Consider the following 144,179-nt stretch of genomic DNA (forward strand, 5'->3'; position numbering starts at 1 on the left):
CATAACAGTGAATGAAAAAGACAGTAACATGAGGAAGACAGAAATCTAATACTTTGATTTGCTACTTAGGCCAGACATTGTGGTAGGCACTTTCCAAATGTTACCTTATTTAATTTTCAAGACCATGTGATGACATGGAGCAATACAATGAAGCAAAGAGACATTAACTAACAACCATTTTTTTATAGTCAGTGATGACAGAAAGCTATCTAGTAGACTTTTGAAGCAAATCAAATCAGACAAAGTTTTTTTGGAGAGATTTTGCACAGATAATCAATTGCCCAGTGGATTCTTCTTTCCCACTACCCAGAGATAGCTCATTTATGAAGTCAGGGGAATTGCAATTGTGAAAGAGTTTTACACACATAGAGCAAGCTAAATGGGAGACTGGAGTTTTATTACTCAAATCAGCCTTCCCAAGAACTAGGAGGCTAGGGTTTTTGAAAGAAAGTTTAGAAGAGAGGAGGGGTGGCTAGGCAAGGGGTGCTTGCTGCTGATTGGGAGAAGGTACAATCACAGGCGTGTGGGAAAAGGTCCTCTTGCAAGCTGAGTTACTTCTGGGTGGGGCCACAGGAGTGGTTGGTGGGTCCAAGTGTAGCTATTAGACTTTTAATACAAGAAGTAATGTTTAGAGGCTGAGTGTGGTAACTCATGCCTGTAATCCCAGCACTTAGGAAGGTGGATGTGGATCACAAGGACAGGAGTTCGAGACCAGCCTGGCCAATATGATGAAACCTCGTCTGTAGTAAAAATGCAAAAATTAGCCAGGAGCGGTGGCACATGCCTATAGTTCCAGCTACTCAGGAGGCTGAGGCAGGAGAGTCTCTTGAACCTGGGAGGTGGAGGTTGCAGTGAGCAGAGATCATGCCACTGCACTCCAGCCTGGGCGACAGAGTGAGACTCTGTCTCAGGAAAAAAACAAACAAACAAACAAGTAATGTTAGAAATAAAATCAGAAATCAGAATTCAAACTTATTCACACTGTCAATACAGTGTTACAGACAAAATGCTTACAAATAATAATCTGGCATGGTTTCTATTATTTTGTTATCTAAGATAACATATGGAAGTTATGTTTTTTTAAAGTGTTGATTTTAAGGTATAATCTAAAATATTCTAAACATCAAGTCATGAAAGCAGTTTTTACCTATTTTTTTTAAAATTTAGTCTACACTAAAAATTGTAATATATATTCATTTAAATTTATATGATGTCAAGAATACTTTTTCTTATGTATTTATTGATCCATACATTAACAAATTGAAGACACATTTTTGTTATAAGTATGACTGCATATTATATTTAATTAACTTTATAGCATTAAATACTATCCTGATATGAAATACTATCCTGATATGAAATAAAATAAGGGATTGGCTTATAATCCCTTCTTATAGCCCAAACTGAAAGCTTGAAATTAATTAGAAATTTCTATAACTGTTCATTAGATTTTATATTACTATAGAAAAATTTAGCAAGTTAAAAAAAAAATACACAGACAAAACAAAAACAGAGGGCGAGAAATGCTGGATTGGAGGCTCTCCAAGGCCTTCCTATTCTGAAATGCCATCATGTGCAGATTCTCATCTTTCCTACACCCACTAACTGAAAGCCTTGACAGAAAGAAATGAAAAAGGGAGGATATGTAATAGCACTGGTGGATCGATTCACTCATAAGGTATAAATCAAAAGGAAATGCCTGAATTATTTTTAAGAAAATCTGTGTACTCCAAACTGCAGATGAACCTGCTTGAACAAAACAATATAATACAACAAAATGCTAAGCTCCTTAGTTATACATAAATACTAGTTCTTAAAACAATTTTAACTATCAGAACTTTAAAATTCCCAGAGATGAACATGTTCTGCCAATGTTGGCTAGTTAACAAAGTTAATATGTGTAGGATCTGGTAAAACTGAAATGGCATAAAATGACTGATGTATGAATTGAGTATGACCTCTGGTATTCCTCTGGATTGAAATTCCTGTTGCATTTTCGAGAAATTAGTGAAGTGTGCTAGGTAAGTAATTAGTGCACTTTGGTGTGAGAATTTGGAGAATTATTGAAAAATATATTAAAGGGTTGAATTTTGCATTATCTCAAATTAGCTAATCTAGTCTTTTGGCACAAAATAAGCAGCCTGCTTTGTACACATTTGGAAGGTTTTACAAACAAATCAATATAGCCATACACTCAGGACTATGCTAAACAGAGCTGCTGATACGTGCACTGCTCCTCCACAGTGGGTCCATTGTGGAGAGGTGCCACATTCGAAACACCTTCCAGCTGCTGGAGGAAACCACAAGAGGGGTGAGGACAGACACAGACACCCTCCATCAGATAATTACCTTGATTAAGATTCTCAGAATTCAACGGAGTTTAATCAAGGACCCTGTGAAATTGTGAAAACGCCAGTTTTCTGTGCTTGCCCTCCTTTTCTACAGATGGTGAGTTGCCAAACAAAATCAAAGGAGTCTTAATTACAAGGATGAGAGGCAAAGTCAAAAGGGAATGAATCTGTGCTTTGTGATGGAGATGGACCAGCACCAATCAGCAGCAAACTCAGCTCTCCTCTGCATGGAGAATGGGACAATGCATCAAAGCTGAACACACTGTCAACATCCTTGACAATTCAAAGGACTGAATTAATAGCCACGCCAATATATCTAAGGTAGTAGTTAACATTGACTCTTCATATGATATAATGATATATGTGAACTTTTATGGCAACATTTGGACTGATATTAGAAAAAACACCCATGCCACTTCAGCTGTTACTAAGAAAGCATGACTCAGTTTGAACCTAAACTAAACCATTACTGAAAGTAAACTCCCTTTTAAATGAAAAAACTAAAAGAGCAATGATACAGGGAGGTCAATTTTTTTCCAGTTTTTCTGCTTCCTCGTTTGAATTTGGACTATAAATAGAAGTAATTATAAAAATCATCCATTCTATGACATGAGCTGATACCACCTAGCATCTACTCACTGCAACACTAATATCCTTTACATGCATACTATCAAACTGCCTCCACTGTACCATATATCTGGTCTTTTTGACATACAACACCTTATATTTCTTTCTTAAGTTTTTATTTGTTTATTTAATATCGATTTCTATTAGTTTTTTAAATAAAATTTGGTCATTTATTACAAGTAACATCAATGAATTATTACCGAGTAGTGCTAATTAATTGGGTGGCACCACTTCAAAAGGAGAGAAATATTATAAAAATCATTGTATCCCCTCCCCTAATCATACTTACAATCATATATCTTCTAATTTAAAGGTCATGTATTTTGTAATGTTTTCTAAATTAAACATATATCTAGCTTCTCTGTTATTACAAGTCACAAATGCAAATGAATCATGGATAAGCCGTTCCCCTGTAAGTTTTTCTCTTTTCAAAGGAAATCTACAGTTTCTATTTCTAGGAGCTTGCATTTTTAAATTATTTTGTTTAGCTCTTCAAAGATTTTCTTTCAACTATTCTTTATATACCCCCTGTCCTTTGAGATCTAAAAGTTTATTTTGTCTTTTTCTCAGGTTGCGTACCATTGCCCTTCTGTATTCTGAAATCTCATGAGTGATAGATTCTTACAACTTGGGCTTCTTATTCTTGTGACTTATTTTTACATTCATAAATCTTGTTTTTCCCCTGCAAGACCCATCTCTACACAGCAGTTTTGCAACTCTTATTCTTAGTTTGCTTTCCTTCAATCTTTTCTTCTTATACAATTTGCTATCATATATTTTCCCAAAATTCCCTTTGAAGTGATTTCTCATAGTATTTTCTTAAAATTAGCAAGAAAGAGACCTTCCTCTAATCATACAAGCATGTTACGTGTTCGACTCGTTCTTTTCCACATTTTGAAAGAAGCACCAATTGTGTGATTTGTCTCCTCTTCTGCATATTGTGTACCATAAGCACTTTTCATCACATTTTAAACAAGAGCTATGTATCCTTTTATTATACACTCAAATTTTCCCAACTGCATATTAAATCCAGCACAATGTATATAATATATCAACATATGAGAAGTAGCATGACATCAGTTTAGAAGCTAACAAACATGCATTTTAGTGCTAATTCAATCACTAATTTTCTATAAGACTTTGGACTATTTAATAAATTACCATGAATCACAGTTTTTGTTTTGGTTTGGTTTGGCTTGGTTTCACATTCACTAAGGAACACAGTTACTATAATTTGGATGTGGTTTGTTTGTCCTTTCCAAATCACATGTTCACATTTGATCCCTGATGGAGTCTAACGGGAGGTGTTTGGGTTTTGACATGATGTTATGTGAAACCAGTCAAATAAAATGATTGAGTATAACACTTGGATTCTAAGTGAATATGTCATCCAATGTAACCTTCAAAATTACTTTCAAAAACTAAGCCTTCTAACTCTCCGTCTACAATTAGCTCCAAAGAAAAGGGATATTAATAAATTTTAAAACTGTTTAAATATTTGCACGTATCTTTTTAAATGTTACTGTTTAATTCTTTACAACTTGAATTTTATGAAAATATATTAGGGATTAATTTTTAAAACCTTCCTTTTACTTACTTTTAAACTGGATGGGAAACCATACGGAAATACAATTGCACTCTTATTAAAGACTACAACTGACCATATCAAGTGTTACCAAATGTGAGGAACTGAAATTCTCATTCACTGCTAGTGGGAATGTAAAATGGTAACCACTATGGAAAATAGTTTGACAGTTTCTTACAGAATTAAACAGGTGCCTGATATATGATCCAGCCACCTACTCCTACATATTAACTCCAGACAAAGCCTATGTCCACTTAAAGACTTGTCATTAATGTTCATAATAGTTTCATTTGTAATAGCCCAAAACGGAAAACCCAAATGTCCATCAAGAGGTTGACTGATAACAGATGAATGCTGAAAACACTGATATATATATATCATACAATGGAACACAACTCAGCAATACAAAGAAATTAACTACTCATACATGTGGCAACATTTTGAATCTCAAAATAATTATGCTGAGTAAAAAACCCAGACAACAAAATCCATACTGTATAACGTCATTTAAATTGCTATAGAAAATGCAAACTATTCTATCATAAGAGAGAGTAGAACACTGGTTGCCTGGGAAGGGACACGTGGCGGTGTTCCAGGTAGTTACATAGGCATGGGCAGGGCAGGAGAGGGCTCTCCCAACCCACTAGGAATGTCAGGTGATGGCTCGGCAATTATCACAATGCCTTACTAAAAGTGAGAAGTAGGCAGCCAGCACTAGGGAGAGGCCATTTCCTGATGGTTCACACCTGTTGCACTAAAGTGTTAATTGAATGCAGGCAACAGGGAGAAACAACTTCCTGGGCATGCCCATTAAGAGACAACATGGCAGAGTATGATTTTCTGGGGGAACTCCACAGGAAAAAGGAAGAAAGCTTCAGATGGGAATGTATACAACTTCCTAAACACACTGTGTGTGCTCACTTCCCAGGGGTACAGGGGCGCTGCACATGTGGACAGCCCACCCTACGGGAAGAATCATGAGAAAGGGGTCAGCCTATAAAAGTCTTAGGATCGCTGTTAAAACAGCGCACTTGGCCTTCAGGCGCCCACTTGGGTCTCTTCCAAGTGAACTTTCCTTTCTTTCCGTTCTAAAGCCTTTCTAAACAAACTTTTACTCCTACTCTGAAACTTGCCTTAGTCTCTTTTTCTGCCTTATGCCCATCAGTTGAATTATTTCTTCTGAGTAGGCAAGAACTGATATTGCTACAGACCCTTACAGATTTACCACTGTAAACGCTGATATTTGCCACTGGTAACAAGGAAGTAGGAACACTGGGAGCAGGAAGTTGTATGCATTCCCATCTGAGGCTTTCTTCCTTTTTTCCTGTGGAGTTCCCCCAGAAAGTCATTTGCCCCTGGTAACAGAGGTACAAAAGGGCACAAGGAAACCTTTGTGGGTGGTGAGCTATGTTCATTATCTTGATTGTGGTAATGGTAATCATATGTCAAAATACATCACATTGTACATTTTAAATATATGTACTTTACTGTATTTCAATTACATATTAATAAAACTGTTAAAGAATTGGAAGTGAAGAAGCATTATTCCACTTAAGAGTTGGAAAATAAAATTTAACTTATGTATGGATGTCATAGTCTGAGATAGAAAAGGCAATTTTGTCTTGATGGCTTTCATTGGATTTTGCAAAACATTCTCAGGTGAATAAAATTAGAATCATGACATCTGCTTCAATCATCACATTATTATTATTTTTTTTCCAGAGACAGACAGGGTTTCACTCTGTTGCCCTGGCTGGCTGGAGTGCACTGTTCCCTGCAGTCTCAACCTCCAGGACTTAAGTCACCCTCCCACCTCAGCCTCCTGAGAAGCTGAGACTACAGGTATGCACCACCATGTCTCGGCTAATTTGTGTGTATTTGTGTGTGTGTACATGGGGTCTCAAACTCCTGGTCTCAGGCTATCCTCCTGCCTCACTTCCCAGTGTTGGGATTACAGGTGTGAGCCACCCCCCTCAACCCTAATCACCTTTTTTTTTTTTGAAGGTAAATAAACACTCCTTTCTGACCAAAGTGGTCATGGGCACAACACAAGCTGAGAACACTCAAAGCAGTCAGTATAGAACAGGTCCCCAGAGAGGTCAGCACTGGGAGTTCATTATCAGGAAATAAGAAGGAAGCAAGAGTCAGTATAGCAAACTGGCTGAGAGCGTTATGTCTCCAGCAGCATGGTGTGTTCAGCGAGATATCCTAGGTTTCAATTCTAGCACTGTCAATCACTTGCACTATAACTTGGCAGATTATGAAACTACTTCAATATTCAGTTAGCTTATCTGTAAAGCGGGGATGACAAGAGTACCTAGCACATAGAGCTGTAAAGAGGAATAAACAAACTAACATGTATAAAACACTTAGAAAGGTATTTAGCACTATAACGTGCTAGCTACTATTGGTAGTTCAGGGAACCCTATTAGTAGGCTATAAAACTGCCAGTTAACTCTACCCTAGATTTGAAATCTAAAATTTTAGGAATTGCTACATGTAAATATTGAACTCTCCTTAAGATTTGTATGCTATTTAAACTTTATTTTCGGCTGGGCGTGGTGGCTCACGCCTATAATTCCAACACTTTGGGAGGCTGAGGCGGGTGGATCACTTGAGCTCTGGAGTTCAAGACCACCCTGAGCAACATGGTGAGACCTCATCTCTTCAAAAAATAAAATAAAATAAAAATAAAATAAAATAAAGCTTTGCATGAAGGCGTATGTCTATAGCCCCAGCTACTAGGGAGACTGAGGTGGGAGTATCTCCTGAGCCCAGGGAGGTCAAAGCTAGTGAGCTGTGATCACACCACTGTACTCCATCTGTGACAGAGCAGGACCCAGTCTAAAAAAAAACAAAAAACAAAAAAAACTTTTATCTAAAAAATAGTACAGTTTTGAATGATGTTGTACTTAATATTTATTTGAGGTACTTCTTCTTTTGCATTTATACATCTGTGTTGTATCCATGTCCTCTATTGCCATCTTCTCTCAACCTCTGAGTGTTAGACTTTCTGGGGCCAATTTAATATTACTGAGGGTTTAGGTAGTTTTGCAGAGCATATGAACCATATCCCAAAGGCAAGATTTCAAAAGTACCATAGGACAAAATCATGAACAACATACTAAGCCAACCAGAATTCTGATTAATTGGTACTTTGGATATGGAAAGAAACATATCTTGAGTTTAAATTATAAAAATAATTAGTTAAACTGACATTTAGCTGGCATAAGTATGTGTGCTGATAAACTTTAATAAATCAGACTCCTTCAATTCTTTCTCTACTTCCTGATTTTCAATTAAATAATTCTAAGAGCTCTGTTTCTTGATTTTATACCCTCATGGAACCATGACATAAAGTAATTCAATGCAGATATGAAACTAGGTTTAAAGTAACTTATATATAAAACTGTTCACAAACCAACTATATGAAATAAGGTTTGTATTTTTTCCCCAATCTCTTAAATTTACTCAGTTAACACCTAGTGATAAATGTACTTATAAATGTACTATTACAAAAAGTTACCATAAGATTATCATTTCCCTAGTATATATATTAGGATCTTTTGACTTTTAGTGAAAAAAAAAACTCAACGAAAGGAAAGTTAGCATATGTGTGTACTTGGAATGAAATTGGAAATGAAACAGGAAAGGTATCACTTTTATTTCCACGTTCCCTAAAACAGTTTCTGGAACATTAAATAGAGTCCCTGAAAATATTTGTATAACGAATAAATAACCAAGAAGCAAAGAAACTCTGGGGAGCATCAACTCCCTATTTGCTCTCATGATCTTTATACTCTCAATTTCTCTTTCCCCAAATCGGTCTATCCCCACAACACTTTCTAATTCAAGATTCCAGAAAGTAATCATCTGGCTGCTTTAGCATCACTCTTCACTTCTACTAAACTCCACGGCTACTAGTCAACGTACTAACGGGGACTACTTTTAAATTAAGTATCGGCCGGGCGCAGCGGCTCACGCCTGTAATCCCAGCACTTTGGGAGGCCGAGGCGGGCGGATCACCAGGTCAGGAGATCGAGACCATCCTAGCTAACATGAGGAAACCCCGTCCCTACTAAAAATACAAAAAATTAGCCGGGCGTGGTGGCGAGCGCCTGCTGTAGTCCCAGCTACTCGGGAGGCTGAGGCAGGAGAATGACACGAACCTGGGAGGCGGAGCTTGCAGGGAGCTGAGATGGCGCCACTCACTGCACTTCGGCCTGGGCAACAGAGCAAGACTCTTGTCTCAAAAAAAAAAAAAAGTATCTACTCCTTGTTCAAATTTCAAGCAGTTATAGTGAAAGAACAGCCTAGTGGTACTGTCTGGAGTGCAGGAGTGCAGCATTATAAGTGGAGCAATACATTCTTAAAATTACTAGCCACACTTGAGCTTAATGCACCAGTATCTGAAAAGAGAAGACAGACCTATCTGGCAAGTTGTAGGGAGTTTATGACATTGAGTCCCTGACATAATCAATGTATCTTTGAACACCAAGAGAAAACATGGTATGATACTTGCTAAAGAAAACTGCAAGAATGAGAGTGGGAAGGAAGAGTACAACAATAAATATCTAAATGACATCAACCAAAAAATCATAATATATGCAAGTCAGATTGTCAAATGATTTTAACCACTCACTTTAACTTTGTCAAATTTTGGCTACTGACAGTGTAGCTAATATTTTTCCCATATTTTTTTGACTTTTTCGTATAAACTCTTTGAACAAATGATCTGTTCTTTAAAATATTTTTACATGGAATTATTCAAGGTATTGACTGTTACTATGTTCAAAAATGTGATGTTTATCGTATCCTGGATCTGGAGATGACATCTCTAGAAGTACAAGGGGCAGAATGGGTTTGTATTGTCAGTTTACAAAGTTTTTAGTTTTCCCTGGGACAAATTATACCATGGCAAAGTTAGGTAATCTTCTAAAAATACTTAACATACTAGGAAAAGTACATAATCACAAAGAAAAAAATGACCCTTAAACATACACAAATGTAAATTATGTAATTCTAAAACTTCAACTCAAAAATGACCAGTGACCTTATGTGTTATGTAGCCCAATCCTTTAATTACATAATAGGAAGCAGTTTCAAAAATATTAATGCATGCTCTTTCAGCAATTGATAAAAGAGAAAAATGTTATAGAAAAACACCATCAACAGCCTTGACCTAATTTATATCTACAGAAAGCTACACATCACATGTGTAGAATATACACTACTTTTCAAGAATATGTGCTAATATTCACCATAATAAACAATGTGCTAAGCAATTAAAACAATGACATATAAATTTAAAAGACAGAAATAACACAGTGCATGTTTACTGATCACAATGAAACTAAATTAGAACTCTAAAACAATAATATAGCTATGGAAATACAAAATATTTGAAAATTAATACATTTTTAAGTAATTAACAAGGCTAAGAAATCTTAAGACAAATTGAATAATGTTTCCAAATATAATGATGATGAATCCATAATATATGAAAATTTGGTGGTTGCAGCTAAAGCAGTACTTACAGAAAAATTAAAAAGCTTTAAAGTCAAAAGAAATGTAGTCTAAAGTCAAATGCCCATGAATGTACTTAAAGATATAAAAATATGAGTGAAGAAAATAATAGAAAAAAGTTGTAAAAGATGCACAAAAGAAAATAATAACATAAAATTTTGTTATTTACAAAGTAAACAAAATTCATACAGTTCATTCTAAATTGATTAATATGACAACTGGCTCACCCAAACTACTGCCACTACTACTAAGGCCCGAGCCTACAATTTAGGGTCCCAGAGATTGATCTGCCCCGCCTGCCGATCACAGCTGGGTGCCCACATGCACCATCAGGGAATATCAGGACACACTTGCCCAACTGTAGCCTCTGCTGTCAGCTCCCAGTTTATTATCTCAGGGCCTGGGGATTGAACCACCCTAATCACTGGTACCAGCACTCACATGCACCATTTAGGGTCCTAAGGACAGACCTACCTCTCCCACCACTGCTACTGCGAGGGCTCATTTATGTCATCTGGGAACATAGGGATCCACCTGCCCCATCTGCCACTGCCAACACCTTCTAAAGGCCTAAGGATGGGCCTGCTTCACTCTCCACTGTTGTCCTTGTGCACTATCTGTAAGCCTGGGGATAAGCCCACTCTGCCCACTGGCAGCACCAGCACATAACTCCTGGGGTCCCAGGAACTGACCCACCTAGCTTGTCACTGCTGCCACCATTGACACTGGGGAGACTGGCCCACAAAGTTTATCACCACCACCATCACACTTGTGTGTGTCACTTGGGGGCCTGAGAATTGGCCCATTGCCACTACTATCACTGCCAATGCTATGCACACTACCCAGGGACTGCAGGATCTACTCACATACCCCACTTACCACCTCTACTGCCGGTAACAGAGCAAGCCACCTGGAGGCACAAAAACCACCCCACTAGGACCCACTACTACCAGCTGCTGTTACTAGAGGCCTGAGGACCTGGCAAGCTTGACCTCTGATGGCCATAACTAGTCTACATGTCATCTTCATCCCCAGCAAAGCCTTATCACGGCCACCACTAACAACTGCAGTCTAAGCCACTGAAGAACTCACAGATACCACTGGCACTAATTATGGCTGAAGAAATAGGAAGACTGCACTACTACTCTCACTCAGAATCAAATCCAAAGTACCTTACTCACACAATACTATAGATAACATCTATAGATAAATGTCTTTCCCTATGAAAGCCAGTCCTTAAAATTGGAAGAAGTGATTGTTACACAAGATGCATACATATCAATGTAAGGACACAAACATGAAAAATCAATTAAACTGACACTTCCAAAGGAACATAATAATTCTCCAGTGAAAAGTCTTGATGAAAAGAAAATCTATGAAATGCATGAAAGAGTTCAAAATAATAATATTAAAGAAACTCAGTGCGATACAAGAAAACAGATAAAAATACAAAGAAATTATAAAAACAATTCATGATTTGAATGAGAAAGTGCAACAAAGAAATATAAATAATAAAATAGAACCACATCCTGGAAATGATTAATTAATGAAATTTAAAAATCAATCAATAGCTTCAACAATAGAATAGATCAAGTAGACGAAACATTTCTGAACTTGAAGACAAGTTGTTTTTAAATAACCCCATTAGACCAAAAGCAAAACAAGAGCAAGTAAAGTCTGCATAACATATAGGACACCAGAAAGTGACAAAATATTCTAATTTGGGGGTCACCAGGATACAAAGAGATGGGCAAAGGCATATAAAACCTATTTAACAAAATAATAGCAAATGTAATACCAAGTGTTACAAGAGAAATAGACATCAGATACAGAAAACTCAAGTATCCCCCAATAGATTCAACCCACAAAGATCTTCTCCAAGGTACAGCATAGTCAAAATGTCAAATTTCGAAGACAAAGAGGTAATTCTAAAAACAACATGAGAAAAGCAACAAGTCACATATAAGGAAACCTCCATCAGACGAATGGAGGATTTTTCAGCAAAAACATTATAGAACAAGAGAGAATGGGATGATATATTCAAAGTGCTGAAAGAAAAAAAAAACTATTAGCCAAGAATACTAAACCCAGCAAAGCTATTTTTCCAAAATGAAGAAGAAATAAAATATTTTCCAGACAAGCAAAAATTGAAAAAATTTATCACTGCTAGACTGGCCCCACAAGAAATTCTTAAGTGAGCCCTACATCTAGAAGCTAGTGGATGATGTCTGCCATCATGAAAACACACAAAAGTAAAATACTCATTGGTAGAACAAAAACAAATGAGAAAGAGAAAGGACTCAAATGTTACTATTACAGAAAACTACCAGCTGCAATGAAAACAATAAGAAGGGAAGAAAGAAACAAAAGGTACACACAACAACCAGAAAACAGTTAACAAAATGAAAGGAATAAATCCTCGCCTATAATAACCTTGAGTGTAAAAACATTGTTTCTCACTTAAAAGATTTAAAATTGTTGAATGGATAAACACAACATGACACAACTATATGCTACCTGCAAGATACTCACTTCACCTGTAAAGACACATATAGCTAAAAGTGAAGAGATGGAAAGATACTCCACACAAGTGGAAACCAAAGGAGAACAAAGGTAGCTATACTTATATCAGATAAAACTCACTTTTAGTCAAAAAATCTTTACAAAGAAATAATGTTATATTATAATAAAGGGATAAATTTAGCAAAGGCCTAACGATTCTGATTATATATGCACCCAACACTGAAGCACTCAGACATAGAAGTCAGATATTATTAAACCTAAAGAGAGAGACAGACTTCCAATAAAATAGCAGATGCGACTTCAATATCACACTATCAGCACTGAATAGATCGTCTAGACAGAAAACTAATAAAGAAACATTGGATTTAAGATAAACTTTTGACTAAATGGACATCATAAATATTTACAGAACATTTCATCCAACAGCTGCACATTCTTCTCATTGACAAATGAAAATTCTCCAGGACAGAACATATGTCAGGACACAAAAGAAGTCTCAAAACTTTTTGAAAAATTTAAATTATATCAAGTATCTTGTTAGATTACAATGGAATAAAATTTAAATCAATAACAAGAGAAACTTTGAAAACCATACAAATAAACAGAAATTAAACAATATGTTCCTGAACAACCAATGGGTCAATAAAGAAATCAAGAAGGAAATAAAAAAATTTCTGAGGCAGCCGGGCGCAGTGGCTCACGCCTGTAATCTCAGCACTTTGGGAGGCTGAGGCAGGCAGATCACGAGGTCAGAAGATCAAGACCATCCTGGATAAGATGGTGAAACCCCATCTCTACTAAAAATACAAAAAATTAGCCAGGTGTGGTGGTGGGCGCCTGTAGTCCCAGCTACTCAGGAGGCTGAGGCAGGAGAATGGCATGAACCCAAGAGGCAGAGCTTGCAGTGAGCCAAGATCGCACCACTGCCCTCCAGCCTGGGCAACACAGCGAGACTCCATCTCAAAAAAAAAAAAAATTCTGAAGCAAATGAAAATGGAAATATAACATACCAAACACATGGGATACAGCAAAAGCAGTACTAAAAGGGAAGTTTATAGCAATAAATGTCTACATTAAAAAATTAGAAAGATTTTAAGTAAACAACTTAATGATGACTTCAAGGAACTACAAAAGCAAGAACAAATCAAACTCACCGTTACTGGAAGGAAAGATATAAAAAAGATGAGTGCAGAACTAAACAAATAGAGACTAAGAAACAATACAGAGGATCAACAAAAGAGAGAAGATCCAAATAAATGAAATTAGAAAGAAGAGACATTACAAATGATACCACAAAAATACAAAGAATAACTAGAGACTGTTATAAATAATTATATACTAACAATTTGGAAAACCCAGAGGAAACAGAAAATTTGGGGTACAAACAACATACAAAGGAATAAATAGAAAACCTGAACAAACTAATAATGAGAAATGAGACTGAATCAGTAATAAAACTCTCCTAACAAAGAAAAGCCCATGACCAGATGACTTTACCATGAAATTCTACCAACCTTACAAAATACTAACACTAATTCTTCTCAAACTATTGCAAAAAATTGAAGATGAGGGAATTCTTCCTTACTTATTCTATAATACCAGCATTACCCTGATACCGAAACCAGAGCAATGACACAACAAAAAGGAAAACTACAATCCAATATCCTTGATGAACATAAATGCGAAAATCCTCAACAAAATACTGGCAAACCAAATTTAACAACACATCAAAAAATAACACAATATGATCAAATGGGATTTATCCCAGGAATGCAAGGGTGGCTTAACATGTGCAAATCACTAAACATGATATATTGTATCAACAGAATGAAGGACAAAACCCAAATGATCACATAAATAGACAGAAAAAGCATTTGATAAAATTCAGTAACTCTTCATGATAAAAACTCTCAAAAACTTAGGCATAGAAAAAACATACCTCAACATAATCAAGGCCTTGTATGACAAATCCACAACTACCATCACAGTGAAAGGGGTAAAGCTGAAAGACTTCCCTCTTAAGAACTGGAACAAGGCAAAAATGCTCACTTCCACCCCTCTAGAATTGAACCTAGTACTGAAAGTCTTAACCAGAGCAATCGAGCAAGAGAAAGAAATAGAAAGCATTTGAAATTGAAAAGAGGAATTCAAATTGTCTCTCTGTATACAACATAACCCTAAATATAGAAAAACCTAGAGCCAACCAAAAATTTCTTAGAACTGATAAATGAATTCAGTAAAGTTGTAGAATGTAATACAATTAAAAAGTGGGCAAAAGATCTGAATTGACATTTCTTAAGAGAAGACACAAATGGCTACCAAGTATATGAAAAAATGTGCAATATAACTAATCATCAGGGAAATTAAAACCACAATGAGATATCATCTCATCCTAGTTAGAATGGCTATTGTCAAAAAAATAAAAAAAATAACAACTGCTGGCAAGATTGAGGAGAAAAAAAAAACTCTTACATACTGTTGCTGGAAATGTAAATTAGGAGACCTATTACGGACAATAATTTGGAGATTTCTCAAAAAACTAAAAATAGGACTGCCATACAATCCAGCAATTCCATTACTGGATATTCATCAAGAGAAAAAGAAATCTGTTTATCAATAAGATGCCTACTCTCCCACGTTTATTGCAGCACTTTTCACAAGAGCCAAAATATTGAATCAACCTGTGTCCGTCAAAGGACAAATGGATCAAGAAAAATGTGGTATATATAATTAAGAGAATATCATTTAGCCACGAAAAAGAATGAAATCTTGTCATGTGTAGCAACATTATGTTAAATGAAATAAGCCAGGCACAGAAAGACAAATATTGCACATTCCTATTTATATGTGGAAGCTATAAAATTTATTTCAAGGAGATCGAGAACATAATCATTGTTACCAGAGGCTTGAGGCAATAGGGCCAGGAGGGAGAGGGGGTGTGAAGAGAGGCTGGTTAATGAGTACAAACATACAGTTGGATAGAAGAAATAAGTTCCAGTGTTTGAGAGCACAGTAGGGTGACTATAGTTAACAATAATTTGTTGTATATTTTAAAATATTTAGAAGAGAAAATCTAGAATGTTCCAAACACAAAGAAATGATAAGTGTTTGAGGTGATGGATATCCTAAAGAGCTTTGCTTAACCATTACATGTTGTAGGCATGTGTCAAAATATCACATGTATCCCATAAATATGTATAATTATTCTGTATTGATAACAAATATAAAAAGTTGATTAATAGGCTGGGTGCAGCGGCTCATGTCTGTAATCCCAGCATTTTGGGAGGCCATGGTGGGTAGACTACTTGATGTCAGGAGTTTGAGACCAGCCTGGTCAATATGGTGGAACACCATCTCTACTGAAAATACAAAAATTAGCCAGGCATGGTGACAGGTGCCTGTAATCTCAGCTACTCAGGGAGCTGAGGCAGAATTGCTTAAACCCCAGAGATGGAGGCTGCAGTGAGCCCAAATTGCACCACTGCACTCCAGCCTGGGTGACAGAGTAAGACTTTGTCTCCAAGAAAATTGATTAATAAAAGAGAAGACAAATTGTTGATATTAATACAAGAGGGACTGTCATTAAAGATCTTATAGATATTAAATGGATACTAACAGAATATTGCTAACAATTTTTATGACAAAAAAATCTAACAACTTAGATGAATTGGACATATTTACTTAAAAATACAGCATACCAGAAGACAAAACACAAAATCTGAACACCAGTATCAATGAAAGAAATTAAATCTGTGATTTAAAAACCTTCCCATAAAGAAAACTCCAGACACAGATGGTTTCTCTAAATAACACCAATCCTACATAAATTTCTTCAGAAAAGAAAGAATTATTTTTTTCCCTCTCAGTTAAAGTGAATTGTTGTGTCATAGGGTAGGCATATGTTTAGTTTCATAACAAAATGCCAGAACATTTCCCAGAGTGGTTGTACTGTTTTACAGCATGTATGTATGAGAAAATGCTGATTTCCCCAAGTCTTTACTTGCAGCATGGAAAGCTGTGAGAAACTCATGCTATGCAATGAGTGTCCAAGATCTCAAGCTTCATTTGAGTAATATCACTCATTCTTGTGCCTATCCATAAACCCATCTATCCCTTCAAGAAACAGAATTCTCTGGTGAGAGCACAATTCTAAGAATAAAGTGACAAGTAGATACAGTGTTGGCCTTCAGAAGCTTACAGTACTAGTAAAGAAAGGACACATCTATAAACAAATGAAACTTAGAATTTCAGGTGCTATTTTAAAAGATTTGACTTCAGCAGATGTCATGCTTTTGGAATGCTAAAGGAATAACTTCACTTACAATTATTAGAATTTAAGAGTCGGAACAACAATAAAAGGTCAGCAGGAATCACAAAAAGGTGAATACCACAGTATTTTACAGAACCTCTGGAAACACCTGCATTTACCACACTATTCACTTGCTGATCTCAGCACCCCAAAACACAATTAGGTGATCTGACCAAATTTTCTTGTACACACAAGGTTTGAATGAGCTTGAAAACCATATAGACTTCAACATTATTTTAGGCAAATGTGTCAACATGAGTAAAAGTTTATATATATGATTGATCATCATTCATTTAAAAACATAACGAATGGCTTAGAATGAGTAGATCAGAATTTGTAAGGTATGGTGAGAAATGGGGATGGGGAAGGGATGAATTCAGGAAGATAGTGTACTTTTCTTGGAGGCATGGAATTTACCATGTGAACAACTAAGAACCACTGAATGTGGTGGTAAATTAAAGAAGAATATTAACATATTTGCGTTTTAGAAAGATTATTATTTGCATTGTGGAGAACAGTTTGACGAGGTATACAACTGGCAGTAAAATGTATTTGATTATTACAAGAATAGAGAATTGATATGTGCATGAACTGAAAGATCTCAGTCTCAGAGGGATACAGGAGACAGATAAGAGAAAAATTAAGAATGTATAATGGAAAAGACCAGTCATAATAATATTATGGTATATTGTAATAATAATAATAGTAGTATTTCTATAGAAAAGACTTATGTAATGCTGTTTGATGCTATGTGCTTATAATATACAACAAAATATTTATTAATCACAACATAATTTAAAGTATTAAGTTATATCGGGAAATATTAATAAAGTTATGTAATTTTATGTTACATTAGTACAATAACTTATATAAAATTTATTATGTACCAGATAATTTACATTATTTTTTCTAGCTGTGGAGACCAGTGTAGCCTGGTACCATTAATGAGTGAGAAAAAGTATTAACTATCCAAGTTCCATATTTTTGTGGAATTCTTACTATGTGCCAAGTAGTGTTTTGTTCTATGCAGTTCACAATCATTATTTATATTTTTCACACCTACCCTTAGATATGAGAGAATTGGGACTCAAAGACATTAGATAATTATACCTTCACTAGATTATGCAACTAGCAAATGAAAAAGAATTCTGACCAATGATTCCAAAGTCCTGTACTTTTACCTATCATATGAAGGAAAGATAGTGATTCCAAGTTGAAATATGTGGGATAGCTACATGTTATCCAGAGTAATGACCTTCTGTTTTGGACCTCAGAAAGCATTACAGTATTTGGGAATATCAGCATCTGTGTAGTCACTAAAGCCATATCAATCTGTGACTTGCTCCTCATGGTATAGACAGAATCAATGTCATTCTATTCTTAGGAAATAAAAATAACAATCATTAATAAACAATAATAAACAAAAATAATAATTATCATGAGAGGCATATGAAAGCTCTCCAGAGTCAGCATACCAATGATTCAAGTTCACCTCTAACCTCTCCAGTAGCAGAATTCAGCTGAGACTCAAGAATCTCATGGTACACAAGTTTGGTTTTGTTGCAGAGGGAAGAAAAAGGGATGATGTCAGAAAAGAAGGAAGAGTCTGAGTATGCCACGGGGTAATATCATTTGAACTATTTTGTGAATTCTGCTCTGAAATTGATAACAAAGCTCAAAACAAATTCTCATTTGTTTTGAAAATTCTCATTTGTTTTGAGCTTTATTATTTCTTCCTATTTTAATGGGAACACTGAGAAATCCAGCTGCTACCTCCCTGGTATAGGTGCTAGCAGGAGATGACAGCTGGAGCAGCAACCCTGGCCAGAACCAGATCCCATGGTGCAGTGACAATGGATCCACACATCCATTCAGTGAGCACCGGAGCATCAAAAGAGGGAACATGGACACTGCTCTGTGACCAAGGGACCGTTGATTGCTGTGGGTACGCAAGAGTCCATGACATCTTCCAACAGGCTCAGATGAAAATGAGGCTTAGCGTTTGTATGAACATGGCATGAAGAACAGGAGATAATTACTTCTTCCCATTATCCCATGCACCTGATTGAATTCCCCTGTCTGCTGTGGCCTGAGCAAACACATTACTAATTGTTCATTTTTTCTGTTACCAAGAAATTTTTCTGAGCTCTGCCTCTCCAATTCTATTCAGTCATTCTAAAACTCGCTCCAGGAATCCTGAGCATCTAGTTTAAAATCAGGATTCCTTTTTATAGAGGAGGTACAGTAAGTTCTAGATTTATAGGGCAATGTTTTACTAGTGTCAGCCACAAGTTAATATTTTCCAAATTACATTTTTGTTATCTTTTAATGCTCAGGATGGTCTATTATCTCACTATCCTCTTTGTATTTAAAAATAATAAAGGTAAACATATAAATGATTAGACATTATATATGCTCAGAGAAGTATATAATAAAAAGTTAAAGCCTCTGCAATCCCTACCTATGAGTCGCTCACCACAAAGGGAACCACTATTAACAGTTGCTTGTCTCTACACCCAGGAACAGTTTCCATGCATACAGCTGCATTCATATATCCTTTTTTTTTTTTTTTTTCCTCAGACAGAGTCTCGCTCTGTCGCCCAGGCTGGAGTGCAGTGGTGCGATCCTGACTCACTGCAAGCTCCACAACCCGGCTTCATGCCATTCTCCTGCCTCGGCCTCCCAAGTAGCTGGGACTACAGGTGCCCACCACCACACCCGGCTAATTTTTTGTATTTTTTAGTAGAGATGGGGCTTCACCGTGTTAGCCAGGATGGTCTCCATCTCCTGACCTTGTGATCCACCTGCCTAGGCCTCCCAAAGTGCTGGGATTACAGGCGTGAGTCACTGCGCCTGGCCTCATATATCCATTTTAAAGCATATAAAAATTCTATAATCATTCTTATATATCATACTTTTCATTTAATCATGATCTTAAAGATTTAATTCAAGCCAACATATACATATCTGTATGGTTTTAGCAGTGTCTGTATCATGTAGATGTGTGTAATGCACTTAATAAGTGTCTAGATTATAGCAATTTATCAAAATTATATTTGATCTCACAAAGAGAGCTATAATCACAACAGTGTGCTTATATCTTGGTGCAGTTTATAATATATTTCATCTTTGGTAAGTGATATGATTTGGTTCTGTATCGCCACCCAAATCTCATGTTGAATTGTAACCCCCAATGTTGGGGGAGGGACTTGGTGGGAGGTGATTGGATTATGGGGGTGGATTCCCCCTTGCATTCTCATAATAGTGAGTTCTCACGAGATCTGGTTGTTTGAAAATGTACAGCACTTCCCTCATTCACTTTCTGTCCTCCTGGCCATGTGAAGATGTGCTTGCTTCCCCTTTGCCTTCTGTCATTATTATAATTTTCCTAAGGCCTTCCTAGCCATGCCTCCTATACAGCCTACAGAATCATGAGCCAATTAAACCATTTTTCTTTATAAATTACCGAGTCTCAGGTAGTTCTTTATAGCAATGTGAGAATTAACTAATATAGTAACTACTGCAAAATTTCATCCTAGAATAGATTTCAAGTTCCACTTTCACCAACAATATGAGAGAGGCTTTTGTTCTTCTACAGAACTGATGTTGTTAACCTATAAAACTTTTGTTTAAAAGTCGTTGGCCAGATTGCCAAATAGGAATACCTCCAGTCTGCAGCTCCCAGCGAGATCAACGCAGAAGGTAGGTGATTTTTGCATTTCCAGCTGAGGTACCCAGCTCATCTCACTGGGACTGATTAGACAGTGGGAGCAGCCCACATAGGGTAAGCCAAGGCAGGGCAGGGTATCACCTCACCTGGGAAGTGCAAGGGGTTGGGGAACTCCCTCCCCTAGCCAAGGGACGCCATGACCGACTGTGCCATGAGGAACGATGCATTCTGGCCCAGATGCTGTGCTTTTCCCAGTCTATGCAACCTGCAGACCAGGAGATTCCCTCAGGTGCCTACACCAACAGGGCCCTGGGTTTCAAGCACAAAACTGGGCGGCCATTTGGACAGACACTGACCTAGCTGCAGGAGTTTTTTTTCATCCTCCAGTGGCGCCTCAAATGCCAGCAAGACAGACCATTCACTCCCCTGGAAAGGCGGCTGAAGCCAGAGAACCAAGTGGTCTAGTTCAGCATATCCCACCCTCTACTCAAATAAAGTAGAAAATCTAGAAAAAAATGAATAAATTCCTGGACACATACACCCTCCCAAGACTAAACCAGTAAGAAGTCGAATCCCTGAATAGACCAATAACAAGTTCTGAAATTGAGGCAGCAATTAATAGCAGACCAACCAAAAACAGTCCAGGACAAGATGGATTCAAAGCTGAATTCTACCGGAGCTACCAAGAGGAGCTAGTACCATTCCTTCTAAAACAATTCCAAACAATAGGAAAAGAGAGACTTCTCCCTAATTAATTTGATGAGGCCAGCATTATCCTGCTACCAGAACCTGGCAGATACACAACAAAAAAAGAAAATTTCAGTCCAATATCTCTGATGAACATTGAAGTGAAAATCCTCAATAAAATACTGGCAAAACAAATCCAGCAGCATATCAAAAAGCTCATCTACCATGATCAAAATGGCTTCATCCCTAGGATGCAAGACTGATTCAACATGCACAAATCAACAAACGTAATCCATCACATAAACAGAACCAGTGACAAAAACCACATGATTATCTCAATAGATGCAGAAAAGGCCTTAAAAAATTCAACACTGCTTCATGCTAAAAATTCTCAATAAACTAGATATTGATGGAAAATATCTCAAAACAATAACAGCTATTTGTGACAGACCCACAGCCAATATCATACTGAATGGACAAAAGCTGGAAGCATTCCCTTTGAAAACTGGCACAAGACAAGGATGCTCACTCTCATCACTCCTATTCAACATATTATTGGAAGTTCTGGCCAGGGCCATCCGGCAAGAGAAAGAAATAGAGGGTGTACAAATAGGAAGAGAGGAAGTCAAATTGTCTCTGTTTGCAGTTGACATGATTGTGTATTTAGAAAACCCCATCCTCTCAGCACAAAATCTCCTTAAGCTGACAAGCAACTTCAGCAAAGTCCCAGGATACAAAATCAATGTGCAAAAATCACAAGCATTTCTGTACACCAATAATAGACAAACAGAGAGTCAAATCATGAGTGAACTCCCATTCGCAATTGCTACAAAGATAATAAAATACTGAGGAATACAACTTACAAGGGATGTGAAGGACCTCTTCAAGGAGCACTACAAACCACTGCCCAAGGAAATAAGAGAGGATACAAACAAATGGGAAAACATTCCATGCTCATGGATGGTAAGAATCAATATCGTGAAAATGGTCATACTGCCCAAAGTAATTTACAGATTCAATGCTATCCCCATTAAGCTACCATTGACTTTCTTCATGGAATTAGAAAAAAAAAAAAAAAAAGAAGCTAATTTAAATTTCATATGGAACCAAAAGAGAGCACATATAGCCAAGATAATCCTAAGCAAAAAGAACAAAGCTGGAGGCATCATGCTGACTTCAAACTACACTACAAGACTATAGTAACCAAAACAGCATGGTACTGCTACTAAAACAGATATATGGACCAATGGAAGAGAACAGAGGCCTCAGAAATAATGCCACACATCTACAACCATCTGATCTTTGACAAACCTGACAAAAACAAGCAAAGGGGAAAGGATACCCTATTTAATAAATGGTGTTGGGAAAACTGGCTAGCCATATGCAGAAAACTGAAACTGCACCCCTTTTGTACACCTTATACAAAAATCAACTCAAGATGGATCAAAGAGTTAAACATAAGACCTAAAACCATAAAAACCCTAGAAGAAAACCTAGGCAATACCATTCCGGACATAGGCATGGGCAAAGACTTCATGACTAAAACACCAAAAGCAATTGCAACAAAAGCCAAAATTGACAAATGGGATCTAATTAAACTAAAGAGCTTCTGCACAGTAAAAAAAACTAACATTGGAGTGAAAAGGCAACCTACAGAATGGGAGAAAATTTGTGCAATCTATCCATCTAACAAAAGGCTAATATCCAGAATCTATGAAAATTTCAACAAATTTAGAAAAAAAAAAAAAAACAACCCCATCAAAAAGTGAGCGAAGGATATGAACAGACACTTCTCAAAAGAAGACATTTATGCAGCCAACAAACATATGAAAAAAAAACCTCATCATTAGTGGTCATTAGAGAAATGTAAATCAAAACCACAATGAGATACCATCTCACACCAGCTAGAATAGCAATCATTAGAAAATCAGGAAACAACAGATTCTGGAGAGGATGTGGAGAAATGGGAATGCTTTTACATTGTTGGTGGGAATGTAAATTAGTTCAACCATTGTGGAAGACAGTGTGGTGATTCCTCAAGCATCTAGAACCAGAAATACCATTTGACCCAGCAATCCCATTACTGGGTACATACCCAAAGGATTACAAATCATTCCACTATAAAGACACATGCACATGTATGTTTATTGCAGCACTGTCTGCAATAGCAAAGACTTGGAACCAACCAAAATGCCCATCAATGATAGACTGGATAAAGAAAATGGGGCACATATACACCATGGAATATTATGCAGTTATAAAAAAGGATGAGTTCGTGTCCTTTGCAGGGACATGGATGAAGCTGGAAACTATCATTCTCAGCAAGCTAACACCAGAACAGAAAACCAAACACCACTTTCGTGTCCTTTGCAGGGATATGGATGAAGCTGGAAACCATCATTCTCAGCAAATTAACACAGGAACAGAAAACCAAACACTGCATGTTCTCACTCATAAGTAGGAGTTGAACAATGAGAACACATGGACACATCACACATGTGTGAGGGAAACATCACACAACGGGGCCTGTCAGTCAGTGGGGGGCTAGGGGAGGGAGAGCATTAGGAGAAACACCAAATGTAGACGATGGATTGATGGGCGCACTAAACAACCATGGCACGTGTATGCCTATGTAACAAACCTGCCCGTTCTGCACATGTATCCCATAAATTAAAGTATAACAAAATAAAATTTAAAAAAGGAACAAGATCATGTCATTTGTAGGAACATGGATGGAACTGGAAGCCGTTATCCTCAGCAAATTAATGCAGGAACAGAAAAACAATACCACATGTTTTCACTTATAAATGGGAGCTGAATGATGAGAACATATGGACACGTGGGGGCAACAACACACACTGGGGCTTGCTGGGTCAGTGGGGCGGGAGAAAATCAGAAAGAAGATATAATGGATGCTGGGCTTAATACCTAGATGATGGGTTGATATGCGTAGCCAACCACCATGGCACACCTATGTAACAAACCTGCACATTCTGCACATGTACCCTGGAACTTAAAATAAAAGTTAAAGAAAATAAATAAATAAACAAATAAATAAAACGTTTGTTTAACTGATTCAAACATTACTATGTGGTAATAAATGGCAGAAATTTGATGTTTTCAACATTATAAAAATAATACTAAAAGACGAGTGCACCACATTTGTTTGTTAATTTCAAATTATGATTTTGTATTTTAGGGATTGTGTTTTCCCCCAATAAGATATTGGGGTATTTTTAAAATGAGAGACAAAAAAATCACTTGCGATCCCTTCACAATGAAATGAAAGAAGACAAGATTTGCTCCTGTCATAAATTGTATATTTTCTACATCTCTCTTAACAAATAGGCACGAAATTATTTAAGACCCACAAATATTGAATTTTCTGGAAAATCATATATTTGTCTTGGAAAAGAAAAGTGACATGGTCACTAGGGAAAGCTGAATGAATTTACAAATATGTAACACATTTTATCACACCAATGAAAAGCTTCACTGACACAAAGATTTATATAGATTTTAGGAAATAATTTTCATTGTATATTTTTACTTTTCCTCCAGCATATTCACTGGAGAAAGAAAAGTCAAGGAGAGAGAAGGGTCATGCGAATGAGAAGAAAGGGAAAGGGAAAGGTGTAAGAATGAGGAGAAGGGAGACAGAGAAAGAGAGAAACTCACTGGTTTGAAAATGGCCTATTTTTATTTCCTTGTGGGATTCCCTCTACCTCCTAAAAGAAGTTTCTTTCTGACATAGATGATTCATGCTGAATAATATCAGTGTATAACATTTCTTCTGAATTTTGGGTCGATTTTGATGAAGCTGATCCCAGAGTAGACTGTGTCCACATTTGGGGGATTATCAGGCATACATCAACGGAAAGGAAAGCATTAAGGTAAGAATAGATGATAACAGAATATACTTTAAACAGCTCAACTTCAAAGAATTCTCTTCCAACATGATCACATAAAACATTAACAAAGATTTAATCACCATTAGCTTTGTTTTAAACTCTGAAGGACATTCTAATGTTATGCAGAGGGAGCATAGACACACATGCTACCTGGTGTCCACATTAAATACTGATTATTGGGTAAAAACTTAAAAGCAGAGAAATATCAGAAGACAGCTGATCCCTTAAATCACTTATTATTCCAAAAAGAGATGTGCTAAGTTGAGCAAAGCTAGGTGGGATGCTTTCCCATTGAGGGCACTCCTGCCCTCTAAGAGATTCACATATTTATAAGAAACAATAGGAAGGGAGAATTTATGCAATTAGAAAACAATGGAAACCCTCTAGTCAATAACAGATATGGCAAGGTTGAGGGGAACTTTTAGGGAAGGGCCTCAAACACTAAGCTTCTAGTGTCAGTTCAGCTCATTTTTTCACTAAACTAGCCCAAAGCAACTAAGCAAGATCTTCACTAAGCTCTCATAAGCAGATGGGGGAATGAGCTTCTGGAGTCATCCAGATTTATCTCTACACTGTTATTTTGCATATTCTTACACTGAATGAAGGCCCTAATGATATAAATTTTACTGCTGTTGCACAATATAAACTTGTGCCTTGGATTTGGACATAGTATAAATACAACTCAACTTTTTGTTTATCCATTTATTTCACCAAACATTTATTTAGTATTTTGAAATCTGAGTTCTGCTACTTTTGTATTTATGACCTTGAGCAAGCTATTGAACTTCACAGAACCTCAGCTTGCTCATTAGTAAACCAGAGATAAAAATTCCCACCTCATGGTATTATTTAATGAAGAAATAAAATAAGTCATATAAAGTACCCGTTGAAGTACCTCTTTCTTTATTTTGTAAGGTAGAAGAGAACAGGAATTTCCTAGTTGGTTATCCTGGATGAGGAAGACTAATACTAAAAGCCTTGCTTAATAATATTCTTAGCTACAAAAGACATCTTAAATAAACACCTCTAATATCTCTGTAAGTTATTACCTGCTAGTTTTTATTTCCCTGTGCACAACCTCGTTAAAATTCATAAATCTTAGTAGGAGGTTGTTTCTGAATCACAGCCCCATCTCAGAGACAATGGGAAACAAATGGTATAAAGCACACTTCCACAACAAACCCAAATATTTTGTGTAGCCAAATAAACACAAAGCAATTAATTCTTGTTGAAGGAAACAGACCCAAGCTATACAGAAAAAGCTATATTTGTTGTGGGTATTTAAGTACTAAGTGACAGAAAGTTCGTGAATCTCATCTTCACAGCTTACTATGTCAGAACTGGATAGTTTAAATCATTATTTTATTGTGGAAGGCAAGATCATTTTAAAAATCTCAAAATATCTCTTTATTTCAGTTTCCTAAAACTAAACTCAAGCCCAAATCACCTGGGGACTTTAATTTATTTGCTTGTAGTTCTTGGTAATTTTTTAAACAATAAGGTTAATGTTCAAGTTCAGAATTAGTTCAGCCCATTTCAACTCATGGACACATGTTCCAGGCAGAATGTAATGTGTCCTTACTATTGGTTTCAGGGAAACATGACATCAAATTCCTCTTTGGATATTCTACAAAAGGCTTTTATTTGAAAGATAGTGTTTTAAGAATGTGTTTGACCTGAGGCATATCTGAAATGGAATAATGGTGACATGTGTCAAAATGGTATATTCTATTACGTAAAACATTTCCCCATATCTCCCACTGGTAAAATAATGATATTTTGGTTCTGAAAAGTAGGTCCACTCTGGTGGGAAAAGGCAGAGTCATAAGATCATCACTTCTATATTTTCTAAAATCTTAAGGTACCAGAAAAAAATGCCACATTTTTCCCATTTGAGAACTCAAGTTAAAATGTCTTCAAAAATAAAAAATAAATGAAAACAATTTTTTTAAGATTTGGGGCAAATATTTAAGAACTTTGTATTATAGATTTCAGGAAAGCACAACAGTCAAACTCTTTTATCTTTGTCTCTATAGGACAAAATGATTATATTTTGATTAGCCTTCCACCACCCACAAGCGTAATGGGAATGTCTGAATTTTGAGTGGCTCTTAGACCATTTGTCATTGTTAGGCAAGCTAGTAAGCCTCAGTTTCTCCATCTTTACACCACAGATTTGAAATGAGGATTTAAGATATGATCATAAATAATATAACCATGACAGAGAAGAACTTCAACAAATGCTTTCACTTTATTTAAAAAAAAAAAAAAATCCAAAGATGGCATTTGTCTTGAGCCAAACAAATGATTTAAAAAAGGGCAAATAACTGTGATTCTCTTCCCCAATTCAAATTGTAGCTTCCTGAAATGCACTGCAAGATCCATTAAGTTTAGACAGTTACATTCATCTGTTCAAATAGCTAGTAATTGCCCCCCTTTCCTCACTAGTTAGCCTAATTGGAGTAATGTAATGTTAACAGATTGACCTTTAAAGTCCAACACTCATGAGTTCATATTATGACTCTACCACTGAACTGTCACTCATTTATAAGTTACCTATGCTCTCTAAGGCCTAGTTTTCTCATCTATAAAATGAGTTAAGTACCTAGCACAATGCCTTGTGTGCCAAAAAAGTTATGTTTTCCCCAAAGAAATAATTCTTTCCAAAGAAAAAGTATCAGCTATGTGTGGAGTTAAAAAATTCCTGCCATACAGAATGATAAAAGGATTTATTACATAAAAATGAATTAACGAATTTGAAAAGAACCCCCAAACCCCGTAGGTTCAAAGAAAATACGTGTTCCTCTATTATTGCCGATGTTACAACAAAATCTTATTTCATCCTTATGACACCTAGAAATATCAAAGTAGGCTACTATATTTGTCACAATGAGGTTCTCAAGTTTGATTTCTAGCTGTCAGTCAAAATGCCACCTTTAATCTTACTAGTTCATGTCACTGAAATTTGAGATGAACCCCATAAGTTTTATCAAAAACAGAATGCAGTTGCCATACAGAGCTAATGAATAATGGAATATATTTTTCATGTTAATTCATAAAATTCATAAATAATGAGATATAACATCTAATAGGTACATTTTAGACATAAATGTTTATCTATAAGAATGATGTGATGAAGTACCTTAAATTGTAATTATTGTTTAAAAGATTATCAATTTAACCCATATGACATCTATATCTTGTACCTTTTAGCTTATTCTCCAGGTAGCTATCTGTCTGCCACCAAAATAACATATGGTAGAATTAAACAGATGTCATTACTTGTAGAAGAGTCTTCACATTTTGCAAAAGTAAAGCAACTATCTAACTCACAGAAAGTTAAAATAATTCTAAGCCTCTCTCCCCCAAAATAAAGTATGTGCCAAGTGGAATATAATTCTCCCAGAAAACAATCACCTCCAGGAAATCTCAAGGGAATAAGTTTAATACATTGTTCCAATCTCTGTGCATTGCTTCAGCATAAGATAGCAAGAAAATTAAAGATCGGTTTTGTTTACAGAAGACACTGCCTTTCTTCCAATACTTTTCAATGAACTCATCTCATTCTTATTCATGGAAGAACACCCACACCTCTATGAATCCAAAGTACCAAAGTCAATAGAAATATCCACATATCCAAAATAAGGATTTTTTTTTTGTCAAAGAGGAAAGAGATGTGCTAAAAGTATTCCTAACATCAAATAACTACATATCTACATATTTTTTGAGTTTAACAACCTTTCTTTTTCTAAAATAAGTGAAAATTCAGTCTCCAAATTAAAAAACTAAAAGTACTACTTTTTTCAGAACCTGCTCAAACTATCCAGAAATTTAGGGAATCTACACTTCTTCAGATATCAAGTGAAAGTCATGTATCCTTAATTATAATTGGATAAATAAAAAATAAAACAATATTAGAAAAACATTTCCAAGAAGAACAAGTTTTTAGCTCATACAATTTTGACAAGTGTTTGGAAAAGTTGGTGCTTTCATAGATCATTGGTTAGTACATAAATTGGTGTAAGTGTCTTGAAGGACATTATGACAGTGTCTACCAAATTTAAAACTTACAAACCTTTCAAGTCTGAATCTTTTCTATAAGTATTTATTCCATAAGTGTACATGTTCATGTGTGCACAAAAATGTCATTTGCCATGTTTCTTTGTAATAGCAAACCACTAGAGGCTCTGGGATGGGCTGCTGCCTAGTGACAAATGCCTGGGTGTGAATTTGGTGGCTTAAGCAGAGATGCAAATCTGGTTAAGCACTCAGTCACCAAAAAGATCTCAGATGATGATGCCCCCTGATTTAGGCTAGAAGGCAATGAGTCACATTTCTAACATCTGGTGGAAGGAAACATGAAAATACAAAATGCTAAAAATAAGTTGGTTAGTGAATTAGCATTTCTTTAGCACTAAAATGGTTAACAACTCTATAAAATGTATGATAGAATGAAAGGATATTTCTATCTTTCCTCCTCAAGCTTTTATTTTTACAAATGGTGATTCTAAGCACTGTACTTCCTATAGATTTATAGGGTTTTTCCCTCAGAAGAAAGATCATAGAAATTATCTTAACAATTAATTGCAATTACATTTAAGAGCAATTTATCTAGTTCACATTAGGCTGATGCCCACTTGAATGTAAGTTCATCAATAAAATGTAAGTTCCATGAAAGCCAGATTAGCTTTCATTTTATGTTGCATCCCCAGTCCCAAGCGCCTAGAAGAAAGAGCAAGTGACATGCAATAGATAGTCAAAATACATATTTGGAGAAAGATCAGCAGAGTATATCTAATGAAGTTATCCAATTGCCAATGTTTATTAAGTGAACTCCACTGCTCTTCAAAATAATTTTGTCTAGCATGAACACTGGCCTGTGTTCACATTCATATATTTGCTTTAAGAACTTTAAATAATGTATATAGTCCACTGATTTAAAGAAGTCCTAGAACTACTAAAAACGGGAAGAACCACCGTGAAACTGGAAGTCAGTTTTACATGACAGTAGTAGTATATGTTGTCCTTCTATAGACTTACTAAGTCTGTTCTTATGCTGCTATAAGGATGTACTCGAGACTAGGTAATTTATAAAGCAAAGAGGTTTAATTGACTCACATTTCTGCATGGCTGGGTAGGCCTCAGGAAACTTACAATCATGACAGAAGACACCTCTTCACAGGGTGTAGGAAAGAGAATGAGAGCCAAGAGAAGGGGGAAGCCCCTAATAAAACCATCAGATCTCATGAGAACTCACTATCACGACAACGGTATGGGGTAAACCACCCTCATGATTCCATTATCTCCACCAGGTTCCACCCTTGGCATGTGGGGATTATTACAATTCAAAGTGAGATTTGCATAGGGACACAGAGCCAAACCGTATCACTAAGATGCTGGTGTTTATGGAAAACACCCAGGAATATTAGTAAAGAGGATTTTGTTATAGAAATGGCTCTATTGTTGATTAATTCTGTACACTTCACTATGCCCTTTAATCCTAGGTTTTCATATTTTTATCAGTAAAATCATGGGATTTGGGTTGGGGAATCTCTAAATTCTAGCTCTGCTTGCTTTAAACTATTTGATTCTATGACTTTGCATATATCAATGTCTCAAATCTTACTAACAATAGTGGGGTTGCTTTACAGAAAATATATGCCCAGATAGAAACTCACCAAAAAGGAAAAAATAAATCAATCTATTGTTATTGTCACTCTTGTTCTCTTGTGTGAGTACTTCCAAAGATAACTGGAAAAAAAAAAAAAAATTGGCATGGATCTTCCTCTAAATGCAGTATCTCTTCCCTCTCCCTTTATCTCTCACTATTTACATTTTCACAGCCTTTCATTTCCAATTCAGAACTTGTTGAATACAGCAAAGAGTAAAAATCTCTTTTTTACATGGATTATTCATAGATCACTTGTTAATTGAGCAATGAAACAGATATTCACATACTGTTATACCATTTATTGGTATCAAAAGACAATATAAAAGGAAGTTTTTAAAATGTATGTGACATTTGACCCAATAATTCCACTGATTCACATAGACATTTATATTATTTTGAGATTATTTCAGTATTATAGAAGAGTTGCATAAATATTTCAAAGAATACCTATATATTCTTCACCTGCTATCCAAATGCTAACATTTTACAGCATTGTCATTCTCTCTTTTTTACTGTGCCTGTTTCCATAGATATGAAAGCTTTTCATTGGAGCATAATTTAAGAAGGAAAAAACTGGAAGAAACCTAAGTAACAAGTATCAAGGAAATGGCTTCTTAAATTATGGCATATACACTACATGGAATATTGAACAGGTATTAAAATGTTTTCAGTGATTACTGTAAAATTAAAGGCAAGATGCTTATTAGGTAATACTAATTCAAAAAATTATTAAATTTTTAAAAATGATTATTACAAAGAGTATAGTATAATATCTATTAAATATTGCCAAGTGAAAACTCAGAATAACATCAATGACACATATAAACAGATTGATGTGAAAAAAAGATGAGAAGGGAACATACAAAAATAAATGTAGTTACATAAGTGTGATTGGGGTTATGGATAAATATTCTGTTTTCTAAATAATATAACTTTTTATGGACTATCCTTTAAGATTTTATGGATGGCTACCTGAAGTATAAACAAGTGGAAACTACTGAATTTGAGAAATTAATCACAAGGCTATAAAGTAGGAGGCATAAATTGAACTATATACTGTAAACACTCATAGTTCATGGAAGAAAGAAGAAAAGTGGTCATTTTTCCCAAGGAGAAAATAAATAGAACTCAAAACAGAGAAGAGATTATTTGGACTGAGATTTCCAAAGGAATAAAGCTGACACAGGTTTATGATGAAAGTGCAACAAACAGAATGCTGAATTCTGCTAGATATCAGTTTAATTTTTCACCATGCTACACGATACAATTCGATTGCTTCTAACCTGATATTTCACAGAGATGTATTATTCTGTGGGTATCACTCACAGATATGTGAAATCTGACTGCCAGACTGAACACAGACCTGTAAACCAATAAAACAGATATTTTCAGAGAGTTATAATATCTGATAACCAAAATCTAAAGAAGGAGGATGAAGATAATAATAGACTTATTCTTAGCGAAGAATGTTCCACACATGTGACTTTTAACAGTTGAATTACATGTTCAACACAAAGGGAAACATTTCTGAAAGCCACGAATACTGTTGTAAGGTGTTTTGGGGTATAAAGAGTTGTAATTTAACAAATAACCTCAGAATATCAGGTGGTATTAAAAAGTGCTTTGTTTTAGTGTATTTTCTCATTAATTTTTATCTGAATATTTGGCTCTGAGGCTTACAAACCTGTGTATACGCAATTTTGCCAGGAGAAATAGGCAAGAAGTATTTTCATCTATCTGCTGAAGATAAAACTTTTTACCATAAAGCAGTCATAATTTTGTCTTGGAATGAAACACAAAGAACAGTATAATGTTAATTGTGATTAAAAAATAACGCTATAGTGTTAGAATATACTATCCAAAAGTAAGTTGGTCAATGTTCAATGTTTTGTTTTTGTTTTCTCATAAATGGGAAAGAAAAGGGAAATGAGGGAAGAGTAGGTTTGGAGAAAATAAAAGCAGAAAAAGTCTGTAATATCTCCCTGTGTCCACACCAAGCTGTTCTCCACTTAGATTAGGCTAATTTATTCTGTATAGGTTAGATAGAAAAGCAGAAAATAAAGTATGTATCTTTAATCTATGATTAAAATAAATTATAATTGCATGTTTTCATCTTCACTCTATCACTAATTCACAACCCTCTATTACTAGCCAGAGGCTCAAGTACTTTGCAATAGTAACACAATTATAAGAGCATTAGTAGAAGGTCCAGTGATAAGAGGTTATATTTTTATATAATTTTATTTTACATACTTATATATCTTATTCATTGTTTGTAGTAAAGAAACGAAGGAATAAAAAATGACTCTCAGAATTTGGGCTTAGGCATCTTGATAAATGGTGACATCATTTACTGTGAAGTACAAAACATAGAGAGACAGGTTTGGGCAAAAAACAAGTGATCTGTCTTGGAGAATTCAGGTATGAGATGTTTATTAGTTGTCCAAGAGAAAATAATTCAATGTCAAGTGGGCAGTATTAGCAATAATACATGATGGATTTCTGATTCAAAAAATCCTTATCAGAAAATCTAGTATACATGTAGCAGAGGAAATCTGCCTCTTAGTAAAATTTCTAGGTAGATACAAACGGGATTCTTTCTTAACATGAGACCACCCAAGCAGGTTTAAGACATAAGATAACAGTACTTGAACCCCAGATTCTACTAAAGATAATATCTTTATTGTATCTAAGTAATACTTTATGGTATATTAAATCTTTGTAAAAGGAACACTGAAAATCTAAAGCCAATCACAACTCCAGAAAGAAATTAGATTATTTTCGTTTACTAAAAGAAAAGGATGCTTTTATTCTGCTCACAGCTGAGTGTGTCATCTATTGTTATTTCACAGATGACATAATTCACAAGTTATTAAAGCTTTCACTGCAGTCTGAATTTTGTATTCTTACACATTCCAAAACACTTTCAATTTTCTCTAACTACTCTCTAAAGTAATTTCAGTCCCAAAGAATAGAGGAGGAAAAAATATACATTGAATATATAAAGCAGAGGCAGAGAATTGATCTAACATGACATACATCTTTATGAAAGAAAAGATAAGATGACTTGCTCATGGCTATATTCTTTATAAGTTATTTCTTCTCACTCATCTTATAAAGACAGTTCTTTTTTAAAAAGGTTAGGATTTCTTTATATTTTATACAAGTTATCTTTCAGCCTTCACGGTTTTTATAGTTGTCAAGTTTCAAACCTAAAGAACAGCTTACTTTTTCAGTTATCGCATTGCCTTCTTAACATATATGCTGCTGTTTAGAATTTATCCCCGAGTCACAGTAAAATCATAGTTTAATATTTGTGTATACAAAATCATATCTGAATAAAAATAAATATCTGTAAAATTCAAAATCATATCCAGATCTGATGATAGTAACCAATACAAATGGGATTGTCAGTCTCATCAATGTCATAACTATTCTTTTAAGTTATAGAGTACTAAAATTTTAGTCATACAAAATGAATGAATTCTAGAGTTCTGCTGTGCAACACTGTGCCTATAGTTAAAATTAATATATTACATACATAAAATTTTGTTGCTGGGCATGGTGACTCATGCCTATAATCCCAGCACTTTGGGAGGCTGAGGTGGGCAGATTGCTTGAGCTCAGGTGTCCGAGACCAGCCTGGGCAACATGGCAAAACCTCATCTCTACAAAAAGTACAAAAATTTGCTGGGTGTGGTGCACATACCTGTGGTTTCAGCTACTTGGGAGGCCGAGGTGGGAGGATGGCTTCAGTCCAGGAGGTCAAGGCTGTAATGAGCTGAGATTGTGCCAATGAACTACAACCTGGGTTAGAGACCTGTCTCAAAAAAAAAAAAATTGTTAAGAAGATACAGTTCATATTAGATGTTCTTACAATAAGAATAAATAATAAATCATATAGTACTATATTCATAAACATATACATACCTATGTAAAAATATAAAATAATATCAAAATTATATGCTTCTATGTGTCTAGAAAGAAATCACATAAACTAAGTATATAAATAAACATATATACTAAGTGGTTAACTACATTTGTTTGTAGAGTAGGAATAAGAGCAATGTTTACTTTTTATTTAATGCATTTCTATATTGTTTGTCTTTTATAGCAAGCATGCATTGTTTGAAAAGTTGGAGAAATGGCAAGTTATAAAACAGAGATAACTATGTGTAGTAAAGTAACAACAAGTAAAATCACTAAACATCAGAGCAAAATCACATTTGTCAATTTGATTCAGAAGCTTTCCAAAATGTCCAACACAATTATAAGAAGATAATATGTCATATGAAGATAAAAATTAATTGTGGTTATTCTAATAAAACTTTTGTAAAAATAAGACAGTAGTATGCCAAACAGATTACCCTCAAATTTTTCTATTTAATGTATAAAATAGTATTAAGCCTGTAATATACAAAAGGAATCACGGAAAAATCAAAATTTAAAAAATAATTGGGCTTTCAAAGTGTATCTTAATTAATAATAAATATCACATCATGTACTATAATAGCCTAAGTGAACAATACTGGGAGTAAGGCCACAAATTTGACCACATCATAACTTTAAGGATATTACAGTATAACTATGTTAAAAGAAAAACATTTTACTAAATTGGACTATTAAATTTCCTGAGAAAAATGTTACCTTGCCTCTTGCGAAATTAAAAAGCAACCTCTGGGTCATTTTCAGTAACTAGGTTCTAAACTGCTTCTTTCATTCATTCAGTAAAAAGCACGTTGATTGACTCTCATGTACCAAAGATAAAGAAGTGAATAAAGCAAACAAAGAAAAACTGTCCTGGTGATGCTCACATTCTAGAGGATGGACAGAGAATAAACAAAATTAATTTTAAAATATTTAGAATGTTAGATAGTGATAAAAGTAAGGGAAAAAATTAAGTAGAGAAGAAATAGGGATTGGGGGTAATTTTGAGTGTAATAGACAAACTGAGGAGATATTGGAGTCAAAATCACAGAGAGGGCTGGACATGGTGGCTCACGCCTGTAATCCCAGAAATTTGGGAGGCCAAAGCGGGCGGATCATTTGAGGTCAGGAGTTCGAGACCAGCCTGGCCAACATGGTGAAACCCAACTTTACTAAAAATACAAAAAAAAAAAAAAAATAGCTGGGTGTGGTGCATGCCTGTAATTCTAGCTACCTGGGAGGCTGAGGTGGGAGGATTGCTTGAACCCAAGTGTTGAAGGTTGCAGTGAGCCTAGATTGAGCCATTGCACTCTAGCCTGGGTGACAGAACAAGACTCTGTCTCCAAAAATAAAAATAGAATAACAGAGAGAGGTGGAAAAAGTCATGGCACTACCTGTGGGAAGGGATCTAGGCAGAAGGGGTCATGATTGATTGCAAAGACCTAAGGTAGTGCCTGCTTTTTTATGTTTAAAAGTTAAACAGGACCATTCATTGGATCAAAATGGTAGGGAACAGAAGTGGTAGAAGAGGAAGTTAGAGAGATTAAGGCAGATCTTCTAAGATCTGCAATCTCTTTACAAGGACTTTGCTTTTATCTTGTGCAATATGGGAAGCCAACAGAGGGTTTTGAGTACGGAAAAGACACAATTTGTCTTATGTTTTACCAGCATCCATTTGACTGTTGTGTTGAGAGCATTCTAAACGGATGTAAAAGTGGAAATTTAGATAACAGATAAGAGACAACTGCAAGAATCTAGAGAGAGATTATGGCAGCCCAGAGCCATGTTGGCATTAAAGGGTACAGAAGATAACAGCAGTGTCTTGCCCATATTCCCTGGATCTTATATTTAAGTTCATACCATTTAACTTCTAACTGTCAGCATCAACATCTCTTGCTTGAAGGCTGTCTGGGACTGGAGCTAACTTTTCCCATGCATGTAGAAACCCAGCAATATCCACTTTCTCCCCTTGGACAAGCACCCACACCAATAACAGACAGAAGTTGGTATATAAATACCACAGTGTTGTCACGGAGTGGAATGAAGCTGACACATGTATTTTACAAGAGCTCCAGATTTCCCCAGGGCAATTTAGCGCCAGTTGCCTATTGTGGAAACTTCCTTGATTACGTACCTCTAACTGCCTTCCCTTTCTTGTCTCATTTCCCCACTTCCTACTATAGTTTCCTGCAATCACATCCAATGAGTGCCATTGAGCTACTGGCACTCAAATCATTCTCAGGATGTGAGTCTGGTAGAAATCCAACCTAAGTTAGAAGTGATCTTAGGAGGCATTCACTTATATAATGAAAACCACAATGGAAGCATTTTGGAAGCCATGAAGGTAGGAAGTTTAATTCTGGACATGTAAAGTTAGAGGTGCCTGGTAGATACCCAAGTGGAGATTTGATTATGCAATTAGATAAGTGAGTCTGTACTTCAGGGAGAAGTCCTGGCTTCCGACATAAATTATGGTGCCACCAATATATACATGTAATTTAAAACCACGACACTGGGTGAGGTCTCCAAGGTAATGTCTGTAGACAAAAAAAGAGAAAGAGTTCAAGAACTGTGCTTTGGCCACTCCAGGGTTAAAAGTCTAGTGCAACTATTCACGAGAGCAATGACTTGGAATCAACCCAAATGTCCATCAGTGACAGATTGGATTAAGAAAATGTGGCACATATACACCATAGAATACTATACAGCCATAAAAAAAGATGAGTTTGTGTCCTTTCTAGGGACATGGATGCAGCTGGAAACCATCATTCTCAGCAAACTATCACAAGAACAGAAAACCAAATACCGCATGTTCTCACTCATAGGTGAGAATTGAACAATGAGAACACTTGGACACAGGAAGGGGATCATCACACACCGGGTCCTATTGTGGGGAGTGGGGAGGGATAGCATTAGGAGATATATCTAATGTAAATGATGAGTTGATGGGTGCACCACACCAACATGGCACATGTATACATATGTAACAAACCTGCACGTTGTGCACATGTACCCCAGAACTTAAAGTATAATAATAATAATAATAATAAAGTCTAGTGCAAGAGTCAGCAAATCATAGCCTGTGGGCCAAATCCAACCCATGGCTTGCGTGTGTATGGTCCTGAAGAGTTTTTGTTTGTTTGTTGTTGTTTTGGTCTTTTTTTTTTTAAAAAAAAAACCTTTTAAAGTGTTATGAAAACAAAAAGAAGAAGAGGAGAAGAGTTGGAGGCAGCAGTGGTAGCATAAGCAGCAAAGGAAGAAAACTAGGAGACAGAAACTCTATGCAATCCACAATGCCTAAAATACTTAGTATTAGCCCTTTACAGGAAGTTTGCTGACCTGTGGTATAGAGGAAGAATGGAAATCAGTGAGGGAGAGTGAGAAGGAGTGAAGAGAATGGTAGGAGGTAAAAAAGGAGAACGTGGTACTCCAGAAACCAAAAAGAAAGATGTCCAAGGAGAATACCAACTGTATCAAAATATGTAGAGAATAGTATTATAATAATTTAATTGAATAAAAAACACAGGCATCATTAAAAACCTTGAAAAACATCGTTTCATTAGTTGTAAGGAAAAAAGTAAGATTACAGTGGGCTTGATGGAGAAAGCAGATTTTTCCAGTTCCAGACATGAATGGATAGCTGTTTTCAGACCAGATCTCCTACTGGAAAGATCTTTAAAAGTAGAATGATAGAAATATCCTCTATTTGAGGACATTGGTGATCTATTAAAGCAGTAGACTAGAGTATACAAGATCCTAGAAAGAAGGGAAGGCCAGAGTTGTGATCCAGATATTCGATATCTACTTTCTCTCAAAATATTTGCTATAATTTGAATGTAAGAAGCAGAGAAACCAAGAAGCTAAGAAACTGAGAAAGTAGACACAGAGGCTAAGAAGTTCAACAGAATTCTAGGAAGTAGAATAAGTTATAATTTACATTTTATTTAATAACTCAAAGGTACATGCCATAATCTTCAGGGCAACTACTAAAATACTAACAAAAATTGCATAGGTCAAAATAGGGAATGGAATTATTAAAACACATACTAGGTGGTACATAAGATAGTAAGATGGTAGACTTAAACCCTAATTAAATAAATTAGATTAAGTATAATTTATTTATTATAGTATTAAGAATAAACACTAATAAAAATTTAGAGACTTTGTGTTTTCTAGCCTCCAGGATGACTCCCAGTGATTCACATTCTTCCCACTTGCAAAATGCACTTATCCCCTTCCAAGAGTTCCAAAGGTCTCATCTCATTACATCATCAGCTCAGAATATAGAATCTTTTCGCCTAAATTGGATCCCAATGCAGATGAAGTAGCTAAAGTACAGGTCCTCTTGATATGTGGACCTGTGAAACTAAAAAGACAACCTACCTGCCCTGACACACTCAACATATAATCCCAGGACAGGAACAGTATAACTAATGTGTAAACTTTCTATTACTTTATAAAAAATTACTACAATTTGGCTTCCTAAAATAACTGTCTTAGTCAATTTGTCCTACTACAATAGAATATTATGGACTGGGTGACTTATAAACAATGGAATTTTATTTCTTATAGTTTGGGAGGCTGAGACATCCAAGATTAAGGTGCTAGGAGGTCTAATGTTTGGCAAGGGCCTATTTTCTTATCTAAACATGGCTGTCTTCTCACTGTATCGTCACATGGTGGAGAGCACAGAGCAAACTCTCTGGGGTCTCTTTTATAAGGGCATTAATTCTGTTTATAGGGGTCTTACTCATTACCTAATTATCTTCCAAAGGCCTCTCCTTTTAATATCATTATACTGGGACTTAAGATTCCAACATATGGATAAGGGGGAAACAGGGGCACAAACAATCAGTCCATAACAATTACACACACATTTATTGTTTCAGTTTCTATAGGTCAGCAATTCAGGTATGACTTAACAGGGTCCTCTACAAACCTGCAATCAAGATGTTGACCAGGGATGAGGCTCAACTGGGGAACTGTCCACTCCAAGCTGACTAAAATATTGGCAGAATTCATTTTCTCACAGCTATATGACATTGGGACTTAATTGTTGCTGGCTAGTAACAGGAGGTCACTGTTGGCTCCTAGAAGCTTCCCACAGTCCCTACTACATGGGCCTCTACTTAGGCAGCATACAATAGCTTACATCTTTAAAGCCAGCTAGAAAACAAGAAAGAACCTTCTAGCAATACAAAATTTTTTAAATGAAATATAATCACAGGGTAATATCACATACATTTGTCATGGTCTACTGGATGGAAGCTACTCACAGGTCCTACTCACACTCTAGGTGGAGATTACATAAGGTATGAACATCCAGGAGGTAGAGATCATGGGACCACCTTAGAGTGTGTTTGCTATATATGCTATAGACATTTCTGTTCAAAAAAGAGAAAAACGGTAGGCCAAGAGAGTCACTGGTTCATAGCAATTCCAAATCCAGCTGGGAAAATATTGGCAGTTCACTTATTAGGGCTCATGGCCTGGGAATAATTCCATTACTTTCAGATCCACCTTATACATACTCAGTTCTGCACCCAATCATAATTTCTTTGTCATGAGACATGCATACAGCTGAGTGGTTTTCTTTTCCTTCTTCCTGCCAGTAGAATTTTGGACTCAAATGGAATCATTTTTATATTGTCTATTTTATACTAAGTCCCTTTCAGTCCAAGCCAGCAGCATTTATGCTGATATAATTTTCTCAGAAACCTCATAGGCATCCTACTCATAAGTGTTCATAGCATTACAAAAAAGCCATGTCCACACATCTCTAAGTTTGAAACAATAATTCAAATATAAAGCCAAGAAATTTCACAGACCTCATTTTCATATTAGACATGGGTCCATGTTCCGAGTTAATGGGATAATAAGATGTTGGATTACATGGATGTATCCATGTGTTCACCCATAGTGCCGAACTACTACCCTAAAGGGTAAGTGGCCAGAAGGATTATAAACCAACAAGCACTTCCAGTTATTATACACAAGTATGTAGAAATATAAATAGAAATATCACACAATGTCTTGCGTAGTGGCACAGTGAAAATTTGTTGAGTTTGATTTGCAGAATCATCTATTCCTAGTCACTTTCAATTGTGTTTATGATTGGAACAAGGCCAATCTTGATCACAGGAGGAAAGAGATAACTGTATATACAGTGCTTTATAAGGTTTATCATCAATGACTTTGGCATCACAATATGGTGATGAGATTTGGATCAAGATTTGAAACTGCCTTAGAAAATCTAGAATGAAAAGGTAATCAAAAATGTATTGAAATTTATCAGGTATGAATAAGATGACAGAATAATTCACTTGGGGAAGCAAAGCCAATTGGGAATGAAAATTAGGTTTTCTTCTGTCAGGAATGATCTAATATGATCCTACCTGAAGGCAGGAATTACATTAATCTTTTCCAGTTCTTTGATTCTAAGTTCTAAAAGGAAAGAGAAACGTTCAGGGAAAAAACAAAACAAAACAAAACAAAAAAAACAAAAAAAACAAACAACTGTGTATGACTTGAGATCTTTCCTGCTTTCTCCTGTGGGCATTTAGTGCTATACATTTCCCTCTAAACACTGCTTTAGGTGTGTCCCAGAGATTCTGATACATTGTGTCTTTGTTCTTATTGGTTTCAAAGAACTTATTTCTGCCTTAATTTCACTATTTACCCAGTAGTCATTCAGGAACAGGTTTTTCAGTTTCCATGTAGTTGTGCGGTTTTGAGTGAGGTTCTTAATTCCGAGTTCTAATTTGATTACACTGTGGTCTGAGATACTGTTTGTTATGATTTCCAATCTTATGCATTTGCTGAGGAGCGTTTTACTTCCTATTCTGTGGTCAGTTTTAGAATAAGTGTGATGTGGTGCAGAGAAGAATGTATATTCTGTTGATTCAGGTTGGAGAGTTCTGTGGATGTCTATTATGTCCGCTTGGTCCAGAACTGAGTTCAAGTCCTGAATATCCTTGTTAATTTTCCATCTCTTTGATCTGTCTAATATTGACAGTGGGGTGTTAAAGTCTCCCAGTTTTATTGTATGGGACTCTAAGTCTCTTTGTATGTCCCTAAGAACTTGCTTTATGAATCTGGGTATTCCTGTATTGGGTAAATATATATTTAGGATAGTTAGCTCTTCTTGTTGCATTGATCCCTTAACCATTAAATAATGCCCTTCTTTGTCTTTTTTGATCTTTGCTGGTTTAAAGTCTGTTTTACCAGAGACTAGGATTGCAACCCCTGCTTTTTTTTTTTTTTTTTTTTTTTTGCTTTCCATTTGCTTGGTGAATATTCCTCCATCCCTTTATTTTGAGCCTACGTGTGTCTTTGAACATAAGATGGGTCTCCTGAATATAGCACACTGATGGGTCTTGACACTTCATCCAATTTGCTTGTCTGTGTTTTTTAACTGGGGCATTCAGCCTGTTTACATTTAAGGTTAATACTGTTATGTGTGAATTTCATCCTGTCATTATGATGCTAGCTGGTTATTTTGTCCGTTAGTTGATGCAGTTTCTTCATAGTGTCAATGGTCTTTACAATTTGGTATGCTTCTGCAGTGGCTGGTACCAGTTTTTCCTTTCCATTTTTAATGCTTCCTTCAGGAGCTCTTGTAAGGCAGGCCTGGTGGTGACAAAATCTCTGAGCATTTGCTTGTCTGTAAAGGATTTTATTTCTCCTTTACTTATGAAGCTTTGTTTGGCTGGATATGAAATTTTGGGTTGAAAATTCTTTTCTTTAAGAATGTTGAATATTGACCCCCACTCTCTTCTGGCTTGTAGGGTTTTTGTAGAGAGATCCACTGTTAGTCTGATGGGCTTCCCTTTGTGGGTAACCAGATCTTTCTCTCTAGCTGCCCTTAACATTTTTTCCTTCATTTCAACCTTGGTGAATCTGACGATTATGTGTCTTGGGGCTGCTCTTCTCGAGGAGTATCTTTGTGGTGTTCTCTGTATTTCCTGAATGTGAATGCTGAACTTGAATGACTTTACATTTGTACTGATATAAAACTTTACCAATCTGTTTCAAATGCACAAGTGTTTAAAATGTATTAATAATAATTGTAACTATTCAATTCCTTGAAAAACAATGTCTTGATACAATAGATTAATATGATATATATAAATCAACAATTTATAATGGACCTACACAAACTACTAGCCTATGAAGCAGCCTATATCTCTTCATGCATTTCTAATGTCACAAACTTACCAGAGATGGGGGAAGTGAGGAACCATAACCTGCCAAATATGATCAATGTTCAGTGGTCTATTTTAAATTTTTGTAAACATTTTACAATCCATAGCAATATTTCTCTTTTCCAATTTATTTTGTATCAAGAGGGCTATCATCCAGATAAATTCAGTTCAGTACAGTTTAAGATGAGTATTTTGAGCACTCTCTGATCCTTGGCCAGGCTCTGGTGAAGACTGTAAGGAGAAGAGAACGGAAGCTCCCTGTCCTGTCCTCAGTTAAATTCCCCATCCTCAGGGAGCTTAAAGGAAAAAATGCTCAGAGCAGTCTTTCCCGACACATGTTTTTTTTTTTTTTTAATCTCTTTTGCTTCTACTTGTTGCTTTCCAGGAAGAGTTTGCTTCAAAGAAGTTTGGGGAACGTGATATTATTTCCCATCCTTTGATATTCACAGTTCATATTAGCATTTCAAACACTCCGAGAAGTCTAGCACTAAAGAAACATGTTCAATTTTGTTTAAGTCAACATTTACTAACCAGGGCACACTGTTTTGGTGGGATACTTATTGATACACTTTAAAATACTCTCTGCTGCTTTAAAAAATACTTTGAAAATGTACAAGTTTAAATGAGAATACATTCAGGCTTTTACTCAAAACAAGCATAATATCATGACTTATTCCATGCTTAGCATATGAAACACAATTTAAAATAATTAAAACCGTAAAGAAACAAATTTACAAGAAAAAAACAAACAACCCCATCAAAAAGTGGGCAAAGGATATGAACAGACACTTCTCAAAAGAAGACATTCATACAGCCAACAGACACATGAAAAAATGCTCATCATCACTGGCCATCGGAGAAATGCAAATCAAAACCACAATGAGATACCATCTCACACCAGTTACAATGGCAATCATTAAAAAACCAGGAAACAACAGGTGCTGGAGAGGACGTGGAGAAATAGGAACACTTTTACACTGTTGGCGGGACTGTAAACTAGTTCAACCATTGTGGAAGACAGTGTGGTGATTCCCCAAGGATCTAGAACTAGAAATACCATTTGACCCAGCCATCCCATTACTGGGTATATACCCAAAGGATTATAAATCGTGCTGCTATAAAGACACATGCACATGTATGTTTATTGCAGCACTATTCACAATAGCAAAGACTTGGAATCAATCCAAATGTCCATCAGTGACAGACTGGATTAAGAAAATGTGGCACATATACACCATGGAATTCTATGCAGCCATAAAAAAAAGATGAGTTCGTGTCCTTTGCAAGGACATGGATGCAGCTGGAAACCATCATTCTCAGCAAACTATCACAAGAACAGAAAACCAAACACCGCGTGTTCTCACTCATAGGTGGGAATTGAACAATGAGAACACTTGGACACAGGAAGGGGAACATCACACACTGGAGCCTATTGTGGGGAGGGGAGAAGGGGGAGAGATAGCATTAGGAGATATACCTAATGTAAATGTCGAGTTAATGGGTGCAGCACACCAACATGGCACATGTATACATATGTAACAAACCTGCACGTTGTACACATGTACCCTAGAACTTAAAGTATAATAATAGTAATAAAAAAAAGAAATCTAATGATAAACTTGAGTAACACCATTATTGTGGTGTCTCAGTCTGATACTTTTGCATTCACATTAAATTGACTGCTATACTTCAGAATAGCATTTTATTTTTACTATATCTGAATCCATACAAGAACAAGTTATATTGTAATGAGACTCTAATATGTCAAGGAATGAGATCAAGGTTCACAGTATATATACTTCAATGTTTAAGTAAATTTCTCATATATAATACTATAAGATCCTCTAAAATCTATATTAAAGTAAAATTAATTTTATGACAACTACATATTAACCAAAAGAAATAAGAAACAAGATAACAATGCATAATCAAATGATTGCTATCTTTCACTGTGCTTTTGGATATTAACTCTTAGTTGGTAATATAAAGATATATTGATATTTTTCTTATGTCAATCAAATACCCAGTTACACATGAGTATAACATCACATCCATGTGTAAAAAATTGCCTTGTCAATCAAATGTCTTATTATACACAGGTCTGACATCAAATTTAAGTATAATAAGATATAAGATTGACAACTAATTATTCAAATGTGAGAAAAATACATTGTCCTTTTTCTTTTCCTTTTTAAATTAGACAGTTCTTAGTTTTTCATTCACTCATTACTAGTCCAATTTGTAACATTTCACTCTTACTACAATGCCTGTCATAATTCCATTTAATTTTTTGTGCCATTGTTCTTTTATTGACATGTAAAGGCATGTGATCTACATATACTGATGATTATATGGTACTAATTAAAAGGTCAAATATCAGAGGATATATAGCCATATCAATAAAATTTTTAAAATTAGAAAGTAAGTGCTTCACAGATTATCCTGAATAACACAAACAAAAATAGAATCCCCAAAGAATATACAAAGTTTCTATTTTTGACATTTATCAATAAAACCCATAGCAGTTGTGTATGCCAACCAATGCCACAAAACTTTCAGATTTACTCTCCTTATCTCCCAGGATCTAAGGCACTCCTGGGCCTAGCAGTATGTATCCAGTCTGCAGTGGAATTTAGTGCCTTATGGCTTAAAACTGCCCTAGAAGTAAGACCTAGCAAAAGCAACACCTGAGTAGTCACACCAGTTAAAACATTATGTGATTATGAGCTACCAGTGATAGGTCTTTAGGACTACATATTTTTGGACGAAGTTAAGTCAGCTGGGAAGAGACCAAAACTGCCCCATTACTTTGGTCATAATACATCAAAATATGTAGGTATGTCTACATACTTTCCTAGGGCTTGCGGGCAGCCACCAGAAGTTTTTCTGAAGCCACAGGTATTAAAGTTATATCAGTCCAATGTCATGGATATAGAACTAAATCAGGGCAGTTTAATTCAAATAAAATATATTGAGCTCCTCCTAAAGTAAAGCATAGTGCTAAGTTAAAGAAGGTGAAAACAACAGTTGGCAATATAACGTCCTTGACTTTAAAATGTTTATTGCAGGAGGAGGTTTGGGCAAGAGATGAGGTAATTCTAAAACGAAGCAAAACCTTACATTTGTTTTAAGGTGGGCCCACAAATATCATGAAGGATTAAAGGAGGAAGAGTCCATATTTATGGCATATCATGAATTAAAACATAATTTAGATTTAGAAAAAAGAGAAGACAAAAGATCATGGAGAAGTTCAACTATACTGAAATTGGGGGAAGTTCAACTTACTTACAGGAGTTGAAAAAGTAAGAAAGTTGCTAGGCCTTTTTAAAGAAGCTGAATGAAATCCGAAAGTCATGTACCAAGTTGATTAGATATTCAATAATAAGGATTTTTTTAATTGGTCAGTTTTAGTCTGTTTTGTTTAGGGCAAAGAGAAGAAGCAGAAAGGCCACCTGGGAAACTATTGAACTATTCTCAGCAAATCATAATAAAAATATGTTAGAACAGCCAAAAGAAAGTCAAGAAGATAATAGAGGTAAGAGGCATTAAAGAGATGCATTGTACTAGACTCAGCAAATAATTGGATATGGGCAATGGAAGAAGGAGACACCAGAGACCATTCCAAGTGAATTTAGAGAATAATAGAGGATGGAGGTGAAAGAGAAAGCTGGAGAAGCCATGTGGAGAGTTAAGATTAGAAGAAGATGGAGTGCAGACAACATGACTGTACATATGATGAAAGGCTCACAAAGGTTAAGAGACAGACTGGAGACAGAAAAGTTGGAAAGAAATAAACCAAAATAGAATATATGATGGGAATAGTATCAATAAAAAATGGAATGAAAAAAAAATCTCACAATCAACTAGCATTTCTCTCCACCTCTTGCTAAAGCACCATAAGCAATAAACTAAATAGTTGGTGGCAGATAAAGGTAGCTCCCAGCCCCATCAATGGGAATCATACTCAGTCATCCGCATCCTTTTTTCCCTCTCTCTTTACATTCTGAATGCAAGCCCACAGTACGTGAATGGCAGAACCAATCCCTCAATTCAGCCATATTCATTTTCCTGTGGCAAGAATTTTAAACAGAAAATCGAAGTTTTCAATAGAAGCACAGAATAAAAAGCTCATCTCTACAGCATCTGAGCATGACACCCAGACTGTATTATGGTCATGAAAGATCTTTTCACAACTGAACAAAGATGTGTTTTCTCAGCCCAGCCACTGTTTTTGTGACATCTTGAGGCTGCATGTCACAAGAATATTCCTTGGTAAATTCTAATCATTTTCTAACAGCTGTGTGCTCTAAAAATTCTTTTCAAAGGTTAGTAACTAAAGGAGAAGTTTTCATTTAGGTTTGATCAACATTACATTTTAGGAAAGATATATTTAAATGTACATATTACTTATTGTGGTTCATCCTGTATAAATCTTTCTTCAAACTAAATTATACTTATTAGGCTTCAGATAAATGTATGACACAGTCATGTAGGATTATTCTAGGGCTATAAATACTGGAAGGGGAAAAAGAAAGAGATGTAGAACTGAAACTTGGCAGAAAGCAACAATCTATTCTGACAGATGTGACCTTATCAAGTTTATAAGTGTCATCATTGTCATTTATATGTTCTGTGAAAGGGATGGTCTGTTATTATAGGATGCTGCTTCTATTTATTAATTGGAAAAGCTTTTGATAGATGACTAGAACATATACTTTGTAGAAATTCAGAATTAATGCACACTTGCTCACATATATGCGCACACGCACACACACACACACACCCCCCTCCGCAAGAGTACACATTGAATCTTGAAATACAAGGCTTAATTGCTATTTGGTCTACTTGAGGACATGCAATTATAAGAATATAATTCTAACTTCAAGAAACTGTTTATACAAACGTTAAACACATATTTTTATATTTTTTGCACTTTTTTTACACTAGCTTTTTATTTGAATCAAATAGTATTAGTAGAAAGATAAATATATATTTGTTCTTCTGATCAAAAGCAGCAATCTTACCTTTTTCTGAGTTACTTACTTTAAGTAATATTAAATGCGGATGCATGGAAGCTATTTTCCCAAGGCTTTACAATACACTTTGTATATCCAATGATAAAGTTAATCCAATATATGCATTTTCTCAAAAATAATTATTACATAGAATTTATAGTTCTGGGGAAAAGGTACCCAAAATAGCCGGGCATGGTGGCTCATGCCTGTAATCCGAGCACTTTGGGAGGTGGAGGCGGAGGCGGAGGCAGGTGGATCTTGAGGTCAGGAGATCGAGACCATCCTGGCTAACACAGTGAAACCCCTTCTCTACTAAAAACACAAAAAATTAGCTGGGTGTGGTGGTGGGTGCCTGCAGTCCCAGCTTCTCGGGAGGCTGAGGCAGGAGAATGGCATGAACCCGGGAGGCGGAGCTTGCAGTGAGCAGAGTTCACGCCACTGCACTCCAACCTGGGTGACAGAGCAAGACTCCATCTCAATATATATATAAAAATATATATTTTATATTTTATAAATAAATATATGTATTATATATAAATATATAAATACGTATATATTTATATGAAATAAAAATTTATCCAAAATCACTCCCACTATTTATTATTTTTATCTTAAAAGTATTTCAATGTTACAAATGAACATTGCTCAGATAAATATTTTCATTTGCTGGGTAACAGAAGTTCTGGTCAAGTCCATAATTATAACAGTATATGGTTTGTTTGCATAAGATAAAAATCATTAACATGCATCTATCTTGCAAAGGTATTTCAGGATATTATGGGATATGCATCAAGTGGTCTTGTCCCAGATTCAATTATAGGACACTTGGTTATTTGCCAGATACTCTTCTGGGTAATGTGGGATACATTTTTGAACAAAATAATTAAAAACTTTTGTCTTCATTTGAATATGATATAATGCCAAGACAGAGGTGGAGGATAGAAAAGCATTAGGGATTAAACACGGTTGGAGAGGAGCTTGGGGGTTTCCATTTTAAAGAGAGTGGTCAGGTCTGAAACCAACTTTGAGGTTATTATTGGGCAATGACTTGAAGGTAATCAAGGAAATAGAAGAAACAGCCAGTGCAAAATTGCTACAATAGAAACATGCCTGCCATAGTCAAGGGACAGTAGAGAGTGATTAAAGGAGAATAAGGGAATGAGAACAGGGTAAGAGAGGAAGACAGAGAGAGAATGTGCTACCAGATCCTATGGGATTTTGTAGGTCATTGTCTTCTAAGTGGAAAAGGAAGCATTGCGGAGTTTTATAATAAGGTAGCAAGATTTTGACTTACATTTTAAAAGGGTCACTCCAGGCTGCTGTCTGGAGAATTGTGCTGAAGCAAGAAGGATCATTAGAAGGCAGTAACTCTTGACATGAAGTGGTGGCTCATGCCTATAATCCCAGCACCTCGGGAGGCTGAGGAGGGTGGATCACCTGAGGTCAGGAGTTCGCGACCACCCTGGCCAACATGCTGAAACCCCGTTTCTACCAAAAAATATAAGAATTAGCTAGATGTGGTGGCAGTTTTGCCTGTTTTCCCAGCTACTCAGAGGCTGAAGTGGGAGAATAGCTTGAGCCTGGGTACAGTGAGCCAAGATTGCACCATTACACTCCCGCCTGGGCAACAGGAGTTTAAAAAAAAAAAAAAAAAAAAAAAAAGGCAGTTAATTCGATTAAAAGAGGCTAGAATTAGCAGAGGTGACAAGGGTAAGTTTGTGGATATATTTTGATGGAAATTGCTGATGAATTGATGGGAAGTGTTGAGGAAAAGAATATTTTAAGGATGATGCCAAGGCTTTTGTTCTTGCACCTTGGAAAGATGTGGTTGCTACTTACCTCCATTGGGAAAATTTGCTTTAAGTAATTACATGACAGAAACTAGTTTAATATATAGGAAAAATTATTCTTATTGGAGGATATTCATTAAAAATCTACTGGTTCAGGTTTAACCAATCCAGAATATTTGATGACCCACCAGAGTAAGACAGGCTGAAGACTTCCTTTGTATCATCAATAAAACTAAGATTTGCAAAGAATATTAATACTGCTTATACATTTCAGGAAGAGTGGAACATAAAACTAACTTGGAAAAAAACCCATTTTTTCTGTTTTTTTAGAAGTATTCCTTTTAACAGGAAGATTTTGTATGAATAGAAAGCCTTAAAGGAAGGCTCTGTGAAACCTGAGCTTGGCAACACATATTTTTATGTAGCTGTGAACAGCTGCTTTGCCTGAGTCAGCCATGAAGTTAAGCTGCCTCTCACAAAGTGTAACACATACATGGCCTGACTAAATTATTAAAAAATATTCAGCCTCTCCAGTAATCAAAGTCATGTATATTTAATAAATTATAAGATTCCATCTGACATCCATCAGATTTGTACAAGTTTGAATTGTTTAAAACAATGTCTGATTTTCAGGTTCAAGAAAAACCAAGTGCATACATTTGTCTTCCCTTTCAGCCAAAGTCCCACTGAAATTATAGTTGAGATGCATACACAGGAATATATAATGGTACTAACAAGGGAAGTGAGTACCATAAGCAGATAGATCTTACGAACTCCCAGAAGATGGATTGCAAATGGGATCATTTTTAAAGCCATGACCAAACAGAGATAGCAGAAGCTCAGAATTAGCACAGAGAAGTCTTCATTAAAGGTGAAAGCCACTATTTCCCTCAATGCCCTCGAGAGGAGTCAACAATGTAGTCAGCAGATTTGTAGAGCAATCATGGGCTGTGGAACTAACATCAGTATAATTGGTAATAAAAGTTGTCCACAGAACAGCTAGAAGATACCTTTTTCCACACCATCACCTTGCACACATACAAAATGCTCGCCTGATGGTATTTGGCGTCTCACAGAAACTAGAGAACTCTTGTCCAAAGAAACGTGACAATACTGGGCAGACAGAGGGGAAGAGGGAATGTGAATAAATTTATAATAAAGTCATATTATTTATTTAGAAATAGTACCCATTTAGTGGTATCATTTAACCTAATGATTATCAAATTTTATTATTCACTTAAAAAGTAGAGATCAAAAGGGCTCAAATTTAAGGAAGAGTACCAGGGATCAAATTTAAAAGATATATCTAGACTCCTGAAAGTCTGATTTAGAAACTTTGCAATGGGATCTAGGAATATGCATTTTGAGCTAATTCCCGGTAATGACTATAGTGTACGCGGTGGGGAACAGAGTAAAAGGGAAATAAATATTAGTCACCTTTTGTGGGCTCTCTGGTATTAGCAGTTGCATCCTCATCATTCTCTCTTTATAGAAGCCCTTCCTTGTTCCTATATATGTATTCATCTCCTACGTACACATCAAAATCCAACTAAAAGCTGTCACCTGCCTCCATTGAAATCTCTCTCCTCTAAATGCCTATTTTTTTTTTGTTCTACTTATATTCAATAGCAACAGCAAACTCCTTTAACATATCTACATTATATCATTAAAATGTTATTGTTGCCCAGGCGCGGTGGCTCAAGCCTGTAATCCCAGCACTTTGGGAGGCCGAGACAGGCGGATCACAAGGTCAGGAGATCGCGACCATCCTGGCTAACCCGGTGAAACCTCATCTCTACTAAAAAATACAAAAAACTAGCCAGGCGAGGTGGCGGGCGCCTGTAGTCCCAGCTACTCGGGAGGCTGAGGCAGAAGAATGGCGTGAACCCGGGAGGCGGAGCTTGCAGTGAGCTGAGATCCGGCCACTGCACTCCAGCCTGGGCGACAGAGCAAGACTCCGCCTCAAAAAATAAAATAAAATAAAATAAAATAAAATGTTATTGTTGCATTTTATTACTACAAATGTATTCCATATCTCCCTCTCATGTCTCACTAACGTGTAACTTAGCCAAGTGATTGGAATGTATTAGTTTGACCAATATTTATTCATAGGTAATGGATTTATTATTTTTATTGAAAAAATTAAGTTAATACTTTACTCGTTCTGTGCTTTCCACTGTATCACTCCACTCAGGAAAAAAGGGAAGGAGAAGGAAATAAAACATAAAAAGTAAATTCTGGATCTATGTCACAACTTAAAAAGACATCTTTTTTTTAACATCTCCATGTACCATTATTTTATTAATTTCAAGTTAATGAGTAGAGATGTTAAAAGGTAAATCTTTGGCACTCATGAACTTGTATCAGTCCATATGTTTTTCCAAAGTATCCATTATGTGTAGTTATGCAGGATACATATTATCTGTTCTCAAAAGGAAATTATTGTCTAAGAAAGAAAATAAACATCAAAAGATAAATCCAGCATTAAGCCCACTAATTAGAGTTTAGAAATCTACAGAAAGAGCATTGGTGTCTTTAAACACATATAATCTGAAAAGGCCTAAATTATTAGATATTTTCCATAATCATAATCATCTTACATTTGAAAATAATGTGTTACGTTTAGTTTTAAAATAAATTTACTGTTTAAATTGCAAAAGCAAAACACACTCATGTTAACAGAGATATTAAACACTAATAAATAAAAGTGTTCCTCAATTTCACCATCCTCTTCCACTTATTACAATTGTCTTCCCAGGCCACACTACCATTAATAATTCATGTGAGTTATCTCAGAGTAGGTTTCTATACAGTCATAAAATAAGAATGGTTATGACATTTATGAAGTGTTAACTCTATGCAGAACACTTGACTATTTGCCTCAAATGGATTATCTCATTGATGTTCTTAACTGCCTTGTGAGATACAGATCATTAATATCTCTGTTTTTCCAGGGAAAGAACCGATACTTAGAGAAGCTCACTGATTTGTTCAAGGGCATGAAGCTAGTAACTGGGGAAACAAATATTTAAATCAAAGTAGAATGGCTCCAACCTTACACCTCCATGCCGTAATATAACTGCAAAACATATATATTAAATTATATATAGGAAATACATTAAGATGGTATCTTTAAACATATATTATGACTTTTGTAACATAAGTGAGATCCATTATATATACTTTTCTCTGAGTTGTAAGGATTAAATGAGATGTGCTAAGAAAGTACCAAGCATGGCACATGACATGCAGTTGCCATTAGTCTCCCTTTTAACTAGACACAATGAGGCATTTGACCTGAAGTTATCTCTGTTCATCACAGCACCTGTCACATACTAGGTGCTCAACATTCTTCCAGCTTTGTTTTAATTTTTAGAGTCATCAATTTAAATTTTAAAATAAACATTTTGTTCTTCTCACATATATGGCAAATAGTTACTGATTTTGTTTGTACATATTTCCTTTAAAAAAATAAAATCCAGGATCTCATGTTCTGAGGTTTAACCTTGAAGCCAACTCACCGCAAAAAAACTATATGGTAGAGGACTTAATGATAACATTAGGAAATAAGAATGGATGATACCATGGTAATAGAATTTCGATACACATTTTTTTAGCATTAAAAAAGTGATGAAAGCAGGAAATTGAATGTCTATATGTTCTGTCAGGCTTTATTTTTTTAAAAGAAGTAGATGAAGAAAAGCTGAAAAAATTGGAAATGAATCAAATTGTTACTTAAAATACAGAGATGGTTTCTATTTTTTGATACATAAAAATGTGAATTTTTTAAATTTTGAGACAGAGTCTTGCTCTGTCACCCAGGCTGGAGTTCAGTAGTGGTAATCTTGACTCACTGTAATTTCCAACTCTAGGGTTCAAATGATTCTCCCACCTCAGCCTCCTGAGCAGCTGGGACTACAAGTGCATGTCACATGACCAGCTAATTTTTGTATTTTTAGTGGAGATGGGGTTTAGCTACGTTGGCCAAGGCTGGTCTCTAACTCCTGACTTTGGGTGACCCACTTGCCTCGGCCTCCCAAAATGCTAGGATTACAGGTGTGAGCCACCGCACCCGGCCTGAAAAAAATGTGAAATTTTGAACAAAATAAAACAAATATTAGTTGTTGAGCATGCTTTATATTTCATCCTTTTCCAAAGATATTTTGGTGAAAATACTGTTTTACATAGGATAATTTATTTAAAATATATTAAGGTAAAAGCTGATCTGATCAAAGCTACAGCAGATGGCTGATGAGATTTATAATAAGAACCTACTTGCCCTCTTGATTCATTTCTAATGGAACCCAAAGAAGTTTCTGGAAGACAGCACTTCTATTTTCAGGAGGTTAAATACTTTAAATAGTAACCACTACTATAACTTGTGAGCCATTAGATATTTAATAAAGAATGTTTTCCTGTCACTATCCAGTGATTTTAAATTTATTTGCATATGTTAGGGGGAATTCAGTTTGTCTCAAAGTGTGGTGCATGGACAACCTATAACAACCGACAGCAGAATCACCTGCAGTGGTTGTTTAAAAGTGTCATTTCCTGGGCAGATGCAGAATATGTCAAGTGTGATATGAGAATTTGCATTTTTAATAAGCATTCCACTTGAAGCTTATGTTCCTGAAATTTTTAGAACCATTGACTCAGATTTTACAGTGGAATTATGTTGCTAGAAGCATCAAAATGCATTGGAAAAAATATGTTTAAAAATTCAGCCAAAATTTTTCTAATTTTTAATGCAAAAATAATATAAATATGATTTTTGCCAGGAATCTTCCTTTGTGAATGAATGACTTCAGTTGGACGCCTTTGTGTATGGATAGAAAAGGGCGTTAATATACATTTTGATGCAACATGTCACAACTCCTCATGTCTGGATAACTTTGCCAGCAATAACAAGTATGGCCTTCCTTTAAGAAATTAAATGTTAGATTTTTCACACTTAGTTTTGGTTTCCATAACAGGCATCTTCCTTGCACGGGGCAAATTATCAAGTATTCACTGGTTTGTGTTTTTCTCTATGATGAGAAATTGCAGTTTTGCCTTTCTTACTATAGAATGTGTTAAATCAAGTCCAATTTTTTTTAAGAAACAGTATACAAAATGAATTTGGACTGAGTCTATAAGCAGGAAAGGAGCCCAAATTGAATCAGAACTGAAATTATACTTTGATTTAGTTATATCCCTCTCCCCAGAAAATGTGTTCCACAAAGGGGAGGAAACAATGCTTCCAACTTAAATAGGAAATAACAAAGTTTTAGTATTTTGGTATGTGGTTCCTCCGCAGGTTTGATAGAAGGGCAGGTGTACTCCATTAAATTACAAGATTAATTGAGCACACACCAAACAATATGCTAGATGATAAAAACCATATCTAGTAGACAAGGCATGGTCTCCGTTCTCTAGGAATTAACAGTCTGTAAGTGGAAGGAAGGCATCACACAGCTTAGAATGTAAGAAATGCTATAAAGGAGACATGCATAAAATTTTGAGGATCTCAGGGAAAAGAAAGATTATTTTTGAACAAAAAAAATTTTGAAAGTTTTCAAATGAAGTTAACATTTTATTTCACTCATTTGAAAACAGAAAGAGAGCTTCAAGCATAGAGTTTTAACAACCTATTTTATCTTCTTCAGCATTTTTGATTGTGTTATAGCCTCCTTGGTAGAACAAAAGTGCCAGCAAACAGAAAATTGTTACATTTTATAACCAAAACTAATAGCAAAAATCCCCATATCAGGAAAATAAATTCTACTATTATATTACCCAATCCTGGGGACTCTTTTCATGTAGCAATTACCAGTAAGTAGAAGAGGTGAGGTAAAGTGGATGTATCAACATCTATATTTTTACCCTGTCTGTGGGAGATCCTATAAGGTCTACAGAAAATACACAAGCTCATATGGTCAGTAAAATCAATATCACAGACAAATACAACCATTCTCCTAATACAGAATCTTCTCCAGAAGGCCACCCAGAGCTTACCCAAAGGCATGGCTAGTTAGATTATTTGCTGCTCCTTTCTGATTACTGTTTATATACGTATAGTTTAACTATACATATACAATATGAATTGCTAAAATATTATATAAACCTATAAACATATATACATATAAACCTATAAACATATATACATATATATGAGACATATATACATATAAAGAGACCCTGTGACCAGAAAGTGTTTGTGAAACTCAGCTTAAATTGTATTATCTCCATTATTTGGTCAAATTCTAACAGCATTTCTGGCCCATCAAATTCCCTTGTTAATATGAAGGTAAGCATTCTCCAGTCTCCTCCTTCTTGTCTCCTTTTCTACAGTGTCTTTCTGACATACACACCATCTCCTTAATTCATCAATTTTTTTCAGTCACCTATTGATATAATAAAGCTAAGTAACAAATAGCCATAAAATTTAGTGACATATAATATGCATTTATTTAGCTCATGCATCTATGGGTCAAATGGGTGTTAGCTGATATGGGCTGAGCTCTGCTGAGTAGCTCTGCTGATTTTGGCTAAACTTGCTCATGCATCTTTTATCCTTCTCTTGGAACCAACAGGTTAACCAGGGTATGCATTGTTCATGAAAGGGCAGAAGTATCCCGAAGCAGGCAGAAACTTGCTAGGCCTCTTAAGGCTGAGCCTTAAAACTGCCATAGTGGCATTCTTATCTCATTCTGTTAGAAAATGCAAATCACAAGGCCAAACCCACATTCAAGAGGTGAGGTCATATTCACTACAACTTTAGTGGGAAGAGCTGTAGAATCAGATTGCAAAGTGCACAGATATATCCCACACATGAATTAAGCATTTCACTTGTATACATCCTTAACACCAGTGCTTACTGCTAACCTAATAGTTGTCACAATAGCATGTAGTGATCCAATTGCTTGTTTCCCCACAAAAGACGACAACTTTCTTCAGGGCAAGAACCCTGCCATATTCATCATCACGGTAACTCCAGAACCTCAAATAAAGTATGACATGCAGACACTAACATTTTATGATAGACAGATAGGAGAGAGGGAGGCAGAGAAAAGATGATAGACCATCTTGTTGCAGGAAGTCAGGGACCCCAAACCGAGGGAATGGCTGAAGCCATGGCAGAAGAACATAAATTGTGAAGATTTCATGGACATTTATTAGTTCCCCAAATTAGTACTTTAATTTCTTACACCTGTGTTTACTGTAATCTCTGAACATAAATTGTGAAGATTTCATGGACACTTATCACTTCCCTAATCAATACCCTTGTGTTTTCCTATGCCTGTCTTTAATCTCTTAATCCCGTCATCTTCTTTGGAAGCTGAGGAGGATGAATGTCGCCTCAGGACCCTGTGATTGTGTCAACTGCACAAATTGTAGAGCATGTGTGTTTGAACAATATGAAATCTGGGCATCTTAAAGAACAGGATAACAGCGATGTTCAGGGAACAAGAGAGGTAACTTTGAACTGGCCGCTGGTGAGCTGGATGGAAAAGAGCTTTATTGCTCCTCTTTCAAAAGCAAATAGGAGAAATATTGCTGAATTCTTTTTCTTAGCAAGGAACATCCCTGAGAAAGAGAATGCGCCCTGAGGGTAGGCCTATGAACAGCCCCCTTAGTAGCATGCCTTCTTTTATGGTCGAAGGGAAGGGATGAAATAAGCCCCGTCTCCTGTAGCGCTCCCAGGCTTATTAGGAGGAGGAAAATTCCCACCTAATAAATTTTGGTCAGACAGGTTGTCTGCTCTCAAACCCTGTTTCCTGATAAGATGTTAACAACAATGCGTGCGGAAACTTCATCAGCAATTTTAATTTCTCCTCATCCGGTGGCCCTGTGATCTCACCCTGCCTCCATTTGCTTTGTGATATTTTATTATCTTGTGAAGTATGTGATCTTTGTGACCCACACCCTATTCCTGCACTCCCTCCCCTTTTGAAAACCGCTAATAAAAACTTGCTGGTTTTATGACTCGGGGAACATCACGGATCCTGCCGACATGTTTTGTCTCCCCTGGACATCCAGCTTTAAATTTCTCTCTCTTGTGCTCTTTCCCCTTATTTCTCAACCCAGCCGAGACACTTAGGAAATAGAAATGAACCCACGTTAAACATCAGGAGCGGGTTCTCCCGATACCATCCCAAGTGCAAGATGTAACTGCTGTTAAGCTGTTACCCTAAAGATGTAATAGGATTCTATTTTCCAACATTTTTAAGTCTGGTATCACTTTTTCTTCCCACTTTCCAAAAATATAAGAAAATCAGTTATTAATAATACAAGAAGTGATAGAAATGAACAAAATATATACTTAAGGTGTTTTTTTCTTAATTTCCTTCTTGAAAGCATGGATTAAAATACTCCATCACTCTGAAAATCTATTCCCAATGGTGGAAGGATTTATAACAGTAGTCATTGTGTTATTAGGTATGTGGTCTGCCAAAGAAGAGACATTTTATCACTTGGCAAGTATAAGAAACTACATATTATTAAGGGTCACTGATACAATTGACTTTGGTGTATTGGAAGGTCAGGATTTATTGAAAGAGTAGGACACTTAGGATTAAGAATTGTGGATTTATTTATAGGTTAGACCATTTGGGTAAGCTTCTTAAAATTAAACCTTCTTAAGGCTACACTAAACTTCAGCTGATTCTATATGGGCAGATTTTATTACTTATAATGGTTAAGTTCTTCGTATTTGTAAGGTTTTTTTTTAACACAAAGAAGTCAAATTATACAATAGCAGTAGCAATCATTAGATAATTAATACCTAAGTTTTGAGTACTAAAAGTGTGCTTGGCAAAGTAGTAGGAGATTTACATACATTATTATTTATTTTTTTTTTTTTTTTTTTTTTTTTTTTTTTGAGACGGAGTCTCGCTCTGTGGCCCAGGCTGGAGCGCACTGGCGGATCTCAGCTCACTGCAAGCTCCGCCTCCCGGGTTCACACCATTCTCCTGCCTCAGCCTCCTGAGTAGCTGGGACTACAGGCGCCCGCCACCTCGCCTGGCTAGTTTTTTGTATTTTTAGTAGAGACGGGGTTTCACCGTGTTAGCCAGGATGGTCTCGATCTCCTGACCTGGTGATCCGCCCGTCTCGGCCTCCCAAAGTGCTGGGATTACAGGCTTGAGCCACCGCGCCCGGCCACATACGTTATTTTTAATCCTTAAAATAACCCATTGAGGAAACATCTTTTGTCCATCTTTACAGAAAAGGAAACAGAGGCTTAGAGAAATCGTAACATACTTAAACCAGAATTTTAAAATTCTTTAAAAAGAAATTCTAGATCCAGAATTTAAACACAGATCACTATGATTTTAAAGTTTTTGGGTTTCATAACTTGGCTATTGGGAATAATGCTACAGTTAGATATCTCTTTGAGATCCTGATTTCAATTCACTTAATATACACCCAGTAGTGAGATAACTGGATCATATGGTAGTTCTAGCTTTAACTCTCTGAGGAACTTCCATACTGTTTTTCCACAGTGGCTGCACCAATTTACATTTCCCAACAGTGTGCAAGAGTGCCCCTTCCTCTGCATCCTTGCCAAAATTTGTCGTCCTTTGACTTCTTGATAGTAGCTATCCTAATGAGTGTGAGGTGATACCTCCTGTGGCTTTGAGTTGTATATCCCTGATGACTGTGATGTTAAACACCTTTCATACATCTGTTGACACTTTTTGTGTCTGTTCTGGAGAAACGTCTATTCAGATTCTTTTTTAATCTGATCATTTTTGCTATTGAATTGTAGGAGTTCCTTATAAATTTTTTATGTTAATCCTTTATCAAATGTATGGTTTGCAAATATTTTCTCCCATTTCATAAGTTGCTTTTTCATTTTGTGGTTGATTCTTCTGCTGTGCAGAGGCTTTTGAGTTTGATATAATCCTACATACCTATTTTTACTTGTGTTGCCTGTGCTTTTGACATCATATCCAAGAATCATTGCAAGGTCAATGTCAAGAAACTTTTTACCTATTTTTTTTCTAGAATTTTTATAGTTTCAGGTTTTATGCTTCAGCCATTAATCCATTTTGAGTTTATTTTTGTGTATGGTGATGGTCCAATTTCATTGGGTCCATTAGGGTCAAATTTCATTCTTCCTACCAAAAACATTATTGAAAAAAACTATTCTTTCCCCATTTGTACTCTTGGTCCCCTGCTAAAGATAGTTAACTATATGTGCATGAGTTTATTTCTGTGCTATTTACTTCCATTGGTCTATGTGTCTGTTTTTATGCCAATATCATACTCTTTTGATGCTTTGTGATACATTTTAAAATTAGGAAGTGTGATACTTCCAGCTTTGTTCTTTTTTCTCAGAATTGGTTTGGCTGTTCAGGGTCTTTTGCAGTTCCATATGCATTTTAGATTTGTTTTTTCTATTTCTTTAAAAAAAAATGCCACTACAAAAATGCACACTAATGAATGAAGGGATAAACAAAATGTGGTATATACATATAATGAAATATTCAGATTTTAAAAAGGAAATTGTTCTATTTGTGTAAAAATGAATTAATTCAGATGACATTATGTTAAGCCAGACACAGAAGGACAAAAATACTATATGACACCATTTATGATAACTCTAAAATGGTGGACCATGTCTCTAATTCTAGTTACTCAAGAGGTTGAGGCAGGAGTATTACTTGAGCTCAAAAGTTCAAGGCTACAGTTAGCTATGATCACACCATTGCACCCCAGCCTAGGCAACAGAGTAGGACCCCATCTCTAAAAACAAAAAACAAACAAACAAAAAAAGAGTTAAAGAATCATAGAAGCAGAAAGCGTACTGGTGGTTGCTAGGAGCTGGGGGAGTGGAAATATGTAAGCCTTAGTCAAAGGGTACAAAGTTTTGGTTATACCAGATGAGTAAGTACTAGAGAGCTACTATACAGCATACTGCCTATGATTAATAGTGTATTATATAATTAAAGTTTTGCTACAAGGGTACATCTTGTGTTATCGGAAAAAAATGATAATAAATAAAGAGGGATGCAGGAAACTTTTATAGCTGATAGACTGTGGTAATCGGTTTCAGGGATGTATACTTATCTCCAACCTCATCAAGTTGTATACATTAAATATATATAGCTTTTTGTACGTCACTCACACCTCAATAAAGTGATTTGAAGAATAAAGTTTGTGAATTCTCTTGATAAAACCTGATTATATTCTGCATTTTAAAGCATTATTATATTTAGAAAATAACCAACTCTTTAAAACCAGTATAATGAAGCCTTGAAGTTTCATGCAATATGAAAGTTTCCAACTCATTTCCTGCTCCACAATCTGTGGATATTAAGCTCACATGTAGCTTGTGATATTCAAACAAATTAATAACTGCTTCAATGCCCAGGATTTAAAGTGAGATGTGATAGAAAGTCAAAGTGCACTGAGAATCCAAAATTACACATTAGACTACATGTACTTCAGATAGTATCTAGGATCTCACATTTTCCATGCATTTATTTTTAAAGCTCTAGTTATGTTTATTAGGAAAACAAGAAAAGAACAATTACAATAAAGCAGATCTGGAGATTATGATTTCATTTTAAATTGCAGATAAAGAAAACAAATGGTTCATTACTGTCATTTGTATCCAATTCTGAGTTCCTAGATATAAAAGACTTATTTTTCATTCTCTTTCATAATCTGTTGCCTTCCCTCCTTCTTTCCTGTTTTATTTCCTTTGTGAGAGTAAATAAGAGCAATTATTTGATTTTTTTTTTAGTTATTTTATTAGCCAGACATTTTAACAACATTTATGAAGTTTTAAATAAATGCTAAAAATAATCACACACAATCCATTTTCCCCATCCCTATTAAAGATGAGGAGGAAATGAGATAACACAGGTAGACTGAAATACACTAAATAATTATCTCTGTAATGAATTTTTAAAGTGCACAGAAAGGACAATGCAACTGAATGAATATGTCTTATCAACACATTTAAAAGGCATTTAAAAGTGAACTGTGATCTTTAGCCGCTATTGCTTCAGAATTGCAAATAGCAAGATTAGAAACCAAGGGCAGTGAATAGCATTAAATTAGGATAAAGAGAAAGATTGGCACTACGTTTTTGTTTGTTTTTAGTTGAATCAGGGCTGCCCTAGCAAGCATTTAATTTGTGTAAATAAACACATTGGATAAAAAATAGGATTAATCACCATGTAATCAATGGTATTACAAATACCTTAGCCCAATATTCAGGAATCTACACATGAAATCCAAGTTGAAAAGGACCCAGATGGTGACTAAACAAGGGTCACTTTGCTACATAGTGACAGAGCCCTCATTAGACACTATTAAGACAAGACAAAGAAGAAATCTAAGAAGTGGCAACAAGTACATGATTTTTTGATATGTGTTAACTTCAATCCTAAATACAACTTTCAATTATACAAATTATTAAGCAAAAATTATTTCTATTTAGCCCACAAAGATAAAGTGTGTATGCAGCAAAATAGGACTTTATGTCTGACAAGTTGACGTATCTCTTTAACATCATTACTCTCTTGGAACTTTATTCTATCTTCCATTGTATTAGCACCCCACCCCCATAAGTGGTAATCTTCTGCAAATTTGATGGTTGAAATATTTCTTCCTTTATCCAAGATCTTATTGAGGATATTGGATACAGTGAGTCTCTGACCTAAGTATGTAGTATTGCCACTTGTCATGCTATTGCACCTTGTTGCCTCATCTATTAATACTTCCTATAATTGCTACCTTTGTGCTGGCTATTAGAGAGGAGCATAGTAAGTATTATTCTTCTTGAATATGAGATTAGAAAATGGAGTGCAACCTGGATGCAAAAATAATTCTTAACTAGATATGTTATGGAAATAAGAATGAACACATTAAAAGATGAAGAAGGATAAGATTTGAATGCAGAACATGGGCTATGTAGGTATCACTCATCTTACACAAAGAATACCTTTTTCCTTCATAAGCAGAAAGTAGCGTGATGGCAGAAACTCCCTAAAACATGAAAATGCTCTCTTAAGAGATTTCATTTATTCTCCACAACTATCTGTAGAAGCTGATATGATCCTCACTTAATAGATGAGGAAAATAAGATCAGTGAGGTCAGTAAAGTTGACCAAGGCCATGAAACTAATGAGAAGACAGAGAATGGGAATTCCTATAACTAAAGCCTGTGCTCTCAACAATGCAAACTGCCTCTCAATCTACCACTTACATTGTCCAGTAACAGGTTCCTTTTGATCATATGCTGTATGCTGTATTCACATATGAAAATTTAAATTCAATGTAGCCACACCAAATTAGGAGGATTGTTTCTTACACTCAGATTGGAAATCACAGACACGAAATGGATGTCAGTATTATCACATCCTTTGAGACGTCTTTAACCTCCAAATTGTATTATTGTACCCCTCCTTCATTTACTCTTTATCACAGTATTTATCACTTCATACCAAGATTATCTTCTATTTTGCCTTTTTCATCTCACCAGACTTGAGGAAGCTAGATCTGAATGAAGATGGTTTCTACTAATATGAACATCACAGTATAAATGATCCTTGACTGAACTAGTTGAATTCACATCATTGTGGTCTGCAATTTTGCCCACCTTTTTGGACTTTTCAACATTTTTAGTCTGTGACAAGCTGCAAAGTACATGACGCACCATTCAACTAGCGGTGTGGTAGCCACATATCCATTGGTAGCAGTGGTGAGGGATAGTCATCTCTTCGTTGACACTCTCAAACAAAACAAAACAAAACAAAAAACCAGCTCTTTCTGTCTTCCCACAGTTATCCTCTCATCCCCATCTCCCACCCCGAAAAGGCAAGGGAAGTTAGGGAACAGAAGTTGTCCCTCATACTTAGGCCCCCTTCACCACACACAAAAGGGTCTTTCTGTATTACTTGGACAATGGAGAATGGGTGTCCTGTGCCTGCAGTCATCAAAGAATATCTCACATAATCTCTGCAAAGTCTCTTCGAAAACCAGGGAAGATACAGAGCCTCAAGGCTCACCGCCACATCACAGACAGATGTGAAATATAACTACCAGCCTCCTGAAATAAGTTCATCAGCTCAGAAAAGAACAAACGAGACTTGACAACATTCTTGTCAAGAGAATTGATAGGAAAGGCCAGGGCTTTGCCACATGAGTACACACTGATTGTTGCTCAGGGCTTAGAGAATGATGAGCAAGTCGAGGCTATTTGCTGGAAATGTTAGCCATGAACATTCAGACAAAGAAAGGGGTGATTAGAGGAGAACAGTTGTGCACTCTTGGATGCCATTGTACCTGAGAACAAACTTAACTTTTTCTCTCTGATTTTCTGAAACGGATCTAAAAGGAAGAAAAAGGAAAAAAATAAAAAATAAAAAGAGGAGAAACCTGTACATTTTTTTCTTTCATTTGTGATAATGTTTCAATGCCAAAGATAAATGTGATGAAAATGCCAAAGAAAAGAACTGTGGAATCTATAGCATTCATTGTGTTTATATAGAGATTATGCTTCTGGTTGTTAACAGCCTCCAGAAGGTAAGCAAGTGCTATATCTATGCATTTAAAATAGAGGAGAGCAGGCACAGTTCCCATTTTTCAGTATAGCAAAATGATTTGGGGGCTGAATATAACTTCCTTTTCCATATAATACAAACTTTACAAGAAGTTACTCTCTAACTCAGAGTTCCTTTATTTTTTTCTCTTTCCTTTCAAAAAAGTCTTCATAACAAAAAGCCACAGGCAAGCAGGTTTTCTATTTCACTGTAAGATTTCAACCTGACACTGTGATGCAATTAGGATCTTAGAAAGGATTAGCAGAGATATATTCTGCTCTTGCCTTTATAGGCTCCAGTTATGGTCACAAGTTACCACCAACTTTTATGCCTTCCCCACCCCCCACCACACACACCAAAACACACAGATACACATTATTTCAGGCTTGAGTGTGAGTTTAGGCTCAATGCACTCAGAACAAAATATAATATGCTCTATTTCTCAGGGCTGCAAATAAATCAAGTAAAGAAACAGAGGAAATGCACATACAAATAAATTATTTAAATCACTGCATTTGCAATATTTCCAATATTATTACATCAAGAATGCACCAACTGTATTGGTTAAATGAATTACGGCACAGTCATGCAATGGGCTACTATTGAGGCCATTAATAATGATGTCTTAGAAGAATATATAATGACTTTCAAAGATGTTCATGATATATTGTTGGCAAAATAAAGCAGACTACAAAACAGCATTTGCAGTTTATTCCCAATTGCGAAACTACAAAATACAATCATTTTACTGCTAGTCTCTTATGCATCTAATAGCAATGTGAAAAATCTAACCTGGAGTTCTAGAAGGTATGTATTTTTGAAAAAAAGATCGAAAGAAAGGATATCCACAAAAGTGTTGTTTTTTGTTTGGGTGGTGGAATTTTTTTCCAGTAAATTTAGCCTAGTAAACTGCATAACTAGGTCAACAATGACAAATTATAAATTCAGATTGGCTAAATTTTTCCAAAATGGGAGTTTGAAGATTTTTTAAAAATAACCTTGCAACAGATAAGCTATTATTCAACATTTTTCAAACTAAGCTATGTTTCCATTAATAGAAATTTCTTGTTATATCTGCCTTCAATGATAAAGTGATAAAATACAAAATCTAGCCAAAGTCCTATTAGTCACCATCAATATAATTGTTAAAATAGACACTCAAAATGCAGAACTTCCCTTAATTTGGAGCAATAAAAACAGAAAAAGAAAATATGAGGCAAATGAAAATTAGTAAAAAATGTATCTCCTTTTGATCTATTTTTCAAGTTTCTCTTTCCTCATGTATATTTTAAGTGAAACTAATTTCAAAATTACATGACATACAACATGTAAAGGTAAATCGTTTATGGTTCATAATGTATCTGCGTTCATCTTCTTTTGTAGGCAGGTTGAATTATCATTCACTGTGCTTTCCAACGAAAATAATTGTGTATGCTGGAAAAACTAGAAATAATTAACATAGCTGGAGAGGAAGATTTTCTGACTCCAAGTTTCCTATTTTTTTTTTCTTTTGTAAACTTGATTCTGGATTTAAGTTAGTACCGAAGCTTATTTGCTATTCAGTGGGCACTAGAAGCCAATGATTTAATGATGACAAACCATCAAAACTGCAAAAATAAGGCTGCCAGATAGTGAGCCTTTACTCTGGGGTCTTTATTATGCATACATGTATATACACATATACGTATCTATGTATATGTGTGTATGCACAATTTTCATAATAATTCTGAGGTATTTTTTATCCGAGAGTAAAGATTTAAAGGAATAAAAACATGAAACTGAGGCTTATCTCAATTTACCCAAGATAACCCAACAACCTATCAGCAGAAACTGAGTCAAGTGCAGGTTTGTCACAGAAGCTGTACACTCAATGTTGATTTTATACTTCATTTCTGACTAGTGTTTTAAAAACAGAGACTTTGTCAGTCTCTGTTTATTTCTCCAAAGTGTCCTTCGTTTAATTAATGTGTCTCCCTTAATGTGAAGATGAAGTTACACAGAAAGTGTGATTGGATATACATTCAAATTACAATAAATACACTTAAAACTGCAAATAAGCTTGAGGGTGACCATAATGATCATTGACTAATTTTGCTACTAATCCATCATAACTAGGTTCAAAGTAAGCACAACAGTCCCGTCTTGGAAATGCAGTATGTGTCACAAAACAAAGTACTAAATGAAGACTTATAATTAACTGTTTAAATTGTGTATCTCTGGGAACATATACATTTAAAGTTGATGAAATATCATTGGATCTGTTTATACTTTGGAACGAAGTGACAGAGAAAAAAGGAAAGAAGATGAGATACAAGGAACAAACAGAAAATAGGCAGACCCCATATATTATTGTTTCCCTGAGCTCACAGTATCCACTTCATTAACTTTAAGTTTCTGAGACATGATTAGTTTGGGTTTTTTTAAAATTCAGGTTGTCAAAAGTGAAAAATAAATCAATGTTGATATAACAAAACAAGTCAGAAAATGAGAAAAAAAAAATGACATCTTTCAAGATCAACTGTTCCACAGAGTACAGAACAAGCTGGCAGTCTGCAGAAGATCATACATTAACTAGCATAAGCACTAAGGAAAAGAAAAAGAAACCAAACCTGACATTCAATGCATATCCAAGTTAGGAGGCAAACGAATCAGTTCTCCCTGGGGACTGATATGTTGTGATATCTCTGTATGCAGAAATTTCCTAACCACATCCAAGGTCTTATTTTATTGTGTCTACCATAGCAAACATTTTGTATCTCTCTTGCAATAGAACCCACAGCCACAACAAGTCACACAGAAGAGTATGAATAAGAATTTGAGATGTCCAGAGAAGCTGAAAGTGCAATTCACTTTCATCCATTTCTGGACGCTTTGCAAAACAATTCAATAGTGGTCTTTATGAACAGGGAAAAATGCTTCGAAACTAGATAAAACTTAAGGAGAATGACTACATATAGGATTTCACTCAAAAGACCATCATTTATTTCATCCCTACTATACATATCTTGTTTGCATTTATTAAAGGTTTTTTTGCTTATTCAACAAACCTGTACCAGTCATCTACAATATATTAAAAATGTTAGTAGGCATTAAAGCACTAGAGATGCGATGATAAGCTAAGATTTTACCTAAAGCACTCAGTCAAGTAAAATGTTGATTCTAAATGTTGATTAATCTTGAAATACAAATGTATCTCAGAAATCTAGGGCCAATAGTTACTGAATAAGAGTTAAAAATAAATAAAAAGCATGAGATAGGAAGCAGAGAACTTTGGAACTGAAGGAAAAGGAAAAGAAAAAGAATAAGAAATGAGAAACAGAACTATTTACAGGAGGATCCTAGAACAGATGGAATTGATTAAGGAAAAGAGCAGGTATTGGAAAGTAAAGCAGGGACAACAGAACAGACATCACTGGGAAATAAAGAAAAAAGATATAAGAATGAGACAAAAAAGAGAGAGGGTAAGTGAGAGAGATATAATGATCCATTAACAGAGACGTGGTAAACATGGTAGAAGAAATGAGGTAGAAAGAATATGAAATAAAGAGAAAGTTGAAGAAAAGGGAATATTGATTGGGGGCATAAGACATTTTGAAACAAAAAACATCCTACCAAAATGTTAAACTAGCAAGATTATCAGCTCCAATCCCCAAGGTAAACTGCAGAGTATTACAGAGGGAAACCGACTTTAGGAAGAAAATAATGAAGAGCTTTGTGGGGTACATGAGGTAAGTTAGAGGAATGGGGGTAGTTGTTTAATTGGTTTATCTGGTTTATCTGAAATAGTGGCTCTAGGTTGGAACAAAGGCAGTCCAGCATAGCTGTGGGAAGATAAAATAGAGGGCTTTGACATTCTTTCTTGCTTCTACTCTACCATTGTCTTGGGATAAGTAATGCTTGTTCCTACAACAGCAATTCAGATCCACAGTGCAAATTGCAGCAGGAGAAGGAAAAGGTGGGTTAGGGTAGTTCCTTTGCCATTCTGTCTCTTCAAATCTCAGGGCTGGAAATTCCAATCCAAAAAGTGTTTCTTCTAATTCTGCTCCTAGTGATGGGCTAGGGATTGAGCCCTCCCCTGAGAAGTAGTTCCACTGGATACGGCATGTGGAAGGTGGTTTTTCACGGCCAGGTTATCTTGTATGGTTCATTTGACACCCTTCCTCCGAAGTTCATCTGGCCCCCAGTTTGACACATTGCCTATCTTAGTGGACAATGAGCCCAGGAGAAAACGGGATCACGAATCTAAAAGCTAAGCCATTTGAGAAAAAAAAGTATTTTGAAATAAAAAATATGAACTGTATTAAAGCTTCCATCAAAGGCTGAAATTAGAAAAGGTACATCAGAATTCAAAACAAGCTCACTAAGTATACTAAAACTGATAAAAGATTATACTAAAATTAGGAAAGAAAAAAGAACAATGAAATATGTTTTTTAAAAGAACCAGGTGGAAGCACTTGGTATGAAAAAAAATTGTTAAAATGAGAACTACAACAGATAAGAAAAATGTTAATAGTAAATTACCACAGATGAGAAACAAATTAGCCATCTGAAGGTAAAATTGTAGAACTCTCCCAGAAGGAAAAGGAAATATGACATAAAAAATAAAGTTAAAAGATAAGGAAAACAGAACAAAAGTACAGGTTTCCAGAAGATAGGAGTTCCAGAAACGGAATATATAAAAGTCAAGAGAAGAAAATATTCAGAAAAAAAATTTTCCTGTGATTAAGAAAAAGATGAAAAGCAGATGTAATGGGCCCAGAGTACCAGAGCATTAAAATAAACTTATAACTAGAATAAAAAAGCATTGACTATCAATGACAAAATTTGGAGTTACCTTAATAATTTCAAAAATGAAAGAGCAGAGCATACACAAAGGAATCAGAACACTGAATAAGAGAAAATATTTTCTTGAAAATAAATAACTTTGAACCAAGAATTTCATATCTGGCCAAACTATTATTCAAATAGGAGATACAGGTTTAAAAATACTCTCAGCCATACAAAGCTTCAAAATTTTGCCACAAAAAGGCCCACAAGTAAACAGTCTTGGATATTTAAGAAAGAAGAAAAATAAATATAAATACTTCAGGAAATATATGAAGTAAAAGTGAATAAGGTAATGTTTGTTGTAATTTTTTAAAAGTTGCTAATACCAAGGGAAAGAAAAACAGAAAAGATAGTCTTAAAACCCCCAGAGTAAGTAATTATCAGCACAATGGGATAGAAAAAAACACTAAGAAATGTGATAGCTTTCTAAAATTCTTGTCTTACTAGTCTTACTAGTGGGAAGTTATAAATCTTAACTTTTGATTTAAAAGAAAAAGATTTAAAAGAAATAAAGCAGGCTACTTCCTCTAAAAGTTGACTAGATAAGGTAAATAGATGCTCCCACTGAGAGCCACAAGAGAACTTGGAGAAAATACATATTTTAAGTGTCTTAAAAGATATTAGAGAGCTCAAAAGGCAGTTAGAAAATACAGGGCCAAGACTCAGGAGGAGAAGAACACACAAAAAAGGTGAACTGGGCATTTGACACCATTTTTAGCCTGGGAAACCTCTGCCAACTTGGGAAGAGGGTCTGGGAGGCTACAAGGTCCAGCAGAGCCCTCAATAATTTGGGGTCCAGATGACCAGAGACTATCCAGTCTAGGGCCCACCAAGAAAGGTGGGGTGGCTAATCAATCCCATGATTTGGATTTGCAACCAAGAGAATTTAAGGAAGTTCTAAGAGAACCTAGAAAAGTCTAAGAATTAACTGAAATGGATTGGACCACCAAAAGACCAAAGCTCAGATAAGTCATTTCAATTCTTACTTGAAATAAGGTAATCCCTACTTTCAAACAGGGCTCATTGCTGGTCCTTCTTGTCTCTAGCCAAAAGCAAACTTAAAATTATCTGATGAAAGACGAAATTCACCTAGGCTTCAAAATGTCTTTACAATGTTTTACATACAATATCCAGCACACAATAATCAAATGTGTAGTTAGAGCTCAACATGATCATAAAACAAGAGGAACAACTGAAAATAGAAAACCACCCAGAGGGGATGCTATACAGTTATTAGACACAGAGTCATTAAAATAATAAATATAAAAAATATAGTCAGTATAAAGCAATGTTAATGATAATATAATAATAATTTTGTGATTAAAGATACAGATAACCAAAATGGACAATCCCAGAAGAAAAGAAACCTGCAAAAGGACAAAGTTGTGGCATTCTCAAGTCCTAATATTTCTGGGAAAACATAAAAGTAAAAATGTATATTAAGCTTTAATAAAGTAAGTATGCAGGTTGTAAGGTAATTATTGAAAAAGTAAAATGAGTATTAATTACAAAGAAAATTAAGAACAATTGAAAAAACAAAAATAATCAGCCCAAAAGAAAATATGAAGAGAGAAAAGATAGCAAAATAGACATGAAACAAATAGGAAGGTAACAAGATGACAGATATAAACACATCAGCTGTCTCTATTTCACTGGTAATCACATTATCTCTAAACAGACTAAATGCTCCAAACAAAAGGATAGGATTCTCTGACAGGATTTAAGTTTTAAAAAGGAGTGCAACAACTTCTGCTTACAGGAGAAATGGTTAAAATTTAAAAATATAGAAACTCTGAAAGGAAACCTCCACATACCACACAACTATTAGTCAATAGAAAGTTGGCAGAGTTACATATTACATATAATCACATATATAATATATATTACCTATAATAGTGTATAGTACATATAATATACATAAGTAGTCTTTAAGGTAAAATTTATTACCGGAGATAAAGTGGAAAACTTCACAGGATATGAAAATTCTAAACTTATTTGTACTTAATAATGTGGTCTTGCGATACATTAAACAAAAATAAATATACCATGTATAAATGCGAAATCTAATCCAGAGATACATAAAATGGGAAATGTGTAAGTACACAATCACAATGAGAGATTTTAAAACACATTTGTCAGTCATTACATTTATAAGAAGACAAAATCAGTAGATACAAAATATTTGAATATGATAAAGAAAATTAACCTTGTTGATGTAAATAAAACACTGAATGTAACAACTACAGAATACATTTTCTTTTCAAGCAAGCACAAGTGTACCATTTACCAAAATTAACCATCTGCTGGGCCATAAAGCAAGTCTCAACAATATTAAAAAAGAAATCATGCATATTGTCTTCTCTCCACAGTGAGAGCAAACCTAGAAATCAGCATTAAAAGTTAACTGACAAATTCTCAGCTGTTTAGAAGTTAAGACATGTATTTTTAAATAACCTACAGGTCAAAGAAGAAATCACTTTGGAAATTAGAAAAAAATTAAATGAATAAAAATAGAAATGTGATGCATCAACATTTTTGAGATGGAATTATAGCCATAGCCATGCTTAAAGAAAAATGTATAACTGTAGATGTATATATTAGTTTCTGGAGAATATCGCTAACCAACTTAAGAAAGTTCACTGTCATTAGTTTGCTAACAGATTTTTTAATGGCAGTATTGTCAAATGTTAAAATTTTCCAGCCTCTATATACATAATCATATTTTTTACCAATCTACTGATTATAATAACATGTTGCTTGATGCTGGCCATTTCCTGTATTCCTGGAATAAACACTTAAGTGGTCAAGATGTAACAATTTTTAATACATTGTTGTATTTGATTTGTCAATGTTATATTTAGAGTTTCTCATAAATGAGACTGGCTTGCAATATTGCTTTCCCTTTGTGTGTTTTATGTATTTTAAACTGTCCTTTCCCCAGTTTGTGATTAAGATAATAATGATCCTTAAAACGACTTTTTCTGTGCCCTGGAATAGTTCTGGAGCATTTCAATCTTTTCTTTTAAAGATTGTTTTATCTTTCAGGTCATCTGAGTTTGGTAACAGAGATGAGTGATAAATATCAAGTGTGATTATGTACCTAAGTCTGTTTCGGGATTTGCTATACTGTTCTATTGGTCTATTTGTATGTTCTTGGGCAAGTATTTCATTGCCTTAATATATTTAAATAAAAACTGTGCATTATATTTAATTAATGCACAGTTTTCTAATCCATGAATATAATATAAACATATCTTTTCATTTATTTACAGACTTGTTTTCGTATAATAATGTGGAGTCTCATACATCTTTTAAAAAACCTATTCCTAAGTATTAGATATTTCTGATAATAGATGACAATATCTACTATTTCATTCCTGATTCTATGTACCAGATGTATTAAAAAATGATTTTTGACCTTATATCTAGCAGTATTACTAAATTTACTTAATAATTTTCTTTTTTTTTTTTTTTAAACAGAGTATGGCTCTTGTTGCCCATGCTGTAGTGCAATGGTGCAATCTCGGCTCGCTGCAACCTCCACCTCCTGGGTTCCAGCGATTCTCCTGCCTCTCAGCCTCCCAAGTCGCTGAGATTAACCGTGCCCGCACCACACCCAGCTAATTTTTTGTATTTTTAGTAGAGTTGGGGTTTCACCATGTTCAGCAGGCTGATCTTGAACTCCTGACCTCAGGCAATCACCCCACCTCAGCCTCCCAAAGTTTTGGGATTACAGGTATGAGCCACCACGCCCAGCCAAATTCACTTAATGTTTCTAATATTTTATTGGATTTTCTATGTATCAAAATCACATATCTTATAAATAAAAATAGTTTTGATTCTCCCATGGGTAGACCTTTCTTACTATCTACTTACCTAACTTCCTTTCACAGTCTCCCTCTCTCTACCTCTTCCTTTCTCCCTCTCAACCCACTTGCCAGGTCTTCAAGATGCTATTGACCCCTTGGAGGGTTCATAATGGACATTTTATCTTGTTAATAACCTGAGAAGGGAAAGTGCTCAATATTTTATATTGTGATGTTACCTATTTTTTAAAAGACTTTTATCAAATTAAAATTATTTCCTTCTATTCCTAGTTTACTGAGACTTTTAGCCATGAATAATTACTGAATTTTATCAGATGCCTTTTCAGCCTCTATTAAAATGGCCATGTTGTTTTTTCTTCTTTATTCTGTTAATGTAGTGAATTACACTAGTTAATTTTTGCACATTAAACTTAACTTGCATTCCTGTATAAAACACAATTTGTCATCATGTAGTTGTTTCATATCTTTGGATTTCATTTTCTAATATTTAATGTGGAATGTTTCTATAATCATGAGAAACATTGGCCTTTAAATTTTTGGAAGAATTAATTAGTGAAGTCACTGAGATCTGATGATTTCCCTAAGCAAAAGTTTTAAATTGAAAACTATAGATTTTTTACAAATCATATTCTCTTTTTCTTATGTGAGTCTTAATACATTTTTTTCAAAAATTTTACTTCACGTAAGTTGCGAAATTTATTTTTATTTATATGATCTGAAGAAATTCTAAAAGTTTTAAGTCTTTGAAATTAAGACTTGCTTTGTTGCCCCAGGTACAACCTATTTATAAAATGTTCTCATTGTACCAAAACAAAACCTTTCACTTTATGGTTATTTGACTAGTGCTTTATATATACAACTATGTAAATTTTGATAATTATTATTTTTAAGATTTCTTTAAATGTTCTGTAAAATTTATTTTTATTCATACGATCTGAAGAGGCCCATATTTATGAGTCCTTTTAATTCAACATTTTCCTTTTAATATAACAACTCAGGATTTATATCCAAAGGTTTAAAAAGCCTGTTTGAAAACTTATTAGAAATGTCGAAAGCTTATACTGTATATTCATGAATGGAATATTAGACAGATGTTATTATGGGTTTTAATTAATATAGGAAACATTTTATAATGAGAAGTGAACGTAACAAATATGTGTGAGTGTATTTGTAATGAAGCGAGAAATGGAAGTAAAACAAAAAATGTCTACAATTACCATGTCTACAAAGTGCACCATTTCTTCTTCATATTTTTCTGTATTTTGTACTCTGGAAGTATTAAATTATTATGTTACATACATAATATAGTTCTATATTAATGTACTATTTATTTTATGTCATATATTAATTGTGTATGTGTATGTTGCTAATTTATGTTAATATATAATTTACACACATATGTGTGATATTAGAATGCAATAATATGTGTGTGCATATATGCTATATATGTATAGCTCCCTTACTCAATATACAGATTTATTTGTATTCAAGAGCTCTAAATTCACCAAATCTTTCCAAATTAGCAAAACTGTCATTTTAAAATTTTGCCCTTTTCACCAACAAGCATAGAATTAGGTTGTAGAGAATAGCCACTATATTAGTCTGTTCTCGCACTGCTATAAAGAACTACCTGAGACTGGTAATTTATGTAGAAAAGAGGTTTAATTGACTCACAGTTCCTCAAGCTGTACAGGAGGCATGATTGAGGAGGCCTCAGGAAACTTACAATCATGTCATAGTAAAAGTGAAGAAAGAACCTTCTTCACATGGCAGAGCAGAAAGAATAGGCGAAGGTGGGAGGACTATACACTTTTAAACAACCAGATCTCATGAGAACTCACTACCACAACAACAGCAAGGGGAAAATCAGCCTCCGTGATCCAATCACCTCCTACCAGGTCCCTCCCCAAACATTGGAGATTACAATTCAACGTGTTATTTGGGGGGAAACAGAGTCAAACCATATCAGCCACAATTCACATACACTGAGAACATTGCAAAGACATCATTGTATGCTCATCACAGTCCAGCCTGATATCCTTTTCAATAAAATGACTAAAAATTTATATCCAGTGGTTTATAAAGATCAAAAACATCGCTTCTCCCAGAAAAATCTCTCGTGAAAGAAATCGGGCATTTACTGCAAAGCCTTCTTCCTCAATGGTACTGAGAAAATGATGCCTTATGCAACAAAGCTCATCCAGCAGCCTCAGCAAGGGGAAGCAGCCTTGAAAGCACAGTAGGTAGATCTGAGATTCTCATGAGATTTAGTTGCATTCCAAACTCATTAGAGAAAAGGAAGCATATACATAGTTATAAGAAAAAAATCCTGTACAGAAGAAAGTATGAATTCTTTCTATTCTACAGAAGCATCAGAATAAATTACTTTCATTCATAATGCCTAAAATATGAAATAACCAAATAATTATTTCCACTTTTTCACTCATGGTATGTTCAGGTACATATTTTCACTCTTGGAAGTATAAAGCCATATCCAAAGGAATATTCATTATTAATTTTACACCTTTCTTGAAATAAATCTCAGAAATCTCTATGTAGCTCAAAACCAACATCACAAACTTGTTCTCTTACAGCCTGTGCACATAGCTTGACAGTTCTTCAACTTCCAAATTTGCAGAACTAGCACTTCAAAATAAGAGGTAATAAACCCATCAGGGACCCTCCAAGAAAAGCTCATTCCTCACCCAAAGCAAAGCCAAGAAAAGTATCGTGGTGACCACAGTATACACTCTAGTCAAGACAAATGTTTTTCTCATAGTACTAATTTTAAGAGAACAAGTATCTATTTACAATAATAAAAAAATTAAGACATGAAGCAACCATCCAAATAAGCTCAGCAAAAATTAGGCTTGTATTTTCTCTAGCCTGTACTTTCCAGATGGTCATTTCATTCATTCACCTATTGTAATCATAGGGCTTAATTTAAAACACAATTTAGAAAGGATACACTAATATAGAATAAACAGACATACTAATGAAACATAATTATGAAAATATATAAAGTATATTTAGAAAGGATATACTATTCAAACACTGGGGAGGAGACAAGTAGTTGGAAAACAATAAACTTGAATTCCTACATTATAGAATATGCCAAATGGACAAAAAATCTAATTTTAAAACATATAAAGTATTAAAGGGAAATCCAGATCATTCATTTTATAAATCTGAAGAAAGCCTATTTAAGCATGACACCATTTAATGATAAAAGATAGGTTTGACTACACTATAAATAGTCTCTAGAACAAAATCTTCATCCTAAAAAATAAATCTAATTAGTAAATTAGCTATTTAAATATTTTATTAGAAATATATTTGGGCCGGGCGCGGTGGCTCAAGCCTGTAATCCCAGCACTTTGGGAGGCCGAGACGGGTGGATCACGAGGTCAGGAGATGGAGACCATCCTGGCTAACACGGTGAAACCCCGTCTCTACTAAAAAATACAAAAAACTAGCCGGGCGAGGTGGCGGGCGCCTGTAGTCCCAGCTACTCAGGAGGCTGAGGCAGGAGAATGGCGTAAAACCCGGAAGGCGGAGTTTGCAGTGAGCCGAGATCCGGCCACTGCACTCCAGCCTGGGCGACAGAGCAAGACTCTGTCTCAAAAAAAAAAAAAAAAAAAGAAATATCTTTGTACCAAATAATATTTGACATGATTCAAAAATATATATTAATATTTCACTGTTAAAATATCTACATAAGAAAATCATAGAAATAAAAAGGGTTGAAGATATAATGAATCGTGAATTAAGTCACAAAACCACACCTATAGATACTAACTTAATATGGACTATGTACATTGCTTTGTCCTAAGCTCTCTTCTATTTAAACATTCGCACCTGAATTGTATTTCATACTCTAAATTATCTCAAATCTCTACTATGATTTAACAGGACTTACACTTGTAAGAGGTCCAAGATGACACATACCTAAAAACTTATGTCTACATCCTTACGACAAATTCAATTTTGGTCAATATGGTAGCACCCTTTTAAAACATGTTTCATATGGGTTTCTATCTATAATGGATTCTTTCTAAACTAATATCTACTGGGGAAGAGTGAGAGCATTTATAAGATACTTAGAGAAAAATATCAATATTTTCAACTATATGAGGTAGAGTAAGAAAATTTGCTAGGATAGATCAGAATAATTTTTGATGCATATTTCAATTGCAAATAACTGGACAATTCTAAAATGCTTATAAGTTCCCCAAACATTCTGGGTATTTGTTTTTTCTCAATGTGTATTTTTATTATGAAATAACATAAACAAATTATATAAAACTGGGAAAATAAGGAGAAATTATATATAATTCCGCCACATAAATGAACCAATGTCAAACATTTTATTTATTTTCTTCCAACATTATCATTTGTATCTGCCTGGGTCTAAGAATTTTAACATCTACTCTGCAATCTTGTTTATAATTTCCTCTACGAGAAAAAGGATTTTCTAAGCTAGCACCAGCTCTATCAGAGTGATCACCGATTCTAAATCAGAAAAAGTCCAAGGTAATGAGATTTTACCATATCGTAGAGAAAATCTTGGGCACCCAAAGTGTAATACCTTTGTATAGTAAATGCCTCATAGAATGTGTTTAACCTATGACATTGGGGTTAAAATAGTTAACAAAAAAATTTAATTAAGACCTCCTATTACATGGCTCTTTTTTTCTTCTTTTGCATCTTAGCACTATTTGTGACTATTTTTTAAAGAAACATTTCTTATCAGGCAGCTTCACAGATTAGCAGCTTACCCAGGGCCAATCCAAAAAGTAATTATTATGTTTAGATTCAGTCTCTTCTTTCTGTTTGCCTACTTTTAGGGAGCACAATGTATGAAGAATATAAACCTTTTTAAAATTTGTATAGACTGAAAAATCAAAGGTAATTATCTACAAGTCTTCTGAAACTTTTGGGCACTTAAACAGAATTCAGTCATCTGTGTATGAGATCTGCACATAACTAGTAGTGACATTTTACAAATGCAACTGGTCCAAATGTTATAAAAACTGATCGTAAGGCTGTGTTAGTAAAATATTCAACTTGGTGTGAGAGAAATATCATGTTTTTTCCCACATAAAAAGATAGTTAAACTTCTCCAATACATGAGGAACTCTATGCAATGTCTGAGTAGGAAAATGCATATTTCTTATAAAATTGCTACTGTTTGCTACCCTTCCATCATAATTTACCATGCATGTACATATGGAAATTGTTTAAATTGAATTAATTTGTATCTACATTTTCTGGAAGTTTGATTCCCCCAAATTTTGTTTTAATTAATGTCATAGTGTTATCAACAAATTAGATAAAAAATGTTTTCTATTAAGAATAGAATAGAACTCATTTTAAAACTTGTTGTCTTATCTTAAAGACATCAACCCTGATTGATTTGAAAACTCAATCAACTGAACACACAAAAGCTGAATTAGAACACCAAGGCAGGTATACTTATACCATGACCAGTTATGCAAATCAAAGATGTCCTCACGAACATCTCATATTCTTTATTCTAATCACTGTGTATCAGACTATACAGAGAAGCCCTGACGGATGCTGTAATTACATTTCACAAGGAGTTGCCAGGACAAAGACATGGTACAGTGTGGCAACAGCTTCACAGAGGTTAATAGCCCTGGTTCCACCACTGACTATCTGTACAAGTGATCTTGAACTAGTCCTTCAACTTTTGGGCTGTGAGTCTATGAAAAGTACTAACATGACATAGATTCAGAAACCATTCAAACAAAACCAAAAAATAAAAAAATAAAAAAAATTAAGTGCATCAAGGGTTCTGAAAAATGAAAAACCTGTGACTTCAAATGCTTTCTGGGTAAGCTTTCTCAAATAGTAGTAGATGGAGCTACAATTTTCTGATTTGCGAGCCATGCTTGAAATGAAGTGGCTTGGCCGGGCGCGGTGGCTCAAGCCTGTAATCCCAGCACTTTGGGAGGCCGAGACGGGTGGATCACGAGGTCAGGAGATCGAGACCATCCTGGCTAATACGGTGAAACCCCGTCTCTACTAAAAATACAAAAAACTAGCCGGGCGAGGTGGCGGGCGCCTGTAGTCCCAGCTACTCGGGAGGCTGAGGCCGGAGAATGGCGTGAACCCGGGAGGCGGAGCTTGCAGTGAGCTGAGATCCGGCCACTGCACTCCAGTCTGGGCGACAGAGCGAGACTCCATCTCAAAAAAAAAAAAAAAAAAAAGAAATGAAGTGGCTTGCCAGTTTTTTTCAGGGGATGTGTGGTGTGGTGGGGGGCATTTATTGTCTTCCGACTCCAGGCAGACAAGCAGATGAAATTTCTTCCATAGCACTTCTTATCTCGACCCAAGTTCTTCTATTTTTTCTTTTTCCTTTTTTTTTCTAAAATCACTTTTACTTCAACCTTTATTTTCTCCAACTTGTCTATGAAGGAAAAAAAAGCATTTATTAAACCTCTAATTGCTCTCAAGTGGTTGAGGTTCCAATTCTGACCTGTGTGGAATAACAGGGAGAGGAGGGGTGAACTCAGTACAGACAGGGAGCCATTCCATGATGGTCCCCACCTCAGGTATTTTTCTGATGTTTCAGAGGGTTACTCTTAACAAGCCATCCTCACCACCAAAAAAAAAAAAACCAAAAAAAAAAAAAAAACAAAAAAAACCCCACGGTGTGAAGTAGTCAGTTCCTCAGAGTTTGCAGAATTATTCAAGACAAAAATGGAAAAACCAAGAATCCAATTTTCTGTTCTTCATTCACTGAGATTCTGTGGGCAGTACTGTTTCTCAGAAAGTACTTCAGAAAATATGAAGATAATTCCTCATATTCCATACCATCAATTAGTTTCTATTTCAAAATGGATTTTCCTGCCCTCCAAAAAAAGTCAATGCTCATTTACTTTCATCTCTTTATAATTGTCCTTCCTCTTTAGCTGGAAAGTCTTTCCTTGATGTTAGGTATCTGCCAACTTGGATAGCTAAAGACCAAAGCTGGCAGGGATACATCATTGTCATCTCTATGTTTCATTTTCCCAGAACCCAGCACGGGGAAAAAAATAAAAAATAAAAACCTATTTTCACATGCAACTGACACTAGCTCAGTTGCTGAGATTAGCTCGTGAGTGTGGGGGAAACGTGTACCAGTTCCCTTTCATATATGTATCCTTTTTATCCTCTTCCATCTGCAACTCAATGGATAGAAAATGTGATGGGTTGGAGAAATCTGTTCATTCTGGTAAAACTGTCTGGAGGTGTCAAGGCTAAGAATAGTCATAGGCTGACATTAAATAGTAGGGACACATGCTGAGCTGGCTCACCCAAAGCTGGTGTCTACAGCAGCACGCTAAATTAGAATTCAGATGGGAGACATTTTTTAGAATATTCTCGGGTCTGATTACTCAAGGACATTTCAATTTAGAGATGCAATGTGGCCCCTGGGGGTATGAATTTCCATGAGCCAGACTGATTCAGGTGCTCTTAAGAACTATCTTTAAACCAGAACACAGAATAGACAACTATCATAACCTTCTTCCTATCATTCAGTAAGGGTATTCTCCCTGAACACAGAGACAGGACGCACACAGGGCAAGCAGGTTAAGCAATAAAGCAAATCTAAAAGAAACTATAATGCTTTCTGAGGTTATGGAGCAATTCTGTACTTTGAAGATTTCCAGCTTGCAGATTTGTCTGAGAGCTTAGCTGATTCAAATCTTGGCAACATCCAAATTCAGCCTAGATTGAATATATGTCTAAATCTGTGACACCATAAATGTCACAATTATGGCAAAAATATCCATTTCCTTTGGAAACCATGTTTCACTTCCAGTCATTGCTCCTTTAAATGAATTGCACATGTTTAGACTTAGATGCCCCAGTGGCTAAACTGATAGATATAGAAAAGGACAGGTCAGTCTTTCAGTCCTATTTGAGAAACAATTTGTAGGTGTAACTGTTCTTCTACTCTGAAGTTTTTTCTGAGTTCTCTATTAAAAAGAGGTATTTCCTATGCCTTCACTTTTTACCAAACTGCTATTTAAGTCTGTTTTCTTTCACGAACTATCAAACAAGTTTCTTCAAAGAGATGTGTTAATTCACATACTTGTGGGGCAAGAAGCCTTAGGCTTCAGAGCTCATGTGGCATTCAAGTACATAACCCTGCCTCCAGGCAGGACCCTGCCAAAAACCTATCAAAAGAATAGAAAGTGCAACCCGCCTTCTAGAGCTGGAGAAAAGAAATTTTCAGTTATTCCAATGTTTAGACACCCCATGTTGCTATCTACATGCCTAAAAGGGATTCCTCCCATCTTGTTATTTAAAACTCTCGCTTCACATTTTTTTCACCATAGAGTGGAAACACATTTGATAATAAACCTCTGATAGTCATGCTAATTCATAGATATGACTTCAAACAATCCCTATTCCTTATTTCCCCCCTTATAAGCTTGCATATTATTCAGTCAACATCACTGCTTTGTGCCCTTACATTGCTATGGCAAGAACTAGAAAAAGTACATTCTTGTAAGCAAATAAATGACATTCTGGGTTCATCCATTCATTCAACAAATATTCACTGAAAGCTCCTAGGAGTTGGAATAGTTCCAGGAACTGAAATTAAAGCAGTACACAAAACAGATAAAATCCCTACCCTTTTGAAATGCACAGTCAATCTAGTGCGGGAAGATAGACTATCAACAAAGCACGCAAGTAAAAGAAAATAAATACAAATATAGATAGATGGATGTTTTTAAAATTGAAGGCAAAGTCAACAGAAGTACACATTTAGGAAGACAAAATTTGTAGTTTGGGTTTAGAAATATGGTTTGAGAAGCCTTTTGGATATTTCCATTAGATTTTTCAAGTAGGTAGTTGGATATAGGTTTGCAGACTTGGGAGGAGATATCTGCCTAAGAGATATAAATTTTGGAGTTACCAGATGACTCAATTCTCACTTATGATTTTTTTTTTTTTTTTTTTTTTTTTGAGACGGAGTCTCGCGCTGTCGCCCAGGCTGGAGTGCAGTGGCCGGATCTCAGCTCACTGCAAGCTCCGCCTCCCGGGTTCACGCCATTCTCCTGCCTCAGCCTCCCGAGTAGCTGGGACTACGGGCGCTGCCACCTCGCCCGGCTATTTTTTGTATTTCTTAGTAGAGACGGGGTTTCACCGTGTTAGCCAGGATGGTCTCGATCTCCTGACCTCGTGATCCGCCCGTCTCGGCCTCCCAAAGTGCTGGGATTACAGGCTTGAGCCACCGCGCCCGGCCAATTCTCACTTATGATTAACTTGCTCATATCATATATTTTGCAACAAGGTGCCAGTCATTTGCATTTCAGCCTATCTTCTTACTCCATACTTAACTTTCAGCTAAAGCAACTGCTTCATTTTCTCAATTGTTTTTCTAATTTTGTAATACAAGTTGATACATATATACCTGACTATATTTAATCACTAAGCTTAAGGGGAAAATTTACCTTCTTCTCCCAGTTCGTATTTTTACCAAAAACTATCAAGTGTTGACTTTGTGCCTTGAATTGTGTTAAGCATTTCCTATGTAACATATCAATTATCCAAAACCCTTACAAAATAGGTATTACTATGATCTACATTCTGTCGATGAATAAATTTAAAACCAGAGACATTAAGCAAGTTGCCTCAGGTGAAATAGCCAGCGTCTTAAACATATGTTATATCAGATACACAGCCCGGCAATAAGTGAACATGTTACCCAACACCAGGCAATTTCAATACTTTCAGAGAGAGAGAGAGAGAGAGAACATAAATTTTATGTATGTAATAAAATGAGAATATTTTATTATATTTATGTATATATGTATATATTTACATACATATATGTATGTGAATATGTATATATGTATATACATGTATAATATACATGAATATGTATATAAGTATTATATAAGTATGTATATAAATGTGTACATATACATATGTATATAATATGTATGTATTTATATACATAAAGGTATATAATGACATATATATTTTTTCCAGTCTACTAACATACATTGAGTCCTTTGAATGTGATACAAACATCTAAAAGCTGTGTTCAAGATGAGCAGGCATATTCAAGATGAGTGCCATATTCTCTCCACCATGATAAGTTGTTATACTACGAAATAACTGTGGGCCTTTTTAGGATTCTACTGGAAGAATCTAAAACTTAAGGGCAAATAACTATATAGATTGAAATGCTTTTCCCCAGTTCTGTCACAAATTTGTAATTAGATAGCATCACTTCTCTAAGAATGATAAAAAATAGTTATCACATATTTAAAAAGATATATACTCAACTAAAAAGAAATCTAAAATGAAGAGCAATTAAGTGTTTCACCCAAGGTTGTACATAAAATTAAGGGAGTTTAAATAAACACAGGTGTTTTACCTGAAATCCTTTTTTTCTATGCTGCTACGGGGTGTGGGGGTGTGGGGGTGTGTGCGCGTGCGCGCGCTATTTAACTTAGATTGTGCGATGAGACAGAACACTATGAGTACTAAATTAGCCTTATCCTCTCAAACTCAACATTATCCTTTCTGCTCCTTGCCTATTTCAGCCCTGAAAGACTGAAAAACAAATTTTTTCTAAAATTGATTAATTTGTGAAATATATACAACAAAATTATCTGGAGCATGAAGAAGTAACTGCTTCTTCTTCCACTACCTTACATATTTTTTCAAAAAATAAATGCACATATTATGCAATTCCCCTAATTATAATGTTTAGAATTTCTCAATCACTGGGCTTTTTACTGTGAAGACAACTTCCAGGAAGGTTTACATATAAGGAGGTCATTTTGAAATGTCAGTAGCTAATCCCTTCGGATGATTTCTAAGACATACCTGCCTTATGATGAATTTTTCTCTGTCATGAATAGACTCTCAGAATATAGCAAGGTTGGGTATAATATATCCCCATTTCAAGATATGGAAACAGACGAATTGAGACTGAACTTTCATATGATAACTAGGACCAAAAAATTCTTCAAGCTGTGAGAAGTCTAAAAGGAAATTGATTGTGGGAATAAAGTGTATTCTAGAGAAATAATGTTATAAATGTAGCCTATAATAATTTATAAGTGATTTATAATTTCAAGTGTTTTTGTTACATATTCTAATATTTGGTCCTAACAATAACCCGATGAGGTAGGGAAGTGAAATATTATTAAGTTCAAACTAGAGATGAGGACACTGAAGTTAAAAGAGATCAAGCGGACCCCTAAGAAGCAGACCACAAGATAGGATTAGAACTTCAAGAGATTTATTAGCAGAGGGAAAAGCAGAAGTGGGGAGAGACTTCAGAATGCAATACAAGTATGATAGTTATGGAAAGAGAATGAAGGAAAGAGACTTGAGTAGGAATTTCTTACAATTGTGACTACAGAACAGTTGTAAGAAAGTTTCAGCCAGATGATATAATGTCTTCAAGCTAAATAACTTCATTGGAAGAGCAAGCCCACAATATTTCTGGAATGGGTCCACCTTAATATCCCCACCATGCTTAGTCATTGGCTGAGAGCAGCCAATAGGAAGAATAACCTCTAAGTGAACACAATGGTGAACCCAGAGGGCTAGTGGTGGGGAATGTCAATCAATTATCTTCCTCACATCAGGAGATCTTGAGTAGCACATTTTCATAAATGCCACAGTCTCTTCTGATTACCAAAACAATAAGTAAAAATTGTAGGCCCAAAGTTCACTGACATCTAGGAGAATATTGTATAAGCCTTTAACGTGAATGTTACATGGTACTTAATATTTTTGGGCAACTAGATTTGTGATCATTGAATACAGTTACATTCAATAATTTGTCAGATTCTATTATTGAAGCCAAATCTATAATATTTATGCATAGAAGCACAAAGTTGTAGAGTGAATCTGCTAATATTATTCAGCTGCATGGATACTAGGTACAAGTGAGGGGAAAATCAACTCCTGAAATGTTTGAAATACTATCAATGGATTAGTTTTACTACTAGAGGCCTCTCAGTACATACTGTGATACAAATATTTTTAAGGTTCACTAGGTGAAATTTTGATAGATACATAACATTCTACAGCCTATTTACTTTCACCCAAGTGAACATACCTAAATAAATTATTTAAAATCAAAACCTCATTCCTCAAAAGAAATAGTAGATATACGTATCAAGTATTATCTGTTTAATGCATTGCAAGAAAACTTTCATTGTGCCCTGAAAACGACTCTGGAGAAATAAATCATTCCTTCAAAATACATATGAAAAAACTGAGGCCAAGAGACTTTAACAACTTGCTTAAGATCTAACAGAGAATGGTAAAATCTGGATTTGAATTTGGCTCCATTGCCTATCAAGAAAAGGCGCAACACACTCTAATAAAAATAGAGGTTAAAATACTATGGCCTTACACGCATCTATTTGATTGTTTAAACAATAGTCCCTAGACTTGATTGATAAAAAGATTCTTTTAAAAGTAGACCATCAAGAAATGGAAAAGTTTTAGAAGTGATACATTACCATGTTGTCTTTGTAACAAAGAAGAATCATTTTCCCTATTTCTTACCTATCCCTGCTTCTGATTAAATAGCCTGGTAAGAATTTCTCTGAGAATTATGGATGAAAAAGGATCCTGTGAATTATATTTGTATTTGGACCATTTCTTGGGAGATTCCAGAATAAAAATCATATAATTTTTTAATCTAATGAAATAAAAAACTTATGCACAAACGTAGAAATTTCAGCAAAAAAAAAATCAAATGTAATCATGCAGTTATTCTCCTATGACACAATGTCCACATCATTGTATGTACTTGTTTTCTGTGCCTAAAACACTCTTTTCCACATCTCTGCCATCAAAGTAAGTCCTTAAGACTAAGTTCTAATTTGCCTTTTTTTTTCCCCTGTGAAGTCTTCTACGTTATCCCCTAGCCTATCCTTCCTTAGCACATCTAAACATTGCTTGACTCTGTGCAGTACCCCAAAATTCCTTGTATGGTACCCCAACTCCTTGATTCTGTTCAGTACCCCAACTCCTGTTATCACACTGCAGTGCCCATATTTACTTGTCTGCTATCAGTGATTGCCAAAGAATTCCTCTATGATTGGTGCCTGACAAATGTCTCTGGTATAAAAGCAAGGCTACATGGTGGAAAGCGAATGACACAGTGAAATTAACTACTGATCTTAAAAATTCTAATCAAGTGATGTCTATTTATATCTAAACTTCATATTTTCCTTCTCCAAGCGTAATCATATGACTTGATAAGGAAAAACTGATGTTGATGTTTTGTTCAGATTTATGTTGATATAACCATCAAAAGCAAACAATAGAGACTAATATCACAATTACATTATATTCTAAGGATGATATTCAAAATAAATAGCTGGATAGCTAAACTATGCAAAAAGTATATTAGTATATGTATACTAATTAGCCTAAAGAATTATGCCAAATTACCAAAATTTTGAAAAATATTGACTCATATTTTATGTGAATAGAAACATAACAAATGACATGCTGAGCATAACTCTAACATCAATGTTAAATAAGCTTTCCTCTTGGCACTAATCCTAAACTTCTGTTGTCTTAATGTGGCCAAACACAGTATACTATTTAAATTTCATCTACTAAACAAAATTGACCAACTGCATTATAACTCTTCTGTAAGTTGTAATACAGTGGTCTTAATTTTAGAGACTTGCAGTAGAACAATGTAAATAATCTTGTTTCACCTGTTTAGTATCATACAGTTTAGGCGTCAGTATCTTTTATCAGATTATAAACCTCTTGACCTTAGCCCTCCTTATAATGTCCCCAAAAGGTAGTCATCTTGTACATAACAGACATAAATACATACTTATCAAGTTCAATTATAACATAAAAATTGGAAGAGAAAATATATTGAAAGCAAATGAAGAAAAATCAACATGTTAGTTCCTTTATGACAACTGTAATGCTGCTATTATGCCTTAATATAGCTATACAATGGTTTCATCATTTCTGTCCATCACCAAAAAGCATTCATAGAGCATTAAGCTTGTCTGAGTATTATATGTTATAAAACTAGAGACACTGTAGAGAAAATTGTTGTGTCCTGCATTCGAATAATATCCTTGCAGAAGAACAAAGCAACCTGGTCACTAGGAAAAATCAAATCACAAATATTTCTGGGAATAAAAAGAGGGAAAATTATTTATATTAATACATAAAAAAATAACTCAATGCAATTGTAAGTTTGCATATTCCAAATGTGTTTGTATGGAGAGTAGATTGTTATATGGTTAAAAAAAAAAAAAAAAACTAGATTGCTATATATCAGAAAAAAATGCAGAGATGGATAAGGCAAATCTACCCATCATTACTTATCTGTGTGACCTCCCATGTGCCATTTCATCTCTCAGATCCATTCTCCTTTTCCAAGTATGCCTACAGCACAGACTATTTATATGAAATACATAGAATAACATATATGAAACTCATGTGAACTCTAAACCTGAATACACAGAAGCTATTATTATATCATGTTTATAAATCCCACACAAATGCATATAGTATTTATAGAGAATTAAAACATTCATTGTAGGATTGTATGTGCATTCCACAAGTAGCACCATGTACCAACAGATTGCTGTCACATTGCATTTGTATCTGTAAGCGTTAGTGCCATTTTCGCATACCTGTTAAGCAATCTTCTGTTATTACTTTGCAACACATCATTTATGTTTCTCTCTTTACTAACATAAGACCATTATCTTGCCATTCAGCAATGACAGATGATTCATCCTAGATTCCAAATGACATCTTCTTGATACAGGGGAAAAAAAAAACAAAAAAAACACCTTTTTTTTTTTTGGACATATTTTACATGTGCTTTAGATTCAGTTCCAAAGAAAAACTCACAAAACATATTTGGTAGCACAAACCACCAGGTACTCATTAAATCCTTTCAAAGGGTAAAAGGAATATTTCATCATCAATTACTTGTAAATTTTACCACTGGAGATTTCTACATGAAAAGTCCAAAATGGTAGAAGCTTGGCATAAAGGAGAGGAGAGGCAAGGGATGGAAAAACTTCATAAACTTAATCAAACAAAATAAAGTCATGACTTGTTTTTCCAGTTGTCATCAGGGCAGGATTAGAATGTCAAAAAGGCAAAAAGTATTTTTATGCAGTGTGATGGTTAACACTGAGTGTCAACTTGATTGGATTAAAGGATGCCAAGGATTGATCCAGCATGTGTCTGAGGGTGTTGCCAATGGACATCAACATTTGAGTCAGTGGGCTGGAGAAGGCAGACCCACCCTTAATCTGGTGGTCACAATCTAATCAGCTGTCAGCGAATATAAAGCAGGCAGAAAAATGTGAAAAGGTGAGACTGGCCTAGCCTCCCAGCCTACATCTTTCTCCTGTGCTGGATGCTTACTGCCCTCAAACATCAGACTCCAAGTTCTTCAGTTTTGAGACTCAGACCAGCTCTCCTTGCTCCTCAGCTTGCTGTGGGACCTTATGATTGTATAAGTTAATACTTAATAAACTCACATATATATATTATGTGTATATATATATCTCTATAATATATATGTGTGTGTGTATATATATATCCTTTTAGTTCTGTCCCTCTAGGAAACCCTGACTAATACATGCAGCGTCTAATATTAGTGTTCTTACTTCCTGTCTCATATTAAGACTTTTCAAATGAAGTTTTTACTAAGTTGACATTAATATTTTATTATCAATTATAACTAATTGGTACTGAATACTTCCTATGTACTAACCATTATATCATCTCATTTAATCATGAAAACCACCTTATACAGCAAGTAGAAATAGGTAAGCAAATCTTAGGTCATATGGAGAATTACAAAAGACTGTAGATTTGAATCTAAATGCATTTCAATCCAAAGCAGGTGCTTTTTATAGCCACTTCATTTGGTTTGTTAAAACAAAATGAAAACATTAAGTCATACAAAGGCTGGAAATTAACACATAGGGAGTCAATTATCAAATCTCCTTTATTGAAGCCTTTCTTGGGGAAGGGGCACCTGTTAATGCCATTCCTTCATAAACGTTTACCTAATAACTACTCTTAAACTTGGTGGATACAAAGTCACTGATTATAAGGATATCTATGTGTGGAGAAAGACACAAATGTGAACAAATACAATACAGGACTGATATGAGCACAAAGATGGCTCAACTGCCTGATGAAACTAAGGAGAGATTTGACTTAAAAATATAATACATAAAAGAGTTTTGAAGGCAAGGTTTCCAGAGACATGAAATAGGAAGGGAAGGTTTGCCAGAGCAGAAGACACTTAAGGGAAAAGGAACAGTTCACATTAAAAGGACTGGAGGTGTGAGAAATCAGAGTGCATGTAAAGAGCAGAACATAAAGGTCCCACAAAAGGGAACAAATGGACATGGGATTTAAAAGACATACAGAGCTAAATCATGGTCTTGTGTGTCATTCAAAATATTTGGAATTTAGGTTTTAGGAAGAAATGGAGCTATTGAAGGATTTTCAATCAGGCAATGAATGAAACAGACTTGCATTTGAGATAGATCACTTAGCTTTCAGTCTAAAAGCAGATTTAATGGGATTAAAGCTGCAGACAAACAGGCCAGGAGGCCAAAGTTGCCCAAACCAGATTAGATTTTAAAAATGGATAAATTATTAAATGTCTGAGAGATCTAAAATAAAGGCTTTTATTGTTTTATATTAGCTTTTTAGCATATGAAGGATAATTTTCTAACCAATTATTGCCTTGCCACCTTGTTGTTGAAATTATATTTCTAATGCCAAAATGACAATATTTCAGGTACAAACTCATATTCATGTTATTTTTTTACCAATTAATAAGATAACAATCTTCTTTGCTATTATAATTTACAGTTGAAAAACATGTTTCATAGAATAAGGCTTTAGTTTCTTATGTTATTTAATAAAAGAATACTTAGATTTGATATCATGAGAACACTGCAATAGAGAGACACTGTGTACTATTTTAATTGTTGAGAGCAAATACAATAATAAAGATTTTTTTTGGAGTTGGTGTCTCACTCTTTTGCCCAGGCTGGAGTGCAGTGGCATGATTTTGGCTCACTGCAACCTCCACCTCCTGGGTTCAAGCGATTCTCCTGCTTCAACCTCCTGAGTAGCTGGGATTACAGGTGCCTGCCACCATGCCCTACTAATTTTTGTATTTTTAGTGAAGACAGGGTTTCTCCATGAATTTTTAAATAATGAGTTTGTGCCCACTGAAAACCAACTCAGAAATAGGAATATAAAAAGAGTTTACAGGTGTTTCAATGAGAAAGAACCCCGAGAAAACTTGATTATCATGTAGTATACAGTATAATAAGTGTAAAACCTTTTAAGGAGTGGTATGGTAGAACCAACTGTAGAATTCCTATCATCATATGTACTAATTAGAAGGTTTCAGTAGACATACTATTAAATAACTTATAACATCTTGATAGTAATTAATTTTGTGATACACCCATCAAATTGATAGATCCCTCAAAATAATTGTTTGGTGGCTAAAATATCATCAGTACTTCAAATGATAATGACAATAGAGACCGTTATATAAATACTGGTTCATTACATTTAGAGTCAGAAGGATTAAGTGGACAATAAATAAAACATGAAACTTGATTCTTTTTTAAAGTTCTAGGATTTATGTGCAAAACATGCAGGTTTGTGACATATGTATACACGTGCCGTGGTGGTTTGCTGTACCAATCAACCGGTCATCTACATTAGGTATTTCTTCTAATACTATCCCACCCCTAATACCCCACCTGCCAACAGGCCCTGGTGTGTGATGTTCCCCTCCCTGTGTCCATGTGTTCTCATTGTTTAACTCCCATTTATTAGTGAGAACATGTGGTGTGTGGTTTTCTGTTCCTGTGTTTGTTTGCTGAGAATGATAGTTTCCAGCTACATCCATGTCCCTGTAAAGGACATGAACTCATCCTTTTCTATGATTGCATAGTATTCCATGGTGTTTATGTGCCATGTTTTCTTTATCCAGTCTATCATTGATGGGCATTTGGGTTGGTTCCATGTCTTTGCTATTGTGAATAGTGATGCAATAAACATACCTGTGCATGTGTCTTTAGAGTAGAATGATTTATAATCCTTTCAGTATATACCCAGTAATGGGATTGCTGGGTCAAATGGTATTTCTGATTCTAGATCCTTGAGGAATCACCACACTGCCTTCCACAATGGTGGAACTAATTTACACTCCCACCAACGGTGTAAATCTAACTTGAGTTCCTTTGTTTTAGTGGGAAAAAAATCGGTAAAAGTAAATAATGTTGTCTTAAATGCCATTATTTTGCTATTTTGTTTGCATTTAATTTCTAAATTTGTTTTGGGGTTTAATTAGAAAGTATAAGCACTAGGAATTTATGCCTAGTGTTATGTAATGTGATGACAAAAATAATTTTAAATAAACACTTGGGACTTTCTGGATATTCTTTCCTACAAAAGGACACATATATTGTTGATGTTTGAGACACATGGACTTGGCATGAGGAATGATGAGTGTTTAAGATACTTAGGGAAGGTTTGGGAATGCTCCTATATTATTACTTAGAATTCGAATAGATTCATTTATTCCAGCAAATATATCTCTCATTGGCTACCCATAGTTCATCAGCCAGTATTTTCAAGAGTGATCACAATGTGGATCTCAGCCAATGTTGCTACAGATTTGTATTCCCAGGTTGCTTTCGAAACCCCAAATTATTTTAAGCTCAAGGGATTATTTTTATCATTTTCCTCTAAATCAGTGAAAAACTTATCTACCAGTCACTATCTCCTTTAAGATATTAAAAATACAAAAGGTAGATAGCCTACAAAAGCCTTCAGGTAAGTTGAAATATTTACCAAGCCTAACACTTTCTCCAATCTTAAATCATCTGGGAAGGTATACAAGTAGCCAAGTACAGAAAATCACAGTTCTTTCTTATTCACTGAGCAAAAATGAGGATCTGCTTAAATGAATGCTTGTCTCAAAACTTGATTTAGAAGTGTATGAGACAACTTCAAATAGTTCATGAAAAATGGAAATAAAAATATAAACTTTATTTTTCAACATACACTTCATCAAAGTCAAGACACATTTTTGAGTGATGGTATCAGCCATTTGGTCAATCCTAAAATAACTAAGAGTTTAACCATTTTAATGCCATTTTGAATATTATCTGAAAAAAAATCTAGTGCCCTCTATAGATTAAGAAACAAAAAGAAGGCAGTAATAGCCAAATTAGGACTGTAAGGTAGATATCTAATGACTTCCCATCAAAACTCTCACAAAATCGCCCTTAATTAACGAGAGGAGTGAGCAGGAGAATTGTCCTGGTGGAGTCTCCGGTGAAGCCTTCCCAGGCATTTTTCCACTAAATCTTTGGCCAACTTTCTCAAAACACTCTCATAATAAGCAGATGTTATCATTCTTTGGCCTTCCAGAAAGTCAACAACCAGAATGCCTTGAGCATGCCAATAACTATTATAATGACCTTTGCTCTTGACTGATACACTTTTGCTTTGACTGGAACATGCCATCTTTTAGTAGCCATTGCTTTGATCATGTTTTGTCTTCAGGATCATACTAGTAAAGCCATATTATATCTCCTATTATGATTATTTGAAGAGATACTTCAGGATCTTGATCCCACTTGAAATCTCCATAGAAAGCTCCACTCTTGTCTGCTGATTTTGGAGCAGTGGTTTTGGCACCATGGAGTAGAAAGTTTGCTCAACTTTAATTTTTCAGTCAGAATTGTATAAGCTGAACCAGCTGAGATGTCTATGGTGTTGGCTATCATTAATCATTCATCCTCTTCAATTAAGGCATGAACAAGATAAATTTTTCCTTGCAAATTTATGTGGATGATGTGCTGCTGCAAGCTTCATTTTCAACTTTGTTTCATCCCTTCTGAAATTGAGTTATTGTAAACTGCTGATTTCTCTAGGGCATTGTCCCTATAAAGCATCAGTGATTTCATCATTCTTCTACTCAAGCTTCACCAAAATTTGATGTTTGTTCTTGCTTCAATTTTAGCAGAATTCATGTTGCTTTGATAGGGGCTCTTTTCAAACTGATGTCTTATCTTTCTTGGTGGCTTAAACTAAATTCTGTTCAGATATGTTATAACAAGTTAATACAAGTTTTTTTGATGCAAAAAAAGCTATGAATTCAATGCATAATTTTTTCAGGATATGCATTTTCCATGAACTTTTTAAAGGCCTCTCATGTGCTAATACTGAACTTACATCATGGTTATATTAAAAATTTATTGACAAAGAGAATATTAAATTATTCAGGTAAAAATTATTTGTTTTTTCATTTTACTAAAAAATGTGTGCTTATGATAAGCATTTCTAATTGTAAGAAAGGAAAAAGAAGAGAGTGAGGAATTAAAAAGAAAAAAGGTAGAGGAAAAGGAAAGGAAACAGGAGAAAGAAGGAAAAGGGAAGAGGGAGAAGAAAGAATGCCACATGTCAGGAAGGGGGGACATTCTTAAAGCTAGATATAAACATGTCATAAAACTGTAATAATGTAAAATCCCCATCTTCATTTTTGAATTGGCAGAAGAAAGACAAGTGCAGTGATGTGCTTCAAGTTATCCACTTGGGACATTTTTTTGGAGCTCATAGTTAGTCAAACTTATCCCAGCTACTTCATTTGTTACTTGCTCTTGACATCTGTTTTCAGGTTTTTAACGATAAAAATTGGACATTAAAAAAAATCGAACTCACAGGAAGCTGAGAGGATTAAGAGAGTTAATGTACCTAAAACACCTCAAACAACACCTGCCATGCAGTGAGTACTAAATTTGTGTTTATCGTTACCATTATATTATTCATTGAGCACCCACTGTGAACAAGTACACCATCCTGGTGACTAAGCTCAGTTTACTAGAAAACTGGCAATCAATGCTGCTACCCTCCAGGGACAAGACACACTGCTTTGGAACCAACAGTGTGATGAAACATTTTACAGGGTAGCTCCAGTTGAACTAATTATCACCTACACCCATCTGTGCCATTTGGTCCCTTGCCAAAATTGTATGTGTTCTTGTGCAGATATGGGCATATTTGTTCATAGATTTGCTCTAATGTGGTTGTTCCCAGGGGCTTATCTAAAGAGTAACAGCATCAGAATCTCCCGGGAAACTTCTGAAAAACATAAATTCCTAGGTTCCATCCCCAATGAATATAGATCTTGAGTCTTTGAAGATTGCACAACAATGCCATTTGTATATATATTGCTCATCCTTAGACATAAGGATGAGAACATTCCAATGGAGCATAATGGAGAACATTCCAATCTACATGCTGAAGAATACCCAAAACAGACTTGAGCATTACTCACTTAGAAAAGAAATGACTGTATATCATTGTGTGATTCACAGGGCACTGCCTGACCCAAGTATCAAGTGATAGCAACTGTTTGTAAAAGCTCTCCAGCCAGACAGACTGGGTTGACGTTTGCCCCTCCACTCAGCAACTGTATGATACTGGGCAAGTTATGTAACCTCTCTACGCCTCTGACTCCTAATATGTAAGACAGGTATTATAATAAAAGGTTATCTCATCGGTTGTTGAAACAATTAAGGGAAAAAAATGTAAAATACTTGAAACATTTATCTGGCATACAGGGTATACCCAATAAATGTTGGTTATTATTATTATATCAGGTATTATATAGTCTAAATCCACAACATATAATGAATGAGTGCTTGAGTATTAGGTATCCCATTCTATTCTACTTACATTCTCAGTAATTCATTAAATTAGTAGTCCTTTTTTACAGCTGTTCCTTAAAGTAAGTTTTTTTAAAAAGTTAATGGAAAATAACATTTCAGTAGATCAGGAAGAAATCTTTTCGATACCATAAATGTTCTGAGCATTTATTACAGGTGATTTCAGAAAGCACAAAGAAAGGCACAAGAGAAATATATTTACAGGGGTGAAGGCAGAAGAAAGGAAATTAAAAAATTAAGAGGAAATTAAAAAATCAGTAAGTCACTCTTTAGCATTAATGCCACTTTGTCCATGTAGATATGCATTAGAAACAAAAATGAGAGTAAATACATCTGTTTGCTAAAAGTATATACACATAAAGTCCTATTCATGCATGCCTAGTAGTTCCAAAAAATTCAGATACCCATTGTTAATACAGAAAATCCATAAGTTAGTCTCTGCCTAAGTTAAAGTGAATCAGAAATCTGGAGTTACTTCTATGAGATTATGTTTATTCTATGTGAAATATTCCTTCTCAAATGCCCTCTATACTTCAGGCCTATACATTATTAATGAGTGTTATGGTTGTTAGAGGACAATGTATGGAAATTTACCCAGATTCCAAAATCCTAAATAAAAACAATTGGTTAAAAATGAAAGGCAGAGAAGGAAGAAAACAATTGTATTGGTTTGGTGAGAGTTGAAACATTTATTCTACTCCATCAACACTAATTTGAAAGATCTGAATGACAACAAAATGATGAATAATTCAGATTTCATTTATGAGTCCACTGACCCTACATATGGCTTCATAAAAATGAAAATAATGTTTTTCTCCTGCTTCATCCTCCATAGAATGGATATGTGTATGTAGCTGGGTAGAAATTTTTTGATGTCATATGCTCCCGTATATTGTATACACATATATTTGCATGTCATACATTTAGAAGAAATGTTGAGATAAAAATATTTTAAAAACATGTATAAAGGAGACCATTTTGCCCCCTACTGGCCAATGACTTCGGTCTGCATGAAACAATGCTGATGATCATGTAATGACTGCTTACCTGGCAACCAGAAACAGACACTGTAGCAATATGGTTCTATGTCCTCAGTCCAGGATTGACACACACACACAAAATTGTCACTGATGCATCTGCAGGGCTACCTTCTAGAAGACTATGAGTTTTATTCCATGGCCTCCCCTCTCCACTCTAAGAATATAAAGCTATCACACTAAATTTTCTAGCTTAGGATTTACAATAGTTGGTGATGCTATTAACCAAGACAAAGATTCCAAGAAAAGGAATATATTTCTTGAGGGTAAGATAAATTAAATAAGATCATTCTTTGAGCAAACTGAGTGTGATACATCTTTGGGTTACCAATGAGAGTCTATTAGGAAGTTGGAAAAATTTGCTGGTATGATTTGGGTGGGGAGGGAATTATTAGCAGTTTATGTTGTTCTTGTCATTCATTTGAAAGTTACTTATCTCCAATATTATTAGGAGATCTATTAGTTAATCTATTATTACCTTTGTGGGTAGGTACCACCTCACCATCTTCTTAACCCTACTTAGTCAAATTTCAATAAATGTTTTCCAACAAATTATGTAACAGAATATTCAAATTAAAGCTTTTGCTTGTGATTCTGTGATAATTAATACTAAATGCCAAAGGAACTTGCAATATAGTCTTACTCAGTAAGACTTTCAAAAATAGGTGTATGAAAAATATCTATAAGACTCTTGGTATAAGAGATCTCTCACCTTCATTATAGGTATAAAAGGGCCAGGGGTGAAAATTTATGACGAATTATGCGTGATGCTTTTTTTTTTGGGAGATGGTAGAACTCTGGGTTCCATTAGTCCCCACTGGATGAGGTTTGGGGGGTGGTACGGCCTTACAACTTAGGGAGAGAAATTAATATATGCCTTCTACAGTTTTTGGATACTAATAAACAATTATGAGGCTGGCCTAAGATCTTGTGATGGTAAATTAGACTAGAGGGCTGTGGCTTACAAGTAACTGCGCTCTCAGAATTTGTTAAAACCAAGGATCTGCAAATATCTTCTGAGGTTCAGACATGGCCTATATCGATAGCAGAGAGAAAGCTGGTGGTGGGCGTGCCATACCCTACCAATAGGGCACTTAAAGGGTGAAAACACACATCAAGAGAGATATGTTTAAGGCATTCCAAATTGCCAGAGACTGAGAAAGGAGTAAGAAAGAAGCTGAAGATGATTTTGCCATGCTCAAAAGTACACGCCAAATGAGAGTTCTCCCAAGATCAAGTGTATGCCTATGGGATATGCCTAATTCAGAAAGCGTCAAAACTAGATGGCCACAACTCAACCAAATAACAAAGCTCCAACTCTCTAGTTCAGCACCTTCCCAGCTTTCACGCCAAAGAAGTCAAAATTTTTTATTCATAAGACAAGAAAGAAGAGGTAGAATGATGAGCTAAAGGAAACGTATCTGGCATCTTTCCCTAGTAGCAGTCTTCCTATTTACAATAGGTTTATGCTAGGAGAAAAAAGAGAACATGGTAGAGAAAACTGTAATTAGAGAGTTGGGATTTTATTCTGCAACTTAAGATTACTCTACACCTTTATATTATAATTCCTGAAAGTGAACAGAGAAGTCTTGCTGCCTGCCCAAATGTCCATTCAGGGTCACAGGCAAAAGTAGCCCCAATAAGCAGATGTAATGGGACTAGAAGAGACCAAATAAATTGCTTTATGATTGTATCCTATGAGTTGTGCTTGTGCAATATTCTACTTACGATGATAACCTCCTAACATGGTCAGAAGTCAGAGGATGCTTGAGTGATCCAGTCTGTGGCCCGCTCACTCCTATCTTCTGCACTATCTCTCTGTTGTGATTCAGTCAGGCTGGTGGGAAACATATCAGAGATAATTATAGAAATAGAGACACAAAGCTTCTTGGAAGGCCAAGAAGTTTTGATATCTTCTGTAATAGATCTGGTGGAAGGTGGCCAGGTCCCATTACCTTTAGTTAAAGGAATGTAGAGTAGTTTATTTAGTGAGCTTGTTTACTCATGTGGTCTTAAGGTTAACCTTTGATGTGACATGGGTGCTTAAGTGCCTTTTATTCGGGAAGTCCACAATGTCAATTACTGTCTAATGCTGTTGACTCAAGCTTCTGTTAGTTAATCTTACTGAATAAATGCAAATCTCCCTAGCTCATGGAGGCCAACCGCAGTGACAAACTTCTCTTGGTGTGTAGGTGGTCAGATACTCAGCAGGACTGGCAAAACAGAACATCTGTGTGTCAGTGTACGTTTTATTCATCCGTTGTTTGGGTCAGGGTCTGCGGGCAGACGCCTGCAGGCTAATGCCCTCTTGTGAGGAGCAATACCTCATCCATATTAATTACACAACCTTTGCCCACACACATCAAAGATGATACAAGATGAGTATTTTGTGAATGTGTCTGTTCCATTTTTATCAGTTCTAGTTTTGAAAAACTAAAAAATCCTTTAGTGAATTTAAGTATACTTCCCTAAACCTTCTATCATGTTGCCCTAATTCTGCTTTCTCTAGTTACACAGAATAAATTGTCTCTTTCCTATGATAGCTCCTAGGGTTCTTGAAAAGAGCCATTATTACAGACTTTTTTTTTTCCCTCAGCCTGCTATTCTCCACACCAAACAACTCCAGTTTCCACTGCTCCTGTGAGTTCTTTTCACCACTTCCTTAGACAAGGTGTCTGCATATGAGGAAGCATTCCACCTCTCAAGATTTATGAGCAACAGGTGTTCTTCAACTACGAACTATAATGGATATCTTCATAATTAGATATTGGTGTACTTTCCAAATATAAGCTTTTTGATAAAGTGGTGAATTTTTGAAGTTAGAAGTCAGATATTTGACTTAATTCTGAGAGCTAGCTGCTATTCTCCCATTTCTCAGATGCCCGTGTGGAGGGGCTTCCTAGAGTAGTGCTCCTTGCCTCTTGCCTATCCCTTGCTTATGCATCCTCAAAGGATATGAGTTACCAAGTTCATGAGTAACAACTCTTGCTCCACTGTTTATAGCAATAACCTACTTGAAGATTTTGAACAATTGGGATTAACTCTCTCTGCTCTCTTCCTGATACCAAGAAGAAACAACAATTTCAATAGACCATAATTTTATCTGGGGTAACCTGCCCCAAGAAGCAATCAGCAATGGGACACAGGGTGGGAGAAGAGTAGGCAGGAAGAAATGGGAGCTAAGAGATAGCATTTCATAGTCATTTTTAAGCTATATTCCGAACACTGTTTGAAGATAGTTAATGAAATATCATGTCACAATTGGTGGTGAATAAAAAAATGAATATAATTTGTGCCCTCAAATTTCAATACCTGGTTTTCTGATTTGATACCTAGGAAAAAGAAAAAGACAATGAATTGTATTTGAAGAGCACTTATGGACTTGGACTTCAATAAATTTGGTTACATGGGACTTTGACATTGGTTGTCACAGCTAATCATGGCTCAAATCTGTAAGCGGAGCTTATTTTTAATAGAGTGGGGTGTTTGGATAATTCAAGTTATGAAGGCATTAGTGTGTGGTCTCCAGCAATTGATTTGGAAAAATATAGGTGTGGCTTGTATCTAGGCAGACACAGCTGAGGCAAAGTTTTAGTTAAAGAGAAAAGAAAGTTTTTATGTAGACAGACCTTTTAAGCATTGGGAAATAATAATTTTTATGCCTTTTTGTTTCTCTGTGTGATTTGCGAACAAGGAAGCCAGGATTGCAAAGGCAGTTGAGACCTACCTTTGCTATAGAGCACTAAGACTCTAGTCTCAAGCTGCTAGTTGCAGACTGAGATACAGAGTACCATATCAGCTGTCCCAAAGTCCCTCTTGCTGAGACAAAGGAGAATAAGATATGGCTAAGAGTGGATTTTAGACTTTGAGATTTGATCTTTTAATGCAAAAATTCAATAAAATTTGATTTGGGACTTTAAAGACTTGGTCTGCAATTTCTAAGGGCTTAAACTTGTAACATACTTTTTGAACTTTAATTTCTCTCTGGAAAATTCACAATAAGAATGAATTTATATAACAATTATGAGTACCTCTAAACTGTGGGCCTCAAATAATTGGTATAACTTAATGTCGTCATAAACTCATTATATAAAACCTGTGTTGAGCTATTCTGGACTACATGTCTGGGAATTTTGCAACGATAATCGAAGAGGGAGTGAATTATCATCCCTGAATATAGTGAGGCATTGATAAAATTTAATCAATATGTTGTTCTAACCTATTTCTGAGATTTCTGGAGACAAAATGTGCACCAGCAACCAACAGTTCAAAGACAATTCAGACGGAAACAATTGTTAGGGGAGACACTTCACTCAAATAGAAGCAGGACTTGCCCAGGCTTAATATTTCAGATAAATGGATTAAGATAACCAAAAGCAAAATAAATTCATGGAAAATGACTCAGGGAAGAACCATTTAACCCGCATTTCTTAGGTCTCCATGTGAAGTCACGTTGCGGAATCAATATATTTGACTGCTTTCCAACTTCCTTCTTGTCCTTTTATACGAGAGGAGTAAGATACCTGGTTAGTGAAAGATGGCCATTGGTAAACCTTTCTCAGGATCTAATCTACTAAAAAGCAAAAACATCAGTAATTTGGTCTTATTTCCTCTCTACCCGTGGCCAAAGAAAAAGTGACACTGAATAAATCCATCTACTCTGCAGAATCAAAACTTCCTTCAGGTGGGCTGTTTCTATGCTAGACTGGGAGAAGAAAAGAAGAGTGGATTAGTAACATAATCTGATCCTTATATCTGAGCCACATTCTCCAAAATAAACAAACAAAAATTAAGAAAATGTGTTAGCAGACATACAGTAAAAGAAATAATAAAGGAAGTTCTTCAGGCAGAAGAAAAATGACCTCCAGAGAAAACACGGAAATTTACGAAGAAACAAGAAGCATTAGAAATGTAAACCACATGGGATACAATAAATTTAAAATATGTAATCAAAATACATGGCAACACAAATGGTGGGCTATAAGCAGTAGATGAAGTTAAAGTGTGTCAAGGTCCTAGCATTATCATGGAAGTGGTCAAAGTAATCATTTTCATTTGACTACAATAAACAAAGATACATTGTGTAATTGCCAGATTAACCGGTAAAGCAACAGGAGAAAAACAAAACAAGACAAATAATTTCTAATAAGTTAGAGAGGAAAATAGACTGATAAAAAATACCAAATAAAGAAGAAAGGACCAAAAAAGGGAACATAAAACAGGTGAACTAAATAGACACAAATATTAGAATGTTAGGAAAAATAAACATGCATAGAAGTAGATAAAATACTCAGGCAAAAAGTCTCATTGTTAGACAGGATAAAAACCCAAAACTCATTACATTTTGCTTCTAAGAAAACTACCTGAAATATACAGATGTCAAAAAGTTGAAAATAAAAAAGATAAAAGAATACACCATGGAAACATTAACCAATATGCTTCTGAAGCTATAGCTCAAATAGATTTAAGGCAATAAATGAGGTAAAGGGAGACATTTCTCAATGATAAAGAGGTATGGTAGACCAGGAAGATATTACAATCCTAAATATATGTGTATCAAACAATATATTTTAAATTACTTATTAAACTAAATTTCATAGAACTAAAAAGAATACACTAATTTTAATAAAATTTTAATAAAAATTACCTCAATCACTGATAGAATGAGTTGCCAAAAATCAGTAACAAAATGGAAAATTTGAACAATATAATTGATAAACACAACCTATAGAACTTTCACCCAACAATAACAAATACCCATTTTTTTTCAGGTGCTCATGCAATATTTACTAAAACTGACCCTACTCTGTGTCATAAAGCAACTCCCAGAAAATTTCGAAGGATTAAAATAATTCAGCTTTTGTTTTCTAAACACAGTTGAAGAAACCTAAAAACAAACAACTAAAAAGTAACTAGAAATTCCCAAAAGTCATTCACTGACTCCTAGACCAAATAAAAAAAAACACAGAAATTAGAAAATCTTTTGACCTGAGTCATAATGAAAAAATGAACATATGAAAGCTAGTTGGATACATCTAAAGAATGATTGAATGAATTTCTTTAGCCTTAAATGAATACATTAGAAAGTCAAGAACAATTGAAAGTTAATTAAGCCTCTGATATGGTTTGAATATGTGTCCTCACCCAAATCTCATGTTGAATTGTAATCCCCAGGGTTGGAGGTAGGGCCTGGAAGGAGGAGATTAGAGTATGGGTGCAGATTTCCCCATTGGTGCTGTTCTTATGATAGCTAGTGAGTTCTCATGAGATCTGGTTGTTTAAAAGCATGTGTGTGACGTCTCCCCCTTTCTTCTCTTTTCCTCCTGCTCCAGCTATATGAAATGCCTTCTTCTGCTTTGCCTTCGACCATGATTGAAAGTTCCCCGAGGCCTCCCCAGAGGCAGAAGCTGACTTGCTTCCTGTACAAGCCTGCAGAACCATGAACCAATTAAACCTCTTTTCTTTATAAATTACCCAGTCACAGGTATTTCTTTATAGCAGTGTGAGAATAGACTAATACAGGAAATTGGTACTGAGGAGTGAGGCATTGTTATAAAGATACCTGAAAATGTGGAAGCAGCTTTGGAATTGGGTAAAAGGCAGTAGCTGGAAGTGTGTGGAGGGCTCAAAAGAAGATAGGAAGATGAGGCAAAATTTGAAACTTCCTAGGGACTTGTTAAATTGTTGTGACTAAAATCCCAATAGTGATACGAACAGAGATGGAAAGGCTGATGAACTCTCAGATGGAGATGAGAAAATCATTAAGAACTAGAGCAAAGGTCACTTTTATTATGCCTTAGCAAAGAGCGTGGCCACATTATGCCCCTGCTCAAGGGATCTGTAGAATTTTGAACTTGAGAGTGATGATTTGTGGTATCTGGTAGAAGAAATTTCTAAATAGCAAGATTTTGCCTGGCTGCTTTAAACAGCCTATACTCCTATGTGTGAGCAAAGAAATGACTTGAAATTGGAACTTATATTTTCAAAAGAAGCAAAGTGTTTAAGTTTGGCAAATTTGCAGCCTGGTCATGGAGTAGAAAAGAAAAACCCATTTTCAGGGGAGGAATTCAAATGAGCTTCAGAAATTTGCATAGGTAAAAGGAAGACAAGTGCTGATAGCCAAGACAATGGGGAAAGGGCCTTGAAGGCATTTTAGAGATCTTCATGGCAGCCCCTCCTACCATAGGCCCAGAGGTCTAGGAAGGAAGAATGGTTTCCTGGGCCAGCTCCGGGGTTCCACTGTTCTGCACAGTCTTGGGACACTGCTCCCTGTGTCTTGGCTGCTCCAGCTCCAGCCATGGCCCAAGGGGGCCCAGGTACAGCTTGGGCCTGTACCTGCTTCAGAGGGTGCAGGCCATAAGTCTTGGCAGTTTTTATATGGTGTTAAGCCAGTGGGTGCACAGAGTTCAAGAGCTGAGGTGTGGGAGCTTCCATGTAGATTTCAGAGGATGTACAAAAAGCCTGGATGTACAGGCAGAAGCGTGATTCAGGGGTGGAGCCTCAGAAAGAACCTCTTCTAGGTTAGTCTGGAGTGAAAATGTGGGGTTGGAACCCCCACACAGACTCCCTACTGGGGCACTGCCTAGAGGAGCGGTTAAAAGACTGCCACCACCCTCCGGAGCCCAAAATGGTACATCTACCGGCAGCTTGTACTCGGTGCCTGGAAAAGCCACAAGCACTCAACACCAGCATGAGAGAGCAGCTATGGGGCCTGAACCCTGGAAAGCCACGGGGGCAGAATGGCCCAAGGGTTTAGGAGCCCACCACTTGCATCAATATGTCCTGGATGTGAGACATGGAGTCAAAAGAGATTATTTTGGAGCTTTAAGATTTAATTACTGTTCTGCCGTGTTTTGGGCCTTCATGGGGCCTGTAGCCCCTTTCTTTTTGTATGATTTCTCCCATTTCGGATGGAAATATTTACCCAATGCCTGTCCCTCCATTGTATGTGGAAAGTAACTGACTTGCTTTTTACTTTATAGGCTCACAGGTGGAAGGGACTAGCCTTGTCTCAGATGAGACTTTAAACTTTGGACTTTTGAATTAATGCAAGAATAAGTTAAGATTTTGGGGTAACTATTGGGAAGTCATGATAGCATTTTAAAATGTAAGGACATGAGATTTGGGAGAGGCCACGGGTGGAGTGATTTGGTTCGGCTCTGTGTCCCTGCAAAAATCTCCTGTTGAATTATAATCCCCAATGTTGGTGGTGGACCTGGTGGGACGCAATTGTATAATGGTGGCAGATTTCTCCATCTATAGCAGAGAATAGCACGTGAGAATATCGTGCTATTCTCACAATAGTGAGTTCTGGCAAGATCTGGCTGTTTAAAAGTGCATGGCACTTCCCCCTTCCTTCTCTCTTCCTACTTTTTTGGGCATGTGAAATGTCTTCTCCTGCTTTAGCTTCCACCATGATTTTAAGTTCCCTGAGGCCTTCCCAGAAGCAGAAGTGACCATGCTTCCTGTATAGCCTGTGGAGCCATGAGCCAATTAAACCTCTTTTCTTTATAAATCACCCAGCCTCAGGTATTTCTTTATAGCAGTACAAGAATGAACTAATATGAATTCCATATCAAGTAGCTAGAAAAAGACATCTGAACAAATCCAAATAAGGTAGAACAAATAAAATAAGAAACAGTAAGAAATAAATGAAGTAGTAAATGAAATAAAGAAAAATCACTAGAGCCAAAAGTTGTACTTTTGAAAAGATGGGTAAAGTTAATAAACAATCTAGACAGCTGATCAAGAGAAAAAAAAAAGAAAACATTAATGTCTAATATGAGGAATGAAAAAAATTAACCTCACTACAGAAACTAGAGAAATTTAAAAGATAGTAAATGGATATTATTTTTAAAAATCTGTATCAACTAATTTGAGAGTAGAGGTGAAATAAATTTGTTGGTAAACTGATAAAAGAGCAAATAGAAAATCTAAATAATCCTAGCTATCATAAAGAGTCTGAATCTTAATAAAAACTTTTCCAAAAAGGAAAAAATTACCAGACCAGATTGCTTTTATGTTGAATTTATATATTTATGTGTGTGTCTGCGTGTCTGTGTTTAATTTAGACAGTTTTCAAGACAATAAAACTTGTTTTATGTGCTAGAAGAATGCTGGCAAAATAACACGATGAAAGCATGGAAAGAAAGGCAAAATTAGGAATGATGTGTTTCATAAATATAGAGGCAAAAATAAAACATTAGCAATTGGAATTTAATGACACAGAAAAAAAAATGTAATACGTTATGACCAAGTGTGGTTTATTGCAGTAATGTCAAAATGTTTTAGCCCTAAAAGAAATCATTACAATTCACCACAATAAAGAAAAAATGGAGGAAATGATGATTACCTAGGTAGATGTAAAGAAGCACTTAATAAAATTTAACACGAGATTTTTTCCTAATTCTATTAAACAAGGAACAGAAGAAAACTTACTAGATGTGATGAAGAGAATCTAAAAAAAAAAAACTTACAATAACATATTTAATAATGAATTTTTGAACACTTTACAGAAGCAAAAACAGGAAAAAAAAAATGGATGTCTTTATCATAGTTTCTGATTAACTTTAAACTTGAAGTCCTAACCAGGGCAATATGTTAAGAAAATGAGCATTAGACAGAAGAGAATAACACATGTTTTTACAAATTGCAAGTTTATTTTTTAAAATCCAAAAGACACCTCAAACCAACAGAACTAATTATTGTATTTGGCAAGGTTGTTGGAGATTGATCTTGTGATCAATATGTGAAATCAATGATAATTCCTATGAAACAGCAATAATCAAAAACTGAAATTTTGAAAAAAATATTAAATCAATACAAAGAAATAGATCCAACAAAAGATACAGAAGACCTCACTTGTAAAAAATCTGAAATAAATCTAAATTGACAAGCTGATTCAAAAACATATATGGAAAATAAAATACTAATAGCAAAGCGATGTTGAAAAAGAATATAGCTAAACATTTACCCAAATATTAAGGCTTATTATGTGAGCACAATATAGACAGTGTACTCTTACTGAAAGGAGGGGAAAATAGATCAATAGAATAGAATACAACAATGGGAAACACTCATACTAGAGACAGAAGAGGTCGTATAGAAATATTCACACGTATGTGATGCTCTTATTTCTATCAAGGGTATTGCTTGATAGTGCAGTAGAGAAAAGGTAACCTTTTAAACAAATAGTTCTGGGTCAGTTGGCTATCTGTATGCTAGTTATTAAATTGATCCTCACATTATACCTAGCTATCAATTCCAGATGGATTGTGAAAGATATAACAACATAGATTTTTGAAAAAAATACTATATTTTCACAAGCTTGCATAAGCTAAGATTTCTCAATCAAGACACATAGAGCATTAATTATAAAAGGAAAATGATAAATTAGACTAAATCAAAATTTTGAAGTTTTATTTAATGACACCATTAAGAGAGGCAAAATCATACCACGAAGTAAGAATATTTATGAGACATAAACTGACAAAGACTAATATATAAAAACATATAAATCAGCTAGGAAAATGGCAGAAATGTAGAAAAGCCTTTACAAAAGAGTATATATGAATGGCAATAAGCATATGGAACAGTGCTAAATATCATTATTCATAAGAGAAAGTTAAAATAAAACCACAATCAAAATTTACACATTTATGGCTAATTTACAACAAGGGTGCCGAGACAATTCAATAGGTAAAGAATAATCTTTTCAATAAATGGTGCTGAAACAACTAGATATTTATTTGCAAAAGTATAAAATTGGAATCCTACCAATTACTATATAAAGAAATCAATTCAAAATGGATCAAAGACCTAAAAGTACAATAAAACTCTTAAGACAAAAACAGACGCAAATCTTCATGACCTTTGATTAGACACAGTTTCTAAGATACCAGCTGCCCAAGCAATCATACTAAAATTTGACAAATTAGACCCCATCAAAATTAAAAACATTTGTACAGCAAAGGACACTATCAAGAAAGTTAAAAGACAACACAGAGAATAGGAGAAAATATTTGCAAATCATACATCTGATAAAGGTCTAGGATTCAGAATATATACAAAACAATTGTGATTCAACAATAACAAGACAAATAACCCACTTATTAAATGGGCAAAGGATTTGAACAGACATTTCTCCAAAGAAGATATACAAATGAGAAATAAGCACATGAAAAAATACTCAACATTACCAGCCATTAGGAAAATGCAAATCAAAACCACAATGAGATACCACTTTATACCCACTATGATAACTATAACAATAAAAAAGTTTCAGTGGGGATGGTTTGAGAGATTGGAATCTTCCTACATTGATGGGAAGAATGTAAAATACCACAGCCACTTTGGAAACAGTCTGGCAGTTCCTCGAAAAATTCAACGTCAAGTTACTACATGACTCAGTAATTCCATTCTTTGGTATACAGCTAAGATAAATGAAAACAAACATCCACACTAAAACTTATACATGAATGTTCATAGCAACATTATTCATAACCAAAAATGGAAACAAACCAAACGTCTATTAATGGATGAATGGATAAACAACATATGATTTAACCATGTAATGAAATATTATTCATCCATAAAAAGGAATGAAGTACTGATTAATGATACAACAGGGAAGAACCTTGAAAACATTATGCTAAGTAAAAGAAGCGAAACATGAAAGCCCACAAATTGTATGATTCCACTTATACAAAATGTCTAACATAGGCAAGTTCATAAAGTACTTCATTATTTTCTAAGTTCCGGGAGTAAAGAGAAATGGGGAGTAACTGCTAATGGGTACAGGTTTCTTTTTGCAGTGACGAAAATGTTCTGGATTTAGATCATGATAATGGCTGCACAATATTGTGAGTATACTAAAAAAAAAAAAACAAACCTAAAAACCTCATTTTAAAGGCTTAATTTCATAATTAAATTATATCTTACTTTTTAAAATATAAAATAAGATCACAATCATGCTATCATATGACCATCAGAATGAATGAAATTAAAAAGACAACAAATTGTTGCTAAAAATGTGGACCAACAGAACTTCTCACACACTTTTGGTGGGCATGTAAATTGCAGAAATCACATTGAAAACTCTTTTCTAATTCCATTAAAGTTGAAAATATGCAAAACCTGATTTTGCAGTTCTCTCCTTGGCATATACACTATAGAAATATGTATGTATGTTCACATAATTAACATAATATATGTCACAAGTACGTTTACATCAGTGCTACTTGTAAAATCCCCAAACTATAAACAGCCCAAATGCCCACCAATAGTAGAATGGATTAAAAATATTGCAGCAGCGTTCATACAATGAAGTGCTATGCATCAGTGAGAATGAACAAATTATTGCTACATGCAACAACATGGATGAATCTCACAAACATAATGCTTAGTAAGATAAGTCATACCCAAAAGAATACAAGCTATGGCTGAGCACGGTGGCTCACGCCTGTAATTCAAGCACTTTGGGAGGCTGAGGTGGGCAGATCACAAGGTCAGGGTTTCAAGACCAGCCTGACAACATAGTGAAACCTCATCTCTCCTAAAAATACAGAAATTATCCAGATGTGCTGGCATGCACCTGTAGTCCTAGCTACTCAGGAGGCTGAGGCAGGAGAATCGCTTGAACCCAGGAGGCGGAGGTTGCAGTGAGCCGAGATTGCACCACTGCACTCGAGCCTTGGGCCTGGGTGACAGAGAGAGACTCCAGCTCAAAATATATATATATGATCCCATTAATATAAACTTCAGAAACAGGAAAAACTTACCTAAAACATTAGAAGTCAGGATACTTTTAGGGGCAAATGGCAATGGAAAAAGCACAGCACAAGAGACCTTCTGAGGCTCTGGTAATGTTCTATTTTGATCTGGGTACTGGTTACAAGGGTGGGTTCACTTTACAAAAATTATTCAGTTATATATGAAAATCATTTAGCTATCTGAAGGTATATTATACTTCCATTTACAAAGTTTATGCTAAAAGTAAAGACTCAAGAGAAAAATCATAATGTGTAAATAATATATGTTAAAACTAGCATTTCAAGTCACTTGATAAAATTCTTGGGCTGCACATAATAATAAAACTTTATTTGGAAATCCATTGATGACTTCCCTCCAAATTCAAGAACAATTGATGATTAGCTTCAAATATTCATAAGAATATTTTCCATATTTTTCCCGTCTCCTGTTTGACTCTTTCATTGCTATGATCAATACATTCCATATCAATGGCCTTCTCCAGAAACAAACTTAGCAAGCCTCCAAACAGAAAATGAGAATTAGAAATTTTTCTTAGTGAATCTACGCTGGTTCCTGTGAAGTACCACAGTCTTTTTTAGATTTTCTCAATAGTTTAAAATATCTAGGAAAACTGAGATCAAGTTTTACTTACCTATAGTCTTAAGAATCTGTATTATACTGTTTAAAAACTTGGAAAAGAATTAATTGATCTCCAGTTTCAGGAGATGTCTTAGTCCATTTTCTGTTGCCTATAACAGAATATCTGAAACTGGGTAATTTATTTTAAAAAGAATTTTTTTCTCATAGATATGGAGGCTGTGAAGTCTAAGATCAAGGAACCACCTCTGGTGAGTAACTTCTTGCTAGTGAAGACTCTCTGCAGAGTCCCAAGATGACAAACGGCATCACATAGTGAGAGGACTGAGTGTGCTAGTTCAGGTCTCCCTTCTTATGAAGTCATCGGTACCTCTCTCATGATAACCCACTAATTCATTAACCCATTAATTAATGATGCATTAATTCCTGAATGGATTAATCCATTTGTGAAGGCAAAACCTTCATGGCCCAATCACCTCTTAAAGGCCTCATTCTCAGTACTGCTACATTGGAGATTAAATTGCTACATAAGTTTTGGAGAAGACAAACATTCAAACCATATCAGGGGATGTTCCCATGATTTCTCAAATGTAATAATGAGCATTACCATGTCAACGTATATATTTGCAAAGAAATTTAAAATTTCATTTAATCCTAGTCTTTATAAACAACTACTACTTCTGATCATTGATGCTTACAATAAAATACATAATTTTTTGCCCACTTTATGATGGGGTTGTTCACTCTGATGGTTATGAACAGACATTTCTCAAAAGAAGACATGCATACAGCCAACAGGCACATGAAAAAATGCTCATCATTGGCCATCAGAGAAATGCAAATCAAAACCACAATAAGATACCATCTCACACCAGTTACAATGGCAGTCATTAAAAAGTCAGGAAACAACAGGTGCTGGAGAGGATGTGGAGAAATAGGAACACTTTTACACTGTTGGTGGGATTGTAAACTGGTTCAACCATTGTGGAAAACAGTATGGCGATTCCTCAAGGATCTAGAACTAGAAATACCATATGACCCAGCCATCCCATTACTGGGTATATACCCAAAGGATTATAAATCATGCTGCTATAAAGACACATGCACACGTACGTTTATTGCGGCACTATTCACAATAGCAAAGACTTGGAATCAACCCAAATGTCCATCAGTGACAGACTGGATTAAGAAAATGTGGCACATATACATCATGGAATACTATGCGGCCATAAAAAAGAATGAATTTGTGTCCTTTGTAGGGACATGGATGCAGCTGGAAACCATCATTCTCAGCAAACTATCGCAGGAATGGAAAACCAAACACCGCATGTTCTCACTCATGGGTGGGAACTGAACAATGAGATCACTTGGACTCTGGAGGGGGAACATCACACACTGGGGCCTATTATGGAGAGGGGGGAGGGGGGATGGATTGCATTGGGAGTTATACCTGATGTAAATAAAGAGTTGATGGGTGCTGACAAGTCGGTGGGTGCAGCACAACAACATGGCACATGTATACATATGTAACAAACCTGCACGTTGTGCACATGTACCCTAGAACTTAAAGTATAATAAAATAAATTAATTAAAAAAAGAAAAAATATATAATTTTAGTATTTGTAATATTACAAGCTGTGCATCTCCTAATGGGGAGAAAAAAAATCTTTTTATTAGCTACTAAATTTTTTACGCTTGTAAGAGTCTACAACATTTTTCGAGGCTGAATTCAATTTCAATTCCCTGCCTTCATATTAAAGTCCACATAAACTGCTCCATATGAATAGTTATTTAATATTGTATTACAGCTTTTAATTTTACTATCCCCTCAGTAACTTATTTCCCTGCTTACAAACCTTATGGTCAAGAAATTCCTCCCAACAGCAAATATAAATTTTCCATTCTGTTTTCCTAGCATTAAAAGACTTGTTAAATCTTCCTTACTTCCACCCTGACCCATTCTTCTCTAACAAACCACAATCTTTTACATTCTTCCTTCCATTTCTAATGCCATCTTTTGTCATGCATTAGCCAGTACCGTATAAGTTGCTACTGTAAATGAACATAGCATATTTGCTAAAATAATCAATTAGGATCAGAAAGCTGGGCTCAGACTAACGTTTACTGCAATTGTAATCTTAATTAAATTTCATAACCTCTATTAGTCTCACTTTCCTGATGTGAAAAATAGAAATAACAGTAGTATCCACTCCATAAGGTTATTGTGAAGATTATATGATACAGAACATGAAGTAAGCCAATGCCTTCTTATACTAAAAGCTCAATAAATGGTGTTGTTATAATTACTATCATAAGAGTTGTTTTTGCTTACAAATAAATGAAACAGCTAGGTTAAGTCAAAAAAATGGGAGAGAAGGGCAGAGAATTTGCATGATACTTGGTGGAAGAACTCAAGAAATAATGCTTAGTAGTTACAATAATAAATAATGCTTAGCAGACACACAGCAGTTAGGGTCACTCAGGGGCCAGCACTGTTCTGGGGCTCAGCACTGTTCACCATTAAGGGCACACAACCCCAAAGCTGCTCTAACTCTCCACTCCAAATTTCAGATTCCCAGGAAAGAATGCCAAATTACTCCAACTTGATTCAGGATATGTATTACTCTGGGGTCAATCAGCAAAGAACAGAAGGACACAGATATCACCAATAGAGATACACTCCTGTGTATGAAACCAACGTCAAGAAAGAGGGTATTTGATCAACATTTATAGATTTCAGGTATTAGTGAGATCATGCAGTATTTTGTCTTTCTTTTCCTGAAATAGCTATTAAGTGTTCTCACCACAAAAAAATGATAATTATGTGAGGCAATGCATATGTTAATATTACCTAGGTTTAGCCATTCCACTACGTATGTATGTATGTAAACCATGTTATACATGATAAATACATACCATTTTATCTGTCAATTAAAAAAATAATTATTTTAAAAAGAAAAAAAAACAAAAGAAAGTGGGTATTGGGCAGCCATACCCCTTGGTGTTGTTTTCTATCACTGACAGCACTACTATAGCAGCAGCTACTACTGCTCCTGCAATTTCTACTACTGCTGCTGTTACCGCCACACCTCCTTTCATTATTATTAGCAAGCCACTTTAGTCCTTCATCTAGAATTGATGAGAAGACAGTAAACAAAATAAAAATCCTTGCCCCGCAAATCACAGAGATTTGGAAATTGTAACTGCTGCCCTCTATGATACCACAAGGAAAGAAAAAAGTCACATTGAAAGATATTTAGAGGAATTTTAACTTCATCAATTTAAAGATATAATCCTATTCCCAGACATAAGAATAACTTCCAAAATCCCTCAGCAAACCTGAAATAAGAAAACATAACAATAACAGTTTTCAAATATTTTTACTATGCCTTGTAATTTGTACACTATTTTTTACTTTACCAAGCACCCTCTAAAAAATATTAAATTTACACATCATTTCTGCCTCAACTTGGCACGGTATTGCAAGTACATATTTATAAAGTAAGATTCAATTAAAATAGATTTAAATTATCTAATTATGATTAAATTCTTTATTTAAATAATTATTTAACCAAGTAAATTGTCATGGATATTGTACTTTGCTGGATATTACCAAACATATTCAGGTTTTCAAAAGTAAACAACACACCTTATAATTAGGCAATATGAAATTAATATGAATAGTCTAGCAATATCTTACTATTTCCCCTAATTGAAAGGCAGCTAGCTATTACACTAAGGAAAAAGGAATGAAGTTTGTAAAAGTATTGGAAAAACAAGGAGTCTATGACTGAAAATTATTTTTATGGATTAATCTAATTTGCTAAGCACAGTAGCAAAATAAAGAGCAGGTGAATAAGACATGCACAATCAATGCAATGTTTTGAATGTTTTTTTCCCCTACAAAACTCATGTGTTGGAAACTTAATCCCCAGTGCAACAGTGAGGTGAGGCCTAATGGGAGGTGTGCAGGTCAGGAGGGTTCTGTCTTTATGAAGGGGTTCATGAAGCTATTTTCTACTGCAGAAGCAGCTTCCAGGAATGGGTTCTCTCTCTCTCTCTCTCTCTCTCTTTCTCTCTCTCTCTCTCTCTGTCTTCTGTCATGTGAGGACACAAAGTTCTTCCCCTTGGGAGGATGCAGTATTCAAGGCACCAGCTTGGAAGCAGAGACTGGGTCCTAAATTGTGTAACAAAAATAACAAAGATTTTCTTTACATCTAATTAGACATAAAGGCTAGGACAATGTTCTTGTGAAAGGATGTTTTTAAGATGCTTTTTTGGAATTGAAATAGTAACAACATTTGTTTTCTGTGATAAACAGATACCAAACCTGATGGTGACTTGATCTTGAAGTTCTCAGCCTCCAGAACCATGAGAAATACATTTCTGTTCTTTATAAATTACCCAGCCCATGGCATTTTGTTATAGAAGCACCAAATGGACTAGAAAAATTGAGTGTGTGTTAGAGTAATAGGAAAAAGCATTGACTTTGCAGCCAAATAACACTGAGCATAATCCTAGCTCTGCCACTTATTTGTGAATTCAAGAACCAGTTTCAAAATTTATTTGATCCCCAGGTTCTCCACCTTGGAATAGGCACAATAGAATCTAATTTTATTATTACTCTGAGAAGAGAATATAGAGAAATAAAAAAATAAGATTCCAGCATGGAGCACGGCACACAGTGAGTCATTAGTTCACTTATTTCTGAAAAGGAGGATGCTCACTCTAGTGGAAACCAACACATTCTGCAATTGACAGAGGGTCAAATAATATGTACAATTTTACCCTTAAAGATGCACAAAATTTAAGTTACATTCAAATATTCCTTAAATTTTTTCTTCAACTAGATCAAGCTTAGCATCCCATTTGATTCCAATAAAGGGAATGCCAATTACATAAAGAAGATAAAGACTTAACGACACAGATTAGTCAAGGGATTTGTTCAAGGTTGAATGAAAGCTTTTGGTCAAGTCAGAACAAAAGCCTGGGTCTCTTGACTTTTAGCTCTGCTAAAATGTACTCTGCCTTACCTCTAGGTGGCATCTGTTCCAGAGTTTTTGGATGCTTGCCATGTAGTAGCCATACTATCCGCACTTGAATATCAGAGCAGCAACAAATACAACTAGGTAGACAGCCAAAGATATTCACCATGTTTGGAAAAGACAGAACATGTTGCTTGTGTCAAAAACTAAATTAAAACGGCAAGCAAAGAGAACAAACAGCACACTGAGAAAAGGAATCTCAACAGGGGATTTTTATCTTGGTGGTGTGAGGAGGGTGGTGGAGGTGTAGATTGCACACATGAAAAAGAAAAAAAAAACCACTGGTGTAATTTACCTTGCCAATACAGTATAAGTCAATCACCTCTCCATTCTGATGTCTTTACTTACTATCCCCATCCCATTCAGACTCAGCAGAAGAGTTTAGTTACAACTGAAGAAGCCAATAGATTCATGGCATGCTCTAGTTGAAAATACACAAAATGAGAAATGGAGAAAAACCTAGGCTGTTTTCCCAAAAATATTTATGGAAACCACACTGCAAAGCTCCTGAAGAAACAAAAAGAAGAAGAAAAGGAAGATTACTGTGAGGTGAAAGAAATCAGGACAAAGATGAAAGAAAAATAAGTGTAGAAAAAAAAGGCCTTTCACAGGATTTGTACTGCACATGTGCACTTATTTTATTCAGAAGAATGTTGCTACAGAACCCAGCAGGGGTAAACTATTATTTATCTCTGGTTATTAGCCAAGTCTAAATTGTGTAACAAAAATAACAAAAGATTTTCTTTACATCTAATTAGACATAAAGGCTAGAACAATGTACTTGTGAAAGGATGCTTTTAAGATGCTTTTTTGGAATTGAAATAGTAACAACATTTGTTTTGTGTGGTAAACAGAAGCCTTTTGGCAGTGCAGTTGCTTTCATTTTGAAACTGCCAAGAATTATTTGCTTATCTGTGGAATTTCAACTACTTTCCCTGCCTGTGAGTCATATTGATGCTGATCTAGAATAAACAGGGCTGCAGAGAACACTGGGTCTTACTGTGGTCATTGGACAATTTCCCCCGACCCGTGCCCAACACACAGGGTCAGGCAATCACAGTACACCACTAGTAGAAGAGGGCAAAAGAAGTGGAAAAGAGAGAAGATAATGCAAAGGGAGAGAAAGAAGGATACAAAAGCGTGACAAAAAAGAAAATTCAACAAGGGAGGGAGGGACATCAGAGAAAAGGAAGAGAAATGTCAGAGAGGATGACAGAAGTCCTAGAGACATAAAGAAGCAGAAAAGAAAAGTGTCAAAACACAAATGAATTAAAAGAAAAAAGAAGGTGGAAAAGGGAGAAATGTGAGAGGGTTAGGTAGATAGATCAAGAACTCAGAAAGTACAGGGAATAACAGTGGAAAAGTGGGAAGAGACTTGGAAAGACTTCATGAAGCAGGAATAGCCTAATATAATTTGGAAGGGACTACAGAGTTGTCTAAATGATAATGGTATTTGACAGTTTTATATGTATTTATAGCTGTTTCCAGCTTTCTCTGAATATTATATAGGATTACCCAGATTTTCTGGGGTTTATCACCACAGGCATGTAGGATTAACAGCCTGATGAACTGAAGAATTATTTTTCAATCTGATCCTTAGGCTTGTAGAGCACTTTTCCCAAGTTTCCTGAGCATAGTCCATAAAATGCAATAACCAACAGAAAACTGTGTGCATGTGTGTACAGGTGAGTAGCATGTACACATTTATCTATCAATATTTAAAATTCTTCAATCTGGGCTTAAAATCTACAAAAGTACTAGGTTCCGAAAAATGCGTTAAAGTAGCAAGTGTTATTGTTCACCTATGATGTGTTAAAGGGAATTAAGTGGGAAAAAACAGGAGACAGTCCCTGGCTCATGGTGCTCAGAGTCCAGAATGTAGGGTATGTGGTAAGTGGTATGTCAAAGATAGTACAGAGCTACAGGAAGCATGTAACCAGAGACCCAGCTTAGTCCAAGTGGGAATATCTGTTTGAAAATCAGGTAAAAATGGAAAGGGAGAGAGGGATGTTGCAAGGAAACAGGAGGATGTTCAAGGCAGAACAGAGCAAAAAATGATCCCTTTGCTTTACAGTAAGTCTTTTTCTATGTCTGTGAGCACAAAAAATAATGAGAGTGTTGAGTCAGAATGTTGTGGGGGAAGCAGAGACACATCATGAAAGGACTTGCAGATCTGCTATGGATTTAGGGTTTTACAACCAGGGCAATAAATACCTATTGAAACATTGTCTGGGAGAGGGTCAGGCTTGAGAAAGGAAAAAAGAAAAAAGAAAGAAAGAAAAGTTGTTCAGTGAGGGATTACCAATACAGATTTTATTTTCTAAATACTACTCTTGGAAAAGTAGATGGGAAGTGGAAATTGCTGGTGTCAAGAAATCCAGTTAAGGAGCTCTTATAATAACGCATACAGTAGAAGAACCAAAGTAGTGGCAGTGAGGTGAGAGAGAGGAATTTGGATTCTTGAGATACTAATTTGCAGAATCAATGGGATTTGGTGATTGCTACATTTGGAGAAGTAAGGAATCAAAAAGTGAATTGCAAGTCAAGAAGTTATAGGGATTTCAAACTCTTTGATATCAAGAAACATGAATTCTTAGCAACAGTTTTGGTTGATTGAACTGTACTGTGTACTCCTGCGTCTTCTGAGTTTCTCTTTATGTAGATATATGTTCATTAAACAAATTCAATGAAGACTTATTGAATGAATGGTTAAACTCAAGAGTGAATGCAAGGGAATGAATAAATGAATAAATACATGCATAAATGAAGGAACAAATGAATGAGAGGAAAATCAAGGAAACACAGTCAATGAACACATGAAAGATTTCCTCATCAGCAAGGGTGGTAAATTGTATACTCAAAATGGAGCCTCCTAGTTTCAGAAAATCTAGAACTCAAGATGCTAAATGGGGTGCAAAAATAAAATGCACAACAGAAACAGCCTAATGAAGCTTCATTCTCAATAGATGCAGAAAAAGTTTTCAATAAAATTCAATACATTTTCATGATAAAAAACCCTCAACAGACTAAGCATCGAAAGAATATGCCTCAAAATAATAAGGGCCATCTATGACAAACCCACAGCCAACATCACACTGAAAAGGCAAGAATTGGAACCATTCCCCTTGAGAACTGGAATAAGACAAGGAGGCCCACTCTCACCACTCCTATTCAACATCATACTGGACACGCTATTCAGAGCAATCAGGCAAGAGAAAGAAAGAAAAGACATACAAACAGAAAAAGAAGACGTCAAGTTATCCCTCTTCACTGACAGTACGATTTTATACCTAGAAAACCCTAAATATTCCACCCAAAAGGCTCCTAGAACTGATGAGTGACTTTAGTAATGTTGCCAGATACAAAATCAATATATATAAAAATCAGTAGAATTGATATACCAATAATATTCAAGCTGAGAGTCAAATCAAGAGCACAGCCCCATTTACAATACCCATGAAAAAGTAAAACATCTAGGAATAAAGCTAACCAAGGAGGTAAAAGATATCTACAAGAACAACTGTAAAACACTGCTGAAAGAACTCAGACACAACACAAATAAATGGAAAAACATTCCATGCTCATGGACTGCAAGAATCAACATTGTTAAAATGTCCATACTGCCCAAAGCATTTACAGATTCAGTGCTAATCCTGTCAAACTAACAATGCCATTTTTTACAAAATTAGAAAACTCTATTCTAAAATTCACATTGAACCAAAAAAGAGCCCAAATAGTCAAAGCAACCCTAAGCAAAAAGAAGAAACACAAAAAACAAAGCCAGGGGCATTACACTATCTAACTTCAAACTATTCTACGAGGCTACAGTAACCAAAACAGCATGATACTGGTAGAAGAGACACATAGACCAATGGAACAGAATAGAGAACACAGATATAAAGCCACAAACCTACAACCATCTGATCTTTGACAATGCCAACAAAACAAGCCATGGGGAAAGGACTCCCTTTCAATAAATGGTGCTGGGATAACTGGCTAACTCTATAGAAAAGAATGAAACTGGACCCTTACCTTTCACTATACACAAAAATTAACTCAAGATAGATTAAAGACTTAAATATAAGTTCTCAAATTATAAAAATTCTAGAAGAAACCCTAGGAAATAATCTTTCTCAACATCAACCTTGGCAAAGAATTTCTGGCTAAGTCTTCAAAAGCAATTGCAACAAAAATTTACAAATGGGACCTAATTGAACTAAAGAGCTTCTGCACAGCAATGGAAACTATCAATAGAATAAATAGATACCCTACAGAAGGGAACAAAATATTCACAAATTATGCATCCAACAAAGTTCCAATACCCTGAATTTGTAAGGAACTTAAATGGACAAGCAAAAAACAACCTCATTTTAAAATGGGCAAAGGACGTGAATAGATATTTCTAAAAAGAAGATGTGGCCAACAGAAATATGAAAATACTCATCATCACTAATCATCAGAGAAATGCAAATCAAAACCACAATGACATACCATCTCACACCAATCACAATGGCTATAATTAAAAAGTCAAAAAATAACATATGCTAGCGAGGTTGTAGAGAAAAGGGAACACTTATATTCCACTGTTGGTGGAATGTAAATTAGTTCAGCCACTGTGGAAAACAGTTTGGAGATTTCTGAAATCTCCAGATGGTAACAGAGTTACTCAGCAGAGTTGATCCAGCAATCCAATCACTGGCTATATACCCAGTAGAAAATAAATCAGGCGGGGCGCAGTGGCTCATGCCCGTAATCCCAGCACTTTGGGAGGCCAAGGCGGGTGGATCATGAGGTCGGGAGATGGAGACCATCCTGGCTAACAGGGTGAAACCCCGTCTCTATTAAAAACACAAAAAATTAGCCACGCGTGGTGGTGGGCACCTGTAGTCCCAGCTATTCGGGGGGCTGAGGCAGAAGAATGGCATGAACCCAGAAGGCAGAGCTTGCAGTGAGCCAAGATGGCACCACCGCACTCCAGCCTGGGCGACAGAGTGAGACTCCGTCAAAAAAAAAAAAAAAAAAAAAAAGAAAACAAATCAATTTACCCAAAAGACACATTCACTCATATATTCATCGCAGCACTATTCACAATAGCAAAGATCTCAAATCAACATAAGTGTCCATCACCAGTGGATTGGATAAAGAAACCGTGGTACAAATACACCATGGAATACTACACAACCTTAAGAACAAAACAATATCTTTTGCAACAACATAGATGCAGCTAGAGGCCATAATCCTAAGTGAAATAATGCATGAACAGAAAACCAAATACCACATGTTCTCACTCATAAGTGGAAGCTAACCGTTGAGTACATATGGACATAAAGATGGGGATAATAGACACTGGGAACTACTGGGGATGGGGGGAGAGGAGAGGAGGAGAGATAGGTTACAAAATACTACCTGTTGGGTACTATGCTTACCCAACTACCTGTTGGGTACTACGCTTACCACAGATGGGATCTGTACTCCATATCTCAGCATCACATAACATACCCATGCAACACACCTTCACATATACCTCCTATATCTAAAAGTTCAAATTATAGAATAACAACAACAAAGCAAACACCATACACCTTCTTTAAAAAAAAAAAATAATGCAGAGGCTTTTTGAAATTTTAAATGCAGTAGAAAAAGAAAACATAAGGAAAAAGCTCCTTGACATTGGTTTGAGCAACAATTTTTTGAGTATGATCGCAAAAGTTTGGGCCAGCAAAGCAACAGTAGACAAACAGGATTGCATCAAAGTAAAAATCTACTGCACAGCAAGGATACAATCAACAGAGTGAGGAGATAAACTATGAAATGAGAGAATATATTTGCAAACCATATACCTTATAAGGAGTCAATATCTATCACATATGAGGAATTCAAACAGCTCAATAGTAAGAAAACAAATAACCTGATTAAAAAATGGGTAAAGGACCTAAATAGACAGTTCTCAAAAGAAGACCTGCAAATGGCCAACAGGTATATAAAAATGCTCAGCAGCACTAATTATGAGGAAAATGCAAATTAAAACCACAATGAGATATGACTTCACACCTGTTAGGATGGCTATTATCCAAAAGAAGAAAAATATCAAGTGTTGGTGAGGGTGTGGAGAACAGGGAACCCCTGTAGACTATTGGTGGGAATGTAAATTAGTACATCCACTATGGAAAACAGTATGGATGTTGTTCAAAAAATTAAAAAGAGAACTACCATATGATCCAGCAATCCCACTACTGGGTATATATTCAAAGGAATTGAGGTCAATATGTCAAAGAGATATCTACATTCCCATGTTCACTGTAGCATTATTTATAATATCCAAGATATGGAATGTCCTAACGTAAATGTCCATCAACAACTGAGTAGATAAAACATGTGATGTGTGTATGTAATGGAATACTAGTCAGCCTTAAAAAGAAGGAAATCTTGTTATTTGCAACAACCAATATAAATGAACCTAGAGGACATTATGTTTAGTGAACTATGTCAGGCACAGAAAGGTAAATACCATATCATATCACTTACATGTAGAGCATAAAGACGCCAAACTCATAGAAATAGAGTAAAATGGTGGTTACTAGAGGCTGGAGAGTAGAGGATTAGGAAGATGCTGGTCAAAAGGCACAAAATTTTCATCAAACAGGAAGCATAAGTTCAAAAGGTCTATTGTATATCATGTTGAATACAATTAATAACACTATATTGCATATTTTGAAAATTGCTGAGAGTTGATTTTAAGTGTTCTCGCCACAAAAGAATAAGTAATGCATGTGCTAAATAGCTTGATTTAGCCATTCCACAATGTATACATATATCGAATCATATTGTACACCATAAATATGTACAATTTTACTAGCCGATTAAAATAAATAAGAGAAAAAAGAATGCTGAAGTTTTCATAGCATACAGGTATTGACTTTTCCAGAGAGATGAACAGTTACAAATAATGGTATCCTCATTCATGCTTAAAAAAAAAAAAAAAAAAGCCAAATTTAGACTTGTGGCTCTAGCAAATGAGTGCTGATTTCTATCTTACTACATCCTTGGATGCATATATGCTTACTCAGTGATCATTTGTAAAAGACAAAGCAGGGTGCAAAATGGTTTCATTTACACACCTGGAATCCAGAGCTCCGGGAAAATTTGAAGATCAAAACAGTAAAATAAACAGCAAGGTCCAGTAGAAATTAGCTCTGAACTTACTGCATTTTAACACGTCTCTGGCCATACAAATATGCCTGCACAGGTAACTAGGGTAGAGAAAGTGGACACTTCCTAGTGTATGCTAAATAACTGGATCATCACTTGAATGAACTCTTCTACCCTTATATGGTACTTTCAACATAACTTGGAAAAACTCATCTCTCATTCAACTCATTGTCACTATATTTAATAATTCATAACGTAGATATATCTAATGCTAAAGGATAGGATGTGTTGGTTGATAACAGTATAAGTGTATAAATCTGTCAGAAAAGGGAAAAATCTTAGGAACTCACTATGGATCACATGGTAATGGGTCCAAGGCAGAACAAGCATGATTGCTCTAATGCTTAAACTATCATGTTAATTTCTATATATAAAACAATTATTAATATTTCTAATATTTCATTATCTATTGCTCAGAACTCCCAGAAAGTAATATAAATTTTAGTTCTTGCAGAATCATTAGCTATTTGAGAAAACATTCAAAACACAAGAACACAGAAAGAATTTAACTTATTTTATCATGTTATTTAACTTCTATAAATCTTTTTCTCCTCCTCTTTAAATGAGAAACATTATTACCTCTGAGGTTATTGAAAAGATTGAATAATTTAGTGCATGTAAATATTTAACATACCAACCCATGTGTGTAACAAAAGCTAGCATCACTGATTTTTTAACAATCAGAACTCTATGGGAAACAAAACAGAAACACTTTTTTCCAACCAGTTCCTTCTAATAGGCCCCGCTGGATCTCCTTTAGGATCCTTGACAACATCTTGAATGATTCTTTCAGGTTTTTGGGCTACTTTCCTTTATGAGAAAAACATCACAAAATCAGATTTTGTAACTAAGAATTCACTTTCCAATAATACAGTCTAGACCAAAACTGCAATTTCCTACTCAATTCAAACAGTCTACCCTCACATCAATTTATACATGAGTCAGTCTTAGAAACCTCTGCAGGGGAAAGAAGGTCCTTACTCTTCCTTTTCTTTCACTACTTCTGCTCTCTTTCTTTCATTTGCTCCTTCTTTCCCGCTGTTGCTGCTTGGTCCTCTGCCTCATCCATCATATTGGTACTCAAGAGAAGGGATTAATAAAAGTGCTGCTGTAATCAGACCACTTGTTCCCTCAGCATGGCAGATGCCTAAATGCCAACTAGCTCTCTTAGGAGAACATTCATAGCTCTTTGATGGTGACTGCAGTGACCTCCCCATTGTACACTTTCCTCAGGCAAACAAAACAATATCCACCTGACCTCTTGCGACATCCCACTGTACATTTCCTGCTGTCAGCAGATGCTCCTATAACTTCACATCACCAGGGACCCTTTGCCTAGGCAAGCTATCCTCACAGGCATGGCGCCATCCAAATATCTTAATCCCACTTATCTTATGAGGTGCTCAGTTAGCCCACAGGAAACTCATGCATTCTTCTCAAACCAAAAGTTGAATGTTTCCTCTGCTTCTTACTGCCTTCCTCTCTTGTCCTGCTGTCAGAGATCACGCCACAAAGATTGCCAACTTTCACATTCTCCAAGCAGGAGTCAAAAAATAGTCTCTTTATTCAAGGACACTCTGAAACCCTCAGAATGCACATCAGGCACTTCCAAGAATTTCCTCCCTTGATCCTGCTCCTGTCTGAAAATTAACTACTTGAACAAGTCTCCGCAGCTCAACGCACATCCAGCTAGGGTATGAGATGCCATCACCTCATCTTGTAACCACCTCAAATCTCTGAGGGATTCTCTTGGAGTCTCCCTCACTTGACTTGAAGGTAAAGAAGAGAAGAAAAACAAAAATACTTTACCCTTAAGCCTATGACTCCTTATTCACACATTTTTTTCTTCATTTTTTAATCTTCTGATTATACAGGTTGAGTAGCAGGTGAAGGAATAATTCAAAAGACTTTAGTATTAAATCCTAGAAGAGGATTTCTCAATCACACTTTGGACAAGAACTCTTTGTTTGAGGAGACTGACCTGCACATTGTAAGATGTTTAGCAGTGTCCCTAACTTCTACCCATTAGATGATAGTAGCATTTCCTCCCTCTGAGGCGTGACAACCACAAATGTCTCTAGACATAGCCAAAGGTTCTAGGTGGGGCAATATTACCCCAGCTGAGAATCCCTACCCTAGAGGAATGTTAACTAGCTACAGATGAGCATTCTCTTTAGATTATGGAGGTATTCTTTGTACTCCTCAGCTTCAGGGTCTTAACTGAGATTTTAAGAGAAACGGTCATGCAGTTATATTAGTTCCCCATTCCTTATGTCTGTCTGTTGATTTAGTGGACATTCATTTTATTCACTAAATACTCATGTTCTGCTATATAAGACACTTCCCAAGCACTGAGTAAACAAACCCTATCCCATGGGAGATTACAAGGCTGATGATACTTGAGATATCAGAGACTTCAACAAATACACAATATAATAAAAGTGGTGACTGAAGATGACCTGGGCATCATTTTGCATAATGAAAAGAAAGAGAAATTCTGAAGCTACAGAGACAAATTAGAAAGCAGTAGCCACTTTTTAAAGTAATAATTTAAAAAATATGACCCCTGGCAATAAAGAGGAAGGAATAAAATGCAGGACATTTTTGAAGAAAACAGATAAAATTTTGTACAAGGCTGATAGGTGAAAATAAGAGGGAAAAAAGAGTTCTTCAGTTTCAGTTTTCCTAAGGGGAGATTTATCACAGTTGTGCTACCACTTGCAGATACGGAATTGTTGAGATTTTTTACAAAACTGCTAGGCAGACGATTATGACAAAAGCAATAATTACTTGGATTTTTGCAATACTGATAGTTGGTTAGTTTGACCAGAGGATGGGCTATTCAAAGCAATTCTGTATACAGAAATCCAGACTATGGGCTTCTCCAGAAAAGATGCATTGTTCTTTGTCTCATTTTTCAAGGAAACTCTTAAGATATACACAAGTGGTTTGGCTGATTCCTCAATTACGTTTTGAGAAAAATAGCATATTACCAACTTATATTCTCAAACTAGAATTCAGGCTATTCCACAATAAAACACAAAATTTAAACTGCCTCTCTGATGACTTTACCCAAGCAGAATCAGCCTAAAGACAAAAAGAAAATCTTTTTATCTTCACAGATCACAGACATAAATCTTCACAGGCCCTTAAGATGACAGATATTTTAAAAATAAAGTCTAATTAGAAATGTAAGAAGCTTTTCCTCAAAATAACAGGGCAATTGGACAGTACTTGTTAAAATAATAAGATTCTAAAGATAGTATAAAAATATAAGTGGTCATAAAATTGCTTAGCAAAAAAATGTTTTATGGGAATAGAATAAGAAATAAGAACTACTTATTATACTTCCTATTTACCCCTTTATTCCACTGCATTTTCCCTAACTTTAAATCAAGGGTTAAATTTAGAAAACTTTCATGCTATGAAAATGAACCCATTATGTCATGATCCCCTCAAACCTCCACCAACCATCTGCAGCTCCCACATTGGTTCCTTCATTCTTCATCTACAGCTTTTGTTGACATCTACAAGAATACATTTTGAGGAGTCCTACAGTCCTGGGTTCAGGTCTCAAGTGTACCCTGATAAGATTACTCTGTAAACTCAGGCAAGTACTTCTCCACAACTTAATTTCTTTATTTCAAAAGTAAGGATATTACTTTCCCCACATGGTTGTTATGATAATTAAATGAGTTAATTAAAGAGTCACATAATATAACAAGTGCAGAGTTCATTTTAGTTGCTTTTCCCCTTCCTTTTTCTTTCTGCTAAGTGATTTAGAAATAGGAGATACGAAAGACATGCTATATATTTACTGCGTATTTGCACATGTTAAAATAATACAGATAAAAAAGATACAGAATAATTTGTGCACCACAATCTGCACAATGTCAAATCAATTTTTTTTAAACCATATGTAATTAATAATATTAAAAAAGAATGCAAAAACCTATATATTTATTAACGGACTTTTTGCATGGTAGAAAATGAATCGATATCCCTTTTACTGTTTTCTGTTTCCCAATCTTTATATAGTTAATATTTAATTTCCTAATGAAAAACATAAACTTCATAGAAAGGAAAAACTACTTAAAGGAAACTCCAATGTTCTCATTAATGAATACAAAGGCTACTGAATCCACTAGTGACTCAGAAAACTAATTCTCACACAAAATAAGATAATATTTTTTCATGAACTGTTATTTTGCCTACATTACAAGTGGACCAAACCCCAGCGGTGCCCATGGAATATATCATAGCCCTTTAACACTGTGAACATCAATGACTTTGGTCTTCTCTTAAAAATAATAGAGTATTTTAAAAATGACTCTAGTCATTATTACAATAACATTAATCAGCCTTTAAATAAGACAACAATCTTTATACAGATTAATATTTAATAATATGATAATCCATATGAGTTAGACTATTTTCTTGCAAAAGTGTTTTGCAAAATCTTAATAGTTAGGAATATATATTCACCGCTCTCCAGATGAGTTCCCCCCCCCTTTTTTTTTTTTTTTTTGGCTGACTCTTTGGAGGTACTCCAAGTGTTTCTAAAATACTGTAACAGTGGAAGCCTAATCCACATACCATATTGCCATTTCAATTCAGAATCACATAGAACCTATTTATTGTCTCTCTCCCCCACCATCCCTAGCAGTGACCTGTAAGGGGAAAACAAAAAACCTTCGTTAACAACTTTTTCACTGTATTGTAACTTGTTATCTGCATATCTATTTTCCTCTAATAATGTGTTCTCCTTTAAGATGGAGGGGGAGTTTTGATCTTTTTTGTGTCCCTTGATCAGTTGCTGGACCACAGGGTATGTTCAATCATAAACACCTGATGAATGAATGAATGAATGAATAGTTTGAAATGGAAGGAATCTTAAAAGATCATATAGCCCAGTTTCCACTGACTTTTATAACACTTTACCTAGCATCACCAACAAATGGTCAGCTATACTCCTTTTGGCTTCATTATCCTGTAGCAGAACACTCAGGGACCATAATTCTCTTCATCTGGTTTCAGAACTTGGGCCCATTCGAAACCTTTTTTAACTGAAATGTGTATTTCACTGATTATTTTTCACCTGGGTCTCTTACATGCCTGCCTTCTGTTTTTCTTAAATTGGACACATCATAGTAGTATAGCTCTTTCTAAATTAAAATTTGATAAAGCACCACTTTGAACACATTTCACCCCCATTTACACCGGTTTTCACTGCCCACAAGGCAATGTCCAAACTACTAGGTTGGCAAATCAAGAACCAACTGCCATTCCCATTCCCATACCTTGCCATTCATTAATTTATTCATACATTCATTAAGTCATTAAGTATTTATTTTGTATCTAATCTGTTCCTGGCACTATGCTGGACCCTGGGAGGTAATAATTTTGAGTTGATCAGAACAAAGGGCCCAGAGGACAACATGTAAGAATATTTTAGAATGTGGCTCTTCTGACTCAACTTTTTTTTTTTTTTTTTTTTTTTTTTACATGAGACGAAGTCTCGCTCTGTGGCCCAGGCTGGAGTGCAGTGGCGCAATTTTGGCTCACTGCAAGCTCCGCCTCCCAGGTTCAAACAATTCTCCTTCCTCAGCCTCCTGACTAACTGGGATTACAGGCACCCACCACCATGCCCAGCTAATTTTTGTATTTTTAGTAGAGATGGGGTTTCACCGTGTTGCCCAGGCTGATTGTGAACTCCGAGGTGATGCGCCCTCCTCGGCCTTCCCAAGTGTTGGGATTAGAGGCCTGAGCCACTGCGCCTGGCCCTGACTAAACTTTTAATTGAAAAATCAAATGGATATAAGGTTACCAACAGAAGTGTGAGACAGACACTCCCCCATATGCAGAATTTATAAAGGGGCTGAAGACGACCCTAAATCATCTCACTCATCAAGGATGTAAGACAGTCAGACTTCTGCTCCTTGCCGTGATAAAGTAAGAGGTACTACACATGCCCTCTCACCATAAACAACCAGAAAAATACATAGGAAACTGTTTTGAGACATTGGACAATAGGAATCACAGGAATGTAATGCCTGAGAGAAAGGAAACAAAATGACTCCTATGGTCACATCAGCTTTACGCCTAGAGGCACTTGCCAGAAGACAGTTCAGGGAGAGGAATTCCAAGCAGAGCATCATAGCCTGCCCAAGTTAACAAGACAGAAACTGGAGTTTGGGGAAGGTGAAGCAGATAAAATTTGCAAGCCAAAGAATTAGAGAGGAGGGAGCTATCCTCAGATAGCTGCATGAGGATCTTCTTCAGCCTTGGGTTGAGTACTATTCTATGCTTATATAAAACAAAGTTCCATGAGGCAAGAAAAGAACAATTACTAGAGACACTTAGGCTGACAAAATCCCAGGATTGAATTCCCAGGGCTGTGTCACAGTTCCCAGGGCTGGGAGATATTAGTCCTCTGACTAGCTAACGTTAAGAGGGTGTGTTGAAAACTGAGACATTCAGTAGAAACTCCAGAAGGGTCACATCTGATTTGTGAATGAAACTAGCTGTAGAATTTAAACTACGCTAGAAACATTTGAAGGAAGATTTAAAAAAAACAATCTTCAAAAGGGTCAAGCTGAGCCATAAGTTACTTAGCTGTGGCACAAAATAAATTTCAACACTCTAAAAGAAGACAACAGGAATTATAAAATCAACTATGTGAAAATCATAATGTACAGGATTCATAACCAAATAGCACCAGGGCTTCCGCTTCCGCCCATGAAGTAACTGCTTTAGGAATGTCCTCCCACAGTAAACAACTGTAAAGCATAAAATATATATGAAATGGCTGTTTTGTTTTTGGTTTTGTTTTACATAGTTTAAATTTAGTTTTATTTCAATAGGTTTTTGGGGAACAGGTGATGTTTGGTTACATGAATAAGTTCTTTAGTGGTGATTTCCGAGATTTTGGTGCACCCATCACCCAAGCAGTATACAGTGTACCCAGTGTTAGTCTTTTATCCCTCAGCCTTCTCCCATCCTTTCTCTCCAGTTCCCAAAGCACACTGAATAAGTGTTATGCCATTGCATCCTCATAGCTTAGCTCCCATTTATGAGTGACAACACATGGGGTTTGGTTTTTCCATTCCTGAGTTACTTGACTTAGAATAATTGTCACTAATTCCATCCAGGTTGCAGCAAATGCCATTATTTCATTGCTTTTAATCACTGAGTAGTATTCCATGGTGTGTGTGTATACATATATAAGTATATATATGTATACACATACACACACATATTATATATATAGAAGTGTTTGTATATATATAACATTTTCTTTATTCACTCATTGATTGATGGGAATGTGGGCTGGTTCTATATTTTTGCAATTGCAATTGTATTTTTTTTTTTTTTTTTTTTTTTGCAATTGCAATAAACATGCATGTGCAAGTATCTGTTTTGATAAAATGACTTCTTTACCTCTGGGTAAGATACCCAGGAATGGGATTGCTGTATCAAACAGTAGATCTACTTTTGGTGCTTTAAGGAATCTCTACACGGTTTTCCATAGTGGTTGTACTAGTTTATGTTCCTACCAACAGTGTAAAAGTGATCCCTTTTCACCACATCCATACCAATATCTATAATTCTTTTATTTCTTTTTCAATGGCCATTCTTGCAGGAGTGAAGTGGTATTGCACTGTGGTTTTGATTTGCATTTCCCTGAAAATTAGTAATGTTGACCATTTTTTCATTATGTTTGTTGGCTATTTGCATATCTTCTTTTAAGAATTGTCTATTCATGTCCTTAGCCCACTTTTTGATGGTATTATTTCTTTTGTTCTTGCTGATTTATTTGAGTTCCTTGTAGATTCTGGATATTAGTCATTTTTTGGATTTATAGATTACAAAGATTTTCTCGCACTCTGTGGGTTGTCTATTTACTCTGCTATTTCTTTTACTGTGCAGAAGCTTTTAGTTTAAGTTCCATCTATTTATCTTTGTTTTTGTTGAATATGCTTTTGAGTTGTTGGTCATAAAGTCTTTGCCTAAGCCAATGTCAAGAAGGGTTTTTTTTCAATGTTATCTTCTAGAATTTTTATGGTTTCAGGTCTCAGATTTAAGTCTTTGATCCATCTCGAGTTGAGTGACATAGAGGGTGAGAGATGAAGATCCAGTTTCATTCTCCCACATGTGGCTTGCCAATTAACCCAGCACCCTTTGTTGAATGGGGTGTCCTTTCCCCACTTTATGTTTTTGTTTATTGTATCAATGATTAGTTGACCATAAGTATCCAGCTTTGTTTCTGGATTCTCTATTCTGTTCCATTGGTCTATATACCTGCTTTTATACCAGTACCATCCTGTTTTGGTGACTATGGCTTTACAGTATAGTTTGAAGTCAGGTAATGTAATGCTTCCCTATTTCTTCTTTTTGCTTAGTCTTGCTTTAGCTATGTGGGATCTTTTTTGGTTCCATATGAATTTTAGGATTTTTTTTTCTAGTTCTGTGAAGAATGATGGTGGTATTGTGATGAAAATCACATAGAATTTATAAATTGTTTTTGGCAGTATGGTCATTTTCACAGTATTTATTCTCCATGAGCATGGGTGGTGTTTCCATTTGTTTGTGTTGTCTATGATTTCTTTCAGCAGTGTTTTGTAGTTTTCTTTGTAGAGGAGTCTTTCACCTCTTTTGGTTAAGTATATTCCTAAGTATTTTATTTTATTTTTGCAGCTATTGTAAAAGGAGTTGAGTTCTTGATTTGCTTCTCAGCTTGGTGGCTTTGGGCATATAAAAGAGCTACTGATTTGTGTACATTAATTTTGTATTCTGAAACTTTGTTGGGGTCATTGACCCGTTCTAAGAGCTTTTTGGAGGCATCCTCAGGGTTTTCTAGGCATACAATCATGTCATCAGCAAACAGCAACAGTTTGACTGCCTCATTGCCAATTTGGATGCCCTTTATTTCTTTCTTTTGTCAGATTGCTCTGGCTAAGACTTTCAGCACTATGCTGAATAGAAATGGTGAAAGTGGGCAGCCTTGTCTTTTTCCAGTTTTCAGGGGGAATGCTTTCAACTTTTCCCCATTCAGTATAATGTTGGCTGTGGGGTTGTCATAGAAGGCTTTTATTGCCTTAAGGTATGTTCCTCCTATGCTGATTTTGCTGAGGGTTTTAATCACAAAGGGATGCTGAATTTTGTCAAATGCTTTTTCTGTATCTATTGAGATGATCACATGATTTTTGTTTTTAATTCTGTTTATGTGGTGTATCACATTTATTGACTTGTGAATGTTAAACTATCCCTGCATCACTGGTATGAAACCCACTTGATCATAATGGATTATCTTTTTGACATGCTGTTGATTCTGTTAGCTAGTATTTTGTTGAAAATTTTTGCTTCTATGTTCATTGGGGATATTGGCCTATCATCATTTTTTGTTATGTCCTTTCCTGATTTTGGTGTTAGGGTGATACTGGCTTCATAAAATGATTTGGGGAGGATTCTCTCTCTCTCTCTCTCTCTCTCTCTCGGAATAGTGTCAATAAGATTAGTACCAAGTCTTCTTTGAAGGTCTGACTGAATTCAGCTGTGAAACTGTCTGATCCCAGACGTTTTTTGTTGGTAACTTTTTAATTACCATTTCAATCTTCCTGCTTATCGGTCTGTTCAGAGTTTCTATTTCCTCCTGGTTTAATTGAGAAGGGTTATATATTTCCAGGAATGTATCCATCACCTTCAGGATTTCTAGTTTATGCACCTAAAGGTGTTCAAAGTAGCCTTGAATGATATTTTGTATTTGTGGTATCAGTTATAATATCTTCTGTTTCATTTCTAATTGAGCTTATTTGGATCTTCTCTCTTTTCTTGGTTAATCTCACTAATGGTCTATCAATTTTATTTATCTTTTCAAAGAATCAGCTTTTTGTTTCATTAATTTTTTTGTATTTTTTGTTTCAATTTCATTTAGTTCTGCTCTGATTTGGTTATTTCTTTTCTTCTGCTGGGTTTGGGTTTGGTTCGTTCTTAATGCTATGAACTTTCCTCTTTGCACTGCTTTAGATGTATCCCAGAGGTTTTGATAGACTGGGTAACTATTACAGATCAACTCAAATAATTTTTTAATTTCCATGTTGATTTCATTGTTGGCCCAGTGATAATTCAGGAGCAGGTTATTTAATTTCCATGCATTTGCATGGTTTTGAGGGTTCCTTTTGGAGTTGATTCCCAATTTTATTCCACCCCAGGCTGCGAGAGTAGTTGATATGATTTTATTTTGGTAAATTTGTCAAGACTTGTTTTGTGGTCTATCACATGGTGTATCTTGGAGACTGTTCCATGTACTGATGAATAGAATGTACATTCTGCAGGTGTTGGGTAGAATGTTCTGTAAATATCTGTTAGCTCAATTTGTTCCAGCGTATAGTTTAAATCCATTGTTTCTTTGTTGACTTTCTCTCTTGGTGACCTGTCTAGTGCTGTCAGTGGAGTATTGAAGTCCCCTATTATTATTGTGTTGCTGTCTATCTCATTTCTTAGGTCTGGCAGTAATTGTTTTTTCAATTTGGGAGTTCCAGTGGTAGGTGCATATATATTGAGGATTGTCATATTTTCCTGTTAGACTAGTCCTTGTATCATTATATAATATCACTCTTTGTCTTTTTTAACTGCTATTGCTTTAAAGTTTGTCTGATATAAGAATAGTGATCCCTGCTCCCCTTTGGTGTCCATTTGCATGGAATACCTTTTTCTACCCCTTTACCTTAAGTTTATGTGAGTCCTTATGTGTCAGGTGAGTTTCTTGAAGATAGTAGATACTTAGTTGGTGAGTTCTTATCCATTCTGCCATTCTGTATCTTTTAAGTGGAGCATTTAGACCATTTCCATTCAATGTTATTATTGAGATGTGAGGTACTATTCTATTCATCATGCTATTTGTTGCCTGAATGACTTGTTTTTTCTTCATCATGTTATTGTTTTTGTAGGTCCTGTGAGATTTATGCTTTAAGGAGATTCTATTTTGGTGTATTTTGAGGATTTGTTTCAAGATTTGGAACTCCTTTTAGCAGTTCTTTTGGTTCTGCCTTGGTAGTGGCGAATTCCCTCACATTTGTTTTTCTGAAAAAGACTGCATCTTTCCTTCATTTATCAAGCTTAGCTTTGCTGGATATAAAATTGTTGGCTGATAATTGTTTTGCTTAAGGAGGCTAAAGATAGGACCCCAATCCCTTCTAGCTCGTAAGGTTTCTGCTGAGAAATTTGCTCTTAATCCGATAGGTTTTCCTTTATAAGTTATGTGATGCTTTTTCCTCACAACTCTTAAGATTCTTTCCTTTGTCTTGACTTTAGATAACCTGATGACTGTGTGCCTAGGTGATGATCTTTTTGCAATGAACTTCCCAGGTGTTCTTTGAACCTCTTGTATTTGAATATCTAGATCTCTAACAAGGCCAGGCAACTTTCCCTTGATTATTCCCTCAAATATGTTTTCCAAACTTTTAGATTTCTCTTCTTTCTTGGGAACACCTATTATTCTTAGGTTTGGTCATTTAACATAATCCCAGACTTGGAGGTTTTGTTCATTTTTTCTTTTTTCTTTTCCTTAGTCAGATTGGGTTAATTTGAAAGCCTTGTCTTCGAGTTCTGAAGTTCTTTCTTATACTTGTTTAGTTCTATTGCTGAGACTTTCCAGTGCATTTTGCATTTCTCTAAGTGAGTCCTTGACTTCCAGAAGTTGTGATTTTTTTTATTTATGCTATTTCACTGGAGATTTTTCCATTCATATCCTGTATCATTTCTTTGACATTCATTTACATTGGGCATCACCTTTCTCAGGTGCCTCCTTGATTGGCTCAATAGTAGACCTTCTAAATTCTTTCTCTGGAAATCCAGAGATTTTGTCTTGGTTTGGATCCATTGTTGGTGAGTGAGTGTGATCTTTTGGGGGTGTTAAAGAACCATGTTTTGTCATATTACCAGAATTCTTTTTCTGGTTCCTTCCCATTTGAGTAGACTATGTCAGAGGGAAGATCTATGACTCAAAGGCTGAAGTTCAAATTCTCTTCTCCCATAGGGTGGTCCCTCAATGTACTGCTCCTTCCCTTTCCCCTAGGGTTGGGGCCTCCTGAGAGCTGAACTGCAGTGATTGGTATTTCTCTTCAGGATCTAGCCACCCAGAAGAGCTACCAGACAGTGGTACTAGAGAGTATCTGCAAAGAGTCCTGTGATGTGACCCGTCTTCTGATCTGTCAGCCATGGATACCAGCACCTACCCCAGTGGAGGCAGCAGGGGAGTGAAGTGGACTCTGAGGATCCCTTGGTTGTATTTTTGTTTAGTGTGATGGTTTTATATTGGTTGGCCTCCAGTAAGGAAGTGCCACTTTCAAAAGCACATCAGTTCTGGTTGTATAGGGAGGATCAGGCGCTGGGTGGGGCCATAGAGCTCCAAAGAGATTATGTCCTTTGTCTTCAGCTACCAGGGAAGGTAGAGAAAAAACATCAGATGAGGCCAGGGTTAGGCATGTCTGAACTCAGACTCTCCTTGGGATGGGGCTTGTGGTTGCTGTGGGGCAGGGGTTAGGGTTCCCCAGCCCCTCGATAAGCCAATGGAGTTATGTTCCCTGGGGAATTATGGCTGTCTCTGCTGCATCACACAGGTCACCAGGGAAGTGGGGTAAAGTCAGCAGCCACAGGCCTCACCCAGCTCCCAGGCAGCCCATAACCCAAAAGGCTGGTCTTGGTCTCATTCCCACCAGCACTGAGTTTATTTCCAGGCAGCTGGTGAGCTGGGCTGAGAACTTGCCCCAGGCTACAAGCCTCCCAGCTGAGAAAGCAAGCTGACTCACAGTTCCTCAAACTACTTATGGAGCCTGCAGCAGCAGACTACCTCGTTCAAAGGGTCTGTGGATTCTCTCGGCTTTTCTGATATGTTCTTGTGGTAGTTCTTGGAGCAAAAGTTCATGATGTCAGTCTCCACATGCTACTCTGTCCATCCAAGTGGGAGCTGCAAGTTAGTCCTGCCTGCTATCTTCCATTTTCCTGGGCTATTAAAATGACTATTTGTGATAAATTTAACGTGGCTGGATAACACAAGACGCTGAGATAAGTTTTAATTTCAGACAGTTTTAGTATAAGTGTGTTCCTTGAAATGTTTGCAACATACTGATACTCTATTTTTATCTGCCAACTTTAACAATCCCGCATACATTGGACAATAGTTACAGGACAGTGAATATTGAAAGAAGAAAAAGCAATGAGGTTAGGCCAATGGTATTCCCACTTTTCAGGTTAGAGGCAATTATGGACTATGGTTTCAAGGTCAGAGAACCCAAACAGAGTCCAGAAGTCTGAAACAAAAGAAAGCCTACAGACAAAAATTAGAGTTCAGGGAGGCCAACTTTAGAGGACAGAATACCACAGAGGAGAAAGATACATGGAAACAGTTCTGCAGATTCGCATAGGAATCACCTTGAGTCCTTGGTTGTAATTGGTTAGGATAAAATTTCATAAGGCAGGAAAAACAACAAATGCTGGAAAAAGAATAATCATCAAGGGACTATAAGTCAAATAATTCCAAGAGTTCACACAGGGACAGAGTTTCCACTAGTCAGAGTGGAAAGGTTTCAATTATTACATAGGACTTCCAGTAAAGACCCCAGAAAGATGAAGATTTAAAAGTAGAGGTAAAGTAACACTAGACTAAATTCTACTCTATATGTACCCTAAAAAGATACACAGCAAGTCATGAAAGAATCAAATTTATATAGGAGTATCTTAACTCCTGGCCAGAACAAACACCCACACTGAACACCAAAATATGTACTATTCCTCAACAATGTGACATTCATAAAGTCAAGAATCCAATTAAAAATTTTAGACATGCAAAGCAGTAAAATATTTTACTGAAAGAAAAAACAGTCCATAGAAACAGACTGAAAAATGAGAGATGATGGAATTAGCAGGCAGACTTTTAAAAAGCTATTGTAAATATGCTCAATGTGCATAAAGTTGTAACATTAAAATGACAAGGTGAGAAATTAAAAATATTTTTTAAAAGAAGCACTTCCAAAGCTGAGATATAATGTTTGAAAAAATTATGAATATACTTAAAAATAAAATAAATATAACAATATTAAAAATATTAGTGTATTTAAAGACTTGTCAATAAAACTATCTAAACATATCCACAGAGAGAAAAAAGAATAGAAAAAAAGAGATTCAGTGACATGTGGGATAATATCAAACAACCAATATACAACCAACTGAATACCCAGAAGGAGAGAAGTTGTAGGGGTACAGAAAAATATCATTTGAACAAATTATCACTAAACTTTTCCAAACTTGATAAAAATGTAAATATGTGGATCCAAGAAGATAAGCAAACCCTAAGAAGATACAAACAGACAAAAAGACATAAAGCCATCTCATAATTAAATTGCTAAAAATCAGTAATAAATAGAAAGTATTAAAATCAGCCAGAGCAAAAAGGAACACAGCACATAGGGAAAAACAGGTAGGAAGGTCCCAATTTCTTGTCAGCAAAATGAAAACCATAAGACAAAGAAGCAACAACTTTAACATGATTAAAAATAACAATTGTCAACTTTGAATTCTACAGTCATCAACAACAAAAATATTCTTATAAAGATGTATTAGTCTATTTTTATACTGCTAATAAAGACACATCCAATACTGGGAAACAAGAGGTTTAACGGATTAACAGTTCCACATGGCTGGGGATGCCTTACAATCATGGCAGAAGGCAAGGAGGAGCAAGTCATGTTTCACATGGATGGTGTCAGGCAAAGAGAGAGCGCTTGTGTGGGGCAACTCTCATTTTTAAAACCATCAGATCTCATGAGACCCATTCACTATCACAAGAACAGCAAGGGAAAGATCTGCCCCCATAATTCAATTGTCTCCTACCAGGTCCCTCCCACAACATGTGGGAATTGTAGGAGCTACAAGATGAGATCTGGATGGGACACAGAGCCAAACCATATCATTCCACCCCAGCCCCTCCCATTAGTTGATTTCAAAACCAATCATGCCTTTCCACCAGTCCCCCAAAGTCTCAACTCACTTCAGCATTAACTCAAAAGTCCATAGTCCATAGTATCATCTGAGACAAGGCAAGCCCCTTCCATTTATGAGCCTGTAAAATCAAAAGCAAGTTAGTTACTTCCTAGATACAATGTGGGTACAGGCATTGGGTAAATATAGCCATTCCAAATGGGAGAAATTGGCCAAAACTAAGGGGCTATAGGCCTCATGCAAGTCCGAAATCCAGTGGGGCAGTCAAATGTTAAAGCTCCAAAATGATGTGTGACTGTCTCACATCTAGGTCACACTGATGCAAAAGATAAGTTTCCCATACTCTTGGGAAGCTCCACCTCTGTGGCTTTGCAGGGTATAGCCCCCTTCTGGTTGCTTTCATGGGCTGGCATTGAGTGTCTGCAGCTTTTCCAGGTGCACAGTGCAAGCTGTCAATGGATCTAGCATTCTGCGGTCTGGAGGATGGTGGCCCTCTTCTCATAGCTCCACTAGGCAGTGCCCCTGTAGGGATTCTGTGTGGGAGCTCCGACCCCACATTTCTCTTTTGTACTGACCTAGCAGAGGTTCTCAATGAGAGCTCTGCCCCTGCAGCGAATTTTTGCCTGGGCATCCAGGTATTTTGTTTCTTCTTTTTTCTTTTTTTTGAGATGGAGTTTCATTCTTGTTGCCCAGGCTGGAGTGCAATGGCACAATCTCGGCTCACCTCAACCTCTGCCACCCGGGTTCAAGTGATTCTCTTCCTGCCTCAGACTCCCCAGTAGCTGGGATTACAGGCATGCACCACCACACCCAGCTAATTTTTGTATTTTTAGTAGAGATGTGGTTTCTCCATGTTGGTCAGGCTGGTCTTAAACCCGACCTCAGGTGATCCACCTGCCTCAGCCTCCCGAAGTGCTGGGATTACAGACGTTAACCACTGCACCTGACTGTATCCAGGTATTTTCATACATCTTCTGAAATCTAGACAGAGGTTCCCAAACCTCAATTCTTGACTTCTGTCCACCCTCAGGCTCAACACCATGTGGAAGCTTCCAAGGCTTGGGGCTTCAACCCTCTGAAGCAACAGCCTGAGCTGTACCTTGACTGTTTTTAATCACAGCTGGAGCAGCCATGACACAGGGTACCCAAGTCCCTAGGCTGCACACAGCACAGGGACCCTGGGCCCGGTCCACGAAAGCACTTTTTCCTCTTAGGCCTCCAGGCCTGTGATGGGAGGGGCTAACAGGAAGACCTCTGACATGCCCTAAAGACATATTCCCCCTTGTCTTGGGGATTAACATTCAGCTCCTTGTTACTTATGTAAATTTCTGCAGCAGCTTGAATTTCTCCTCAGAAAATGGGATTTTCTTTTCTATTGCATTGTCAGGCTGCTAATTTTCCAAACTTTTTTTGCTATGCTTCCCCTATAAAACTGAATGCCTTTAAAAGCACCCAAGTCACATTTTGAATGCTTTGCTGCTTAGAAATTTCTTTCACCAGATACCCAAAATCATCTCTCTCAAGTTCAAAGTTCCAGAAATCTCTAAGTCAGGGGCAAAGTGTTGCCAGTCTCTTTGCTAAAACATTATATGAGTCACCTTTGCTCCAGATCCCAACAAGTTCCTTGTTTCCATTTGTCCATATCGTCATCAACATTCTGGGCAAAGCCATTCAACAATTCTTTAGAAGGTTCCAAACTTCCCACATTTTTCTATCTTCTTCTGGGCCCTCCAAACTGTTCCAACACCTGCCTGTCACCCAGCTCCAAAGTTGCTTCCACATTTTCAGTTATCTTTTCAGCAGTGCCTCACTCTACTGGTACCAGTTTACTGTATTAGTTCATTTTCATGCCACTGATAAAGACATACCCAAGACTGGGGAAAAAAAGAGGCTCAATAGACTCATAGTTCCACATGGCTGGGGATGCCTCACAATCAAGGCAGAAGGCAAGAAGGAGAAAGTCACGTCTCACATGGATGGTGGCAGACAGAGAGAGCTTGTGCAGGACAACTCCCATTTTTAAAATTGTAAGCTCTTATGAGACCCATTCACTATCACAAGAACAGCATGGGAAAGACCCACCCCCATAATTCAATCATCTCCCATCAGGGAGATGAGATTTGGGTAGGGACACAGAACCAAACTGTACCAAAAAGGTAACTAAAGACTCTCAAAAAAAAAAAAAAAATCTGAATTTATCACAACCAAACTAGTACTATAAAAAAAGCTAGAGTTCCTCAGGTAGAAAGAATATTTTACCAGATATAAACTCAGATCTACACAGGAAATAAAGAATACTAAAACTGTAAATACATGGGTAAATATAGGCAATGTCTTCTCATATTTTAATTTCTTCAAAAGATTAATTGGGAGGTAGGACTTCCAGAATGGCAGAATACCCAACTGTTTCCCAAAAATCAATGATAATACTAGATAAATGTGTCAAAACCAATAATTTCAGGGCTCTGGAAACCAACAACGTGCATACAACAAACTGAGGAGTGTTTATTCAAGAAAAGCTACTGAACCTTGAGTAAGAAAAATGGAAGTTTGTGGTGTTTTAGCCTGGGAACACCACCATACACCCCTCCCCTAGCTCCATCAAAATTGTAATTCTACCAAAGGAAGATAACTTCTGAAAAAAAGATGCTTTACTGCCAAAGAAAGCCGATTTGATTTTAAGCAGACTGTGGGAAAACAACATGCCATTGGAAAATAGTTTACAACCAAACTGGAAAAATCATATCACAGCTAATCTAAAATTGCAATCTAATTGTGGCAAGCAACAGACCAGCAGAGAAGCAAGAACTGTAAAAGGAATATCCAGGTAATTAGAAAGTCATAGTGAGCCTCGAGAAACTCCCACATGCTCTTTTGGCCTGAAAAGCTGTGTTCATTTACAAGGTTAAGCACATGATTGGGAGACAAGAGGGGGGCAACCAGCCAGTCACACATCCCTGAATGTACATGAGACCTGCATATGAACAAAAGAGACATGAGAGAACATAAAATAAAAGGTGGGTCAAATTCATAAACTGCCTAAACTTTATATGCATTCCCCAATCCAAACACAGATTCAGAGGTGAGGTATACAGTCCTTACTGATGTCATAAATTGAGTACAATCTCTGACCAATTAATATCTGACTTCTAAATTATGCTAACCCCACAGGAAATCATAATTTTTAAAAATATATGAGCAGAGATATTACTGACCACATACCACAAGAGATAATTAGTGCAGGCATGTCAGTTAACAAACCAGTAAGTAGCAATAAAAACAACCGTGCCAGGATTAAAATACAGAGTGGCTAGATTATCTCAAATGTACAGTTTTTAGCAAAAAAACAAACTAAACATGCAGAGAGAAAAAAGGAATATGACTATATTCAGGGAAAAAGAGCAGTCAGTAGAAACTGTATTTGAGGGGCAAAGATGTTGGATTTAGTAGATAAAGCTAAAGGACCTGTTATAAACATGTTCAAAGAACTAATAGAAACCACATTTCAAAAACTAAAAGATGACAATCGTGGTCCATACATAAACTATCAGTAGATAAATAAATTACTTAAAAGGACAAACTGGAAATTTTGAAGACAAAAAATATAACTGAAATAAAAATTTACTGAGATGGGAAGGGCTCAATATCGGTTTTGAGATGGGAGAAGAATGGACAAACTTGAAGAAAAATAAGATTAAACAAAAAAGAAAATAATGAAGAAAAAGAAACAGAGCCTCAGAGACCTGTGGGAAGCCATAAATATACGTATAATGGCTTCCCAATAGAGAATAAACAGAAAGTGAAAGAAAAATACTTAAAGATAGCTAAAAATTTCCTAACTTTGATTTAAAAAATTAATTTAGACATCCAAGAAGCTCAATAAACTCAAAGTAAGGTAGACAAAAGAAGTCTGCACCTAGTAACATTATATTCAAACTTGAAAGCCAAATACAATAAAAACACATTGAAAACAGCAAAAGAATAATTTGTCACTTATAGGGATCAAAAATAAACCATGATCAACAGCTAACTTCTCAACAGAAAAAATAGAATTCAAAGGTAATGTGATAACATTCAAAGTACCAAAGAAAAAAAAGTAAACCAAGAATTAAACCAGCAAAACTATCCTTCAATAATGAAAATGAAATCTTTAGAGAATATGACTGGGATATAGAGTATCTCAAGGAACCAAAAACTCCTGAAATTAATAAATGATTTTAGCAAGGCCATGGGATAAAAGGTTAATGTACATAGGTCAACCATTACCCCATATACCAGCATTTAAAAGTCTCAGAATTTGAGACTTTTAAAAAATGCCATTTATGAAAATTCCAAAAAATAACTCACTTATGTACAAGCCTAACAAAGTATATGTAGAATCTGCTTGTGGAAAACTACAAAATACTGAAAAAACAAATGAAGGAAGATCTATATAAACAGAAAATATACTATATACATTGACTAGAAGATTCAATAGTGTTATAATTTGGCCGTGAAACATAGTTTGCCTACCCTTGAGATAGATGCAAAATATTCTCAAAATATTAACAATACAAAGACACCAGCAATATGAAAAGAATTACACAGCATGACCATGCAAGATTAATTCCACAAAAGGAAAATTAACTTAAGACAAAGACAATTAATTTACCATATTAGAATAGAAGACAAAAATACAGAATCATCTCAATGGACAAAACATTATTTGAAAAAAATCAAATACTCCTTTAGAATTAAAAACTCTACATAAACTAGAAATACAAAGGATGTTTCTCAACCTAATAAAGAGCAGCTATGAAAAATCTACAGCTAATTTTAAACTTAATGGTGAAAGGCTGAATGTTTTCCACTAAAATCGTAAACAGGGCAACAATATTCACTTTTATCATTTCTATTAAACGTTATACTGAAGTCCTAGCCAATGTGATAAGACAATATAAATGAATTAAATTAATCCATATTGGAAAGGAGGAAGTGAAACTATATTTTCAATCAACATGGTCTTATATGTAGGAAATATTAAGAAATCCACATTACCACAAAGCCAGAGCTAATAAATTAGTTCAGCTAGGTCACAGCAAATAGGATAAATAAGGAAATATTAATTAAATTTCTATATATCAGCAATGACCCACTCACATATGAAATTAAGAAAACAATTCCATTCACAAAAACCTCAAAAAGAAAAAAAAAAGTAGGATTAAAGTTAATAAAGGAAGTGCAAGTCTTGCATACCACAAAACATTGCTGAGAGAAATGAAGGTGTAAATAGAGAAGCATTCTATGTTCATGCTCAATCTTGTTAAGATGGCAATTTGCCTAAAATTAATCTATAACTTCAAAATAATCTCTATCAAAATGAAAGCAAGTATTTAAATGGTATTTTTGTGTGTGTGTGCCTGCAGGCCATTGCAGAAATTGATGGGGTTATTTTTCTAATTGAAATGCAAAAGATGCAAAATAGCCCAAGTAATTCTGAAAAACAATAACAAAGTTTGAGTACTTATACTTCTAACTCAAAACTTACTATAATTATGCAGTAATCAAAATACTGTGGCACTTGCAAAAGATACATAAATCAGAGATACAGAATTGGGAGTCCAAAAGTAAATCCTTAACATTCATGGTTAACTCATCTCCAACAAAGGTGCTAAGACAATTCAATGGGAGAAAAAAAATAGTCCTTTTAACAAATGGTGCTAAAATAATTGGATACCCATATGTAAAAAGATGAATTTAGACCTCTACCTTATACCATACATAAAATTAACTCAAAGTGGATAACACACCTAAGAGCTGAAACTATGAAACTTTCAGAAGAATACCTAGGAAAATGATCCTTATGATCTTTCATTAAGAAAAGAGTTCTTAGATACAATGCCCTGAGCATGTCCATAAATAATAACAATAAAGCATACATCATCAAGATACTATGTCAAATAGAAGTAGTGAAAGTGGGCATTCTTATCTTGTTCTGGTTCTCAAGGGGAATGCTTCTAGCTTTTGCCCATTCAGTATGATGTTGGTCATGGGTATGTCATAGAAGGCACTTACTATTTTGACATATGTTCTCTTAATCTTTAGTTGTCATAGATGGTTCTTACTATGTTGAAGTGTGTTCCTTTGATGTCTAGAACTCCCACTATTATTGTGTGGTTATCCAAGTCTCTTTGTAGGTTTCTAAGAACTTGTTTTATGAGTCTGGTTGATCCAGTGTTGGGAGAATATATATTTAAGATAGTTAAATCTTCTTGTTGAATTGAACCCTTTATCATTACATAATGTACTTCTTTGTTCTTTTTGATCACTATTTGTTTGAAGTCAGTTTTCTCTGAAATTGGAATAGAAACCCCCGCTCTTTTAGCCTATTTTAATTTTTATGGGAAGCAGGGGGCAAGTCTTGCTCTGTCACCAGACTGCAGTGCAGTTGTGATCATGGCTTACTGCAATCTCCACCTCCTGGGTTCAAGCGATTCTCATGCCTCAGCCACCAGAACAGCTGGGATTACAGGTGTGCAACACAACACCCAATTAAGTTTTATATTTTTAGTAAAGATGGGATTTTACCATGTTGGTCAGGATGGTCCTGAACTCCTGACCTCAAGTGATCCACCCACCACAGCCTCCCAAAGTTCTGGGATTACAGGCGTGAGCCACCATGCCCATCCAACTACTGCTGTCTTTTGTTTTTTATTTGCGTGGTAGATTTTTCTCCTTCCCTTTACTCTGAGCCTAAGGGTGGCTCATTCTATGTGAGATGGATCTCTTGAAGACAGCATACATTTGGGTCTTGCTTCTCTATCCAACTTGCTACTTTCTGTGCCTTTTAAGTGGGCATTTAACCTGTTTATGTTCAAGGTTAATGTTGACATGTGCTGGTTTCATCCTGTCATCATGATGTTAGCTGGTTGTTATGTAGACTTGATTGTGTAGTTGCTTTTTAGTGTCAGTGAGCTATGTACTTAAGTGTGTTTTTTTGGTGGCTGGTAACAGTCTTTCATTTCCTCGTTTAGCACTCCCTTAATGACTTCTTATAAGGCAGTTCTGATAATAGTGAAATCTCTTAACATTGCTTATTGGAAAAAGATTTTATTTCTCCTTAAATTATGAAGCTTAGTTTGGCTGGATATGGAGTTCTTGTTGGAATTTATTTTCTTTAAGGATGCTGAATATAGGCCCTCAATGTATTCTGGGTTGTAGGATTTCTGCTAAAATGTTCACATGTGTGTGCACATTACCAAAGCAAGGGGAGTATGGTGAAAGTGGGCACCTGCACACTGGCAAAGCAGTTGGGATAAAGCAATATAGTTCTGGGACAGCATTTAAGCCTTGGTTCTCCCTCTAAGTCTTTCCCAGAAAGATAAACAATGGCAAAGCAGCAATTTAGATCTAGAGCAGCAGTTAATTTCCAATATTCAATCTGAATCTTCCTCAGATCCAGAAACAATGACAGAGCAGTGAGATTGTTCCAGTGTTGTCTTGAGTTCTGGTACTCACTATAAGTCTTCTCCAGAATGGAAAGCAATAATAGGCCAGCATTTAGGTTTCAATCATCATAAGTAAAGATCTCACACTATCAAAAAGCACCTACAAAAGCTGAAAGAGGTGGCTGTCTTCTCAAACGTGTAGGCATCAACATAAAGATACAAGGATTGTGAAAACTCAGGGAAATATGATACCACCAAGGCAACCAAGAAGACTTCCACAATAGACCCAGAAAAATTGATGATCTATGAAATATCTGATACATAATTCAAAATAATCAATTTAAATAA

Source organism: Papio anubis, chromosome 13 (assembly GCF_008728515.1).
Source record: "Papio anubis isolate 15944 chromosome 13, Panubis1.0, whole genome shotgun sequence".
In the NCBI taxonomy this organism is placed as follows: domain Eukaryota; kingdom Metazoa; phylum Chordata; class Mammalia; order Primates; family Cercopithecidae; genus Papio; species Papio anubis.